We start from the raw sequence: 144,179 nt of genomic DNA on the forward strand, positions 1-144,179 counted from the left end.
TCATACACTGTTGAAGAGGCAGCTGCTGATCTGAAAGGAGCAGGAAGGTCATATTTAGTATGGCCAGAATGGAAATATAAAATCCTGCTGACTGGTGAAGTCAGATTTAATATTACTATTCTAGAAATGCCACTTTTAGAAAGTGAGCATTTCTTTGCACTTAAATCTTTTTGTGCCCTTCAATCCATGTCTGGCTAGGTTTAGTTGACAGCTCCTTGTGCATTCACTCAGACATACCCCAAACACAGGGTACTCAGCCTCACTTGCATACATTTCCATTTTGAATGGGTCTTCCTGGGCTGGGAGGGTGGAGGGCCTGCCCTCACACAAAGGACTGCCCCACCCCTTACTGGGACTCTGGCAGACAGGATTGAACTGAAAGGGGGCTTGGTGCATTTCTTAGACACTCTTTGAAGTCACCCCCACTTCAAAGGCACAACTTAGTATAAAACAGGGCCTCTGCCCTACCTCATCAGACACTTGCTGGAGAAGAAACTTGAACCAGAAACCACATCCTGCCAAGAAGAACTGCCTGGCTGCTCAAAGGACTCACCTGTCTGCTTTTCTACAAAGGACTGCTGCCTTGCTGTTGGCCTGCAGCCTTGCTGAACACTTGTCTGGCTGTAAAAGTGCTCTCCAAGGGCTTGGATAGAGCTTGCCTCCTGTTCCCTGAAGTCTCAGGACCAAAAAGACTTCTCTCTTTCACTTGGACGATTTGTGCGCTGAAATTTTCGACACACAGCTTGTTCTGCGGCGAGAAAAACGCCGCACACCGACGCCGATCGACGCGACGCCTTCCGGACGACCGGAACTTCGACGCACGGCCTCGCAAGGACAACGCCGCCCGACTTCCAGAGGAGAAATCGACATGACGCCTGCCGTGAGAGCGAAACTTCGATGCCCAGCCCCACGGAATGACGCGCAGCCGGAAAACAAGCAGGAGAATCCACGCACAGACCCGGGACATCTGGTAATCCCCGCGACCCATAGAAAGAGACTGTCCGCGTGCCAAAAAACGACGCGCGACTTCCCCGCGTGAAAAATAACGACGCAAGTCCGTGTGTGCTGGGGAGAAATCGACGCACACACAATTTTTCCACGTATCTCTTCTTCTGCGCCCCTTTGCGGAGAGTTTCCACCAGAAACCAGGTACTTTGTGCTTGAAAGAGACTTTCTTTGCTTTTTAAAGACTTAAGACACTTTATATCACTTTTCAGTGATATCTTTACAAATTCATATTGCATCTTTGTCCGTTTTGACCTGCAAATACCCAGATAAATATTATATATTTTTCTAAACACTGTGTGGTGAATTTTTGTGGTGTTATATTATGGTATTGTATGATTTATTGCACAAATGCTTTACACATTGCCTTCTAAGTTAAGCCTGACTGCTCGTGCCAAGCTACCAGAGGGTGGGCACAGGCTGAATTTGGATTGCGTGTGACTTACCCTGACAAGAGTGAGGGTTCTTGCTTGGACAGAGGGCAACCTGACTGCCAACCAAAAACCCCATTTCTAACATAAACCAAAAAACTTTTAGAGGGAGATATAGCTTGAAATAAATTTTTTGCCCATGTCTCTTATTTCTCTCTCTCTCACTCTTTCAATTGTGGCCCTAGCACTGTAGAACAGAAGACCGGTATTGACAATAAAAAATCTAAAGTTTTCACATTTTGTAACCTGGAATCTCTATTTTAATGCAAGAATCATATAAGTCATCAGAACAGATGAAGTTGGAATCGCTGTGTCTGGCTCACAAGGCCATCTTCTTTAACAATTTCTTTTCAGTTTTACTAACAGGTCTGCCACCTCCACTCTACAGCCTTTGTCTCTGAAATTTTAACTATAACAAAACAAACTGAGCTGACAAGTATTGTCTGTAGAAGCTGGCAGTTTTTGGAACTCATGTGCTATTGTCCTTTGATAGTAGTCTAAACCTGTTTTGTTCAGGCAGGGCATAACAACAAGAATGTATTCCCACGTGTGATAAATGTTTTTTTGAAATAAGTAAAGAAAGCCACGTCTCAGCTGTGCACGCGTAATATGAATACACACACCCACATCTATAATTGTATGGGTGAGGGAAACACCTTTTTTTTTTTTTTTTACCTGGGAACCCTTTGTTCTTTGCCTTGGTGTACCAACATAGTTGACGCTGAGTCGCCAGAGTCTGCTAAATACCTCTCAGTGCATGTGCTCTGCTCCTTTAAACATGATCAAGCTATTAACTATAAATGGAATACCAGATTCGTTGGCAGGGCCATAGTCAGATGGCACAAAAGTCGACAGTAGTGGGAGAGTGTAGCTTATATATTCTATATTAACATGAAATGTACATGAACTACTGTGTAATAATGCTGCATAGAAAATGTACTAATGTATTTTGCTAAAACGTGTGCTTGAAATGTGCCCACGGGGAGTGGCCACCACTGTATACTGGGACTAATAAAACTGACTAATAATGTTGAAATGTTATATTATGATATGATTTTGCAATAATAATAAAAGGTTATATGTAAAAGTTTTGCTAATAACTCATTAGGCCTTAGCTAGCATGAGTCGAGGCCTAGCTGCCCGGCTTCATATTAAATGTGTTTTTGTAACATGCAGTGTGCTGACTTGCTGAAGGACATGAACTCTTGTTTTCTCCAAACTAGAAGATTAATGTAACTGTAGTAGATCCGTTCCCATGAAATTCAACTGGCTTAGTGAAACATTCTTGCTGAACCCAACAGTGTAGACTACTTGCAGGTACAAGGTCGCCTGAACCGGTACAGACAATGGAGCCACTGACTAAAGATGCAAAGAAGACCACAAGAGTTTGAAATCATACCGGACATTCTACCCACTGAAGACGTCAATCATAAGGACCAATAAACTACGTGAGAACAGTTATGGGGTGACAAATTCAATGAAGTAATTGAAAATATATTGGATAGAGATAGGTACTGACCCCAGTCAATTAGCTTTTAGGGGATTGTACAACAGAAAAGGGATAAAAACCCTTGACTCAAGAAAGTAAATCAGAACAGGAGAGAATAGGAGACTAGAAGAGAGAGTTAGGGAGATGCTGATGCGATTTGCTATGACCCAGACTCTTTGTCACTCTGCATAGAGACTTTGCTGTTTGGTTCCTAAAACCATCCTTGCCTTATAATTGTCCGTTTACACTTTACCTCCCTACGAGGGAAGTACCCCGACCCTTTTTACCCCATTGCTGAATTCCTGATGGCGAATCAACTGATGTCCTGAGGACGAAGACCGAACCTGAGTGCTGACCCAATACGGAGGGTAACTATATGACAATGAAATTGTAATTGTCTGTTTGCTTTTCCTTTCTAGGTACCAACTGCTTCTTTTGACAGAGACCATAGTTAGATGGTTTTCTAAATTGGTGTTACAAAATAGTTTTGCATGAAGCCCAACATGCCAATGCTGATTTGAGGTTAGATGAGGGGTTCACTAAACTGACGGAAATAGACAAATGACCAAATCTATGCTTTGTTTAATAACGTGATGATGATACTCTGCTAAGGATAACCTATGCTGATGCCGTGTTATATTCTAATGTTCGTGATTCTTGCTTTGATGAAATCTTATCAGAGTTGCCATATTGTGACTATGCTAATGTGTTTCTTGGTTTTGAGACTAATAAACTTGCTAGTAGAATTGTAATCAATAGGGAATAAACTTCATATAATAGTACTAAACTGGTGTGGTTATTCATGACTGCAAGGTCATGGTGGTTTCTGAGTTTTATTAAATATCTTTGACTAATTTGAATTGTCCTATTACCTTGAACCTTGATGACATTATTGACATATTGATTGAGATGCTGATTACTTGTCTCGTCCTAAGGTGTCTTCAATCAGGATCGAAAGATTCATTGGCCTAAAACGAGTCCCAAAGTAACTAAATTAATCATAAAGGGACGCGTTATCAGTAGCATAAATGTCAAAATTCACTTATTGGCTGGGGTGTGCCTATTGGCCATGCTCATCTGGGAGAATAGTTCAAGAGCTACCCCATTGTAGGCTTAGATAGCTGTAGCCAAAAGCTGTCGTCAGAATATGTCAATGTATACCACCTTTGACTTGTTGAAAGGTCTACTTTCGATTTGAACTGAGTTACCCATACATAGGCCTTCATTTACGAGGCCCGTGGTGCAGGAAGGAGCAGCAAGTACCTTGCGGCGCCACCCTGCTCCACCGGGAAAAGGCAGAAATGCACTGTATCTACAAGATACGATGCATTTCTGTCCTCTCCCCCTGCGCTGGCACACAACTTGCTGCCATGAACCAATGAGGCACCCTTACACCAGGGTGCAATGATGCCTGTGTTGCTGGGATGATTGTTTTTGTACAGGAAGGGAACTTTCCTGCACAAAAACAATCACAAGAGGTGTTTTCTCTTTCTATGTGTGCTGCAGAATGCACCACACATAGAGGAAAAAATGGGGAGAAATAAAGATATTTCTTGTAAATCTGGGAATATGGGTGTTGTGTGGGAACACCCCAAGCAACACCCATGGAACGTCCCTTTCATGCAGTGTTAAGAGTAAAAGGGGTCCATATTCACAAGGTCATGAAAAGACATGCAAGGTGGCTTAGCATGGCCTTGTAAATATGGGCTGGCACACTGCAACACTTGAGCTTCAAAAATATTACCCTCCAGTGTACAGCTAGGACCTCGTAAATGAGGCACAAAGTGCCTTGAAGACACCAACGGCCAGGGTGCATAATGTGTGCAAGTGGAGCATGCTAAAATATGGTTTATCACTGGTACAGAATCAAAACAGCGAACTAATTGTACAGGCAACAATAGACATCTTCCATTTTAAAGGCCTCTTGGCTTAGGGATAGTTTAGGAAAATATTCTGATCACTATTATACTCTGATTCATTGTGAGCCTGTGTTCTGAATATGTGTGGGCAAGTGACGATTGTAATAAAAGCCGTTCATCTTTGACTGAGACTTGGAGAATCATTAAACCAGATATACCAGGTTTCCCTTCCTCCAGCTACAGTATTTTACTCATCCAGCTTTGTCAATTCGGTGTAAAATCCTCTTTGATTTTAACGAAGGACCCTGGCCTGACATCAGATTTATGATCGAAGGCAGAGAGAGGTTGAAACCAGAGCATCCACCCATAATTCAAGAAGTGGAGAGTGGACAGGTACAGTAGATTGGTGCCATTAAGTGCTCACAGAAAATCATGGAATAGCATGTTCATAATAAACATGTCTCTTTTGCTATTTTGACTTAGATGTTGCCTTGCTCCGAACCAGGCTGGCTTCACTCACAACAGGAGGAGCTAGGGGTCGACCTTAACTTAGACCTAGCTAGTTTTGGTTGTTTGGGGTAAGGAAAGGCATGTTTCCTATTTTACTATGCCCACCCTAGGAGAGAAAAATAACTGTGCAGAGCAGAAGGGGGTTTACATCAGTTTCAAAGATTCCTAGAATAAAGTTTTCTGGAATAAGACGTATAAGACCTGACAGCCTTAAGGTGGTCTTCTCCCAACCTTTTGTCTGCCTCCCTCAATTTTTGTACCTCGTTTTTGCTGGTTTTAGGACTGTGCACACTTTACCACTGCTGACCAGTGCTAAAGTGCGTGTACTGTCTACCCTAAACATGGTAGCATTGGTTCATATCCAATTGGCAAATTTAATTTACTTGTAAGTCCCTAGTAAAGTGCATTACATGTGCCCAGGTTCTGTAAATGAAATGCTACTAGTGAGCCTACACCTCTAATTGTTCCACCCACATAAGAAGTCCCTTAACCGTGTCTCAGGCCTGCCATTGCAAAGTATGTGTGCGCAGTTTCACTTCCACTTCGACTTGCAATTTAAAACTACTTGTCAACCCTTAAATTCCCCATTTATTACATATAAGTCACCCCTAAGTCACCCCTAGGACCTAGGTAAATCATAAGGCAGGTTGCTATGTAAGTAAAAGGCAGGACATGTACTTGTAAGTTTTACCTGTCCTGGTAGTGAAAAACACCCAAAGTAGTTTTCACTGTTGTGAAGCTTGCTTCTCTCACAGGCCAGCATTGGAAAACGTATACGTTTACATGGGAATTTCTGATCTGGAAGAAGTTGCATTGTCATGTTTGGTATGGCTGGAATGGTAGTGAGAAATCCTACTTACCGGTGAAGTTGGATTTAAAATTACTATTTTTGAAATGCCACTTTTAGAAAGTGGGCATTTCTCTGTACTTACTTCTCTCTGCACTTTACAGCCTGTCTTGAATTCATGTCTGGTCTGTGCTGGTTGACAGTCCCCCTTGTGCATTCCACCCAGACAGCCATGAACACAGGACACTCAGCTACATCTACATTGTTTCTGCATACTGATGGGTCTTCCTGGGCAGAAAGGGTGGAGAGGTTCTCACTTACAGTTCAAAGACTAGTCACTCAACCCCACACAAAGTACTGAACTCCCCCCCCCAGATCTCCTAGCAGACAGGACTGGGTTGAAACGGGAACTGGTGCACTTCAAAACTACTCTTATGCACATTTGTGTATACACACTGGGTATGCGACCCCGCTGAAATCAGACACTTCTAAACCTATAACTGGACTCTGTCAGAGGGCCTACCGTGCTACCCAAAGAACTCATATGGACTGCTTTTATGGAAGGACTGCTCTACTGCTTGTTGCATTGCTGCCTGCTGCTCCCTGACTCAGCTGGAAGGACTATGCATTCCCCCACAAGTGATCTCTAAGGGCTTGGACTGAGCTTGCCTCCTGGTATGAAGTCCCAGGGCCATCAAAGGCTGTGAGAGAAAATCCACAACAGCAGAAAAATAGATGCAATGCCTGCAAAATCAACACACTGCCTTCTCAATCGACACAGCTCCTCTCTCACAACTGAAAAATCACCACAGCACCTACCAAATTGATGCAGTGCTGATTTAATCACATTTTGAATTTCCACGCATCGTCCCTGGTTGTCAAATTATCCCTGCACCACAGTAAGGAACCAAGGTTGTGCACCCGGAAATCAATGCATCATATTGCCCCCAAGGAAAGAATTGATGCATCACCTCCGCTGCACGGGAAGATCAATGCACCACTTTACTTTCCGATGCATCACCTCCTCTGCAGCCCTCTGCATAGTTACTTTTGATGCATTCCAGGTACTCTGTGCTAAGGAGATATATCTATTAATTCTATGGTTTAATACTACTTATACATGTACAATTAATACCTTGACTGGTGCTTATTGGATTTTTGTCATTTTGGTCTTGTTTTATTCAGATAAATATAATCTATTGTTCTAAACTGGTATGGAGTACTTTTGGGGGTGTTTTTACCGTGTTACTATATGAGCTATTGTACACATACTTTACACATTGCCTTCCACGTTAAGCCTGCCTGCTCTGTGCCGAGCTACCGGGTGAGGATAGGATAATTCAGGTTGTGTTGTGACTTACACTGACTAGGATTGGGGTCTTTGGACAGGGTGCACACCTCTGCTAACTAAAGACCCAATTTCCAACAAAAATCTAAACTGAAGCAATGTAAGTTTGGGCAGGGCATGACTGAGAACTTTCTGGGGATAGGATTAGAATACACTTAAAATGTCAGATAAAACATACTATTTTAAATTAACAAAACCAGTGAAATTTGCCACTTAAAGTTATATCAAATAACTATGTCAGTACCTATATTTCCCACCCTGCCATGCACAGTGTTATTTTTAATGATGTCAATGATTTCATGAGCAATGTAATATGAGAGTGTCAGAGTTGGGAGTAACTTTTCGGTGGCTTGTAGAAGTTGTGAATGATAGCAAGAATGTATAAGGTATTAAGGTACAGAATAAGAGGTCAACAAAACAAAAATATTTTGCTGTCGTTGTCAGCGCTCTCTGAATTTTTGTCGGGATGCATGACATATTTTGGGATCTACTCTAAATGTTCCCCTTTTCTACCTTCTTTGCAGGTGCATTGATGTGATGTGATGCTACCATCCTGTTGGGAAATAACACAGAATACCCAGATAAGTATCCCTTCTGCGAAAAAGAAAAAAAAAACACTTCTCTTTTTCTGCTCAGTTTGGAGTCATGAGGTACACTAGCCTACTTCTCTTCTCAGATAATGATTGTGCTAAAAAATGCTTATGTTGATGCTCACTGTGAAGGATTTTGAGATTTCTGACACTGCTTATCCCTGTGTAAACCTTCACTTATCAGTGGTTTTACTGTGACCCTGGAACCTTTATCCTGTTTCTCTTCCCATGCAACTTCTTTGCTATAGAACACAGTGGTGACCCAACACCAAAAGCCTTAAAGAAATGTGGGAGGGGGGAACCACACACAAAAAAACACAAAAGGAATATTCTTGCAGCATTCGTTACTCTCACTCACCCAGGTAGCGATAACTCTTCTGAGTTGCTACTTTGGTGTCCTCCTCGCTCTTCTGGGTGGTATCATGCAGCTCCTTTCTGGTGTGCTTTGGATTTGGAGTTCTTCTTCCTTCCGGGGATTGGATAGTGAGGTCGTTTTGGTCCACTCCTCCTTGCTCTTCAGATCTGCACTGCTCACCTCCTCTCTTGGATCTGGTCTCCTTCGGATAGCTAGGGTGTTTTGTTCCTTTCATCCTCATGCTCCAGATCTGCAGTGCTCAGCTCCTCTCTTGGATCCGGTCTCCTTCAGTCTCATTTCTCCCCTGTTTCTGGTGTTCCTCTCCTTATTTCATACCCCTCTCTTCAGCTTTTGCAATCTTTTAACCAGTCATTCCACCCCCTCCTACATGAAGGAATTAAAAGTTACTCTGCTTTCTTCCTTCTGACTCCACCCTTCTCCTTCACCTACCCTTGAGTCCTTCTTCTGTCTTGTTTTTTTCTCCATGTCTGATTCATGTCTTTTTTCCGCCTCTAACTTGGTATGTCTTTTATCTTTTCAGGAAGTTCCAGAGACAATCATCATCTCAGATTCTCAGGTAACTGACGTTCGATCTTGCCTGTCCCCTCACATGAAGGTATTTAGCAGTGCATGGCAAGAACACGAGTTATATTTACTTTAGGCAAGACTAACAGTTACTTATTACAGATAACTGTAACTGGTAGATTTCAGTGTTTTGATTTAAAACACATGTTTCAACTGACATTGTCACCTAACTATAACATCCCTTTAATCTTTGTTTTTTTTCAGTAAATTTTTGAGGTATTTCTTACATTTTCACTGACTCAGGAGACTTACCTGGGTTTTTAAACATTGCTGGGGAGCTTCTGCACTTCATGCACCCTCCACATAACATTAGAACAAAGGTTGGAGAGTGCCCTGCCCTTTTTAGGAGCACCACCAGGAATACAAAATATTATAAAAAAATGCCCTAGGGCTCCGTCAACAAAGCAGTGAATAATGAATGATCATCTCCTGCCGATCATTTACTATTCTTTCTTCTCCTTTTTTGTTGTTTGCCAAGTGGGTACCTCAGTGCCCATCCACGGCACCCACATCAGCATCACCAGGTACAAAAGCCAGACCTAGCCAACTTCCCAGCCAACACTCAGCCAGCCTTTAGTGTTACATGGTGGGGGTTGGGTGCACCTGATCTGCTGTTAGGCCATGTGGCTAACTCCTATGTGGCAGGCAGCCAGACCTTGGTGTGCATTGTCGAAGGCATTGGCCTTCAGCTTTCTGTGACAACCATGTTAGGTCTGCAAACTTGTGATGCATCTTTGCTTGTGAAAAACAGCTGTGATTTTTTTATTCGAAAGTTTTCTAAAGCATGAACGTGACCTGAGAATATCGGAGCCTCTACAAAGTAGGATAAATATTCAGGATAGAGAGTTACTGAGTATTTATATGTAAATAGCACTTTAAGAATGTTGGTTACAATAACAGTTTAAGCATGTTGGTTACAACTTAAGCAAATATCTTACAGTGTACAGTTTGGTCATCTAGCTTATAGTATATTACAATATTTACAGTTAGTTTACAAAGAGAAGTGTAATTTGTAAGTAATTCTACAGTAACTAACCACTCCTTTCGACCTTCAGATATCACCAAGAGGCATTAACTGACGTTTTTTGGGCGTGTGAGGCCAGGAACTAGTTTCTCTCAAATTAGTAGCAGGACTAAGGTTTCCTAAAACACTTGAAGCTAAGTGGAACATTGGTCTTTCAGTATGGTTTACATACCTAACCAGCAACCAAAATAGTTGTAAAATGTTCCAGAAGCCAACAAGATGCCTTCTGTGTTGCAAGATGTGATTGATAGAGTCTTACAAGGATAGGATAGGAAAGAACAGCAGACAGAAGGAGATAAATCATAAAGGGGGCAGAGAAGGTCCAAGGCGCAAGAGAAAAAATAAAACAAGGAGCAAATGCATGAATGAAGGAAGAATGGAAAGGGGAATGAGGAGCATGATGGTAAATGGAGGTGAGAGGCAGAGAAAAGAGATACATTATAAAGAGAGGGGAATGGAGAAGAGAGGAAAGGGGTAAGAAGAGAGGAAATCGGAGAACTGAGAAGAGAGCACCAATAACAGGAAATGGTTAGGGAAGATGAATTAAAAATAGGGTTAGAAAAAAAATGAAGATTAAAAAAATTAGTGTAAGCGGAGAAGGGCAAGGAGAATGGTAGTGGGAATGTTGCTGGATAAAAGAGGAGAGAGTGGGTATGTGGCTGGTGTAGTTAAGAAAGAGAAAAACAGAGGGATAAGGAATATGAAAATAGTGAACATATGGGCAAAGGAGTTGAACAGTAGTGGGTAGACAGTTGCTAGAGATGCAGTGGGAGAGACTAAAGGCTAAAGGGACAGATTAGGGGAGGTGTTACTGGCAAGAAGTGTAAGAAGAAGAAGAAAAGGAGAGGTGTTTTATGAAGCAGGATTTAAGATTGTCAAAGAGTGCCATGAATTAAAAAAAGAGAAGACCGTGGAAGAGTACAGGATACAGGCACTCAACCTTGGATCCATGATATGATGGCTTATTGTTATATTTTGCTAAGTAAAGCTACATAATATTTGTGTAGCATAATAAACAATTTGACCAACTACCCCACAATACTTCTAAGAGGTTAGTAGCGTGATGATGGAGTAGACATAAAATTGAAAATTCTCTCCTAGAGATTATGTAGTACCAACTCAAGGACCAAATTTACTAATATTTTACATCATGATGGTGCCACGTGTTTGCCGGAGCAACAAAGCAACAATGCAAAAATAGTTGGTATTTGCTAAGCCACACAGGAGCCAACTTCCATCACCTTGAGTGGCTTTGACAAGAAGATGTAACGTAATACATCCTCTTGAACTGTGTTGTGTTATGCTGCATCTCAGAGGCATTCCAAGAATGGAGCATAGGAATTCAGATGCATCCAACCATGGATTTTGGTACATTTCCAGATTTACTAAAGCTAGTAGACCTTGGAATGTGCCATAATGCTATGCCTTTCCTAGTGAGGCTTAATGAGGGAAATATCCACTCGATTAGTGTAGACTTAGTGAATGTAGTAGGTAATTGTACAACTGGGCTTTGAGTAATGTGATTCACTATTGATAAACCACTTGGGGGTAAACAGAAACAAAGATAAAGCTAGGGAAAAGGATGTATGCCTTTTGCTTAGATGTGCATTGGGGAAAAAGTTATATGACCGGAGGCTGGAGGAAAAATCAGCAACTCTTGCCAATGGAGACTTTGGGATGTTTGGGCGTTCCTGGTGCATGACCTCTTGTGATTTTTCCAATCAATTTGAAGCAATTATGCTAGCTGATATGGGAGTAAGGGTAACAGGAAGGAGGAAGACAGCAAGAAAAGCACGTATTTTTCTTAAGCAAACAATTTAAGGGATTTCTCTCACAATGTAATTTAATTGATACATGGAGAATCTGTAATCCTGATATTAGGGATTTTTCATTTTATTCTCCATCACATGGCTCCTTATCTAGACTTGGCCATATTTTTGTTTCAAAATCACTATCCCAAAATCTTATTAATTGCTCCATTGAACCTGTGGTAATCTCTGATTATGCTCCAGTCATCACAGATTTTGATTTGCTACCGGAGCATCCCAAATCCAAAAGGTGGCGATTTAATAATTCTTTGTTGCTTGATTCAAAATTTTCCACTTCCTTTATTGCCTTTGCAGAGGATTTTTTCTGATTTAATGATGACTCTCATGTTTCCCCACAATTGTTATGGGATTCGATTAAGGCTGCGGCTCGTGGTCATATAATGAATTTTGTCTCTAATAAAAAGAAAACTTTTAATGCACATCATCAATCTCTGCTTCTCAAAATTAAATGGTTAGAACATCAATATTATTCTTCCTCTTCTAATTTTAATCTACAAGAACTTATTCAAGCAAAATTGCAATTTAACAAAATCTCGATGGATAATGCCTCCTCTTTTCTTCTACGTAGTAGCACCTGCTATTATGGAGATCAAAATAGATCGTGGAAACTTCTGGCTAATTATTTTAAAGTATGAAAGCAACGCCACACAGTGAAGTCTATAGTTTCAGATACTGGTAAGTCCCTTTTTAAAGATGATATCTTAGCTGAATTTCTTAATTATTACCAGACACTTTATACTCCTGAATCAGTCCTGACCTCCTCACATATTGATGATGATTTAAAGAACATTCACAACCCCAATAAGATGCTTGTTGATGTCTCTTCATTTGAAGTAGATATTTTTTTGTCAGAATTTTTTAAAACCCTTCAATCTCTGAAAAAAAGGTAAAACTCCTGGTCCGGATGAATTTATAGTGGAATTCGTTTCTACGTTTTTCTGACATTTTACATCCCAAACTTTTACAGCTTTTTCAATTCTTCACTGGTTCTGGTTGTACAGGGGGAACATATCAAGAAACTTCAATTTGTTTAATTCCAAAGGAAGGTAAGGATCATACTTTCTGTAAAAATTATAGGCCATTCTCTCTCCTCAATACAAATGATAAAATCTTGGCTAAATTATTAGCCTTATGTCTTGATACCCCTTTACCTGCGCTGATGAGTAAGGAACAAACGGGTTTTGTCAAAGGTAGACTTGCTTCTGACAACTCTAGGACATTCTTCAATGTACTCAGCAAAGCTCCCGCTCTTTCATACTCCTTAGCAGCAATTTCAATAGATGCTGAGAAAGTGTTTGATCGGTTAGAATGGTCGTTTCTATTAAAAGCTTTAGCCTGGCATGGTTTAGGGCCTCATTTTATACTTTGTATTACGTCATGGTGTTCGTCAAGGGTGTCCACTCTCTCCACTCCTATTTATTCTAGCTCCAGATCCCTTTCTATCCTGTATTAGAAATAACATTTAAATTGAAGGTTTCCAATATGGTGAGAATCACTTAAAATTAATGGCATATGCAGATGATATACGTTTATATATCTCAAACTCTGAACTCTGGATTCCGAATCTACTTCTGGGGACTGAAGACTTTTCTTTGATTTCATGTTATAGGATAAATTCAGATAAAACTGAAATCCTTCCTTTAACAAAATTTTGTTTTAGATCATCGTTCGATATATTACTGGCTTGCACTAGAATTCTTCCAAGATTAAATATTTAGGTATTTGGTTCACCCCCTCCATTAAAAAGTCCATTGTAGTAAATATATTGGATGCTTTAAAGAAGGTTGATGGATCCCTCTTGTTATGGAATCCCTTATTTTTATCTTGGTGGGGTCGCCTTGACTCTATCAAAATGATGATTTCTCCTAACATTTTAAATATCCTGTCCATGATTCTGATTCCTCTATCTGTTACTTTTTTTAAACAACTGGACTCCAGATTGTCTAAATTCCTGTGGAACAATAAGAAATCTAGAATTTCCCTTAGTCAACTTCGTCATTCTAAACAGGAGGTGGGAGCCAGTTTTCCTGATTTCAGACTCTGGTGGTCATTACAACCCTGGCGGTCGGTGTTAAAGCGGCGGTAAGACCGCCAACAGGCCGTCGGAAAAAAAAAATTGAATCACGACCGTGGCGGAAACCGCCAACAAAGACAGCCACTTTAACACTCCGACCGCCAAGGCGGTACAAACAAACAGCGCGGCGGTCACCGCCAACCCCGCGGAAGAATGCAAAGACAAAAGGAAATTAGTGTAACCATTGTTATATATTAAAATCCAGTACGCTAAAATATATATACACTATTAACAAATATATACACCAAGAATAGTAGTCCAGGTATTGCTCCATTGAAGTCCATGGAACACTGGGCCCACACTGCATGGGCAAGGCCCACACTCAATACCCGAACATGATGGATAGAACACTGCAGGGGCATCAGATAGCAATAAAACAGGCACCTCAGGGGGAAAGAAAAGGGGGGGCACCTCAGCCGGTTGAGTGCACGACGACAAATCCACGAGGGGGCCACATGCCCTGGGGAGTGCAAAGCCACAATCTCTCAAGTCTCTACAGTGGGTTGTTTTCCCACTGTTCAATCCTGGGGAGTGCAAAGCCACAGTCTCTCAAGTCTCTACAGTGGGTGATTTTCCCACTGTTCAATCCTGGGGAGTGCAAAGCCACAGTCTCACAAGTGGATAACAGTCTCCACTGGTTCTGGAGGGGGCTTTGTGCCCAGAGTGCTTCATCCTGCCAAGGACTGTGTGAGTGGATGCCTTTTTCCATTGATTCTGGAGGGGGCTTTGTGCCTAGAGTGCTTTATCCTGCTCGTGGTGGACTCAGTAGCGTCAGTGCCCTTGGCGCTCATGGGCCAGCGGTGCTTGTGGCGGAGGTGTCCTGTTCAGCGGTGCTTGTGGCGGTGGTGTCCTTGGCAGCGGTGCCTGTGGCGGTGGTGTCCTGTTCAGCGGTGCTTGTGGCGGCGGGGTCCTTGGCAGCGACTCAGCTGCTGGCGGTCCTGTCTGGACCAGCGGGGCTGGTGCTGGTGGTCCTGTCTGGCCCAGCGGGGCTGGTGCTGGCAGTCCTGTCTGGCCCAGCGTGGCTGGAGCTGGCGGTCCTGTCTGGCCCAGTGGGGCTGGTGCTGGCGGTCTTGCCTGGCCCGGCGGGGATGGTGCTGGCGTTCCTGTCTGGCCCAGCGGGGCTGATGGCGGTGACCTCCTGGCCAGCGGGGATGATGGCGGTGGCCTCCTGGCCAGCGGGGATGCATCCTGGCCAGCGGGGATGATGGCGGTGGCCTCCTGGGCAGCGGGGATGATGGCGGTCTTCTCCGCCGTGCTGCTCTTCCCAGACTTGCTGGGTTTCTTGTGCCCCTTCCCCACCTTGGAAGGTGTCGCAGCTGACTCCACACTCCCACCTGTACCCTGGGAGCGGCTTTGGTGGCTGGAGTCTTCCCCCTCTCCCGCCGGGCCTTGGCCAACTTTTGATGCTTGACAGGTGGGGGACTGTCCGTGCTGTGGCTCCTTGCCACACTGGCTGCCCTGCTGCCTGGTGCACTCCAGAATCCGGTGACTACTGGCACCACTGGTCCCGCATGTGTTGTGGCTGAGGTGCTAGGTTGAGACCTGGAGAGTCAGGCCCTAGGAGACTGACGGGGTGGGGGAGGTGAGTGAAAGAGGTCAAGGGTGGACAGGAAAAGTTTCTTGGGAACACTGGGACGGGTAGCTGGAGGGGGTGAGGGGGTTTGGGAGTGGAGGAAGAGGTTGTGGTTGTAGGAGGTGTATGTTTGGTGACTTTGGGTGAAGGTGATTCCCACCCTCCTGGGTGAGCGGGCAAAGGCTGAGGGGCTGCTGGGAGGGCGGTGCTGGTAGGGGGGTGGTGGCTGTTCCTGTAGATGCGGGGGCACAGATGTGGCCACCACCACAAGGGAGCTCCCTTCAGAGGATGAGTCCGTATCACTGGTCTCAGCTCCTGTCCCCGCCGTGGAGCTCCCCTCGCCCTCCGTCCCACTGGTGAATTCCGAGTCCGTAGTCTCGCCCTCCATGGCCATGTGGGATGCAGCTCCCTCCTGCTCCGGTGCCACTGCTCCTCCGCCTGATGATGCTAATGCACACAAGAACAGGGAGACCACAAAAAGGGGGGGGTAGACAGAAGAAAGACATGTTGAGTGCATGCATTACCGCTACCGTTGGCGGACAGGACAGACACAGAAGCCCCCTGCACTACGCCGTGCACTTGGGGTCCACTGTTCAAACCCTGGGACATGGCCTACAAGCCTATAGCCGACATCTGCACACATGGATGTCACAGGAGCCTGACTAGGTGTAGTTGGCACTGTACACAGGTGGGGTGGGGTGCCACAGGGTCTGCCAGAAGAAGAGGACCTAACTAGCACACGCGCCCTGGCCTAGGGAAACCCACAGCCCACCTCCCCCACTGAGACACCTCCACTGCGCGCTGAATCAGCTGAATGAGAGTGTACTCACCCCCTTGTGGCTGCTGTGATGCCCTCAAGCGCCCATCCAACTCCAGGTACGCCACTGCCAGGATCCTGAACATCAGGGGGGTCATGGTGCGACGGGCACCCCTCCCACGTTGGGAGGCCCTCCCCAGCTGGTCCTCGGCTGGCTTCTTGCTCCAGCGGCGAATGTCCTCCCATCTCTTACGGCAGTGGGTGCTCCATCTGTGATAGATCCCCAGGGTCCCCGACATCCTTGGCGATGGCACGCCAGATGTCCTTCTTCTAGTGGGCGCTGACCTACATGAATTGTACCGGGGAAAAAGAAAAGTTATTCCCAACTGCACCGTCACAGTCATTGGCCCCCATCCCTACCCTTGCCATGTGGCACATGTACTCACCGTCGTTTCATGCACGCCTCAATCCCCCCCCATTTTTCATCCACCCCACTCCACAAAGGCATAGCCCATACAGCATGCTCCCAGTGTACTTACCTGTTTGTCTGGAGGACCGTAAAGTAGCGTGTACTGGGGGAGGACCCCATCCACGAGTTTCTCCAACTCCTCCGTGGTGAAGGCAGGGGCCCTTTCCCCAGACGCACGAGCCATTGTCTCTTCCAGACTGAGGTCACAGCAGCACATGCAATGTAGGTCCTCTCCTGTCAAAGATCAGGTATTGAGTGATTGATAACAGATAAAAAAAGGCGGTCACGTCCGCAGCGGTGCGTACCGTCACTGCCGGCGTATATCGTCATTGGCCCCTGGGAACCATAGGGTCCAATGTTAACCAATGCAGAATTGCGTCGCGGCCTTCGACCGCCTACCGCAACGGTGTACAATGCCAGCGCAGTTACATCACATCCCATTGTCCCACTTTACAGGTCAGGCAGCCACCATTTCAGGGGCCCACATGGCTTAATTGTTAACTGCATCACACATACCTAGGCCTTGCCTCAACATTCATACATGCAAATTTCGGATTATGAATCGTGTTCTGTGTAAGCTGTGGGTACGTACCTCTGAGCTGGTTGACTCTGTGCTCGCTGTTGTCCTTCATAGGCACCATCCACTGGGATATGTGAGGAGATGGCGGCATCCTCTGGTGTACAGACCGCTGGTGGACCTGTCGACAATGGAGGAAAGACATGTGATCATCACCTACAGGCTTGATCGTGCCACAATCCATGACCTGTGTGCCCAGTTGGAGCCAGACCTGATGTCAGCTATCCGCCATCCCATAGGAATCCCCCCTCTAGGGCAGGTGCTGTCAGTACTCCATTTCCTTGCAAGTGGGTCATTTCAAACAACAGTGGCCATAGCATCAGGGATGTCCCAGGCTATGTTTTTCAACGTGTTGTCCAGAGTGTTGTCTGCCCTGCTGAAACACATGCGGAGCTACATCGTTTTCCCTCAGGTGGAGGATTTGCCTACAGTGAAAGGTGATTTTTATGCCCTGGTACATATCCCCAACATCATAGGTGCCATTGATGGAACACATGTGGCTTTGGTACCCCCCCACAGGAGTGAACAGGTGTACAGAAACTGGAAGAGTTATAATTTGATGAATGTGCAGATGGTGTGTTTGGCAGACCAGTACATCTCCCATGTCAATGCCAAATTCCCTGGCTCAGTGCATGATGCTTACATTCTGCGGAATAGCAGCATCTCTTATGTGATGGGTCAACTCCAGAGGCACCGTGTGTGGCTATTAGGTGAGCACCTGGAAGCAAGTCAGTGGGAATGGTTGTCTGGGTCTGGGGATATCCCTACAGGTTAGTGTGTGTCTAACAGTTGTCCCTCGCCATTTGCAGGTGACTCTGGTTACCCCAACCTGTCATGGCTACTGACCCCAGTGAGGAATCCCAGGACAAGGGCAGAGGAACGCTACAATGAGGCCCATGGGTGAACTTGGAGAATTATAGAGCGGACCTTCGGCCTCCTGAAGGCCAGGTTCAGGTGCCTCCATATGACAGGTGGATCCCTATTCTACTCACCAAAGAAGGTGTGCCAGATCATCGTGGCCTGCTGTATGCTTCACAACTTAGCTTTGCGACGACAGGTGCCTTTTCTGGAGGAGGATGGCCCAGGTGGAAGTGTTGTGGCAGCTGTGGAGCATGTGGACAGTGAAGACGAGGAAGCAGAAGAAGAGGACATCGACAACAGGAACTCGGTGATCCTGCAATACTTCCAGTGAAAAACAGGTAAGAATACAAACCTGCCTACTACATGTACTTTAACTACTACCTCTCTACTGTCTGTTGTTTTCACCCAGTGTATGGTCACTGAGTTGTCACTTTACCTTACGATTTCACAGATGTGGGTCCCACTGTGTGACATCTGCTTTGTTTCCTCATGGACTAGAGCTGTGTGACATAGATATGTTGACATTACAATTGAAAGAGCATTTTGACACTGTAATTGCTAATACACTATTTCGAAATCATAGACAGACTCCAGATTGTTTTGTGCTTTAAGGGTGTTTATTTCAGTGCTCAATATTGGAGGGTGCTGTAAAATGGTGAGAAGTGATGGTGGAGGAATGTCGTTGGCAGAGTCCAGTCTATTAGTCTCACAGGCGCATTGTCCAAAGGGGCATAGGAATTGGAGCTGGGGCAGTTTGAGGATGGACAGGGTGACAAGGTGGGACAGAAGGATGACAATCAGGGTGGTCTCATTTCTTGGCGGGGTCTTGGCATCGTTCTTTGTCTTTGTCCTGGATCTCAGGGACCGTTTGCGGGGTGGTTCTCTCTCTGCAGGGTCTGGAGTGCTGGTGTGGTGGTGCCTCATGTCCACTAGCGCCGGCGGAGGTCGAAGGCTGTTCCTCAGTTTGCCTATTGTCAGGGTCCCTTTGTTGTGCCACTGCCTCCCTCATGGTCTTGCCCATGTCAGCCACCACCCCTGCTATGGTGACCAGGATGGTGTAGATTTTTGTGAGGTCCTCCCTGATCCACAGGTACTGACCCTCCTGCAGCCGCTGGGTCTCCTGTAACTTGGCCAGTACCATGCCCATGGTCTCCTTGGAATGGTGGTATGCTCCCATGATGTTTGGGAGTGCCTCGTGGAGGGTCGGTTCCCTGGGCCTGTCCTCCCTCTGTCGCACAGCAGTCCTCCCAGCTTCCCTGCTGTCATGTGCCTCTGTCCCCTGAACTCTGTGCCCACTGCCACTGAGCCCAGGTCCCTGATCGTCCTGGGTTAGTGGGATTGCCTGGGGTCCCTGTGGTGGTGCACACACTGCTGATTGGCGTGTTCTGGGGACAATGGCATGGGCCCGCTGGGTGGGTGCTGTGGTGGTGTTTCCTGAGGGGGGAGGCTCTGTGGTGGGTTGGGACTGTGGCAGGGGAACCGACTGTCCAGAGGTCCCAGATGGACCAGGTTGGTCATCGTGATCCAGGCGTGCAGAGCTGCTGTCATCACTGTGGGCCTCTTCTGGGGGGGCTGGATGTTGGTGGCACCTCCTCAACGGTGACGTTGGGTAGAGGTCCTGTTGGGATGCAAATGCATTGTTATTGTATCTGTGTGTGCCATCTTGTGCAATGGGTGTGTTTCCCTGTATAATTATACTTTCCCTGTCGCCTTGGCCTTGTGTGAGTGCTGATTATGTGGGCTGGGTGAGTCTCTCTACTGGGCATGCTGTGGTGATGTGTGTCCATGCAGGTCTGTGATGGGTGTCCATGCATTGTTGATGCATGCAGGGCTTGGTATTGGGATGGGTGGGTTGTGATGGTGGGGTATTTGTGAGGTGATGGAGTGATAGGAGTGAGGGTACGGTTGGGGGTATGTGATGGCATGCAGGTAATGTGGGGGATATAATGGTAAAGATTTGACTTACCAGAGTCCAGTCCTCCTGCTACTCCTGCGAGGCCCTCTGAATGCATGATCGCCAAGACTTGTTCCTCCCATGTTGTTGTACAGCCATCTGGTGTCTTGAAACCACGGACGCACCTTCACCCATAGGTCGTTCCACCTCTTCCTGTTGTCATCCCTGGTTCTTGGGTGCTGTCCCACAGCGTTGACCCTGTCCATGATTCTCCACCATAGCTCCATCTTCCTTGCAATGGATGTCTGCTGCACCTGTGATCCTAATAGCTGTGGCTCTACCCGGATGATTTCCTCCACCATCACCCTTAACTCCTCCTCTGAAAACCTGGGGTGTCTTTGGGGTGCCATGGATGTGGGGTGATTGATATGTGTGTGGATGTGAGAGGTGATGTGTGGGCTGATGTGTTGGGGTGTATACTGTGATGTGCGTGGATGGTGTATGGGTGATGGTGTTCTGTGCCTCTGATTGAGTGTGTGCTCTTTGCTTGTCTCTCTGAGCTTGGTCTCTTTTTTTCATTGTAAGGAGTTGTGGGTAGTGTAGGTGTGTGTTTTATAGTGGTGTCAGTGTGTGGGTGTGGTGTGTGTATGTGTGTCAGGTGTGTGTAGTTTGAATTGTCCAATGTGGTGTAGTTTTGTAAGTGTGTGTGTATTTTGAGCGTGGCAGTGTATACCGCCAAAGGTTTACCGTGGTTGAAAGACTGCGGTTGATTCGTGGGTTGTGATACTGTGGGCGTATTCCTGTTGGCGTGATAATGTAGGTGTTGCTATCGCTATTTTATCACTTACCTTTGGTGTGGCGGACTTGTGTGGTTGTCTGTATTGTGGCGGTATTCTCTGTGTGGGTCATAATACCTGTGGCGGATTACCGCCGCTGTCACAGTATCTTGGCAGCCATCGGCACGGCGGTACGCGGCATTTACCGCCAGGGTTGTAATGAGGGCCTATATCATTATCATTGTGACAGATATATTTTATTGTTCTTTTGAGACCCATATGTATTTTGATTTTAATAAAGATGATTTACCTTAAAAAGAAATGAGACTGGCACCTAACTGCAAACATGACGTGAAGACGTTCTAAACAGCAAGCACTAAAGTAACCTACAAACATATATTTAAAGATGGATGAAAGATGAGGCAGCACAATATCCTTTCATTGAAGAAGCCTGCTAGAATCTACAGGCATACACATGGAATGCCTATCATTACAGTAGTTGGAAACTGGAAGCTGGTCGTCGATTGGTATGATTCTGCAAGTCCACCCCTGGTCTGGGATATGCCTTGGCTGTGTCTACAGTGCACATGTTTCTCATTGGACCCAGGTTCTCTTGTGGCTACACAGGTGAGACGTCACAGTGGTGGGTTAAGGGTAAACAAATAGAACTTTTTTGGGGATGAACCCTATAACGCTGTGCACCTTCCATCCACTCGGGTACATGTAACCTAGAATGTCAAACAGACGCAGAGGTGAACGATCATATTGACAACAGCAGGAACAAATATTAGCACTTTGAAATGTCTAGTCCTCGAGATTCTGTCTATCCTTCTTCTCCCAGGGCTTGCCTTGGTCTGGAAATCCTTTTACAAAACAATACAAAGTGACGGAAGGAGTGCTTGAATTAATGTCACTGGTGATCACTTGGGGCTGACTTTCAACCCACTTTGGCACTCTAGAGAGCGGTCTGCCATATGCAAATCAGTCTTGATCTTGTTTCTATCAGAACGGACCTACCCGAACTGCCAGGCCTGGTCCACTCTAATTGGGAACACAATCAGCCCCGGATGTGCTACAATGAGTTGGAATTCATCCCAAATGATTGCAAGTGATTACTTTAAGCATCCCTTCAATACTATTGTTGTTTTTGATAGTAGATGCCCTAAGTGCAATGGGTATTCCCAGATGTGGTGCCAGGCTCACTGTGCTACACGGTGCAAGCTACACATCTCAGACGAGGTCTAAGTGGCTCGAAACCAGTAAGGGGTTGATTGTGTTCCTGTCTAGAGAGGACATGGCTTATGAGTCTGTGCTAGAATGTTTCTATTGGAGCATGACCCAGACTGATGTGCTCTTGGCTAGACTTTGTGCACAGTGGCATAGTGGGCAAAAAAATGAATCGACTGGAATATGGTCCTGAGTGTTTGGCAGTGGCTCAGAATAATTCAAACATCCCATCCATCACTTTGTTGTTGGTGAGGAATTATATAGCCACAGAAGTTAAAGGTAACAGAGTCATGAGCAGGTGAAAAATCATCTAGGGCTTTTTGTGTCCAGAATCATCTTCACTCTTCACTCTCCATATCGTAGATGTAGATGTAAGGCGTGTGGTATGCCATGTGATATGAGATTGACATTTTAAATAGCTGAACAAATAGATTTACCTCTTCCACAATTTTTTGCTGTAAAAGAAGTCTGAACTGTTATACCTGCTTGACACAGACAAAAGTGTCCAGACAAGGTGCACGGACAACTACAAAATAAAAGAAGTGTGGAAAGAGACCTTGGAAGCATAACATGCACACCAAAACATGTTACACATTAAGGTGTCATTTTAAATGACTAACAATGAAATGTGGTTTTGCAAGTACAGAGCAACACAGGAGTATGCAAAAATAGAAATAATCACAACCACCTTAACTAAAAAAACTCATTAAAGGCTAACATTGTGTTATCACACTAAAATTCAAATCATTCAAATATGGACAAGGCAATTGCATTAATAACCAAACACAGTGCCTAACATATGAACACAAGGTTTTTTTATCTATCATGTTCTATAGCTGCAGCTTCACGACAGGCACTGAATAAAATGTCTCTGTACACAATAATACAAGACAATGACCCTCAGTACATTAAAAATAAAGGGCCTGATTACAAGGCTGGCAGTTTGAAAACCACCAGTCTCACGGTGGAGGTCTGACTGCAGCGACTGTGCGGTCCAACCACAATAATACAAGATTGGCGATCAGTGCTGCCAAAAGAGGGGCTTGTCTGCCAGGATCTCTGATCCCGACATGATGATGGCAGTCGTGGTTGTAATCAGCCATGGCGGTGCTGAAGTCAGCACTGCCATCTGGATTACAACCATGTTCTCTGACAGCCTTTTCATGTCGGTTCATTAAAAAAAGAGATTGGAAGGAAAGCACTAGTTCTTAGGAAACCACATGCAAATTCCGAAACCGACATACTACCAAAAGTCCCCAAACAAATAACAGGCCAACTATCACCTGTCTCCACTTTAAAATGTCAAATTACAGGCACTAAAAAAGCACCAGCGACACCCCAAATGCTTCTTGGAGAAACTAAGACATAGAAATCCAGACTCTTTAACAATGGCCTGTAATGAGAAACACTTCCTTTTACATGGCACTCAAAATAATGAAAAATTAATTTTAAACTTCTCCATTGCAAACCTCTTAAGGAAGCCTACCTAATAGCAAACATGGATGATGGATGGGACCTTCAAAATGTGTCACAAACCATTCACTCAGATATACACCATACATGGTGAATTTCAAAACAGCAGTATCTCTTTCATAAATGCTTTACTGCCAAATAAACAAATCAGTACATACTATGAACTCCTAAACTCTATAGTACAACAAAGAAATGACTACAGCTACCAAAAAATTATCATAGACTTTGGACACACCATGATCCAAACAGTACTTAAAATATACCCCACACAGCCATACAAGGCTGTTACTATCTCTTTATACAAAGTATATGACAACACCTCCAAAAATCCACATGAAGTATAGAATATTCTACTAACAGCAAGTTCACTTTCGAAGTAAAAAGAAAACGATAGCACTAGCCTGCGTCCCTGTCACAGTAAACCACTATAACTTGCTAATAGAAATCCCTTTCTACAAAATAAAATTAAGAAAAACTTAGGGCTTTATTACAAGTTTGGTGGTCCATGGACCACCAAATGTGTGGCTGTGGTCAGACCGCTGCACACTGCTAGGAGACCACCCCCAGTGCCAGGATCACAGATCTTGGTGGGTTGGCAGGGGATGAAGTCATGGTCAGCCATGGTGTTGCCTATGGCCATGGAAAGGCTGTCAGAAAGCCAGTGCTGAGGGCCACAGAAGGGCCCCTGCACTGCCCACAATGATGTAATATGACAGGAGTGATGCTGCCTTGATGGCACCCCCCCCCCCTGTAAACATCATAATTATGCTCTTAGTCCCCTACTGGACTGTTATGAAAACACTTGGGTTGGCAGACTGCATCATCAATACACAGAAGCCAAGTCAAATTCCAGATTCCATGGTGGAATATCTATGGCAGCATCCTGTCACAGGACGCCAAAACAGACAATTCAGTGGAAGCAAGGCACAATGCTTTCCAAGCCACACTAAGCAGAACTCAACCTCCTTAATAAACATTTATCAAAGCATTACAAAAAGACCAAAGCTACCAAGAACTGAGAATAGAACAATCTGTTCTCCAAATCGGCATTAAACGTAGCAAGTAGACAAAAAAATTTACAACATGCTACATTGTAAAATCAAAATCTTCATAAATTGAAAAGGACTAGACTACTTGGAAATAATAGCCAAATCTATCCTCTAAAATACGTATTAACTAACCAAAAATCTCACCATTTACAACATACTCTAACACAACAAATTAAATATAGCTTTTTTAATATTAATATGCATATTTTATTACATCAGTGAAAATAATATATACAATCTAAAAATTAATAATCATTGATAGAATAAAAATGTAAATACTAATAATTGCAATGTATGATAAGCACTAACTAACTAACCAACACATTTAATCCATTACATCAAACAAATAGAACACATAATTCAAACAATTCCACACAATAAAAACATAAACATAAAATAAACAATACAATATAAAATTTCCCATCTACAACAAAAAAATATATAAAGCTTAGGGCCAGATTTAAGTAATGTTGCGCTGTACCCAGTCGAGTGCCACTTTTCTTGCACCCCTTAGCGCCCCCCCAATGCCACCATATGTGAGCCATATCTAAGATACGGTGCACTATGGCGGTAGTTAGGGAATTAGCATCAACATTTTTGATGCTAGTTTGGAGCCTTGAAGGATTAGCATAAACAATGTTGACGCAAATCCTGCAAAGCCCTTTGAGGTCCATTGTAAACATTGGTGTGCCTCCTTTTAATACCTGCTCTGAGCAGGCGTTAAAAGTGCTGAAAAAAAAAGACACAAAGAAATCTCTTAGATTTATTTGCGCCACTTTTTTTCTCCCCCCCCAATACATACATTGCTCCTGGTGCAGGCATAATGTAGTGCAAAGGGTTTTCAAAGTGTACATTAGCATAAAACTAAATGACGCTCATGTGGATCAATGAGGCGCTAAGGGCTCTTATATCTGCCTCTTACTGTTTTGCAGGTGCAGAGCTCTCGCCATTGCACATAACAAAAAAAAAGTAATCCATCAAAAAATAAAGAAAAAATACAAAAAGCTCCCTCAAAAATGCAAAAAAATTTCACAAATCGATTGAAATCCCTAGAAGCAATCCAAAGTCTGTATGGTCCATAAAAAAAAAAAAAAAAAAAAAAACCTTACAGGAAACCTGAAAAAAGGGACATCTAAGTAAAAACAATTGGTTTATAAAAAAACAAAACAGATTTTCCTAAAGAAAAGTAAACTAACTTTTTATCGAAATTATTCGTAGAGAAAAACTTGTAAATGAAATATAAAGCAACCATCAATAGAATACATTACAGTCCCAAATACACATACATAACAATCATCCAAACATAAGTAACATAAGTAACATCACATATTTTAAAATAATATAATCATACATTACTAATACAATTTGAAAAAGTGACACAACAACATAGTGCAAAACACTAACACAAATTTATCAAAATACTCTAATGTATTACGATGTTTCCACCGGGAGCCAAAGCCAATGCCGATACACTGTAGCACCCCTGGAATGCACACTTTCTGCACAGCACTGTGCATTCCGACAGTGCTGGCAGGGGGGCCCCTGCATTGCCCACAACATGGTCTTGGGTATTGCAGGGGCCTCCTGTGGCCCCCACCACTGGCTTTCCACCAACCTTTTCATGGCGGTGACCCCGCCATGAAAAGGCTGGTGGAAAGTAAAGTCAGGATCAGCATGGCGCTGCTGTCAAAGGCACTGCCGTGGATGACCATGACTTTGACCGCCTGCTAGCCTGTCGAGAACTATGATCCCGGCAGTAGTAGCAGTCTCCTGGCGGTCTCACTGCCAGGATCATAATATTGCAGTGGGACTGCCAGGAGTGCGGCGGTCCAACTGCCACCACGAGTTTGGCGGTCCATGAATTGCCAAACTTGTAATGAGGCCCTTAGTTACTAAAAATAATTGCGCCATTTATTGATAGGTTGATCAGCTTGCTCTTTCTCCTGCAAATGACTATGGATGCAAAGTGGATGGTGTGGTTGCATTCGAAGAGATCCTTTTTAACCTAGGTTTCTTTCCTACTCTGGGAGATTTAAGTATCTCTACTTTCTCTGACTAATATTGCCCAGCAAAGTATAGTCCTTTCTAGGGAGGTATTTGTACATTCATGAAGCAAAATGGCTGCCAATATTTCCCTAATCTTACTTGACCAGGAAAGCAGTTTCTGGACCCTTCCACCATTTTTTAATGATCAGACAATAGCAACATAAATTTTTTTTTTTAAATAAACTTTTTTACTTTCAACCATGTATCACCCTACTGGTGCTTATACTGGTATCTTCCTACTGCTACTGAGGTTTTGGGGCATTCTTAGGGTGAAAAAAGAAAAGTTATGTTTCTGACACAGCTACATTTAAAATTCCTTTTATTCCTCTCAGACAATCTATAATTATGCCAGAATGTCTTTGCTTGCTTCTGGTTTTTCAAAGATGTGTGCAGGAATACCTCTACTCTTCACCAAAAAGCTTGCTTATGAAAAATGTATCCAATCATTTTTAGTTCTTTTTTAGAAGCTTCCGTCTTCTAACCCCTCAAAAGTAAATGATGGTAGACAGGCACAACAAATCCTGAAGCCATTGCTGAAATTATCAAAAAGCCACATTTAAAAGAAACTTTGACTGAACTTTGACTGAACCACCGTCAGTGCATTTAGCTGAGAATTATCTCCTGTTTCCTGAATAATTTAGACAAAACTTAAAAGTCTTTGACTAAATATTTTTAAACATAAACATTTATATCTCTGATATCATGGAATGAGTTCAACTTGCATAAACCCTCTTCAAAGGCTATATCAGTGGGCTGGCAGGGTAGGGCCAGATGTACTGCCAGTGGGGGTGGTTTTGTTGCTTGGGTCCTGCTGCCATGTTCCCACATGCAGCTTTTCTAAATGAACCATGCAAAACCAGTGAAACTGGCCCTCACCCTGCCAGCCCTCTCACACCTATTTCTGTCTTATACCATTAGGGTCTAATCACACAGTGTTCCATAATATCAGAGGAGTCTTACCCTTTAAGTTTGCTAGAAGAGAAACAATGATCGGAGACTGGATGCTCCGCCTCATCTTTGGCAAGAAGGTAAAGGGCCTAAATACGAGGATGGGAACACCCATCTGCCAAACATCCAATAGGGTGGCCACCATGGTAGTGGCTAACTCCCTGCTGGACCTATTATGACTTTACAAGCCCAGCGAGGAAGTGGCAGCAGCATTGTTACCGGCTCGTTATCAAGCCAGCTACAATGCTGCTTCCTGCAGGGGGCACCAGCACCCGTGTAATGCACACTGCCTGCACCCCTGCACTGCCTATGCCACAGGCATGCCATGGGCATGGGCAGTGCAGGGGCCACCCAGCCTTTTCATGGCAGAGAACCAGGTTGTAATCAGCAGGGCGGTGCTGAGTGCAGTGCTGCTTTGGCTGATTGCAACCTGCACCAGCTGTCAGCCTGTCAGTATCATTGGGTTCGGAATGTGGCGGTCAAACCGTCACAGCAGCGGTGGTCCTGACCACCACCACGATTCTAGTGGTCTAGTGACCCCTATAGTTTTAATTAGGCCCAAAGTCTGCCTAAGATACATCTGCCTGAATAAAGATCTGCCAGGATCCTTCCATTTTCCTTTACAAAGGGTTTGGATAGCTAGCATGAAAGAAACCCTATTAGGCTCGTGAAACCAATTTCAAATAGTACATGGTTCTTCTTACCCCACAGCCACTTGCAGATTGTATGAAAAATATGAAAACACTGGTATACTTAACTGTAAATATTCCCACCTGGGAGAAGTTAAATCTCATGGAAAACCCATCCTTTCTTCATACCCAGGTGATGACCAAGAAGAAAAAGTGATAAAAGAGGTGACTGAACTCTCAAAAAAAGACATCTGTTTTTGTGTGGAGACTCCACACTCGTAAAAATACTACTCGTATCGATCCCTTTGTGAATAGCAAAAAATAATAAAGTACATTTACAAAGTGTAAATTTACCTTTGTCAACCTGGCCCATCTGATTCGAATAGAGAATGCTAAGTAATGTAAAGCAATGCCCTGTGTTAGAAATTGGGTTGTTGGTTGACTGGGGTATGAGCCATGGTTCAACAACAGCCCCAATCCCTCGCTGGGTGAACCACAAAGAGTCACTAACTTAACCTTATCTTAACTCTGCATAGCTTGGCTCAAAAGGCAGGCAAGTGTAACTTAGTGTCAATGTTTAAAGAATTATGCTGTACACAAGTAGTAAAAAAGTGAAAACAGAACAGAAGAAAAATCCCAAACCAACTAAAAAAAAGTTAAGTTCATTGTATGAAATGATTTAACACCAAAACAACAAAAATCCAGTCAGTAGAACCAAAATTATGAAATATTAAAGTTTTTAGTGAAGTTAGTGCCTAAAAGGTGAAAGCGCCAACCGCAGACATCTAGACGCACAAGTCAGGGTCAAATTAAAAAATATGATTGAACGCTATGGAGCAGGAATGAGGTGTAAGAATTGCTTACATTTAGACTTCTGAGAAGATAAAGTTCAGCGGGCAAGGCTGCAGGAGGTATCCAAGGAGGGTGCATCTTGTATAGCCTTTGGTCAAGCTGCAGTGAAGATAGTCTCTGAAATAGAACTCTAAAATCTCCGGCAGGACAAGGCAGGGGGTGTCAGAGTTGGCCACTCACCTGACAATCAGGTGATTCTGATGGGCAAAACCTTATCCAGCATTACACCCAAGAGCAAGTCTCAACCACTGTCTAATTAACTATGGCTGGCAATTATTCCAGAAGAGAAGGAAAATTGGAATTTGAGAGAAAATGTTAATGGTCTCCTTCATACCTCTGGGTAAGTATGTTGGTACGTGGGCCTGGTTCACAATGGTACGTAAGGCATTCCTGAAGTGTGCTTTGCCTAGTGATGAGAAGCAAGACCTTTAGAAAGCTTACAGGATTTAAAGAAAATTCAACAGTACAAATGTAAAAGAATAATTACAATCCAAGTACCTGGTAATTCCAGTTAAGTGGACTCAAAGATACTGTGTTTATGTGATGCCTCTTGATTTATCGGCTCAAGATCAATTCACATTTTTTATTGTGATCTACTCTTCTACACAAGCTAAAAATGCTAAATATAGCTAATTGCTGGAGTTCATCTGCACACTTGGCTTGAATTAACCCGCATCGCATATACATGATGTCCATACCTTGGGAATGATGAAGGTATTAATACCTGTACCACTTTTGTTTTTTCTTCAGGTTCAATGATCTGGTCCGCGGAGTGAAGAGGAACAAATGCAAGATAAGATGCACAATGTTTTTTGTCCTTTGTGTTCACTAAGTTGCTCAGGGGAGAGCACCCAATGCTGATGCTCCAGGGACAATGAAGCTAAGCATGTTATTGTGGTTGGGGCATGGTTTATTTAGACATGCTGCAAAGATGGCCACCAAGACGTGTGTTGTGGTCACCATCTTGAAGGAGCTTGTTAGCTCACCAACATGAAATACCAAAGGGAAAGAGAGTAAGAAGAAAGAGTATTATTGGTGTTGAGGGGAATAACAGGACTAAGGACTGCTTCTGCATGGTGGATTTCTGAGTTAGAGGGCAGAGGGACAATTGGCCAAGGGGAAGGGTCAAAGTGTGGGTTCTGCAGGGATATTACTCACTACTATGACTGTGGGCAGGAAACACATGGGGGCTTCAGGAATATTATACCACAAAGCAACAGAGCAAGATAAACAACCCAGATGCACATTGGCAAAAACTACAGTTATGACAGAGGGCTATAGCTGAAGACAGGTCTGTGAAGACGGATACTCCTTTGGAGAAGGACTTCTGAGAAAGATTTAATGCTGTGGAGAAGAACGTAGTGGGAGAAGCCATACAGTCAATCCTACCAACAGTGCACCTTGGACAGATAGGTGAGCAGTTTGGTCCCAGTCTTCTCTTGGTTCTCAGAGCACTTTTTAGATAAAATATCGTCCCCACTTTTGGATTTTGGATATCTGGGCACCTTTAACATAATTTCTAAGGGTCTATGATGAGAGGGGCACCACTGGGAGTGTAAGGACTCACTCAGGCTAGGTCCAGGTGCAGGTTCAAGATGGAGGAAGTCTTCTGTGTCCCTATGACTGTAAACAGAAGGCCAACAAACCAGCCCTTGTGAGTCACTCTGGAGGTCATGGGAGAGATGGAGATCCAGTCCATGTACACAGGCAGCAGGGCATTAAGGCAACAGGGCAGCAATTCAGCAGAGCAGCAGTCCTTCAGATCATCAGTCCAGCAGAATGGAAGTCCTTGCAGCAGCACAGCAGTCCTTCTTCCTGGCAGAGCATCCACAGGTCCAGCAGTGTACTGAAGAGTTGGTGTCGGAGGTCCTACTTTTATACCCTGGTGTCCTGGTTCTGGAAGGTGTGAGAAGCTCCTTGACAGTGGTTTTGAAGTGCATTGAATTTCTTGCTATCCCTGCCCTGGCTTGAAGCTGGCTATAGTGACAATATGGGGTCACTAGTCTCTTTGTGTGAAGGCAGAGCACAGGTTATTCAGATGCAAATGGGGCTGTGCTCAGCTTCACCCCCCATTCTGCCAGAAGATGTCCCACTCAGGCACTAATAATCCTCCTAATGTGTGACTTTCAGTTACACCCAGTCACGTGACTAGGCTAGGCTACAGGCACAAAAGTGCTAAGTACGAAAAAAATCCAACTTTCTAAAAGTGGCATTTTTAAAATTGTGATAAAAAACCAGACGTTACCATTTAATACCATGAAAAAGACGTTACCAATAAATTAAATTACCATTGGTATTCCAAAGATCCCAAAAATGATATAGTTGCCTGCCCCCAATTTTAAATTGTAGCTTATTAAATGTAATGAGGACACCCCAATGTTATCCCATGGGAGAGGTAGGCCTCACAGTAGTAAAAAATGAATTAAGGAGTTTTTCGCCGCCAGGACTTGTGATACTTAAAAGTACATGTCCAACCTTCTAATTATCAAAAATTAGTAATACACTGTTCCAACCATGTAAAACAGAAAGTCGTGACCGGGGTCCTAAATTCTAGGAGCAAGAGGCCTCACACACCCATAGGGTGTCATGCTTCATCATAGGCACTGCTCCGTTGTCGGACCGGGGTAGGTTACTTCCTGGTCACAGCAGCAGACAAAAACGTCATTTAGCACTGGACCATTGGTCTGTGTATTCCTAGGATGCTCGTCTTCAAGTTTAGGATGGGCACGAGTTAGGAACGACTGGTTCCACGTTCATGTAAGTGATTGTTACTCCCCCCAGCTAATTGCGGGCTTATAGTAACTTGTATACCTTGTTTAGAAATATATGTGGCCCTTAGTACCTAGGAGATACACATAGTCATATAAGGTCCTGATGAAGCATCACTGGATCCGTTTGGACCACCAGGATGCGAAACATGTTGACCCATGAGAGGGTAGACTTTGGAAAATTCCCAGACCCCTCCTTTTGATACATTTTTTCACTATAAGAGTGATTGATCTTAATTTCTCTATTCACTCTTCTGACTATATATTTTTAACCTTGGCCCTGACCGTCCATCTGGTCTAATAAAATCCATTGTCTCAGTGGCGGTTTTGCGAGTCAATTTTAAATCACATTCTTTTCTGATCTCCGTTGACACTTCAATTACCTTTGGGGTCACGGCACCACCACATAAAAAGATCTCCGGCAAAGAGCCCCCCCACACGGGGTGGTGCCCGTCAGACATTGCAGCGCCGGTCTGACGAGGAGCAGTGCCTATGATGAAGCATGACACTCTATGGGTGTGTGAGGCCTCTTGCTCCTAGAATTTAGGACCCCGGTCACGACTTTCTGTTTTACATGGTTGGAACAGTGTATTACTAATTTTTGATGTTTCCATTTGGAGGATATACACTGGACCATAATTCCTCCTGATCCCTCCCGTATTTTCAACCTTCTAATTACACAGCAGCCTGCCCTATGTTCTACCTAGGGCATACAGTATGGGGGATCTATATGTAATAAAATGATAGTTTAAGGCTTGTCAAGGAGATTTGAATGCCAAGTCAACATGGCACTTTAAGACTGCATTCAGGCTGCCAAGGCAGACCTGGAACATGTTTTATGGTGTACCTTAAGAGGGTGGCACAATAAGTGCTGAAGGACTGCTAGTAGCATTTAAACACTTAAGTGAATTTGACATCCAATGGTCATCACACGCACACCCTCCCTTGTGGCCGTCACTGGGGAGGGCTTTAAAGGCCCCTCTGGTGCTTGGCACCAGAGGATGTCCTTTATTATTCTCTGTTCAGGATGCCTGGAAAAAGCTTCTTGTGAAGACTGATATTTTTTTTTGTTTACTACAGAGAGCACTGACCTCATTGTAGTACAAGTGAAATTAGAATGAGCCAATTGGCTTATTTTACTTTCACTGAATCAGTGCTCGAGGGCTATTTCAGCACCAGAGCACTGAGTCTAATGGCAGAGGTACTATTAGAAAGGGCAGAGTCTCTACTTTTCAATGTAACTTCTGCCCAGTGGATCCCTGCTTGGAGATTGTTGCAGGAAGGTGATTGCCAAGCAGGGATCCACCTACTAGCCACCAGAGATGGAGGAGCATCCCTTTGGACATGAGCTTTTGATCCCCAGGGCATTTTTTTAAACTCAGTCTTTCTGCATATGGGGACAATAGCCCCTGATCTGGCCCCCAGGGGTGCAGAAGGCAGTTAAGTGGGGGCTGCCCAAAAAGGGAATGGCAATGTCCTCACCCCCCCAAAAACAATTAGCATAGTCTTTCTGTCTCCCTGTTGGGCAGATGGGGTTATTACCCCAATCTGCCCCCCAGGGGGGCTGATGGCACACTAGACAGCAGGGAATTATTGTTTTATGTTTCTTAACAAGATGTGAGGACTACCATAAATGGGCATTGCTATGCCTCACACCAAATAAATGGGGACACAGTCTTTCTCCCTCTCTGGGGAGCAGATGGGGCTGATTACTGCTGACCTGATCCCAGGGGCAGAAAGCCCACTAGACATTAGGGAATGTATATATATTTAAAGAGGGTAGGGGCGTCCCACCATGAACATGCCATGATTGCAACCCAAATAAATGGGGACATGGTCTTTCTGCCCTCCTGGTTGGTGGATAAGGGTAATTACCTCTGATCTAACCCCAAGGGGGTGAAAAAGCCCACTAGTGTCCAGGGGATTAAAAAAATAGACAGGTGGGAGTCTTCCCACCACCATGGGCATGGCTATGCTCCCACACAAACTGAAGGGGCTACTGGTCTTTCTGCTCCCCTTGCAGACTAAAGACTCTGATCCCGATGGCACGCAAGAGGACATTTGACGCTTTTGGGTGTTGATTTTACATATGGTCCACAAGAGTTTGGCTAACTACCAGTATTGTCCCACTTGCATTGGTGAATGGCTGCACTTTTTGAGCTTGGGTAGGCTGCCACCTGGAAAAACCTACCAGACCCAGGCACTTCTGAAAACTAGACATCTGGGGAAGTCCAGGGTGCTATGCTTCACATTCTTCCCACATCATTTACTTACCCACAATGCCAGGTAAACCTCAAACAACGACAAGAAACACACATTTTGCTCACATTTCTGTGAGGAAAATGTCTGGATTCTGTGGGAAGCCACACATTTCCTACCACAAAGCATTTTCCCAAGCCTCCTGACAAAAATGGTAAATCACTTGTGTGGGTGGGCCAAGAGACCTTGACACAAAATGACCTAAAGTGAGATCAACAATTGGGGCAGCTGTAGGATTTGGGGCCATGCTCGGGTGTCACCCATGGGAACATATCAACCACTGACATTTTTGAAAAGTAGACAACCAGGAGATTCCAGGGTGGTGTGCCTTGAGTGAATCCCATAACAGTTTCCTACCCACAATGCCCAGTGTGTATTTTCATGTATTTTCTCTACATTTCTGTAATGAACACTTATGGAATTGGCAGAAATCCACACAATTCCTACCATCTATCATGCCCCACCTGTGCTGATAAAAATGCTGTCATACTTGTGTGGATGGGCCGAGTGCCAGTGATAGTAACGGATTCAACCAAGGTCAACAGAAGTCCCTACGCAAGGGCTCTCAATGTCCTTGGTTTGATCTGTCCTGTTGCAGCACTAGTCCCAGACTTACAAGTGAGGCAGCGTTTTTATTGGAGCAGGTGGGGTAATGCTGGGTAGTATGAATTCTGTGGTTTCTGGCAGATTCCAGAAAGTTCTATCACAGAAATGTAAGGAAAATACGTTGCTTCAGGCAAATTTTGTGGTTTGCAGGGCATTGTGGATTACAGGCAAGTCACACCATCTTTGACTCCCCTAGGTATATAGTTTTAAAAAAATTTACAGATTGGCTAGGTTTCTCTAGGTGCCGGTTGAGCTAGGGTCCAAAATCAAGAGCTAACCACAATGGTAAAAGAGGGTCGGTTTTTGGTGGAAAAATGTGCTGCGCTCATGTTGCATTTTGGGCCATTTCCTGCTGCGGGCATTATGTCTACCCACACAAGTGAGGTACAATTTTTATTGGGAGACATGGAGTAATGCCAGGTTGAAAGACGTTTGTGGCTCCCCCCAGATTCTGTAACTTCATCACGGAAATGTGAGAAAAATTTGTTTTTTAATCAAGGTTTGAGGTTTGCAGGGGATTCTTGCTTAATAAAATGTGGTGAGAGTCATGCATGTCAGCCACTCTGGATACCTCTACGTTTTTAGTATTAAAAAATGTGCAGGTTGGCTAGGTTCTCCAAGGTGCCGGCTGAGCTACGGTACAAAATCTAGAGCTACACACATTGGAAACAGAGTATCCATTTTTGGTGGAAAAATGTGATGCGTTCATTTTGCATTTTGGGCCTTTTCCTGTCACAGACACCAGTTCTACCCACACAAGTGAGATACTATTTTTAATGGGAGGCTTGGATGAATGCTAAGTGGAAGAATGTTTGTGGATCCCTGCCGATTTCAGAAATGCGAGGAAAATATGTTTTTTTTTTTCTAGTCAAAGTTTGCGGTTTGCAAGAAATTCTGGGTAAAAAAACTCAGTGAAAGCCGTGCAAGTTAGCCCACCTCTAAGTGTCTAGTTGAAAAAATGCACAGGTTGGCTAGGTTTCCTTAGATGCCAGTAGAACCTACATCCAAAATCTAGTGCTGCCCACATTGGAAAACTAAGGTCAGCTTTTGGTGAAAAATGTGATGCATTCATGTTGTGTTTTGGGCCTTTTCCTGTCGCAGAAATTAGGTCTCCCCACACAAGTGAGCTGCCATTTTTTTGGGAAGACATGTGAGCATGGAATAGTAGAATATTTGTTATCACCAAGTGAATTACACTGCATTTATGCCTTTCAAATGTAAGCCAGTGAATAAGAAAGATGACATTTTGAAAAATAGCTTTCACGTCAAAAGTTAGTACACATACCCAAAAATTCAGAGGTGGAAAAATAACCCCTGCTCCTAAACTCCATATCTTGTGCTCATTCCAGAAATACATAGGTTTCCTTGATACTCATTTTTTATTCTGCCTATTTTGCTACGAGGATTGGTCTATACTCGGTACTAATGAAAATCCATTGTATGGTATGGCTCAGTTGTTGCCTCTGATTACCTTGGGTTCCTAAGGAACCAACAAACCCTATATATCCCTGCAACCAGAATGGTCTAGTGGGCATAAAGGTATATTGCTTTTGAAAATCTGCCATTGTGACAAAAAGTTACAGATGAAAATGTTGTCAAAAATGAGCTTTTTCCCACTTGTTTTCAATATTTCTTTATTTCAACAGTTATTTTCCTTGGGAAATCCTTGAGGGATCTTCACATATGATCCCTTGCTGATTTCAGAATATTATCTACTTTTCAGAACTTTATAGCTTTTCTGAATCATCCAGGGCTTTCACACTGGTTTCCACCACAAACTGGAAGCAGGTTGAGAGCACCAAAAGTAGAGTAAATAGGCTTCCTCTTAGAACAAATGCAAAGTTGTGTTACAAAATTAGGTTTTTAAATCGACTCTGCATGTTCTTGAAAGCAGGGAAGATGGTGTATTTAGTGCAGTAAACTGTTTGTTAATGCCATTTTTTGGGAAATAAAATAGACTCTTTTATCTGGAGCACTTTTTCCCAATTTTTCTAAAAAAACTACATTATTTGCCATATTTTGCTTATTGTCTCCATACATTCTAGGCGAATCATCAAACCCAGGGTACTTTTAAAATCAAAAGAATGCATATTTTGCATGATGCCTTGTCTAGAAAAACTGTTATGGAGCCCTAAGATGAAACTACCCCAAATATCCCAAAGAAGGGCTCAGAGCTCAGCACTGGGGGGTAAAAGGCCCAGCAGCCAAGGGTTTAATGTCCAGGCCCTGCATATATGGTACACCACTCTACAAGAGACTTATAAGTAAATTAATTATGTCAATTGGGTATAAGCCAATGTAACCGTGTTTAAGAGGAGTGAGCAAAAGCACTTTAACACTGAAAGTGCACAGAGTCCTAAGGCCAACAAAAATAAATGCAGCAGGAATTGAGAGTGTGAGGAAAAGGTTTGGTGAAAGACCACCCTAAGGCTAACAAGTATAACACCCTGAGTCTGTTAAACACATGAAACAATGATTTTACTATTTCATGATGCTAGACATATGGGAAGGCTAAGATCCCATATGAGAAGATCTATTTTCTTTATAAATATAATTATCCCCATGAGACAAAGGGGAGAACTGCTGCTTCTTTTGTTAATGTTTACACACGATTCTTCTTTGCAAAACAGTTACTAAAAGGGGTAATGATATTCCCTATTTGCGATTGCCTATTTAGGGAATCACAATTTGCGATTCGCAAATTTGAGTCACAATTTTAGGGAATCCCAATTTTCGCGATTCCTTAAAATTGCACTGCAAATGGCTTTCATAAAGCATGAAAGGCAATTTTGCATACGCAAGAGGTGGAATATTGTGATTCGCACTGTTTGCAAATGAAAAATAGTTTGATACATCTGGCCCTAGACTCGAGAAGCAGCTAAATCAACTCAAAAATATATTTTTTGAGTTAATATTCTACTCGAGTAGGTGTTTCAGGTAGTTTTTCAGTGTGAAAAGAATTTTTTTACTTAAATTTTTTAACAGGAAGGAAGTGCCACAAATTCCTGCTGCATATATATTTATATATAAGGAGCATTGGATTTGAAGGGCTTTGTCTTTGTGACATCAAAAAACGTTTGTAAAAGAGTGTTGTTTGGTAGAGGGCATGCACCAATATATATATTTTTTTTTAATTACATTTTTAAATTTTATTTTGGTCGTGATGGGTGGCCTGGAGTTGCAGAAGAGGCCTATTTTTTTTAATTCAATTGTTTAGCTTTTATAAGAGAAAAGGCTATACAGCTAAATACATTTTCTCAATATTTTTGAAATTTGTACTCATTTTATTTTACCATGTGGCCTAGTCTGCTCACAAGCCATCCAGCCAGTATTAGACATTGGATACATGAAAGAACTGTTCCTGTGATATATGTTGTTTTATAATTTCTATCATTTAGGTCAGTGATGGAATTGGATTAAATGCAAAATGTGTCTTTTTTTGTATTTCACTTTTTTTCTGCAAAAATTGTAGCTTGGTGAGGTAATGATATTTTGATTCCTTGCAAGGATGTGTTTTTGTTGGAAGTGTTTGTATAACTGACTTAGGGGGTCATTACAACCCTGGTAAAAAAAATGGAATCACGACCATGGCGGAAACCGCCAACATAGAGAGCCACTTTAACACACCGACCGCCACGGCGGTAATAACACCGCGGCGGTAACGGCCAACAGACAGGCGGAAGACAATGTACCGCCCACACTATTACAACAGGCCAATCCGCCACCTTTTCTGGGGCGGATTCACCCCAAACAAAAACACGGCGGAAACAGGACTTGAAAGGGAAAAGCTCGCCTCTACACACCCCACGAGGAACCAGGATGCCATGGAGCCAGAACTCCATATTCTGCCTGCCTTTGTCTTCCTGCTCCTCTACCAGGAGCACGAACACCGGCGGCGAAGACCGCGGTGAGTACTGCACTTACGACACAGGGGAGGGGGAAGGGAAAAGAGAGTGACACAAACACACGCAACACGCAACACCCCCACCCTCACCCACTACAACACACACAAAAACATGTTGATACATTACAGTTACATCCTCCAACCCCCCCCGAAGAATGCAAAGACAAAAGGAAATAACTGTAACGATTGTAATCAATTAAAACCCAGTACTAAAAAATACATATATACACTATTAACAAATATATACACCAAGAATTCAAGTCCATGTACTGCACGTACATAGTTCGTGGACCACTGGTCCCAAAATGCATGGGCGAAGCCCACACACGATACCCGATCAAAAGGGAGAGAACACTGCAGGGGCAATAGATAGAAATACAACAGGCACCTCGGGGGGAAGGGAAGGGGAGGCACCTCAGCCGGATGAGTGCACGACGCCAGATCCACGAGGGGGCTCCATGCCCACTGCTTTATCCTGGGAAGTGCAAAGCCACAGTCTCACAAGTCTCTCTAGTGGGTGGTTTGCCCACTGCTTTATCCTGGGGAGTGCAAAGCCACCGTCTCTCAAGTCTCTCCAGTGGGTGGTTTGCCCACGGCTTTATCCTGGGGAGTGCAAAGCCACAGTCTCACAAGTCTCTCCAGTGGGTGGTTTGCCCACTGCTTTATCCTGGGGAGTGCAAAGCCACAGTCTCTCAAGTCTCTCCAGTGGGTGGTTTGCACACTGCTTAATCCTGGGGAGTGCAATGCCACAGTCTCACAAGTCTCTCCAATGGGTGGTGTGCCCACTGCTGCATCCTGGCGAGTGCAAAGCCACAGTCTCTCAAGTCTCTCCAGTGGGTGGTTTGCCCACTGCTTTATCCTGGGGAGTGCAATGCCACAATCTCTCAAGTGTCTCCAGTGGGTGGTTTGCCCACTGCTTTATCCTGGGGAGTGCAAAGCCACAGTCTCCACAGGTTCTGGAGGGGACTTTGTGCCCAGAGTGCTTCATCCTGCCAAGGACTGAGGTAGTGGATGCCTTTCTCCACTGTTCTGGAGGGGGCTTTGTGCCCAGAGTGCTTCATCCTGCCAAGGACTGAGGTAGTGGATGTGAATCTCCACTGGTTCTGGAGGGGGCTTGGTGACCATAATGCTTCATCCTGCCAAGGACTGAGGTAGTGGATGTGAATCTCCACTGGTTCTGGAGGGGGTTTGGTGCCCAGAGTGCTTCATCCTTCTTGTGGCGGCCTCAGTAGCGGCAGTGCTTGCGGCGCTCATTGGCCTGTAGTGCTGGTGGGTGGCTCAGTGAGCGTGCTGGTGGCGGCGGTGTCCTGGGAAGCAGCGCTGGTGACGGCAGTGTCCTTGGCAGCGGTGCTGGTGGCGGCAGTGTCCTTGGCAGCGGTGCTGGTGGCGGCGGTGTCCTTGGCAGCGGTGCTGGTGGTGGCTGTGTCCTGGGAAGCGGTGCTGGTGGTCTCGGTGTCCTTGGCAACGGTGCCGGTGGCGGCGGTGTCCTGGGAAGCAGTGCTGGTGGTGTCGGTGTCCTTGGCAACGGTGCCGGTGGCGGTGGTGTCCTTGGCAGAGGTGCTGGTGGCTGTCTTGTCCGCCGTGCAGGTTGGCGGCGACTTCCCTTTCTTTCTGTGTCCCTTCCCCTCCTTAGATGGCAGCGCAGCAGTCTTCCCACTCCCAACTGTAGTCCTGGGAGAGCCCTTGGTGGCAGGAGTTTTGCCCTTCTCCCTCTGGGCAGTGGCCAACTTCTTATGCTTGTGAGGTGGGGGACTGTCCGTGGTCTGGCTCCTTGGCACACTGGCTGCCCTGCTGCTTGGCGCACTCCAGAAGCCAATTACTGCTGGCACCCCTGTTCCCGCTGATGAGGTGGCTGAGGTGCTGGGTTGGGACCTGGAAAGGCGTGCCCTAGGGGACTGAATGGGTGGGGGAGGTGAGGGGAAGAGGTCATAGTTGAACAGGAAATGTTTTTTAGACACACTGGGACGGGTAGATGGAGGGGGTTTGGGAGTGGAGGAAGAGGTAGTGGTTGTAGGAGGTGTACGTTTGCTGACTTTGGGGGAAGGTGCATGGGCTGGAGGCTGTCGTGAGGTGGATGGCTGTTGGGTGGGTGTGTGTACCTTGGAGGTGGGGTCACAGACACACTGGGAGAGGACACAGGGGATGTGTGAATGGTAGTGGGGGTGGTGAGTGCACGTGAGCGGTGTGTGGTGATGGGTGTGCTAGTGATGGACGTAGTGGCTGAAGGTGTAGTGCATGCAGGTGTGAGTGGAGACGTGACAGGGAGGGAGGAGGGAGACGAGGAGGAGGGGGACACAGTGGATGCAGTGGATGTTGGTATGTCTGCTTGGGTATGATGCTTGTGTGAGTGCCTGTGGGATATGTGGTGCTTATGTTTGCCAGAGCTTCCCTTGTGTGTTGATGTGTGCGCATGCTGGTCTGATTGTATGCTTGGGATAGGCTGAGGTACAGGGGTTTGGGTCTGGGTGGAGGAAGTTGGAGGGGGAGGCTGGACACAGGGACAATGGCTGCCATCAGTGCTGAGGCCAGAGTCTGAAAAGCTTGCTGTTGGGCTGCCTGACCAGAGTGAATGCCCTCCAGATATGCATTTGTCTTTTGCAACTGCCTCTCTACACCCTGGATGGCATTCAGAATGGTAGTCTGCCCAACAGTGAGGGATCTGAGGAGGTCAATGGCCTCCTCACTGAGGGCAGCAGGGCTGACAGGGGCAGGGACTGAGGGGCCTGGGGCGAAGGAGATGCCCAACCTCCTGGGTGAGCGGCCACAGGGCACACGCCTAGGGGCTGCTGGGAGGGCAGTGCTGGTAGGGGGGGTGGCGGCTGTACCTGTAGATGCGGTGGGCACAGAGTGACCCGCCACCGCAAGGGAGCTCCCATCAGAGGAGGAGTCCATGTCGGTGGTCTCAGCTCCTGTCCGCGCTGTGGAGCTCCCCTCGCCCTCCGTCCCACTGGTGCCTTCAGACTCCGTTGTCTCGCCCTCCAGGGCCATGTGGGATGCAGCTCCCTCCTGCTCTGGTGCCACTGCTCCTCCGCCTGATCATGCTATTGCACACAAGAACAGGGAGACCACAAAAAGGGGGGGGAAAGACAGAAGAAAGACATGTTCAGTGCATGCAGTACCGCTACCATTGGTGGACACTACAGACACAGAAGCCCTCAGCACTACGCGGTGCACTTAGAGTTCCCAAATTAATCACAGGGGCATGAGGTACAAGGCCTATGCCCGATTGCTGCACACATGGAAGTCACATGAGCCTGACTAGGTGTATTTGGCTCTGAACACTGGTGGGTTGGGGTGCGACATGGCCTGCCTTATGAAGGGACCTTGCCTACTAAACTCGCCCTGGCCTAGGGGAACCCACAGCCCACCTCCCCCACCCAGACACCTCCAATGCGCACTGATTCAGCTGAATGAGAGTGTTCTTTCCCCCTTGTGGCTGCTGTGATGCTCTCAAGCGCCCATCCAACTCCGGATACGCCACCGCCAGGATCCAGAACATCAGGGGGGTCATGGTGCGACGGTCACCCCTCCCACGTTGGAAGGCCATCCCCATCTGGGCCTCCGCCGTCTTCTTGCTCCAGCGGCGAATGTCCTACCATCTTTTCTGGCAGTGGGTGCTCTGTCTGTGGTGGACCCCCAGGGTCCGGACTTGCTTGGCGATGGCACGCCAAATATCCTTCTTCTGGTGGGCACTGACCTGCAGGAATAGTACAGGGGAAAAGGAGAAGATATAACCGTCCGGACCATCACAGTCATTGGCCCACGTTCCTACCCTTGCCATGACACACATGCACTCACCGTCGTTTCATGCACGCCTCATTCTCCCCCCCCTATCTTCGATCCACACCACCCCACACAGGCATTGCCCATACAGCATGCTCACAGTGTACTTACCTGTTTGTCTGGAGGACCGTAGAGTAGAGTGTACTGTGGAGGACCCCATCCACTAGTTTCTCAAACTCCTCTGTGTTGCAGGCAGGGGCCCTTTCCCCAGACACATGAGCCATTGTCTCTTCCAGACTGAGGTCACAGCAGCACTTGCAGTGTAGGTCCTCTCTTGTCGAAGATCAGGTATCAAGTGAGTGAACAGATAGAAAATGGCGGTCACGTCCGCTGCGGTGCGTACTGTCACCGCCGTCATAAATTGTCATTGGCTCCTGGGACCCATAGGGTCCAATGTTAACCAATGCAGGATTGAGCCACGGTCTTCGACCGCCTACCGCGACGGTGTACAACGCCAGCACAGTTACCTCATATCCCCTTGACCCACATTACAGGTCAGGCAGCCAGCATTTCAGGGGGCCACATGGCATTATTTTTACATGCGTCACACATATCTAGGCATTGCATACACACTAAGACAGGCACATAACAGATTTAAAAATGTGTGCAATAAAGTTTTGTTTTCGTACCTCAGTGTTGGTTGACCCTCTGCTTACTGTTCTCCTCCATAGAGCACGTCCGCTGAGGCAGGTGAGGAGATGGCGGCATCCTCCGGTGTACAGATCGCTGGTGGACCTGTCGACAATGGAAGAGCGACATGTAATTGTCACCTACAGACTGGACCGTGCCACAATCCATGACCTGTGTGCCCAGTTGGAGCTGGACCTGATGTCAGCCATCCGCCATCCCACAGGTATCCCCCTCTAGTGCAGGTCCTGTCAGTACTCCATTTCCTGGCAAGTGGGTTTTTTCAGACAACAGTGGCCATAGCATCAGGGATGTCCCAGCCTATATTCTCCAACGTGTTGTCCAGAGTGTTGTCTGCCTGCTGAAACCCATGCTCAGCTACATCGTTTTCCCTCAGGTGGAGGATTTGCCTACAGTGAAAGGTGACTTCTATGCCCTGGGACATATCCCCAACATCATTGGTGCCATTGATAAGACACAAGTGGCATTGGTCCCCCCCGCAGGAGTGAACAGGAGTACAGGAATCGGAAGAGTTACCATTCAATGAATGTGCAGATGGTGTGTTTGGCCGACCAGTACATCTCCCATGTGAATGCCAGGTTTCCTGTCTCAGTGCATGACGCTTACATTCTGAGGAATAGCAGCATCCCTTATGTGATTGGGCAACTTCAGAGGCACCGTGTGTGGCTATTAGGTGAGGACATGGACCCTATACAGTGTGACTAGGTGTCTGGGCCTGGGGTTGTCTCTAAGGGTTAGTGTGTGTCTAACAGTTGTCCCTCGACATCTGCAGGTGACTCTGGGTACTGCCAACCTGTCATGGCTACTGACCCCAGTGAGAAATCCCAGGACAAGGGCAGAGGAACAGTACAATGAGGCACATGGGCGAACTAGGAGGGTTATAGAGAGGACCTTCGGCCTCCTGAAGGCCAGGTTCAGGTGCCTCCATATGACAGGTGGTTCCCTATTCTACTCACCAAAGAAGGTGTGCCAGATCATTGTGGCCTGCTCTATGCTGCACAACTTGGCTTTGCGACGACAGGTGCCTTTTCTGCAGGAGGATGGTCCTGAAGGAGGTCTTGTGGCAGCTGTGGAGCCTGTGGACAGTGAAGATGAGGAAGCAGAAGAAGAGGATATCTACAACAGAAACACAGTGATTCATCAATAATTCCAGTGAGACACAGGTAAGAAGACATCACTGCCTGCTACATCTGATACACTTGTTCTACCTCTCATCTGTCTGTCACTTTCACCCAGTGTATGGGCCCTGAGCTGTCACTTTCCCTTACTATTTCACAGATGTGGGTCCCACTGTGTGACATCTGCTTTGTTTCCTCATGGACTAGAGCTGTGTGACATAGGTATGTTGACAATTCAATGGATATTGCATCTTTCCTCAGTTATTGCAAATACACATTTGTGAGAGCAGAGACTGAATCCAGATAGTTTTGTGATTTAAGGGTGTTTATTTAAGTGCTAAATAGTGGAGGGGATTGTAAAATGGTCAGGGGTGATGGTGGAGGAATGTCCATGGCAGAGTCCAGTCTATTAGTCACATAGGTGCATTGTCCAAAGGGGCATAGGAAGTGGAGCTGGGGCAGTTTAAGGATGGACTGGGTGACAAAGTGGGACAAAAAGATGACATTCAGGGAGGTCTCATTTCTTGGCGGGGGTCTTGGCATTGTTCTCTGTCTTTTTCCTGGATCTCAGGGACCTCTTGCAGGGTGGTTCTCCATCTTCAGGGGGTGGGGTGCTGGTGTCGTGGTCTTGTGGCAGTGCCTCCTGTCCACTAGCGCCGGCGGAGGTGGTGGGCAGTTCATCGTCCAGGCTAGTGTCAGTGTCCCCTTGTTGTGCCACAGTGTCCCTCCTGGTGTTGATGAGTTCCTTCAGCACCCCTACAATGGTGCCCAGGGTGGTATTGATGGATTTGAGTTCCTCCCTGAACCCCAAATACTGTTCCTCCTGCAGCCGCTGGGTGTCCTGAAACTTGGCCAGTACCGTTGCCATCGTCTCCTAGGAATGGTGGTAGGCTCCTATGATGTTGGAGAGGACCTCGTAGAGAGTGGGTTCCCTGGGCCTGTCCTCCCCCTGTCGCACAGCAGCCCTCCCAGTTCCCCTGTGTTCCTGGCCCTCTGTCCCCTGAACCGTGTGCCCACTGCCACTGCCCCCAGGTCCCTGCTGTTCTTGGGGTGGTGGGTTAGCCTGGGTTCCCTGTAGTGGTGGACACACTGCTGCTTGACGTGTCTTGGGGACAGAGGTATGGGACCGCTTGGTGGGTGCTGTGCTGGTGTTTCCATAGGGAGGAGGGTCTGTTGTGGCTTGTGCCAGTGTGAGGGGAACCAAATGTCCCGAGATCCCAGATGGGCCGGGCTGGTCATCTAGATCCAGTTGGACAGAGCTGCTGTCATCACTGTGGGTCTCTTCTGTGGGGGGGGTGGAAATGTCTGGCACCTCCTGTCCGGTGACGTTGGGTAGGGGTCCTGCAGGGGTGTAAAGGCATGATTATTGCATCTGTGTGTGCCATGGTGTGCAATGGGTGGGTGACCCTGTACCCCAGTGCTTGCATTCTTGTCTAGGACCTTATGTGCTAATTGTTTAGGGGTATGTGTGGGTATGTGTAGTGGCCATGCATTGGTGATTGGTGTCCATGCTTTGTTGTTCCATGCAGGGCTTGGTGTTGGGATGTGTGGTTTGTGATAGTGGGACATATGTGAGGAGTTGGAGTGATGGGGGTGAGGGTGAGGGTGGGGGTATGTGATAGCATGCAGGTAGGGTGGGGGATATGGTAGTTAAGATTTGACTTACCAGAGTCCATTCCTTCTTTACTCCTGCGAGGCCCTCATGATGCAGTATAGCCAAGACCTGCTCCTCCCATGTTGTTAGTTGTGGGGGAGGAGGTGGGGGTCCGCCGCCAGTCCTCTGAACCGCGATGTGGTGACTTGAGACCACGGAACGCACCTTCCCCCGTAGGTCGTTCTACCTCTTCCTGATGTCATTTTGTGTTCTTGGGTGCTGTCCCACTGCGTTGACCCTGTCCACGACTCTGCGCCATAGCTCCATCTTCCTAGCTATGGTGGTGTGCTGCACCTGTGATCCGAATAGCTGTGGCTCTACCCGGATGATTTCCTCCACCATGACCCTGAACTCCTCCTCAGAAAACCTGGGGTGTCTTTGCCGTGCCATGGGGTGGTGTGGGTGATGTGTGAGGTGTGTGTATTGTGGGGTGATGTTTAGGGGTGTGGTGTCTTGTTCATGGATGTGTATGTGTGATGGTGTTGTGTGCCTCTGTACGGTGGTGTTGTCGTTGCTGTGCTGTCTCTCTTGCCTTCGTCTAAATTTCTGGTTGTAAGGGTTTGTGGGTGATGTGGGTGTGTGTTTTATATTGTATTGGGCGTGTGGGAGTGGTGTGTGTATGTATATCAGGTGTGTGCATTTGGAATTTTCCAATGTGGTTATGTTTTGTAAATGTGTGTGTATTTTGAGCGTGGCGGTGTGTACCGCCAATGGAATACCGTGGTTGAAAGACCGCCGCGTGGATTTGTGGGTCGTGATAGTGTGGACATATTCCTTTTGGCGTGACGGTGGAGGTTTTGTTATCGCCAGTTTATCACTGATCTTTGGTGTGGCGGACTTGTGTGGGTGTCTGGATTTTGGCGGATTCCGAGCTGTGGGTCGTAATAACTGTGGCGGAATTCCGCGGCGGTGTGTTGACGGTCTTCTGCACGGCGGTAAGCGGGATTTACCACCAATGTTGTAATGAAGGCCTTAATGTTTATTTTTGGCTTTGCTGAATTAACTCCTTAGCTGCTGGGCCTTTCCCCCCTCCCCCAGTGCTGAGCCCTTTTTTGGCTATTTGGGGTGCTTTGCAAAATAGGAAAAAGGGGCTTCAGAAGAAAGCATGTGTTTTTCTCCTTCAAAATGGCATCATTGATGGCTAAAATAAAAACGTATTGAAATTGAGGTGAAAAAAGAGCCATTTCTGTCCACATTTTCTTCTATAACTTTTTCTAGTTATGGCAGATTTTTGAATGCAATATATCATTATGTCTACTGGACTCTTATGGTTGCAGGGATATGTATGTATATAGGGTACCCAGAGCCAATAACTGAGCTGCACCTTGCAATGGTTTTTATTGTATACCTGGTATACAGCAAATCATTTGGTGAAATATAAAGAGTCAAAAATAGGTATCAAGGAAACCTTTGTATTTCCAAAATGGTCACAATATAAGGTGTTGAGAAACAGTGGTTATTTGCATATCTCTGAATTCAAGGCTCCCCATACTAGCATTTGAATTACAGGCCATTTCGCAAATAGACTTCTTTTTTTACACACGGTCTTAGATTTCGAAGGAAAAAATGTAGAGAAAGACAAGGGGCAATAACACTTGTTCTGCTATTATATTTCCCCAAGTCTCCCAATAAAAATGGGAAAGGGCCAGGAAACAGTTTCAGGAAGGCTTTGTTTGAAAGGGGAGAACCAGACACCTGCTCCTATGGGGTTAATGCTAGTGTTTCCTTCATTCGCCGAAGTCAACCCCTACTAAAGAAACCTACGGCTGACCCAAGCGACCTGAAGAACTTCCGCCCCATCTCGCTCCTCCCCTTCCCTGCCAAAGTAATAGAGAAGACCGTCAACAAACAGCTTACCAACTTCCTTGAAGACAACAACCTTCTCGACCCCTCACAATCCGGATTCCGAGCCAACCACAGCACTGAAACCGCCCTCATCTCAGTCACAGACGACATCAGAACCCTGATGGACAACGGTGAAACAGTCGCCCTCATCCTCCTCGACCTCTCGGCTGCCTTCGACACCGTCTGTCACCGCACCCTAATAACCCGCCTCCGCTCCACTGGGATCCAAGGCCAGGCCCTGGACTGGATCGCCTCCTTCGTCTCCAACCGCTCTCAAAGAGTCTACCTCCCACCTTTTCGCTCACACCCCACCGAGATCATCTGCGGCGTCCCCCAAGGCTCCTCGCTCACCCCAAAACTCTTCAATGTCTACATGAGCCCCCTCGCCAACATCATACGCAAGCACAGCATCATCATCACCTCCTACGCCGACGACACTCAACTTATACTCTCCCTCACCAAGGACCCCACCAGCGCAAAGACCAACCTGCAAGATGGTATGAAGGACGTCCCAGATTGGATGAGGCTCAGCCGTCTGCCAATGAACTCGGACAAAACGGAAGTCCTCATCTTTGGTAACACCCCGACCGCATGGGATGACTCCTGGTGGCCCACGGCCCTTGGCACCGCACCGACCCCCTCAGACTACGCCCGCAACCTCGGCTTCATCTTGGACCCTCTTCTCACCATGACCAAACAAGTCAACGCCGTGTCCTCCTCCTGCTTCCTCACCCTCCGCATGCTCCGCAAGATCCCGACACCAGAAAAACCGTGACCCACGCCCTTGTCACTAGCCGCCTGGATTACGGCAACACCCTCTATGCTGGGACCACCCCAAAACTCCAAAAACGTCTGCAACGTATTCAAAACGCCTCCGCCCGCCTCATCCTCGACATACCCCGCAACAGCCACATCTCCGCCCATCTGAGACACCTGCATTGGCTCCCAGTCAGCAAAAGGATCACCTTACGACTTCTCACCCACGCACACAAAGCCCTCCACAACAAGGGACCAGAATACCTCAACCGACGCCTCAGCTTCTACGCCCCCACCCGTCTCCTCCGGTCCACCAGCCTCGCTCTCGCCACCGTCACCGCACATCCGCCGCTCCACAGCGGGTGGGAGGTCCTTCTCCTACGTGGCGGCCAAGACTTGGAACACCCTCCCCACCAGCCTCAGGACCACCCAGGACCACTCCGTATTCCAGAGACTCCTAAAGACCTGGCTCTTCGAGCAGCAGTAACCCCCCTCCCCCTAGCGCCTTGAGACCCGCACGGGTGAGTAGCGCGCTTTATAAATGTTAATGATTTGATTTGATTTGATTGTTTATGGTGCTCATTTGTCTGTCCTCTGTGTGTGTGTGTGTGTTTGCCACATGCCACCATTTTGTCCTTGTTCTCTATGCCATATGGCTGGCGGACATTTTGTGTAATTAGTGTCAATAGATCTGCATGTGTTCTTTGTTGTCCATGCCTCCTTGCTTGTTGTTGTGTGAACATGTGCCCGGCAGCCATTTTGTGTGGTAGTCGGCATGCTTTTTCCATGGACCTACATGTGTTCGTTATTGCCCATGCCTCCTTGCTTGCTGCTGTTTGAACATGTGGCCAGCTTCCAGCTTGTGTAGCCAGCCAGTGTGCTTTTGGCATAGGCCTGCATGTGTTATTTGTTGTCCATGCCTCCTTGCTTGTTGTGGCTTGAATATGTGGCTGGTAGCCATTTTGGGTAAAAGTTACTGTTCTTTTGCCATAGGCCTGCATGTGTTCTTTACTGTCCATGCCTCCTTGCTTTTTGTTGTTTGAACATGTGGACAGCTTCCAGTTTGTGTAGCCAGCCAGTTTGCTTTTGGCATCGGCCTGCATGTGTTCTTTTTTGTCCATGCTTCCTTCCTTCTTGTTGCTTGAATACGTGGCTGGTAGCCATTTTGGGTAATAGTTAGTGTGCTTTTGCCATAGGCCTGCATGTGTTCTTTACTGTCCATGCCTCCTTGCTTTTTGTTGTTTGAACATGTGGCCAGCTTCCAGTTTGTGTAGCCAGCCAGTCTGCTTTTGCCATAGGCCTGCATGCATTCTTTACTGTCCATGCCTCCTTCCTTATTGTTGTTTGAACATGTGGCCAGCTTCCATTTTGTGTAGCCAGCCAATGTGCTTTTGGCATAGGCCTCATGTGTTCTTTGTTGTCCATACCTCCTTGCTTGTTGCCGTTTGAACATGTGGCCAGTGGCCAGTGGCCATTTTGTGCAGCCACCTGGTGAGTTAACTCCTTTTTTTCAATTTTTCAAAGCCATTTCTAAGAACATTGATAGAAGAATGCTATGCCTTTTTGCATCATTATAGTATCAATATAGTATGTCTCATTGTCCGCAGTGAAACACCAGCATGCACATATTTTACATCATTAGATTTTTCCTGTACCACCTGCCTGTCATAGGTCTCTTAGCTCATAGGCTCACACCAGCATTCAGGTTTTTAAGGATTATGTACTTTTCCCCTGCACCCCTTTCTTGCCATTGACGCACACCAGCATTTATTTGTTTAAGGACTATTCAATTTCCCCCTGCACTCCTTGCCTGCCATAGGTCTCCTACGTGATAGGTGAACACCATCATTAATTTTTTAAGGGTTATTTGTTTTTTCCCTTCACCTGCCTGCCTGCCACAGGTGTCTCACCTTAGCGGCATATAAAGCAAACTGTTAAATCTGTATGTCATTATTATCCTAATCAAAATATTATGTTATGGTTTGCATTGGAATGGGTAAACCATTGTGGGTAAAAATTTGGCATAACCTCACTAAATTATATTGTCTATATGCCCAAAGATGCCAGTGAGCAGGAGAAAAAGAAGCACATTGCCACCACAGGCATGCCTTTCTCCAACTTTTTCAGGAAACCGCCCCTTAGGCATCAAGCTGGGAGCAGCACTCCTGCATCAAAAATACCACCTCAACCTAAGCCCAAGCTCATGTCTCTCAGGGAGGCAGCCACTGCAATCATGGCGGCAAGCAGTGAGTCTACATTTGATTTATCATAGCTGCAAAGTTGTCAATTGTCTCAGGAAACTCAGCAACATTGCCAATGGAAGCCACAGCCAGCAACAGTTCTTTTTGAAGTAGGAGAAGAACAGGAGGTTGAGCTTCCTCTGAGCTAGATGTAGCTCTTGAACCATTGGCTTTCCAATCTCCAGCAAGAAAAATAAAGGATACTCCACCATCTTCTCCAAGCCCCCTTTTGATGATCTGGACATGGATTGGAGCCTTGGCGAGTCTGAGACCCACTAAGAGAGACAAGGGAAAAGGGACGTTTCTGAAAGCCTTAGAATTATGTTAGTGAAAGTGATGAGGACCAGGCGGTGATTGTCAGCATGTAAAGTGATTCAGAGGACATTGAGATTACCCCTCCTATTCACCGTGCTCAGAGGGAGTTGACATTGGTTCCACCACGCCCATCTTCCATATTCCTAGTGCCCTGCTGAGACCTGCATCCACTACTACCTCAGTCAAAATTTGAACTGCAGAGAGGCAAATGACACACCCCTTCCTCCAGGTATTCAGGCATTGGCAGTGCCACACTAAAAAAGCTCTCCTTTCAGTTTGGGATATCTTTGTAATTACCAAGCCAGAGCATAACATAGTAATATACACCTTTTGGCATGTGAATGTTCGTCGAGGTAAGCCTGGATCACACTGTAGCACAGGAGGCCAAATGTCCCAAATGAAGAAACATCACGTAATCCGATAGGCGGAGCACCCTCAAAAGATAGCTGGTTGTGTTGATGATGTAAGGAAAGCAGCTCTGATCAAGGAAGGAAGTGATGAGGAAGAAAAGGATAACTGCTCTACACAAAATAGCCCTGTCCTCTGCAGTGTGCCAGTATCACTTACATCAACAACCTCCAAATTGCAAAAGACTCAGATGCAGATATCACTGCCTACAGTGATTACCTTAAGACACACATTGAGTCTGCCACCTCCTGGTTCTCTCTGGAAGCCATCTCTGTCAGTGGCACCACAAAAGAAAAAAAATCTAAGCTGCTATTATGGGCATGCTTAGGTAGGAGGGGCTCTACGAGCACAACCAGCCAATGACACATTTGTAAAACGTAAAGGTGTCTAACACATTAGCCCTGAACCTCTTCCCTTTTCCTTTAGTGGATGGAGTGGGATTTTTAGAATTTGTGGAAGCCATCTGCTCAAAATGGTTCCCAGTCGGACCTATTTTACCTGAGTTGCTTTTCCAGTGCTCAATCATGATGTGCTGCAATTGTTTGGACAGGTTTTGCAGCAGAGGGCTTTATACACGATCCACCTGATGACAGACATGTGGATCAGTTGTCAAGCAACTAATTACATGTGTATCACTGCACTCTGAACCTCTTTTGAGAGGGTTAGGCAACAGGTACCTGCAGGTCTCAGGACTGGAGAAAAAAAGGACATTCAAAAGCATGCAACAGTAGCAATGTTTGCCATGCTGCAAACAACTTGGAAGAATTTAACAGCATGATGTTTGAATTACTGCGACACAGACATCAGTAACATACCTGCACCGGCAGAAGAATCAGCACTTATTTAATTCATTCTTTTCAAGCCCAAAAGCAGTTGAGGATCATTCACCATTCAAATAGAGTACCGGTTAAAGCCCTCATACAGGAGGTGCTAACACATTGGAACTTAACCTATTACATGTTGCAACATCTTTTTGAGCAGTACAGACTGATCACCGACTATGTCCTTCAAAGAGGGAGGGATGCAACTGGGAAAAGCATGATCATGGAAATGGACTAATGGAGACTAGTCAAATGTCTGACACAATGCTATTTCTTTTTGAGGTTTTCACAGGGACATCAGCAAGGAGACAGTACGATAAGCTAAGCAATCCTGTTGTATCTGCTACAGGGCCAGTTAAAAATGTGTTGCAAGGGTTCGCCAGGGTGAAGGAAGAAACATATGAATGGGATCAGAGTGTAATCCTTTGCTTGGCGATTAATAAAAGGCTGCAAAGAGAGATTGTGTCCTCCAATAAATACATCTGGGCCACAAATACTTGATCTATGGTACAAAAAGTACTGACCACTTTCATTCCTTTTTCAGAAGGGGATGTTTCACAATAGAAAGACATGGATTGTTGACCAAGTGAAGGGCTGAGAAGAAAAACAGCTGGATTCTGATATGCAACCTTCAGCCTTCAGAGAGGTCAGTGCTTTTGTCTAATAGCAGCCAACACTAGAAACACTAGAAGCAACATCAGCAACACATTAGCAACAGAAGAATCGCACCCAAACTCTGAAATGGCTTGGTTTCAAGTGGCAGGGCTTATGTCAAGTGCAGAGGTGAAGACAGCAGAGGTTGCGCAAATGGCAGCATCAGGTGTACGAGGATCAAAACCCTTTGATGTATTGGTATGGGAAGATGCACCAATGGCCAGAGCTCAGAAGGTTGGCCATAAAGTACCCATCTTATCCAGTAGCTAGTGTGTCTGTTGAGCATGTGTTCAGTGCAGTTGTCGCAGTTACAAGGACCAGTCTGTCACCTCAAATTGTGGAGCGATTGACTCTGATTAAAACAAACCAACACTTCATTCCACCAGATTACATTGTTTCTGCAACCGCATAGGAGGAGGATAAGGTTGATTGGTCAGACTGGCCAACTTTTAGGTGAGCCCCTGAGCTTGAGGGCAAAATCTACTTCTAAGACTGTGTAGGTCAAAATAGATGTTTAACATTATCATCAAATTGCTTTCCCCCCAAAAAAATTATATAGCTAGAGGAACATTTATACATTTGGTGTCTGACATGCATGTATGGACTGGATTGGAGTTGGTCGAGTGTGTACAGAGGAAGCCTCCCTATTTAGTTAAAAGACATGAAGACAATGTCTCCTATCCCTATCCTTCTTTTTCATTCCCTTGCTGGGCTGCCCTAGTGAAGATCATTAATTTACAAGACTGTCATTGTTTGTTGCTTCCATGGGAAGCCCTGGGGGATGGGGACCCCAGGGCCAAAATTGGCCCACAGAGTAGGGGGGTTGCATGATCCCTCCCCATCATCTAAATGATGGGCACTGAGGGATGGGGTCTCTAGGTCCCAATATGGGCTAGAGAGTGGGGCTGTATGCCCCACTCTTGTGTTGGCTGCCTTTAAGGGGTTGGCCACTGGGCCTTCAGCAGTGGAAGGTGTGGAGTTGGCTGCATGCATGGAGTTGGCTGCATGAGGGGGGGTTGGCTGCAGGTCAGCAACCCCCACTGTGAAGAGACTTGGGTCTGCAGCAGTGCAGAGTGCGGGGCTGACTGCATGCAAGGAGGCTAGCCGCGGGGCCTGTCATGTGGTCAGACCCTGTGGCCAACCCCCTGCCATGCACAGCTGTATATAAAGCATATAATAAGCCTTGATTATTAATGGTACTTAATGTATTAACACACCTAAAGTGTCTGTTCAGTTTCACTATGAATTACCTTACATAAAAATCATGTTTTGATTACATTAATGCTGTGGCTTAATTCCTTACAGTCAATGCTATGATTTCCCTACTATAATGTGAGTCATGAGCTAAAATAACTTGGCCCAGGCAGGGTCCCTTATCAATGTCACTTCTCCCCCACCAGATCTCTCCACTCCGCTCAACAAGCATACGGAAAATCTCGGCTAGTGGAAGATCCTTCCCCTTTCTTGTGGCAAAGACCTGGAACACCCTTGCCTCTGCAGCTCAGGCAGTCACCATCATTGCATCAGTTCAGGAACAACCTCAAAACCTGGCTCTTCAACTGAAGCTCAGAGGACACCCTCCCCAGCGCCTTTACAGGTGAGTAGCTAAAGTTGGAGGCACTAGCTGTGTAGCTGGCAGCACTGGAGGAAGAAGAGGAGAAGGTATAGGCCTCAAGATCCTTTTTCCACCAGCCAGGCACACAGCCATGCCGCCAACACCACCAACTGAGGTCAGGATCCACAGCTGCACATACCACTATCATCTGTGGTGCAATATGGCACTGCCAATGCATGGGCAGCAGAATAAGGCACAGGAAATAGTGGGTGGGCATGTTGAATGTGGAGAGGATGGGAAGGGAGTGAAGTTGAAGAATGGGCAAAAGGGACCTTTTTGGCTTGGGGAGAGGGTGGGCATATTGTGGGTAGAGAAGATACATTTTCATTATCTGACTTTCCGTTTCTAGTTGGCATTATATAGTACTGTGGTTTTGACAAAAAAGTGCAACAAGAAGCTGGAAGGGGGGACACATGCACCCTCCTCCCCTTAATTATAAAACTATGTTTCTCCAGGATCGGGCCCACCAGGGGTACAAAATGAAAGGAAGTTTCCCACTGACTGGTGGATCCAGTGCAAATTCATGGGAACATTTGAAAAAAACATTTTTGGCCCCAGCAGGTTTCCTGTGAGACCCCACTACCAGGCCTAGGGGGTCAGGGTATTTCTACCGTGCCACATTCTGTCTTTTTTTCTTTTATCTTTGGACTTGGGTGAGTGAATAACAACAGCAAGTTACCCATGAGTATTGGAGCAGTCTCCGAACTGCACTGAGGGCATAAATATATTCACTAGCACTGAGGTATGGAACTTGGTTGCTATATATTAATGAGTGAGCTAGGTAGTAATGCACTTTTTGAAGGTTTTAACAAAATGATAAGATGGTAGAAAAGCAGGCATATTTTCTTCACTTCCATAAAATCTCAGGATTATGTATGTGCTTTAGACAAAAAAGCATATGTGGGGGGCAATGTATAAATGCATTGTAATGTATTTCCAGTTAAGACTGCAAAATTTTGTGAAATAAAAAACTTTTATGTGAAACAGGTAATGAAACATCTCTAATATTTCCTTCCTGATTTCCTCAGAGTGAATCATTGAATATTTTTGGATATATGTAAGCCTGGAATCAGAAAAAAAACTTTAAAAAAATTATTTTGGATATATGTAAGCCTGGAATCACAAAAAAACCTTTCAAAAATAAGAACCAGAAGATTGCAGACTTATATAACTTCTATTGTTTTCAAAGATTACTTTCAACATTGATATATCAGAAGAAAGTTTAAACTGAGTTAGGCCAATGCCAATTTTCCCTCATTTCAATCCTTACATTATTGTCTATGCTGAGATAAGGACTCTTCTAACTACATAGGATGTTCTGTAATGCATTTTGACTTAGAATTGAATGCAGCAGGTGTGTATTTTGATCCACTCCTATTCTTCGGCTCCTGATTTTAGGTCTTGCCTAGAGATAGCTTTTGATGCTGCCAGCCTCAGGTTTCTAAAAAAATACTAAATGGACTGTGGAAATAGATCAGCATCCCCTTGATATTGGCCTTCTTTGTAGTGTCAGCGATGTGCTTTTTCTTAAGAAGAAAGTATTTAGGAGTTAGCAACATTTTTTCTGAACATTTACATATGATTTACTCAGCCATCAACTCTGTGTTCTTCCATGTGTGGTTTTCAGACTGGTTTTGATTGTTCTTTGTATTGTTACAGCAGATTTATTAATAAACATTTTTTTTTTTGTTAAAGTTAGTAGGCTGGAATACCACATTACTGGGGTTCTGGTTTGGTTGCAGTGATAGCTAAATACGTTTTTTTTTTAAAAACTCATTATGTTCATGATTTCTTTCTCATTCTCTGTTTTTACGTTTTCATAAAATAGCCAGAAATATGATCTTTTTCATATTTGCTCTTTATCAACTACTGTACTTCACAGAAAGGCTGCAGGAGACATTCATGTTATTTTACAAATGTTCAAGGCTAATTATACTTGCTGGTTAGACTGTGCTCCTATTACTTTTTAAAACGGTTTATTGTTCAGTAACACAATGTCATTTCCCCTGTAAACAGGTTAAAGGAGGACTAGAACATTATCTGGGTGGTTTAAGGGTGACACTTTTATGTTAAACTATTTCTACACCTTTGATTGGTTTGTGTAATGTAACTTTATTAGTTCAACCTCACATTAGCACCTCAGATTATGAAGAGGGGATGCTCTACTACTCTTCGGAAGCTATAAAATGTGATTTGTTTTAGATGTGTGCTAGAGTTTTCTGAGACTTCTATAGCATATGTCCTTAGGATTGATTGTTCTTAGACTTTGTACCAAGATAGTTTGTAGACCTTTCTTGCCTTTTGAACTGAACAGTCTCTATGTCAGTTTACTTATTATTATCCTGCCTTTGCCATGCAGACTTTTACCAACAATAATTTTACTTTCAAATGTTGTAATGATATTATAAATGATGTAATTGAAGATGTCATGAGTGAGGTGATATCTGGGGGAATTAGCAGTGCATGGTGAGGGCACAAGTTATAGTCACCTTAGTGCACGAGTTACAGTTGCTTGAAATAACTATAACAGCTGAATTTCAATGTTTTTTGCATGTAAATTCTGATTTCTTTGTAACTTTCTAAGTTTTTTTTTAAAAATTCCATTTCTTACCTGTAAAATCCTTTTAACCTTTGTTTTTTTTTCAGTCACTTTCAAGTTTAAAAACAAAATGTTATGTAAAATGCTCATCACAATGCACCAAGAGGGGGGAATTTGGATGCAGAGCCTGGCCTGGCATTGTGCTGCCCCTGCCCAAGCTTGCTGCTCCTGCCTCCCTCCTCCTTGCCATCCTTTGTCTATGCCCCTGCACCTTCATTACAGACCTGTGTGGCCATTGTTCTGCCACTGCTCTTCCCACCTGCCATGCACAGTTAGCTTGCTGCCCCATCCGCCCCCTTCCTACCCTTTGCTGTCCGAGTCAATGCACCAGACACCTCCCTCCTGCCCTACATGGTCCAATGCACTGCCACTGCCCTCCATTCAGCTTAATGTTCCTGCCACTCCCCCTGCCCTCTTTTGCCTAATTCTATGCCACATCATTGCCCTTCTGCTTAGCCTCTGTGCTTAGCTTGCTGCCCCTACCCTTCTTCCCCCTCCCTCCAATGTCTGCGTGCATGCTCTTTCTCCCTCCTTTTCATCTATCATGTTTCATGGACGTGCCACTGCCCCTCCTATCTACTCTGAGTGTTCTATTTAGCTGCCACTGCCCCTCCCACTTCCTAGCTTGGTCAGATGACTGCCGCCTGTCCCTGCCACCTCCACCCTGCCTGTCCGAGTTCATTGCCCATATCCACTCCCTCCTGTCCTCCATGGTCCTTTTTGATGCCATTCTCTTTTGTCACTATGCTCTGTTGTGCTGTAGCTGCTCCCCCTGCCAAACCCTCATGGTCTGTTGAGACCCTTCCTCTTCCCTCTCTTGTCTGTGTCCAACCCCTACCCATAGCTTCTATCCTCCAATGGCCTTTGTGCATGCCCTTGCACCCTCCCTCTTGCCCACCATGGCTGCTGTGCTACCACAGCTCTTCTCACCTGCCCTATGTGGTCAGCGTGCTGCCCATGAGCCCGTCCAACCTTCTCTCCTTTGTCTGTGTACCTGCCATTATAGTCTAACTGTGCCCTCCTTGTTGTGTTTTGTTTCCACTGCTCACCCTGACTGTGCTCCATGGTCAGCTTTCTGCTCCGGCCCTGCCCCCTGCCGTTATCCATGTGGCAATACCTATACACTCCCTCCTGCCTTGTCTGGCCCAGTGTTGTGTCCCTGCTCCCTACCTCCTGCCCTTCAAGGTCTGGTATGCTGCAACTGTCATTCCAGTCTGCCCGGCATGGTCAGCTTGTTGCCCTTGCCTCTTTCCCCTCTGCTCTCTGTTGTTTTCTTTCTATAGCTTGTTGTGCTGCACTGCCGCCCCTGGAAAATCAGTTTGGTGCCCCTACCCATCTCCCTCCTGCCCATGTCCCTACCTCATTCCTCCTGCCCTCAGTAATATAATGTACCTTATTTGCCAACATTTTGAGCTTGGTAAGAGGGAGATTTTGAAAACAAATCAGGGGATTTGATTTTCCCCATGAATTTACAATGAAAAGAGGAGATTTTAGGCAGGAGATTGATAAAATAAAACACTTTTGGGCTTAGAAACATGAGGAATCTCCTGCCTGAATTGGGTCTGTTGGCATGTATGACTGTTCTGCCTCTTCCATCTACCCTTAATGGTCTGTCATATGGCAACAGCCTCTCTTGGCTGTCCTGCATGGCTGGTTTGTTGCCCCTGCTCCCCTTTCCCCTGCTCATCATGGTCCATTGTGCTGCCACTGCCTCTCCCTCCTGCCCAGTGCAGTCAACCTGTTGCCTCTGAACCCTCCTCCCAACCCTCAATTATCCCAGTCTGTGCTTCTGAAATCTGCCTCCCTACAGTACTCTAATGAATAACTAGATTGCTGGCATTCTATATTTATTATAAAAGTGTTACATGCCTGACGTCATTATGATGTACTCGAAACTGTAATACCTAAAGAATTTCCTTTTGAAATTATAAAAATTAGAGGGTCATAATCCCGTAGAAATTATGGTTAATGCACTAAAAATCTAAAATGAGGACGTCTTTGCTGACTTCTTAAATAACAACAAAGCACTTTTAAATTGTTTGCTATTTTTTTCCAGTTGATCACTTTATTATGTGTTATACTTAGGGGAGAGAGTATGGCATTACAGCCAGAGTTGTAGACTTTGCAACTAGGGGACCAGGGTTAAGTTTCGGCAAAGGCTTGCCATCCTATGATTCTGGGAAAATCACTTAATCTCCCCATGACTAAAGCCCAAAAGAAATATCTCCTTGTGAAATGTAACTGATGCTCATGTAAAGCACTCCAATACCTTCAGGTCATGCCTGCGCTATATAAAACTGCAAAAAAACAAAAGAAGAGTAAGTATTTTGCACACTTTTGTCATTGGGCTATACTTCAGCTACATTTGGGTGATATTTGTGCTACATTTGGGCTTTTTTTTCTCTGCTAGCCATCTTGGGTGACTTATTTGTTATGAAGCTCTCTAATCTCCCCATTTACTGCAGTACATTTTTTTTTCAGTTTTCCACTTCGATTCCATCAAGATGGTGGACAAATGTGCCACATTTTTGGCATAAATTCAGAATGTTAGCACTCCAGTTGCTCATTAGAAAACTATAGTAAAATGCTGATCACCAGGGAGAAAACTGGAAATCTGCTGCTGGCGTTGAAAGTACATGTTTTAATCTACATGGACGAATCTTTTAATGAAATTGGAGGAATATATTTGAAAACTCACTTAAAACATGTCCTACTTTTTCTTTCTCCCATACTAACCATAGTTTCTATCACAAAAATGAAACCCCTCACTTTGTTCCTTTCTAAATTAAATGTTTTAAGTTTTACCGGTCTGATTCAATCAAGATGGCTATAGCTGTGCCACACGTCTGTCATAAGTAAGACTGTTAACACTCTAATTGTTTTTTAAAACACTCTGGGAGGCTGCAGTAGAACCCAAGGGAATCAACTGAGAGGCTGCTCTTGTTGGAAGTACACATTTTACTGAGAATGTCGGACTTCATTCTCATATGACTGAGAAAGAGAGTGTGAATTTACAGAAAATATGGTCTCATTTTGACTTCTGGAACACTTTTCATAACATCTATAGGAAAATCATGAGAAAACAGTTTTCTCTCAAATATGATTTGTGAAATCCCAGCAGGGTAAAATCACCTTAGAACACACCACAATTCCTAAAAGTAGTATGGTACATCAACAAATGATTGTATTGTAAATAAAATTTGTTATCACATTTTATATGTTCTCCTTTTTGTGCACCTCAAAACCTTCCATTCAATGGGGTGCCATCATGTATATTGGTCTCAAGATGGCTGCCATCAATTGCTGGTTGAAGGGCGGATAGTCAATTAGATCTCTCTAAGAGATCTGTGCTTAGTCTCCGCCCAGATACACTATATAAAACTGATTAACATATGGCTCGGACCAAACTGAAGCAACATTGTGAGGTGAACAAATGATGGATTATGATGCACCCAGAGCGACTTCCAGTGTCTGAGATTAATTCAGGCATTCCATCCATCACCTTGTTGTTTTCTTCATGCAATTTGATTCATGAAGATTTTCCCATGCATAAGTAACAGATAAAGTGATTTATGTTATACTCGTTTAACTATAAGATGGTTCACAGAGTCGTAAACCTCTAAGATACAAATGAGATGTAAGGGGCATATTTATGACTTTTTGATGCAGTGCAGCAAGCCACCTTGCTGCGTTGTTCCTCGTGACAGGAAAAGGCAGGAATATGTCGTATTAATTTAATATCTTAATTTTATTAGTTTTAACAGTAAGAAGCATCATCTATCAATAATCAAGGAATAACAGCTCATGTTGAATCATGGAACAAATTACCAGCACCAATAAACAACAGCAGCATTACATTTTAAGTCCATGTCATGCCCACCATCCATTCTATATATTATCATTTTGTTGAGGGTAGCCTCTCACCTCATACACCAGCCTCTCCTGGCACGCACACCAATCTACTCCCCTTCTCCACTCTGCAAACAAAAAGGGTTGCAGCAGTTTCCAGGCAAGCCCATTTAGCTACCAAGAAGGTAACACTTGTGAAGATCATCTCAGATTTCAGTCCTCCAGCTTCTTCCAGGAGACTCAGGAGGGCCAGCTGAGGTTTCAGGTCAACATGACAGCCCAGCACCCCTGAAATCTCTTACCTGCCTCCTCTCCAAATGTTGGATAAAGCTGGGCAAGGCAAGACCATATGAAAAAAATCAACAGCAGGGAGGGTGCATCTCCCACAAGAGGCCTGGGAATGAAGGTCTAACCGCTGCCATCATTGGGGGGGAGGGAGGAGGGGGGTCAGGTATGTTTTATGGAGAAAGTTGATTTGTACCATCCAAAGACACAAGTATATCACCAATTCTCTTGGGGCCAGGCAAGGGTCCCTCAAATAATCATCATCTAATTTACCCACCCATCTCTCCCATCTGTGTCTCAGATGCAGGAATTGACCGACCTGGGGCATGAATGATCAGCGAATGTTAGAGTATGGCAATCAATCCCTCCCCAATCTCCCATCAGCAATTTAGCCACAAAAGGCTTATATTTGGGGATTTGAGTGCCAACTGAGATAGTGACAAGTAGGACATGTCGGAGGCGAAGGTATTAGAAGAACTGTGTGTGGACAAGGTAGAATTGGTCTTGCAATTCCTGAATGGAAATCACTGTCCATCCTTGAGGAATATCCTCCAAATAGGTAAACCCTATTCTATCCTAATCCCTGAAGATTCACCCCTGCTGGAGCCACGTCCCCCACCACAGTGACATCATTCCAGTAAGGCAACATTCCCAATGGTTATAGTCCAGCAGAGCAATGTCAGCCTGGGTGCAAGAGGGAGCAGCAGCAGTATTTGGTTTCCATAGAGCTTACAAAGAAGACTGTTGAGGCCCATGAGATGCAGTTCAAAACAGTACCCGGGGTCATCCCAACGCCCTGTGAACAGTTAGTCAATTGGGACATGGTGCACAGCAAGATAGTACCATACATATTGGTCATGCCGAGGCCCCGATCATATGGGGACTTCCTTGCTGAGAAGAAGGCCACTCAGTGTCAAAGTAAGGGAACAAAACCATGTTGAGGAATCGGATGGGGGAAATTCACAAGAACTTAAAGGTCGCAATGGAGGCACAGTATTTTTTCAGAGAGTTATGCGCCCCATCAGATTAAATGGCATTCAATGTCACTTCGACAAATCCCTGTCGACGTCAGGGGCCAAGAGTTAAGGGACCATACTAGGTATGGAAGACAAGATACATGAATGCCATGACATTTAAATGAGACACACCGTACTGGTATCCTAGGGCTTATGCATAGCAGCAGCTCCTGCAACCGTAACTAGCAGTGAATTGGACATATTAATCCATAAACCAGAGTCTTCCCCCTCTGACCTAGGATCTCAAAGCATTGGGCCAGAGGGATAAGGGTCCATGAGGAAAAGCTGGACATCATCTGCATTTAGGGCAATGCAGCCTTCGATGCCACCCTCCCACCACCATCCCTGATCTCAAGAATCACATCTAATCAGGCATGCTAGGGGATTGATTGCAAGGGCAAACAGCAAAGGGGGCAAAGGGCACCACTGACGAGTGCCCCTTTGGATCAGGAAGGGCTGGGCCTCTCACACCATTTACACAAACCTTGGCAGTAGGGGCAGTGTAGAGGAGACCCATAAGCCTGTGAAAGGAAGCCCCAAAGCCATCTCTGAGTATCACGGCCTCCAGAAACATCCACAAAACTGTGTCAACACCTTCTGAAAGTCAAAAAGAATGATGTCCACAGTGCCCCCTAGATGGTTCAACTGGGAGAGGGCCAGTTGTACCCTCTGAATGCAGTGTCAGGGGCTCCTACCTGGCATGAAGCCACATTGGTCTGGATTGATCAAAAAGTATAGTGCCTGACCCAACCTAGGTGCCAGTATCTAGGTACATATCTTGATGTCAACATTTATGATGGAAATCGGCCTAAAGGAAGATCAAAGGTCCATAGGTTGTTCAGCCTTTGGGATAACTATGATAATGCCATTATCCATGTCAGGAGGAATTAACCCGCGCTTCGCTGCTTCATTATACAAGACCAACAGATGGTGTGTCAGATAGGTGCAGTGGCACTTAAAGAACTCAATAGGGAACCAATCAGGGACACAACTGCAGGTCAGTGTAGGAGGCTGGCATGGTGTGTGGTGGGTACCTATGGTACTTACACCTTATACCACATCCAAGTATCCCTTATTAGTGGAGTGTAGTCAGTGTCTAGAAGCCAGGCTCTCTAGAGGTAGCTGGGTAGCTGTGGATGAGCACCCAAGGCTTACCTAGGAGACATGCAAAGCTCATGCAATACCACTGTAGTCACACTTAGTACTTACAGACATGAACAAAAAAAACACTCAGTGTTACAAAAATAAAGGTACTTTATTTTGGTGACAGAAATACCAAAAATACCATAGACACTATACTCCCTTAGGAGGTATGTAATACACTAATGATATACACTATTTTGCATAAATAGGCATAAAACAGTAAGAAAGTTGGTCCCCCACCTAGGTAAGTGTAGTGTGTAGAGGAGAGCTGGGAGTACTAGAAAAGCCCAGAGGTAAGTAACACAACCCACCCCAGCGACCAGGAAAACAGGAGTAAATCACAGTAAGTTTCCCAGAACGCACACAGAGAAGTAAAGAAAAATATTGCAAATCCCAGAAGAGACTGCAAGACACCAACAGTGGATTCTTGGACCAGAGGACCTGTGGAAAAAAGGGGCTAAGTCCAAGAAGCACAGAAGAGTCCAGGAAGGGCAGGAGCCCCGACCCACCAGGATGAAGGTGCAAGAAGTGAACCACCGGTGAAGGAAAAGGGTCAGCACTGCACCCAAGAAGATGAAGTCGGGTTCCTAGAGGGCGCAGGTGATGTCCCACGCTGGAAGGAGGATTGCAGTCTGGTTTGCGTCATCGGGTTCCTCTAACAAGCCTTAGTACATGCAAAACTTGCAGTTAGAGGAAAGTGGAGCTGTCAGGGACCAGGAAGAACCAGGTGGACTCTACTCAGGAGAGGAGTCAGAGGGGGCACTTAGCAACACAGAGAGCCCACAGAAGCCCAGGCAGCAACCAGAGGAGTCCCACAGAATGGGGACAGGGTAGTCGCAGAAGAGGTCCACTCAGCACTACGAAAGAAGCTTCCACGCTGCCGGAGAACTACTCAGGGAGCTGTGCATCACAGGAAGGAGTGCTGAGGGCTGGAGCTTCAAGATGCCTGAAGAACTTGGATAAAAGATGCCAACAAGCCTTGGCAGCTTCAAAGGATGCAGTGCATATGGGTACTGTCCTGCGTGGGCAGGCAAGGGCTTACTTTCACCCAAGATGGATAGTTGGAAGAGAGGAAAATCGGGACCACTTTAATTCACCACCCGTGATGCAGGATTCACGCAACTCAGCAGAAGAGGGGATCCACGCAGCCGATCATTGTAGCAGTTGGTGCCTGCAGAAGCAGGGGAGGCACTCCTTTACTCCAAAGGAGATTCCTTCTTTCTTCTGATGCAGACTAAAGACCGTCTGTCCTCAGAGGATGCATGACCGGCAAACTGTTGCAGTTGCTGGAAGGAGCCGGAGATACAATGTTGCAGAAGGAGCCTTGCTTCTTTGTTGCAGCTTGTAGGGTCCTGAAGAGTCAAGATGCAGTTTCTTCAGTCAGAAGTTAAAGTGGAGGGTGCAGAGCTTTCCTGCTAGAGTCTTGCAACCCAAATCTGAGGAACCACCCAAAGAAGAGACCCTAAACAGCTCTAAAAGGGGGATTGAAAATGAGCCTGGAGTTCATGGGGACACCTCTGCTAGTGCATGGGTGCCCTCACACACAGGTACTAGGCACTCTGCCCTCTGGGCTGATAGGCCTGCCATATGGGTGACTTATAAGTAACCTGGTGTAGTGAAAAGGTGCTTGCACCTTTTCACGCAGGCTGCAATGACAGTCCTGCAGACCCTTTCCTTCGGCTCCCCGTGGGTGGCAAAATATGTGCTGCAGCCTATAGGAATCCCCTGTGCCCTGGGTACCTAGGTACCATATACATAATGGGGCTCCGGTGTGCCAATTGTGGGTGAAATACAGACTTTTGGGAGAAAGAGCATAATTACAGACATCCTGGTTAGCAGGATCCCAGTGAACACAGTCAAACACATTGATGTCAGACAGAAAAAGGGGGTAACCATGCCAAGGAAGAGGGCACTTTCCTACAGTCACAGAGAGTCATGTCTCTCTCCTCTGCTGTTAAAGGTTTGTTGAGTTCCTTATCAGAGAAGAAGGAGTGGAAGGCAAATTATCCCAAATTAGCAGTGACTCAACCTCTCATGGAGGTGCTAAGGCCTGTGCAATGTCAGGCAATCTTTCACACAGGGCATCGGAGGCATCCTGAATAGTCGGCACTATTCTATTGGAGACATCACAGGTCACCAGCTAATATGGAAGTTTGCTGGATTTTTCCCCATATTTATAGACTCATTGGGTTGATACTCTCCAGCATTGTTGTGCCTTCTCCAGAGAGACCTGACACAGTTTGGGTATCACCATCGCCAGCTGGCGCTCGGTGTCTTACATGTGCCGACCACGAGTACGGCACTCCAAGGCAAGGAGCTGCCCCTCCATCTCTGTCACTTGCATCAATTGGCTCACTTCCGTTCTCCGCATATAGCACCTAAACGGACCACTTAAGGTAGGCTTATTCACTGCCCACAGGTTAGCAGCAGAGGACACCGAGCCACAGTTAATTTTAAAGTAGGCCTTCACTGCCTTCCTCAGAAAGTCAGTACACTCCTTATCCATTAGATGCCAAGCGTTGAAAGGAATGTGGTGTATTTAAATCAATATGGTGCATCTCTGCCTTTTCCCCTGTGCTGGCACCCTTTAGACAGCCTAGCACCAACGCAGATGTCATGTTGATCTTGTCCTTTAGGATGATCCCTAGATTTCTTGCATGGTCTGTGGGTGCTGGTCCTAGCTCTGATAGCCACCAGGTGGAGTCTCATTTAGATGCCTTGTTGCTGAAGACCAGTACTTGTGTCTTGCCAGAGGTGAGATGCAGGCAGTTGTTTTGTATCCAGTCTGCTACCATGGTCATGCAGTTGGTTAAATTGGTTCTGGCATTGGTTGTTATGTCAGTCGGTGAGAGGATGAGTTGGGTGTAATCAGAGTTGAGAATGAGACTGATGTCTTGTGATCGGATGATGTTGGTAAATGGTACCATGTATATATTGAAATCAGTTGGGCTGAGGGACTATCTCGGGTGGACTCAGCACATCGATTTCTTGGCCTCTTATGTGAAGGGTGACAGCCTGACCCTTTGGATTCTTCCCATGATAAAGGAACAAATCCATTTGAGAGCGGATACTTGTATGCCAATATTGTGGTGTCTCCTGATAAGAGTGTTATGGGAGACAGAGTCGAAAGCCAAAGATAGGTTGAGCAGAGTGAGGGCCGCTATTTCTCCTAGGTTTAGGATAATTTGAATGTCATTGGTGGTCATGATGAGTGCTGTTGTGGTGCAGTGGTTCTTTCTGAATCCTGATTGAGTGTTTTCTAGAAGATGGTGAATTCCAAGGTGGGTTGTGAGTTGCTTGTTGATTGCATTCTCAATCACTGTGGCTGGATAGGGAAGCAAAAAGATGATCAGCTGTTGTAAGTTGGCTGTCATCTTCTTGTGGGGGCATTGATTTCTGCAGGTTTCCATTCATCCGAGAAAATGGTGGCCATGATGGAGGTATAGATGATGTGGGTCACGGAGTGCTTATTGGCAATGTTCCCAGGATATAGATCTGGTTGGGGCCTGGGTCCATTGGCACCCCTGAGTGGATGGTATACATGATTGCCACTGTGTCATTTCTGGTGAGGCCTATACATTAGGACAGGTGGCCGTCTTGGTTGGTGATGGGTTAGTTAATAAAACGTCCTCTGGGGTTGAGTTGGTGTTCAAAGTTCTTGTAGATATTTGCAATTTTTCTGTGGAAGGTGTTGGACAGCTTGTTGCAGAGCTGCTTGGAGGAAGCAATGCTGATGACAGTGGCTGCGGACGAGGTGAAATCCTTAATGAATGGGAATCTCCTTGCAGCTCTTGTAACTTCCTTCAATACAGCACACTAGTGCTTTTTCTTGGTGCCTTTTATTTCCTGATGATATCATCTGAGTGCAGCCTGGTAGGCAGTTCTCTTGGTGGGGTTGTGGCTGGCTCTCCATTTTCTTTCTAGCTGTTTACGGTGTCATTTGGTGTCTCAGAGGTCTTCTGTGTACCAGTTGGCCTGCTTGTGTCATCTATAATGCTTGTTGGGTTTGATGGGTGTGAGGGAGTCCACACAGTTCTTGATCCAGTTGTTGAAGCTGTTGATGTCCTTCTCAAGATTGTCAGTGGAGCTAGGTTGGTCCGTGCTGAGGGCAGTGAGCCAGTCTGCTTTTGTGATTTGTCCAGAACTGTGGCTTGGAATGCTGACTCTGGTAGGGGTGTTGACATGAGGTGTGTTGATTTGGCAGTAGATGATGGATTAGTCAGTCCATATGAGCAGGGCGGTGAAGTTGTATTTGATGCTATCACTTGTGGTGAAGATGGGGTCTTGTGTGTGTCCTGCACGATGTGTTGATTTTGGGATGAGCTGGTTGAATCCATTATTGTTCGAACTTTCAGTGAGTGATGTGGAACAGGGGTTGTTTTAATTTTCCAGGTGAAAGTTGAGGTCACCGAGGAGAATGTAGGCTCTTGAGTCAATGATGAGCAGTGCAACAAAGTTGGTGATGAGGTTTGTACCGGTGGCTTGTGGTCTGGGTGGTCAGTAGGCGAGGGTTCCATTCAGGGTGAAGTTTTTTGAGTTTTGCAGGTTGAAGTGCAGGTCTTCCATACACTGGGTAGGGTACTCTGTGGATGTTGTGCATTTGATGGATTCCTTGTAGATGACAGCAAGCCCTACTCCTGACTTGTGAAGACAGTCCTGTTGAGCAATCTTGTAGCCCACTGGGATTGCTGTAACAATGTCGGGAGCCGATGAGGGGTTGAGCATGGTCTCTGTGATAAAGAGGATGTCAGGTGAGTTGCTACTCAGCAGGTCCCATATTTGAGTTGTGGATTTGCTGAGTGATTGTATGCTGAAAAGCATGCATGCAAGTAAGTGTTGACGTGCAGGTTTGCTGTGATATGTGGTGTAGGGTGGGGCATGAAGGCATTGTTGGTACTTGTGTGGTGTGTGTGTTGAGAGGGGGTGTTGGGGGCACTGAGCGTATTTCAGTGGGGAGTGTGGGTGGGTGACTGCTAGAGTACCGGCAATGGGTGCAGCTAAAAGCTCCACCAGTGGTGTGAAGTGATGTACATATTTCTACATAAATGTAAATTCTACATAAATCCTGTAATTGCTACATAAATCCATCAAAATTATATAAACAATCAACGTATTCATACATTTTATTGCTTACTTGTTCAATATTTAAAAACTGGGGTCAGCAGACCACCATGTCTGTGATTGCTTTGTTTTGCTGAAGAACTGGGAGTGAAGGCAGCTAAAGGCTCCAACAGTGGTATAAGGTGAACACAGGAGCAGCTGGGGGAATGACGTGTATGATGTAGTGACCTAAGGAGTGCTGCAGATTATAGCTGGACTTAAAGGAATACAGGATGCATTTTAAAAGAAAACTAAATTAACTTTGAATTTTCACTTTTTAAAAGCACTGGCTGCTCTCAAAAGGTTTTTGACTAGCCATTCCCAAAGGTGAAGGTGTTATTTGCAAATAGGCTACCACCAACTTTGAGTTAGAGGATGTTTTGCAAGTGCATTTTGGTTGAAAAACATTTCTACATCCGCAGTTCGGTATGCTGCATTGCCAAACCCAAACTGCGATTCGCTGAAGAGTTATTGAATCACAATTTGGGCTTTGTACATCAGAAAAAGCATTTTTGCAGTCGCAAATTGCCTGATTCTTCAAATTCAAAAATACTTCATTCATCTAGTCCTAAGTTACACTTCTTGCAGTTTGGGGACATGAGGAGTGCACTCTCACATCAGACAAGGTTCCAGAACATGGTTGCAGCACTTGGGGGGTTAGGATTCAATTTGACAAACGTCAGCAGCAGGGTGCAGTGCTGGCCCAGTTGCACATGGTCAACTAGGCAGCTGCAGAAAACTAAGCTTCTGGAAGCTTGTTCTGTCCCTGTAACTGAAACAGGAATTCAGCAAACTGACCCTTGGAGTCGCTTTTGGGGTCCTGAGCTCAAGTAAAGCAGGTTTAATCGCCCTTCGAACACCAAGGCACTCCTTCCTTTTTATGATTTTTCACAGGTCCTGGAGTGTTCTGAGAAGAGATCTGTGTGGCCCACTTTGATGCTCAGTACCAGCCCATGGGTGGAAAGCAAGCCTTTGTTTACCCACTACACCAGTACTGGATACATTCTCCCCTCTTACTGGGTTTGATACCAGATTGACCAGAGAGACAAAGGGCAGGGCAGCCAAGGTGTCAACTTTATCTTCCAGAGGCAAGGTAGGCATTCTTTAAAGCTTAGGGAAGTTTAGGGCTGGTCACAGCCCCCAGGCTATCCTGCTAAGGGAAGAACCCCCTCTCCCCACACCTAGAGCCCTTTGGTCATTGTCTGGGAGCAATACACATCTTACCAATGAGCAGCCATCAAGTGTCAGGTGTTGGTTTTAGGCAGGAAATTAACAACTTTCTTAAAGTGTGATTTCCAAAGTAGTGTTATAAATGTTATTGTGTTGGATTTTAAATTACTTTTAGAATTAGTCTTTCAATCATTTTTCTAGCTATTCCCAAATTAAATTGAACACTTGTTAAAGGTAACAGAGTAGGCCACTCTCAACCTATGGTAGACCTAGCCTTACTACAGTAAAAATTACTTTGGAAGCTTTTCACTGCCATATTAAAACATTAAATATGCATGTTCTACATGTGAAACATCATACAGCTTGCCTATAGGCTTTTAAGGCCTACCTTAGGGGTGACTTATAAATATTAAAAATGAAGGCTTAGGCATAGCAAAAGGTGCATTTTGACAGGTGGATATGACAGTTTGCAACTACACACATAGGCTGCAGTTGCATGCCCGGAGGCATGTTTTGCAGTAATACTGTAGTGGGTGGGGCGATGAGTGCTGCAGTCCACCAGTAGCATTACATTTGCTGGCTCTGGGTACTGGTGGTACCATATACTAGGGACTTATGAACAAGTTAAAGGAGCCAATGAGGTGGTTACCAATTTTACCATATTTGAAAAGAATAGCATAAACACTTTCCCACAGGTTTGCAGGGGCAACATGCACAGAAATCTATGATCAACAAGAAAGAGTCCAGCATCAGAAGTCAAACGTGTGGAGGAATATAACACAAATGAGGGTCTTTTCGTTCTAACGATAGCCGTCATGTGAAGAAAGGGGGGGAAATTATAGGGATAGGCGCTAACAGAATATCACCAAAACATTTCTTTAACAATAGATAGTAAATACGGTGCTCCCGAACTTAGGCTCCTCCCAGCACCTACAGTGTTTCTCCAATAGGAAAAACCAAACTGATTCAAAAGGCCAGGGCACTCGTATGAAATAAGATAAGAGTCTGTACAGTTAGGTTCTTGGTCTTCAGAAAATCAATATATAACCCAAACAGAGTTAAAGTTCAGTGTCTTTTTTCTTGTGCGAGGTTTTCATACATGTTCATCACATCAGAAAGATTCCATATGTGGTCATCACAACAACATCCAACAGCCAACACGTGTTTCGTCTCCGAGAAATTAATCTCATTGACTTCCTCAGGGCTGTGAGAAACATAATAATGAGCTTGGTCATAATCTGTAGTTATACATGATTATGGAAAATTAATACCTGCCACTAAAATCGTGGTCAAGTCCTTCACCAGTACCACGTGAGTGTCTAAAATCACCAAGTGACATTACCAAACGGAGCCACAGAGAGAAAACTGTGATTACAGTTTACCACAAGGGATAAACTTGTTAATATAATAAATATCACCAAAAGTTTGATGTGCACATGAAACGAAGTAGAAATTGAGAATTATAAATATGGAAAAAGACTCCCACTAGATATGTGGCGATGAGAAACGGAAACTAAGGTTGAGAAATGTACTCTTGATGACAGGGTGTCATTAGGAAAAAAGGAAACAGAAAGGCGTCATAACACCTAGGAAAGTGAGTGTGAGTGTGCTAAATTAAGCATTCGCAAGTGTGTCTGAATAAAGGAAAACGTACCAAAATATAAGTAAGGTGTTAACATGAATAGATGGTTTATCCTAATCAAGTAAAACTCTTCAAGATAATGTACGATCTGAAATAAAATGATTGTAAGTCATTAGGAGGAAGATAATGAGCAAGCTGAATTTAAAAGGAACTCACAAAAGGACTATCATGTACCAATAGAGAAAGAGTAGTGGGAATCACGTGACGGGGCAAAACACTATTATCCCTGAATCTTCGTGAGGGAGTACTCATAAGTCAGCACGTATGGATCCAAAATCTTTAACAGTGCGATCTAGAAGAGAAGATCGCTATACTAAGGAAGTAGTGGCAAGCATAAGCAATATGGCATAAATCTAAAAGTAAAAGGTCACGTACCTATAAACAAAACAGTTCTTTTGGGTAAATTCTTGTGTTGGGGGCGCTGTGTCTTGCTCCCCGATAATAAGGCTGGCGTGTATGTAGAGAAAAAGGACGTGTAAGCCCTCCGTCTCATCTAAAACCGATGTAACAAAGATTATAATCATATATTGCTTCTAAGTTGAGCAACCAGACTCAGCCCCCTCAAAATAAAGTGCAAAATACATAAGTTAACATTAATGTCACTACATAGAGGTATAAGGTATAGAAGAGACACAGAGTAAGGTCTCAGGAGTGTGTGTGAAACTCCTCAGCATGACGTGCAATATGTTTGTTTGGTCCTTCTTTTATTCGATGATGAGAATCATCGGCTGGTCCGAAATAGAGAAAGGACAGAGTGTTGAAAGAAAAAGTGGGCGCCATCTTGGAGTGTGAAAGATACAACTAAAAGACAGTGTCCAACTGGGTGGATGAATTTGCTAAGCATTATCTAATGCGAATAATCTTAGGTGCTTACAAAAATTGATAGAAAGACACCAAATAAGGTCTTACACGACACAGAGTAAGGTCTCAGGAGAGTGTATAAAATTCTTCAGCATGACGGGCAGTATGTTTGTTTGGTCCTTCTTTTAATCGATGATGAGAATCATCGGCTGGCCCGAAACAGAAAAAAGACAGAATGTTAAAAGAAAAAATGGGCGCCATCTTGAAATTGCTATGCATTAATTAATGCGAACAGCCTTAGGCGCTTACAAAATTGATAGAAAGACACCGAATAAGGTGTCACACGACACAGAGTAAGGTCTCTGGAGTGTGTATAAAATTCTTCGGCATGACGGGCAGTATGTTTATTTGGTCCTTCTTTTAATCGATGAGGAGAATAATGTAACTTAGAAGTCATTTGTTTGAAGGGTCCCAAGAATAGGAGATGATACAAAATAGTAAAAACAAAGTATAATCAGCCAAGTAATCCTAATAGTCATCGTCCTAATTATTTGTTTCACGTGATCATCAAAGATTGGTGATACTTATCAATAAAGTGTGAATTCATTTGTAATGTAAATACTGTAATAATAGTAACACTTCACATTTGAACATAGTTCACCATCTTAGCACCAGAATTAAACTGGGCTCATTCTTCCATATTAGGTAGTGTTGTATACTATGTTGATTGAGTTTGACAGTAATGATTAAGGGCCAGATGTAGCAAAACGCCAATTTGCGACTTGCAAATTGCGAGTCCCTGCGACTCGCAATTTGCAACTCGCAAATTGGTATGCAGTACGGTGTCTCAGACACCGACTGCGACTCGCTATGGGGTCGCAATGACCCACCTCATTAATAGTCATAAGGTGGGTCGCTAATTGCAGCCCCATAGCGAGTCTAGGCATTCGCAAACATGGAGGCCTGCTGTCGTTAGCAGACCTCCATGTTCGTGACTGCTTTAAATAAAGCAGTTTTTTTTTTTTTAAGTGTAGCCCGTTTTCCTTAAAGGAAAACAAGCTGCACTTAAAAAAAAAAAAAAAAACCTTTAGTTTCAGTATTTTTTCAGGGCAGGGAGTGGTCCCTTGGACCACTCCCTTCCCTGAAAAAATATTTGTGGGTCCATTCTCAAAGTGGAAGGGGTCCCATGGGGACCCCTTCCAATTTGCGAGTGGGTTACCATCCACTTCAAGTGGATGGTAACTGCGACTCCATGCGGTCGCAAATGGAATTGCATTCCACTCCGAATCGCAAATAGGAAGGGAACACCCCTTCCTATTTGCGATTCTGAAATGCATATTGCGAGTCGGTCCCGACTCGCAAAATGCATTTCTGAATAGCAAAGAGGCTTTTGCGCCTCGCAAACGGCAATTTTCGCCGTTTGCGAGGCGCAAACCCTTTGCTACATCTGGCCCTTAGTTCATATTTGGACATTCAGTGTACAAATTATACATTATTATGATAGTAAAATGAATCACCTAGGAAGTACTCCATTTCATAATTTGCTCTTAATTTGAGGATCCAAGTACATTCACGTCTTCTAAGGTGTAATGCAAAATTTCCTAGCTATCGTGAAGGAAAGTTTCAATTCTATTAAGGACACGGAGGCGAGGATTATGCAGATCTTTCTTCACTTTTTATTGTATAGCAAGTTCAAAGTTAAACACAAAATGAACAAAAAAACTACAAGTTCCATGAAGCCGCTGCCATGGTAACCAGTATCCAAAGAGGTTCCGTTGCTAACGCCGGTATAAATATCCCTGAATGCGTCACACTTCCTCGACTTCACTGCGGAAAGAATCCTAGAAGAGTCAATTGGTTGCAGTTTCGGAACCTACGAAAAAATGGTGTAATTAGGGACTAAACCGATAAGACAATGTCGCATTCCAGTGGCAATAATGAATGGAACATACCATTCTTAAATACTTGAATGAGAAACACAAGCATAAAGCAAGCAACTCCGCTTAATGTAAACTAGAAATATGACCAATGACAATAAATAAGGGGATAAATGCAAGCATACCACCTCAATACGAAGATACAAGTGTTCGGGTGGGAACAAAACTCGTGAGTAGTATGTGGGTGGGATAATCCTTGCCTCCGTGTCCTTAATAGAATTGAAACTTTCCTTCACGATAGCTAGGAAATTTTGCATTCTATAGCAGGACCGGAGGCGAGGATTATGCAAGTTCAAAGCTTACCCACCACCAGTGAGGCTGCTTCATGAATTGGTTTAAAATAAAACTTTTTAAAAGTAGATTCAGAAGACCAATCAGCAGCATGCATGATGCCCTCTAATCTACCCCCCACCTGTATGGCTTTTGAAGCCATGGCCCCCCGAGTAGTATGGGCGCCAAACACCTGAATATTGATACCTGCTTTGGACAGAATCCATCTGACCCATCTGGCAATGGAAGGAGAAGAAACTGCCTTAAACGGTTTCTTTATGGAAATCAACAATTGATTTTCATCTGGAGGTCTATGATTCACGGTCACTTCTTCATAGACTTTGAAACATCTAACGACGCATAATTTTGGGGAATTAGGAAAAGCTGGATAGGATACTGACCTGGAATTATTCTTCGTTCTCCTTGAAATAGTAAATGTGACTCCTTCTGGAGTAAAGACTCAAGCCGATATATCCAGGGCTCTGATATCTGACACCCGTTTACATGAGATGAGGCACAAAAGCATGGCTAATTTGGCTGATAACTCCTTTCTCGACAGATGCTGATTATCCTGCCACGAGGTTAAAAGATTAAGAACTATGTTTACATCCCAGAGTTCTGCATATCTAGGCTGTGGAGGTCTGGAGAGTCTAATACCCTTGAGGAGTTTACATATCCAGGGATGCTCGCCGATCGGGCGGTTGTTCAGAGGGGGGTGACCCGCGGAGATGGCTGAACGAAAAGAATTGATCGTACAATAAGCCAGACCGGATTCCGCTAATTCTGCAAGGAAATTGATGATGTCGGTAATACTGGCCCCCATGGGATCGCAGTGTTTGCCCACACACCAACGAGACCATCTATTCCACGCTGATCTATATCGTTTGCATGTACCAGGGGCCCAGGCCTGTGCAATGAACTTTTTAGCTTCCTGCGAAAGTCGGCCGTCCTGCCAACGATACCTGAAATCTTCCAAGCTATGAGAGTAAGATGACCCTGAAGGACCAGGTGGTGAGAAAAACCTGACGGGTCCCGGAGGATTGAGGGAAAGACCGGGAGACGAAGAGGACACTCGCAAGAGAGTTCCAGCAGAGTCGGGAACCACGCCTGAGACCTCCACCAGGGGGTTATTAGGATCACTGTCGCCTCTTGACGGCGAACCTGGGCTGCGACCCATGGGATAAGAAGGAAAGGGGGAAAAGCATAACCTTGAAGCGTCCCCCAGTTCTGGAGAAACGCATCCACTGCCGCAGCTCCCGGATCCGGGCGCCAGCTGAAGTATAGGGGAAGATGAGCATTCCATCTGGACGCAAAAAGGTCCACTGAGCAGGGACCCCAACGAGCCATGATCGCCTGAAAAAATCGATTGATGTAGTTGCCAATCGCTGGAATCCGTGAGAAAACCGGAATTCCAGTCCGCCCAAATATTCTGGGATCCCGGAAGATACTCTGCTGTGACCGAGATTTGGTGCTGGAGGCAAAAATGCCAAAAATCCTTGGCTAGCTCCGCTAGGGCCCTCAATCGTGTCCCCCCCAAACGATTTATGTATTGTACCGCCGACACATTGTCCATCCGTAGTAGCACTACACATGAGATCCTGTCTCTCGTTAGAGATTTGATCGCAAACTATCCCGCCCGGAGCTCCAGACAATTGATATGCATGGTGAGCTCCTGCGGGGTCCAGCGCCCCCCAAACGAGATGTCCCCGCATCGAGCCCCCCATCCCTGGCGACTGGCGTCTGACTCTATCACCAGGTCCGGGGCGGCCCCGAAAATGGCCCTGCCATTCCATGCTTCCATGTGGTCCAGCCACCAATGTAATTCCGTCCTTGCCTCCTGAGAGAGGGAGATCAGTTCGGAATACGTCACCCCTCAACGAAGGTGAAAAGCCTTCAGACGTTGAAGGGCTCTGTAGTGTAGGGGACCTGGAAAGATGGCCTGAATTGAGGAGGAAAGAAGGCCGACCACTCTGGCTAACTGACGTAGCGAAATCCTGTCGCGCCGAAAGACTTTCCTCAGTTCCTTCTTTATCTTGGATATCTTTGTTGTCGGAAGACTGAGGGATGCCGATCGGGAATCTATGAGAAACCCCAGGAAGATTAACGATTGGGTCGGAGTAAGTTCCGACTTCTGTTGGTTGATCACGAACCCCAGTTCCTGGAAAAGAGCAATAGTTGTGTTCATATTGGATAAAAGTTGAGACCTGGATTGATCCATTAAAAGGATGTCGTCCAGGTAAATGATGAGGTGTATACCCTGCAACCGCAGTGCCTCCACCACTGGTTTGAGGAGTTTGGTAAAGCACCATGGTGCTGACGAGAGACCGAAAGGGAGAGTGGTGAATTTGAATACCTGATCGTTCCAGATGAATTGCAGGAATCTGCGATGGGGAGGAAAAATAGGGACGGTGAGGTATGCGTCCTTGAGATCTAGACAAACCATCCAGTCCCCTTGTAAGAGGAGGTCGCGGAGCATATGAATACCCTCCATTTTGAAATGCCTGTAAACAACCCATTCGTTGAATGCATGAAGATTGATAGCAGGCCGAAAACCCTTGTCCTTCTTTTCTACCAAGAAGATGTTGCTTACGAAACCTGTGGGATGAAGGGACCCGAAAGATATGGCGCCCTTGTGAAGAAGAGCCTGAACTTCTAAGTCTATGAGCTCGGAATCTGCTGCAGAAAACACTATTGGCGGTGGCAGGTTTTCTTGGAGCGGGGTACCCCAGAATTCTATCTGAAAACCTGAAACAGTCTGTAGAACCCATGCGTCGGAGATGATGCGCCTCCAATTGGTCTTGAAAAAACGCAATCTCCCTCCGAAATTTTGAGGGGAAAAAGGGATAATTCTTACCAGAAGGACCTCCTGGGGCATTAGATGCTCCTCATGCATTCCTGGTAGTTCTGCCTTTCCCCCTGCCTCTGTTGGGGAAGAAAGTTCCCTGTCGGCCATCTCGCCAACCGTTGTTCCGGAAGGAGCCGGGGCCTTGCTGGTAGTGGCGGCCGGAAGAGCGACCCCTGCCTCGTCCGGCCCACCAAAAACCTTATTGAGGAAAATCTTTTTGATGGATGATTGGGCTTTATCAAGAGCCGAAAAAGTAGCAACGAATTTACCCAATTCTTTTACAAAAGGGTCACCAAATAAATTGCCTTGGGCAATAGCCCCTGCCTCGAGTTAGAAAGCTCTCCTAATTTGGGGTCTATTTTGATTAATAAAGACCTGCGCCTTTCAGCCGAAATGGCACAGTTTGCGTTGCCCAGGAGACAGACAGCTCTCGGGGCCCAACCTGCTACAATGTCTGTCTGAAGGGGAGTGTTTGATTGCTTGGCACGCTCCGCCAACTGAATTATCTGTGTGAGGGGTCCCAACACATCGAGAAGTTTATCCTGGCATGCCCTCCAGGATCGGTCGATCCCCTTCTTAGGGTCTTTAGTGTACTTGGCAAAAAAGGTACACATTTTAGGGTCTATATCAGGTGTGAAAGCGACCTTATCCGACAAAGACGGGCGTGGGCATTCCGCCCGTAAACGAGCACGCACCTCTTTGTCCAGAGGTTGCCTAATTTTACTGGTGACATATTCAGCCACCTTGTGGTCTGGACGCCACTCCGAGGAACGCGGATGGTAAATACCCTCCGGTTCAAACATATCGGAGTCAGAATCTCCCTGGTCAGAAGGATCCGGTAGGGTAGCACCAGGACGCCAAGGGCGACCTGAGTCATCATCTAAAGATGAGGAATCATCGTCTGAACCTCCCGTAATGCCTTTAGGTGACCCCATATCAGGGTTCCATAGGTGGTGAAGCATGTCACCCATTGCCCCGGGTAACAGACCCTCCCGGGAGGGTAAACGCGTATGCGCGCGCGCACTCTTGGAGTTTGATAAAAATTCACTATCATCCAGGTGCCCCGCGTCGCACTTGCGCATTTTCCTGGGAGCCGAAAGGGTAGAGGTACCACCCTCTACTCCCGTCACGCCAAACGTGCCCGTCCCTTTGGACACCTGTTCAGTGAGTTTAGCTACGCTTTCCTTAAGAGGAGCCAAGGCGTGGGAAATAGCTTGCGAGAACAATGCGTCCACCCCAGGGGGGAGGGTACGGTGAGAGGGACCCTCACCTGGGGACATGTTGGCAAAAGGCTCATGTTCCTGAGAGGATTGCATCCTGAGGTTCAAACAAAACAGTAACAGTGTGACAGAGAAAACACCCTATAAAAATTATATAAAGGGTATTCCCCACCCCCTCTGTCAATCAATAGGCAGTGAAAGCCAAGAAAAATTCTTCCCCAAGGGGTTAATGCGTACCACAATAGGTGTCACGGGGTAGGGAAAAAAGAAAACACAAGTATTGTGAAAATAAGCTCACACATAAGCTGAAAATAAAATTGCCTGCGAGCGCCGAGTGTTTCAAACACACGAGCGCTCAAACGCGCGTTGTAAAACACAGCGCGCGCCCTCTGTCGGGCCCGACGTGTCTTCAAAAGGAATACAAAGGCGCTCAAGCGGAACGCCTGCCGCGCCGAAGACACGCTCGTAGCACCGCTCGTTGCTACCACAGAAAACCCTAATGGAGAAACGTGTTAAGCAAACAAACACTGAGAAGCAATTACTCATAAATAACCGGAGGCAGAAAAGGCACTTATCTGGTTTTGGAGCAGTGAAGAAAGAGGAAGTGTGACGCATTCGGGGATATTTATACCGGCGTTAGCAATGGAACCTCATTGGATACTGGTTACCATGGCGGCAGCTTAATGGAACTTGTAGTTTTTTTGTTCATTTTGTGTTTAACTTTGAACTTGCTATACAATAAAAAGTGAAGAAAGATCTGCATAATCCTCGCCTCCGGTCCTGCTATAGAATTCTCTATTCCCTCCTCGTGGGTCTTTGGATATATTCCCAAACCCATAAAATTCAAAGCTTTTGGTTAGGCCCTGGGCCAGGCATTGATTGATGTGTATTGCCACAGGATACCGACTGTCATTTTGTCTCACTGCTCGATAGTGTTCTCTCATTGTTGTTTTGAGGGATCTGATAGTGCAGCCTACATAGTATTTGCTGCACTTGGAAATGATCATGTAAATTACGTAATTGCTGTTACATGTAATGTGAGAGGTGATGGGAAATCGATCACCAATCTGATTATGAAAGGTAGAGATCCCCGTTCTTGCCCATTCACACATTCCACATTGCCCACATTTATAGAATCCCTTATTGCGGCTAGTGAGCCAATCTTCGCGGTGTTGTTTACTAGGGTAGCTAGGACATAATGTATTCTTAAGAGTTCTGCCACGACGGAATGTAAGAAGTGGAGTTTCTGAAATAAAACTTCTTAGAGTTGTATCCGCTCGTAATATCGGCCAAAGCCTTGTCATACATTTGCGTAGTATTGAGGTGGCTTGTAAATACTCCGCTACACAACGAATGTTACTATTAAATGTTCTAGATTTTTGTTTGAGAGTGTCACTTCTTGAAATGTTAAAATCCTATTACGGGCTTGCTTAAGAATACATGGTTTGTATCCCCGTTGCTTAAATCTGTGCTCCATATCATTGATGCATTCAAAGAAATCAGAGTCCAAGCTACAGTTGCGTCTAGCTCAGACCATTTCACCAAACGGAATCACATCAATCTGATGCCTGGGATGTGAGCTCGTTGCATGTAGTATTGCATTGCATGCTGTGCTTTTTCTATAGGGACGGCTTCCGATCTTGTTATTGTGGATGAATAGTTCAACATCAAGAAAGGGAATACTCTTATTACTGTGCTCCCAAGTAAAAGCAATGTTGAGGTCATTAGAGTTAAGGTATTCTATAAAACTGTTCAGTTTGGGTATGTCTCCCGTCCAGATCATTTTACAGTCATCAATGTAGCGACCCCAAAATAATATGTCCATGTTCCATGTGTTCCCTTTCATACTCCAGATCACGTTATGTTCAAAATAACCCATGAAGAGGTTGGCGTAAGCTGGTGAAAATCTGGATCCCATAGCAACTTCATGTTTCTGATGAAACCATTATTTTTTAAATAGGAAGAAGTTATTGTTCAAAATAATGTCAATCATCTTTAGCAGCATCATGGTGTGGTTATATAGGCTAACTGATCTGTTATTAAGAAAATGACGTACAGCCTGTAGTCCTAAGGTATGTCTGATGCTAGTGTAGAGGGAAGTCACATCCAGGGTAACAAGAGTCATCCCTGGTTCCCAATTGATATCAGTGAGGATTTATGTGAATCTTTGGTAAGGTATACAGGCATGGGTGTCTTGGTCTAAAGACATGTAGGTAAGTGTATTCATCCTCATTAATTAAATGTTCATCAAAACACTTCCTAAGGAATTTGTTGATTTCATTGGTTAGAGGTGGAATGGGATCTGAAGCAATTTTTTCATAGCAATTATCATCTGCTAATTGACCATATATTTCTTGATCATAGTCTTATTCATAATTACTATATTCCCCCTTTGTCAGCCTCCTTGATAGATATATCCTTGTCTGTTTGTAGATGTCTCAAAGCCCTACCTTCTTCAAAATTCAAATTGCTAGAAAAGGAACGGCGCCGTTTTCTATTTTTAATTTCAGAAGCATTCAAATCCTGCCAAACTAATTTGTAAAAGGTGTCAATACAATTATCACTGGCAAGATTAGGTGTCCACTTGGATTTCGACCTCAGACCACTACTCAATGTCTCAACAGGAATATCTAGTTCAGTAAGTATCTGTAGGACTGTAGTGGGATTCTGTTCATAGTCTGTAATTGATAAAAGTGTTGCAGTGTCATGTACATCTTGAATTGAGAGAGGATGATAATCTGTATTTATGTCCTGAAGCATGTCCCCAGTTCTAGTCTCAGTCTGAGTGGAAAAATGTTTCTTGATTTTGAGGCGCCTAATAAACTTGTAAAAATCTATTTTCGTTTATTGAAAGTCACCAACATTATCAGGGCAAAACCCTAGGCCTTTGCTCAAAAGTGAAAAATCGTGGGGTGTTAGTGGTAAATCTGATAAATTCTTGACGCTGATCATATCCTTGGTCACATTTTCTGAGACTACTTGTTTCGTGATCTGGTCTGCATCCCTTTTCTTGTTTCTAAGCTTCCCTCCTCTCCTGCCCCTCCATGTTTTACAGGAATTTCTTTCCGTCGTTTTGTCTCCCAATGTCCCTGTATGATCCTCTGAACCTCTGCTAAAAAAGAAGGGGTTCCGTGTTGCAATGTTAAATCTTGTCTTGTTATGTTACTACTAGTAGTTGATTCATTACTACTCACTGAAGTGACACTAAGTGAAGATTGTGAGCCCATCTCCTCTGTTCATATTTGTTCCCCTCTTTTGATTAAGTGGTCGTATTTTTGGGAAAAGGTGAATACTCTACCATTTTTATAGTCAATTTCATCTCGTTTGAGTTTACGAGCTTTCCTTTGTGTAATCTCATTCTGGTGTTGGTTGATAATTTCATTTAGAATTGCATAGTTTTTTGTAGTTGCTGCTTCTAAATTCAGACTATGAATTTCTGCCTCTAGGGTGGCAATTTCTGCCTGTAATTTTGAAACCTTTCTGTCTGCATTTTCTATCAAAATGTTTATCAGTTTAAATGAGCTGGAAATTATTTCTTGTTCCCAGCAATCCAAAAGATCTTGTTCTAAATCGTCGAAAGTAGGAAAGATACGCAAACTCAGCCCTCTTGGTATTCTTTGTAGTTTGATATATTGTTTGAGTGTGGCTCCGTCCCACCATCTGGAAACCTCCTGTTTTTTTTAACTTTTCTAATTTAATGAATTTATCTCTTAGACCTATTTTGACCTTATGGGCGCTAACTACATTACTTCGAGGTGGGTTACCAGTTGATTCTAGGTTACTAAAGAGATCAGCTGCTAATCTCTCTCGATCCATGATTGTATTGCTACATGCACTACGTGCATGCGGCAGCACTACGTGCAAGGTAAACAGTGGTGCAGAGTGTGGACCATTGGCCTCTGCTTTCATTGGCCTTCGCTTCCATTTTGGTTCACGACTCCATTTTGTCGAGTCTGGTTCGCTGCGTAAGGCACTGTTCTGTGTTTTTCCACAAGCTTCGGCAAGCTGAAGGGTGGGGTGTTTTTCTGCTCAACTTCGCTCCATCTGCCTGGTACGAAGGGCGCTATTTACATTCCATGAGCTATCAGTTAGAACAACAGGGGGATGCGCCTGTACACAAGGAGGAATGCAAGCTTCACCTTGGAGTCCTCTCCTGGGAACTTGGCCCGTTCTGAGGAGACGTCTCGAAGGGTGAACAAGGTACCGCCGATTGCACAATTTGTAAAGGAGGGGGTCTTTTTCTAGAAAAGACTCCTGGGCGTTAGTAAATACTATAAAAGTTGGGGGCCTGGATGGGCAGGTTTAGGAACTCTCTTCTGGGTTGGACGCAACGCCAGGAGGACTGATTGTCCCGAACAGAGGCTCCCTGTGTCAGCTGATTTGGGTTCCCCAGCTTTGTGTACGGCGGAGGGATGCAGACGCTCTTTTCGGTGAAGCTTTTCAATTTATTAAGTGTATTGTGTGTGCGCGCGTAATGTGTACTTATTCTTGCAGTCATTTTCATGCTATTGAGCATTGAAGTATATTGTGTGTGCGCGCGTAATATGCACTTATTCTTGCACTGAGGTATATTGTGTGTGCTTGTATTATATGCACTTACTCTTGCAATTATTCACAGAGTGCTTATATCTTTATCATTATTCTCATGTTATTCTCCTGATGTATATATATATATATTAGTGTGGTTTAGTTTTGCTAGCTGAGAACTTGCCCCTTAAATAAACTTGATTATTCTACTTACGAAGGTGTTTGAGAGTGATTGCTTTACATTGTGCCTTAAAATATCCTGAAGTGCATAGTTTTGATATCCTGAAGAGTAAAGCAGCACAATGATGTAATTAGTAAGTAACAAAAACAACTTTAAGGTACTAATCGGTGTCTGGAGCAGCCTGCCTATCTGCAGAAACTCACAAGTTGTGAAGAAAAGGGGGCAAATTATAGGGATAGGTGCTAACAGAATATCACCAAAACATTTCTTTAACAATAGATAGTAAATACGGTGCTCCCAAACGGAGGGTCCTCCCAGCACCTCCAGTGTTTCTCCGATAGGAAAAACCAAACTGATTCAAAAGGCCAGGGCACTCGTATGAAATAAGATAAGAGTCTGTACAGTTAGGTTCTTGGTCTTCGGAAAATCAATATATAATCCAAACAGAGTTAAAGTTCAGTGTCTTCATTCTTGTGCGAGGTTTTCATACATATTCATCACATCAGAAAGATTCCACATGTGGTCATCACAACAACATCCAACAGCCAACACGTGTTTCGTCTCCGAGAAATTAATCTCATTGACTTCCTCAGGGCTGTAAGAAACATAATAATGAGCTTGGTCATAATCTGTAGTTATACATGATTATAGAAAATTAATACCTGGCACTAAAATCGTGGCCAAGTCCTTCATCAGTACCACGTGAGTGTCTAAAATCATCAAGTGACATTACCAAACGGAGCCACAGAGAAAAAACTGCGATTACAGTTTACCACAAGTGATAAACTTGTTATTATTATAAATATCACCAAAAGTGTGATGTGCATGTGAAACGAAGTAGAAATTGAGAATTAGAAATAGGGATAAAGACTACCACTAGATATGTGGCGATGAGAAACGGAAACTAAGGTTGAGAAATATACTCTTGATGACAGGGTGTCATTAGGAAAAAAGGAAACAGAAAGGCGTCATAACACCTAGGAAATTGGTGAGTGAGTGTGCTAAATTAAGCATTCGCAAGTGTGTCTGAATAAAGGAAAACATACCAAAATATAAGTAAGGTGTTAACATGAATAGATGGTTTATCCTAATCAAGTAAAACTCTTCAAGATAATGTACGATCTGAAATAAAATGATTGTAAGTCATTCGGAGGAAGATAATGAGTACACTGGTAAGTGTATTCATCCTCATTAATTACGTTTTCATCAAAACACTTCCTAAGGAATTTGTTGATTTCATTGGTTAGAGCTGGTAAGGGATCTGAAGAAGTGACACTCTCAAACAAAAATCTAGAACATTTAATAGTAACATTCGTTGTGTAGCTGACTATTCACAAGCCACCTCAATACTACGTAAATGTATGACAAGGCTTTGGCAGATATTACGAGCGGATACTACTCTAAGAAGTTTTATTTCAGATGCTCCACTTCTTACATTCCGTCGCGGCAGAACTCTTAAGAATACATTATGTCCTAGCTACCCTAGTAAACAACACCACGAAGATTGGCTCACTAGCCGCAATAAAGGATTCTATAAATGTGGGCAATGTGGAATGTGTAGATGGGCAAGAACGGGGATCTCTACCTTTTATAATCAGATTGGTGATCGATTTCCCATCACCTCTCACATTACATGTAACAGCAATTACGTAATTTACATGATCATTTGCAAGTGCAGCAAATACTATGTAGGCAGCACTATCAGATCCCTCAAAATAAGAATGAGCGAACACTATCGAGCAGTAAGACAAAATGACAGTCAGTATCCTGTGACAATACACATCAATCAATGCCAGGCCCAGGGCCTAACCAAAAGCTTTGAATTTTATGGGTTTGAGAATATATCCAAAGACCCACGAGGAGGCAATAGAGAATTACACCTTAGAAGACGTGAATTTAATTGGATCCTCAAATTAAGAGCAGTGGAGGAAGGTCTTAACACAAATTATGAAATGCAGTACTTCCTAGGTGATTAATTTTACTATCATAATAACGTATAATTTGTACACTGTATGTCCAAATATGAACTTAATCATTACTGTCAAACTCTATCAACATAGTATACAACACTACCTAATATGGAAGAATGAGCCCAGTTTAATACTGGTGCTAAGATGGTGAACTCTGTTCAAATGTGAAGTGTTACTATTATTACAGTATTTACATTACATATGAATTCACACTTTATTGGTAAGTATCACCAATCTTTGATGATCACGTGAAACAAATAATTAGGACGATGACTACTTAGGATTACTTGGCTGATTATACTTTGTTTTTACTATTTTGTATCATCTCTTATTCTTGGGACCCTTCGAACAAATTACTTCTAAGTTACATTATTCTCCTCATCGATTAAAAAAGGACCAAATAAACATACTGCCCGTCATGCCGAAGAATTTTATACACACTCCTGAGACCTTACTCTGTGTTGTGTAAAACCTTATTCAGTGTCTTTCCATCAATTTTTGTAAGCACCTAAGATTATTTGCATTAGATAATGCTTAGCAAATTCATCCACCCAGTTGGACACTGTCTTTTAGTTCTGTCTTTCACACTCCAAGATGGCGCCCACTTTTTCTTTTAACACTCTGTCCTTTCTCTATTTCGGAACTGCCGATGATTCTCATCATCGCATAAAAGAAGGACCAAACAAACATACTGCCCGTGATGCCGAGGAGTTTCACACACACTCCTGAGACCTTACTCTGTGTCTCTTCTGTACCTTATACCTCTAGGTAAGTGACATTAATGTTAACTTATGTATTTTGCACTTTATTTTGAGGGGGCTGAGTCTGGTTGCTCAACTTAGAAGCAACATATGATTATAATCTTTGTTACATCGGTTTTAGATGAGACGGAGGGCTTACACGTCCTTTATCTCTACATACACGCCAGCTTAATTATCGGGGAGCAAGACACAGCGCCCCCAAAACAAGAATTTACCCAAAAGAACTGTTTTGTTTATAGGTACGTGACCTTTTACTTTTAGATTTATGCCATATTGCTTATGCTTGTCACTACTTCCTTAGTATAGCGATCTTCTCTTCTAGATCGCACCGTAAAAGATTTTGGATCCATACGTGCTGACTTATGAGTACTCCCTCACGAAGACTCGGGGATAATAGTGTTTTGCCCCGTCACGTGATTCCCACTACTCTTTCTCTATTGGTACGTGATAGTCCTTTTGTGAGTTCCTTTTAAATTCAGCTTACTCATTATCTTCCTCCGAATGACTTACAATCATTTTATTTCAGATCGTGCATTATCTTGAAGAATTTTACTTGATTAGGATAAGCCATCTATTCATGTTAACACCTTACTTATATTTTGGTACGTTTTCCTTTATTCAGACACACTTGCGAATGCTTAATTTAGCACACTCACTCACCAATTTCCTAGGTGTTATGACGCCGTTCTGTTTCCTTTTTTCCTAATGACACCCTGTCATCAAGAGTACAGTTCGCAACCTTAGTTTCCGTTTCTCATCGCCACATATCTAGTGGGAGTCTTTATCCCTATTTCTAATTCTCAATTTCTACTTTGTTTCACGTGCACATCTACTTTTGGTGATATTTATAATAATAACAAGTTTATTACTTGTGGTAAACTGTAACCAGAGTTTTTTCTCTGTGTCTCCGTTTGGTAATGTCACTTGATGATTTTAGACACTCACGTGGTACTGGTGAAGGACTTGGCCACGATTTTAGTGCCAGGTATTAATTTTCCATAATCATGTATAACTACAGATTATGACCAAGCTCATTATTATGTTTCTTACAGCCCTGAGGAAGTCAGTGAGATTAATTTCTCGGAGACGAAACATGTGTTGGCTGTTGGATATTGTTGTGATGACCACATATGGAATCTTTCTGATGTGATGAACATGTATGAAAACCTCGCACAAGAATAAAGACACTGGACTTTAACTCTGATTGGATTATATATTGATTTTCCAAAGACCAAGAACCTAACTGTACAGACTCTTATCTTATTTCATACGAGTGCCCTGGCCTTTTGAATCAGCCAGCCGTCATGTGACTTGAGTCATAGATATTTTCCCATGCATAGATAAGACATAAAGCAATATATGTTACCAATGTTTAACTATATGATAGCTTACAAAGCCATAAACCTCTGAGCTGCAAACAAAATATGCATTTCGTACTCAACTTAATACATATGCAAATATACATATTAATACATAATTCCATCAAAATTACATAAACAAACAAAAATAATGACAAATTTCATTACTTACTTGTTCACAACATCTAAAAACTGGCAATGAACTAATCCAACATCTAACGTAGACACATTTAAAAAATAAATAAAAATCCCCCAATATCAACACATTGGCCCTCATTAAAACCCTGGCGATCGGTGATAAAGCAGCAGTAATGCTGCCAACAGGCTAGCGATAAATACAGCCAAATTATGACCATGGCGGAAAGAACTCAGACAGAGAGCCACTTTACCACACCGACCGCCAGGGCAGAATCGACAGGCACCATGGCGGTAGCCACCAACAGCCAGGCGGAAGCCAATGTTCCGCCCACTGTATTATGACAGGCCAATCCGCCACCTGTTCTGGGGCGGTACCAACGACATCCAAATCTTGGCGGAAACACTGCACAGAAGAGAAACAACTCACCATTGGAGAGTCAGGGAAGAACCACGTCGCCATGGAGCCCGAACTGCAGATCTTCCTAATGCTATTCTACGGCCTGCTTCACCACGAACATCAACCACGGCGAAGACGACCACCTTGAGTACAGCCGCCTAGCACACAGGGGAGGGGGGAGGAAAAAGAGAGTGATACAAACATGCCCAACACCCCCCCACTCCTAACACCATACACACATATAGCAGCAGTAAGACAACATATTGACCCCTTACCCTTCAGGATTAATACAAGGAGGACGGGAATACATGAAAGTGAGTATAATAATATTAATATAGTCGAAATATGAAAATTCAATCTAAAAGTATATACATATATACAAAAAAGGGACACTGCCCAGTCCTCACTCTGTGTGGGCCACAGGCCCACATTACAAAGTCCAAGGCCACTTGACTCCTGCAACAACAATGAGAGAACACTGCAAGGGCATCAGTTCGAAAATAGGCCGGCACCTCAGAGAGCAGGGGAACGGGGAGCACCTCAGCCAGCAGATGGGACAACATTACTGGTCCTAGAGGGGGCAACATGCCCTGTGCTTGGTCCTGGGGAGTGCAATGCCACGGTGTCTTAAGTGGGTGACTTGCCCACTGGCTCTGGAAGGGGCAACATGCCCTGTGCTTGGTCCTGGGGAGTGCAAGGCCATAGTCTCTCAGGTGGGTGCCATACCCACTGGTTCTGGAGGGGGCATCGAGCCCTGTGATCTTCATCCTGTAGAGGCTGGGGTGAGTGGGTGCCATACCCACTGGTTTTGGAGGGGGCATCGTGCCCTGTGCTTCTGATCATGGGGAGGATGGGGTGAGTGGGTGCCATACCCACTGGTTCTAGAGGGGCCATTGTGCCTTTTGATCTTCATCCTGGGGAGGCTGGAGTTAGTGGGTGACATTCCCACTGGTTCTAAAGGGGGCATCGTGCCCTGTGTTCTTCATCCTGGGGAGGCTGGGGTGAATGGGTGCCATACCCACAGGTTCTGGAGGGGACATCAAGCTCTGTGATCTTCATCCTGGAGAGAATGCAGTGAGGGGGTGCCATACCCACTGGTTCTGGAGGGCGCATTGTGCACTGTTATCTTCAACCTGGAGAGGATGGGGTGAGTGGGTGCCATACCCACTGGTTCTGGAGGGGACATCGGGCCCTGTGCTTCTGATCCTGGGGAGTGCAAGGTCACAGTCTCTCAGGTGGGTGTCTTACCCACAGGATTTGCATGGGGCAGGCCGCACAACAGTCCATGGAGGCAGGACTACAGACTGTCCGCCGGCAGTGACAGCTGCTCAGTGGCGGTGCAGCTGCTGCTGGTGGTGGTGGAGAGGGGGAGGCTTCAGCCCATACCCTGCAGGCTCGGGCGGCTGCCCACTAGTGGTGGTGCTGCTGCTGATGCTGGTGGGGTAGGCTCCAGCCCATCCCCTGCAGCCTCGGACGGCTGCCCACTGGTGGTGGTGGTGTTGCTGGTGGGGGGAGGCTCCAACCCATCCCCTGCAGCCTTGGATGGCTGCCCACTGGTGGTGGTGGTGCTGCTGCTGCTGCTGCTGGTGAGGGGAGGCTCTTGCCCATCCTATGCAGCCTCAGACAGCTGCACCACCATGGTTGGTGGTGTGGGCTCTGACTGAGTCCCAGCACCAGGCCTCTTGTCCTTTCTGCCTGCTGGTGCAGGCCCCTTGCCTTTCCTTCCAGCAGCTGGGGATTCCTCCTTCCCCTTCCTGGCAGCATTTGGGTATTCCTCCTTTATCTTCCTGGCAGAAGCTTGGGATTCCTCCTTCCCCTTTCTGGCAGCAGCTGGGGATTGCTCCTTGCCCTTCTTGGCAGCAGCTGGGGGTGGCACCTTGCCCTTCCTGGCAGCAGCTGGGGGTGGCACCTTGATCTTCCTGGCAGCACTTGGGGCAGACACCCTTTCCGTTTGTCTGGCTGGTGACCATGTGTGCTGAGGATAGAGGTAGTGGGTGAGGATGTTGTGCATGCATGTGTGAGTGTAGATGCAACTAAAAGGGAGGTGGAGGATGAGGAGGAGGGGGCCACAGTGGAGGCAGTGGATGTTGGTATATCTGCATCTGGATGGTGTTTGTGTGAGCGCCCGTGGGATGATGTGTGGTGCTTGTGTTTGCCAGTGCCACTCGTGTGTTGTCCTGTGTGCATGCTCATCTGTCTGTGTGCTTGGGATAGGTTGGGGTTGAGGAGAATGGGATTGGGCAGAGGATGTTGCAGGGGGGAGGGTGGAAACATGGACAATGACTGCCATCAGAGAGGAGGCCAGAGCCTGGATTGATCTCTGTTGGGCCACCAAGCCAGTGTCAATGCCCTCCAGAAATGCATTGGTCTGTTGCATTTGGGCTGCCAGCCCCTGGATGGCATTCATAATGGTTCGCTGCCCAATAGAGATGGATCTCAGGAGGTCAATAGCCTCCTCAGGGCAGCAGGGATCATGGAGGCAGGGCCTGGGGTGCCTGGGGCGAAGTCCTGAGTGAGCGGGCAGGGGCAGCTCGCTGAGGTGCTGCTGGGAGGGTGGTGCTGGTAAATGGGTGGTGGCTGTACCTGTAGCTGGGGTAGTCACAGAGGTGTCCGCCACCACCAGGGAGCTTCCATCTAAGGAGGTATCCCTGTCCGAACTGTCCCCTCCAGTCCCCGCCGTGGTGTTCCCCTCTCCCTCTGTCCCACTGGTGCCCTCAGCATCAGTGGACTTTACCTTCTGGTTCCTGTAGGATGCAGCTCCCTCCATCACCGGAGCCTCAGCTCCTCTGTAAGATGATGCTAATGCACATAAGGACAGGGAGACAAAACAAAAAGGGGGGAGAGACAAAGGATACACTTGGTCAATGGCTGCACCAACACCACCGCTGGTGTAAATACCACCCTCACACACAGGGAACAGCCCTACGCACTATGCAATGCACTACCATTAACAACGCTAGTCACCAGGGCATGGGGAGGGACATATACCACCAACTGCAGCATATCTGGGACCCACACAGCCCTGCCCAGTAGTGGATGCCTACTAGCTAGGTTGGAGGATTTTCCCAACAGAACCCTGGCCAACATGGGACCTACTCTGCCATGTCAGGCCTGGCCTAGGGGCACTCACAGACACATCCCCCACCCGAATACCACCACACCAGGCTTAAGTTGTAATGATGGGCACTGTACTCACCCCCTTGTGGCTGCTGTGATGCCCTCAAGCGCCCCATCCAGCTCCGGATAGGCCACCGCCAGAATGCAGGCCATCAGAGGGGTCAGGGTTCGACAGGCACCCCTTCCTCGTTGGGAGGCCATTCCCAGCTGGGCATCTGCCGTCTTCCGTGCAAAGCGTCTCAGGTCCCGCCACCTTTTCTGACAGTGGGTGCTCCACCTGTCATAGACCCCCAGAATCTGCACGTCCTTGGCGATGGCACACCATATACCCTTCTTTTGATGGGCGCTGACCTGCAGAGGAAACATATACAGGGTAAGGTATTAGTTAGAATGTCCTGCCTGTTACACTCAAGGCCCACCATAGCCCTTCCCATCCCCTTTTGCACAGACATGGCCCAGCAATCATGCTGCACGCTGCCCAGGGCCCATCCATTAGCCCCCTCCCACATGAGGCCTTCACACACATCACTCCATGCATTCATGCCCCATGCATTGTGCTCACAGTGTACTTACCTGTCTGGAGGCCCATACAGCAGCCCGTACTGGGATATGACCTCATCCACTGGTTTCTCCAACTCCGGCCAGGTGAAGGCAGGGGACTTTTTCCCCAGTCACATGGGCCATGGTGGGTTCCAGACACATGTCACAGCAGCACATGCATTGTAGGTCCTCTCCTGTTGAAGGTCAGGTAGCAAGTGAGTGCACAGATAGAAAATGGCAGTGACGTTCGTGGCGGTGCATAACGTCACCGCCGGCGTACATCACCATTGGCCACTGTAACCTATAGGGCCTAATTATAACCAATGAGAAGTCGCACGGCGATTCCTGACCTCCTCCCGCAACGGCACACAACGTCAGCAGAATTACCCCACTTCCACCTGCCCCTCCAGACAGGGCAGGCAGATGCCATTTTGAGGGGGGCAGTGCATGGAACATAACTGCGTCACAGATCACAATTGTACATACAGGACATATGCCAGTAATACATTTAAAATCCACATCATGCATTGAACTGTAGTGGCTACAATGTACATTTTATGACCGGCTCCTCACCCTTTTGCCCCATAGATTGCAAACACTGCGGATGAATAGGAGATGGAGACATCCCCCTCCCCTGTGTACAGACCCCTGGTGGACTTGGCAACAATGCAGGACAGGCACATTATACTCACCTACAGACTTGACAGGGCTACTATCACGGAGTTGTGTGACCAATTGGAGCCTGACCCGATATCTGCTATCCCTCATCCCACAGGGATCACCCCACTTGTGCAAGTGCTATCTGTGCTCCTTTTCTTGGCAACTGGTTCTTTGCAAGTGATGGTTAGCTTGGCAGCAGGAATGTCACAGCCATTGTTTTCAACCTATCATGGCTACTGACCGCTGTGAGGAATCCCATGACAAGGGCTCAGGAACGTTACAATGAGGCACATGGGCGAACAAGAAGGATTACCGAACGTACCTTTGGCTTCCTGAAGGCCAGGTTCCGGTGCCTCCTCTGACTGGTGGATCCCTGTGCTACTCACCCAAGAATGTCTGCCAGATAATCGTGGCATGCTGCATGTTGCATAATCTTGCCTTGAGACGCCATATGCCTTTTCTGGAGGAGGAGGAGTCTGGAGATGGCCATGTGGCAGCAGTGGACCTTGTTGACAGTGAAGATGAGGAGGCAGAAGATGAGGATGAGGGCAACAGATCTGCAGTGATTAGACAATACTTCCAATGACACACAGGTAAGAGAGTGTTACTTCGCATTTCATTGTCAGTTTTTTTTTTAACATTGTCACTGGCAGGCTGTGATTTCCCACTTCTATGCCCACTCACTGTACCCTTTGGCAACTCCTTTTGCAGATGTTGGTTCCCCACTATCGCTCCTGGTGTTGTCACTGCAGCCAACTACAGGTTTATCCTATGTTAACATTACTCTACAGTTGAATTACTATGTTTAAACCTTGTTAAACGAATACAATCATTTGACATACTCCATATTGGTATTTTTTCAAATTGTCTTCATTGCAGTGCTAAGACGAAAAGGGGGAGATGCAATGGGCTGGGGTGATGAAGGAGGAAAGTCCAGGGTATAGTTTCAGTCTATTTGTAGCACAGGTGCAGTGTCCAAGGGGCATAGGAAGGGGAGCAATGGCAGTTCAAGGTGGATAGGGTGACAGAGTGGGACACAAGGGTGACAATCAGGAGAGTCTTATTTCCAGGTGGGGTCTTGGCAATAGTCTCTGGCTTCTGCCTGGGTCACAGGGAATGTTTGCGGGGTGGTTCTCCTTCTGCAGGTGGAGGGGTGCTGGTGGCCTGTTGGTCCTGTGGCAGGGCCTCCTGTCCACTAGCGGCAATGGAGGTGGAGGTCTATTCACTAGTCTGGCTAGTGGCAGGGGCCGGCTGGTCACTGCCTCCCTCATAATGTTAGCCATGTCTGCCAGCACCCCTGCAATGGTGACCATGCTCGTGTTGATGGCCTTCAAGTCCTACCTGATCCCCTGGTACTGTCCCTTCTGCAGCCACCTGTTCTCCTGCATGTTGTCCTGGACCTGGCCCAGCGTATCCTGGGAATGTTGTTATGCTCCCAAGATCTCGGTGAGTGCCTCCTGGAGAGTCTGTTCATTGGGCCTGTCCTCCCCCTGGCGACCAGCACTGCTCCCAGTTTCCCTGTTGTCCTATGCCGCTGTCCCCTGAATTGTGTGCCCACTGCTACTGACTTCAGGTCCCTGATTGTCTTGGGTATGAGGTGTGCCCTGAGGTCCCTGTAGTGGTGGACACACTGCTCATTGACGTGTCCTGGGGATTGAGTTATGGGTACGCTGGGTGGGTGCTGTGGTGGTGTTTCCAGATGGGAGAGGCTCTGTGGTGGTGTGTGACTGAGCTTGGGTAACTGGCTGTCCAGAGGTCCCTGATGGGCCAGGTTGGTCATCCAGATCCAGACCACCAGAGTTGCTGTCATCACTGTGGGCCTCTTCTGTGGGGGGACTGGATAGTGCTGGCACCTCTTTGCTGCTGACATTGGCTGGGGTACCTGTGGGGATGTAAATGCAGTGGTATTGTTTCTGTGTGTGACATCTCGTGCATCGGTGGCTTGGCATATTTGTTTGTATTTGCTCTGGCATCTTTCACTTGTGTACATTGGTGTATGGTGGGATTATTAGTTCTCTCTAGTGCACATGCTTCAGTGATGGGTGTCCAGGCAGGTCTGTGGGATGAGAGAGATGTGATGGTGGGGGGGGGGGTGTGTTGTCAAAAGTAAGCCTCAGCCAGGCCTACTAGTGCAAGGGGTTCGCCCTTCTCTGCACAAAGTCCTCAGACCATATAGGAAGAAGTTGGCACAGAAACTGAAATAAAAGACGTTTATTAAACCTCATGAAGTGGTATTACAGTTCAAACAGCACCCTTCGGTAATGTTTGAAGTAGCACACTGAACTAAGAGAGCATGGTCCTTTTATACCCACGCAGGGGCTAAAAGAAGGTGATACAATTATAGAAAGAAGACTTACATACATATAAGGTCATATGGAAATGCACAGTCGACAGGTAGCAGGGGCTAACAGTTTTCAAGGACTAGTTGACACATTACTGTCTGTTACTGATTACTAACAGCTGCAGATCTTACTGGGCATGTGCGAAATTGGGAGATGCTAAATATAACTTGTCACTAGACAGATTTTCAAAAGTAGTTAACAGAAAGGTAGGACGGAGCACATGGCGATCACATGGCAGAGAAAATGGCTGCCATGAATATAAAATGGATTCCGCGAAATGTTCACAATAGTTGCTAAATACAAGATGTCTTCTGCTAATGCTTAATCTAATCGCTATTAAATTACAACAGTGTGAGGTGGTGGAGTGATGGGAGTGAGAGTGAGGGTGGGGGTATGTGATAGCATGCAGGTAGGGGGGTAACAGTAGTATAGAGTTGACTTACCAGAGTCCAGTCCTCTTGCTACTCTGGCCAGGCCCTCAGGATGCATGATTGCCAAGACTTGCTCCTCCAATGTTGTTAGTTGTGGGAGAGGAGGTGGAGGTCCACCGCCAGTCCTCTGTACAGCGAGTTGGTGTCTTGCTGCAATGGAACGTACCTTCCCCAGTAGGTCATTCCATCTCTTACTGATGTTGTCCCTTGTTCTGTTGTGCTTTCCCTCGGCGTTGACCCTGTCTATGATCCTCCGGCATAGCTCCATCTTCCTAGCAATGGATATCTGCTGCACCTGTGCTCCAAATAGCTGTGGCTCTACCCAGATGATTTCCTCCACCATGGCCCTTAGCTCCTCTGAGAATCTGGGGTGTCTTTATGGTGCCATGGGTGTTGTGTGAGTTGTGATGGTGAAGGTGTGTAGAGTGATGTGTTGGGGTGTGTGATGTGGGGTGTGTGGGTAGTGTACAGGTGTAGGTGGTGTGTCGCTTTGGTTTTGTCTGTAGTCCTGGTGTCTGTCTCGTGCCAATGGTTTGTAATGGTAAAGGGTTGTGAGTAATGTGGGTGTGTGTTTTATAGTGGTGTGGGTGAGGTGTGTGTATGTGTGTCCGGTGTGTTTAGTTTGAATTGTCCAATGTGGTGTTGTTTTGTATGTGTGTGTGTATTTTGAGCGCATCGGTATGTACCGCCAATGGTTTACCGCCATTGAATGTCCGCTGTGGTGATTCGTGGGTCATACGGTGGTGGGCGTTGTTCTGTTGGCTAAATAGTGACGGATTGGTGTGTGTGTGTCATAATATGATGAAGGGATATCCGCCATGGCGGCGGTATGTTGGCGGCAATCAGCATGGCAGTAAGTGGGTTTTACCGCCAATGTCATAATGAGGGCCATAATGTCTTAGTGGGTGCATTGGCTTATCAATACTCAACTATTTAAAATTGGAACCATAATACCAGCTGGCTCCAGAATGCCCTCTTTTGCTGGTATCTTCCTTCCATGAAGAAATCAAGAAGGCATACCTCATACCTGTAAGGAATCCTTGAGTTCACGCTCTCCATGCGTCACCAGCATCAAAGGGACATGATCACACAATATCAGACTACACGATGCAGTATTGCTTTGTGATGATCTTAGAACCTGTGGAAGATGGCCCTAAGGGGTCTGCAATGGTGAAGCAGAGTAAAGTCACATGATAACATAGAGCAGCACTTCCAGTCCAAGGTGGAAAGAGGCAGAATATTCTCTAAGGAGTCTACAGATTCCACACACTTCTACGTCAGAAAGAGCTTTAAAGATTTAGGGCCTGATTATGAGTTTGGCAGTCAGACCATCAGACTGCCATGTTGGGGTCCCAAAAAGAACTTTGGCATTTGTGGTCCTCATACCGCTGTATTATGAGTTATACAGGCAGGACCACTGTCCGCCAAGCAAAAAAAAAGCAGACCACCAGCAGCACGGCGGCTTGGATCTAAAAGGTCTGACCTCCAGGGCCGCCAGCAGCTCGGCCATCCATGGAGCCTATTACAATCAGACAATGGCTGTGGCATCTCCTGGCAGTGGTTAGCCAATGGTGATCGACCATCGAGCTCCACATTGGGCAAAGTAGCAGACAACTGCACATTGGGTGAATTCAAAAACAACACTGCTGACACACATTGTTCCAGTGGACACACCTGCAAAGCACACTATAAAACACACCACTTCCCAGACCACAGTCCTTTGCATTTTGACTAAAAGACAAAGAAGTCAGTGCACCTTTTTTTTGTATATTACATGGATTAGGTATCCATTTTTCCACCCTCCCATAGAACACCCTGCACACACTTTTGTCCATTCACTCCCTATTGCACTTCCCTGTTCAGTAAGTGCCTGTCACCCATTTTTTCCCACCATGTCACGTTTCAAAAATCCCTTTTTTTTCCAAAGATGAGTTGAGAGTCATGGTGAATGAAATCATCAGAGTAGAGCCACAATTGTTTGGAGCCCAAGTCCAGCACATTCCTCTCAGTAGGAAAGTAGAGCGGCAATATAGAAGACAGGGGAATGTTGTAGGTACCACCCTGGGCACAAAGGAGGACATTAGGAAGAGGTGGCAAGGTCCATTCCCTGTTCTCCAGGGCACCAGCTGGAAGTCACGGCGACTGGCGGTGGCCCTTCTTAGTCCCTCATTAAGACTCTTTTCTTGGAAAGAAAAGGTGTTGGCCATCCTGCAGCCAGAGGGCTTGAGAGGAATACCTGTGGGAGTAGAGTCTCTTGAGATACAATACAAGAAATGCCTCAAAAATGCAATGTCATACATGCTCATGACTCACCTTTTCCCACTGTTATGTTCATGTATGTCAGCAACATTCAACAACCAGAGTATCTGAGATATAACACTGTCATTGTGTATTATTGTACCCAAAATTGCAGCTACCATGCTACCACATGCCATATGTCCAATTGGTGCCTGTAAATCTCACAATACAAAAAACACATTCCAGGATCCATACATACAGATATGTAATACACAACATTTGTCAAGTGCTGGGGAGTAGAGGGCGGGACCTGACTGCAACCCCCAGGAGGCACTGTTTCTCAAACTTAAACCTCCAGCACATTGTGCATTAGCCCAAATATACCTGTTTGTTAACTTTCAAATGAAGCTTGGGAGTATACCATTTGTCTAGTGTGTGAAGAAGTAGAGAGAGATACCTGACTCCAACTCCCAGGAAGCCCTGTTGTTATAACTCAAAACACTAGCCCAGTGCACTTGTCTGAATACCCCTGTTAGTGAACTCCCACATGAGATGTACTCACCTGGGAAGATACCATTTCGATAATGCTTGTAATAGAGAGAGTGACCTGACTGCAACTCCCAGACGGACCTGTCGTTGTAACTCCAAACACCAGCCCAGAGGTCAAATACCCCTGTTTGTGAACTCTCAAGTGAAGTGTACTCACCTGTGAGGATACAATTTGTATAGTGTGTGTAGTAGAGACAGTCACATGACTGCAACTCTTAGGAGGCACTGTTTCTCTAACTCCAAACAGCAGCCCAGTGGTCATTTGGCTGAATACATCTGGTAGTGAACTCCCACATGAGGTGTACTCACCTGGGAGGATACCAGTTGTATAGTGTGTGTAGCAGAGGGAATATTGGCAATATTATAAACAAGGATACCATTTGTACAGTGTGTGTAGGAGAGAGAATGACCTGACTGTAAGTCCCAGGAGGCCCTGTTGTTGTAACTCCAAATACCAGCCCAGTGGTCATGTGGCCCAGTACACCTGTTTGTAATTTATCTAATGCTCTTCACTTACCTGATACTATACCATTTGTCAAGCATTGTCAAGTAGAGGGAGTGACCTGACTGCAACTCCCAAGTGGCCCTGTTTCACTAACTCCAAACACCAGCCTAGTGGTCACTTGTCCAAATACCCCTGTTTGTCAATTCTCTATTGTAATTCACTCACCTAGGAGTGACCAAGATACAGATTATGCTCAACTAAGAGATGTGTTTATTAAACTACGCAGCTACGCACACATATGGGGTATCCCGGAATTGAACACTTACCACATCATATCCTTATATGCAGACGATGCCCTAATATACTTGCGCAACCACCCGGCCTCCATGGGAGAGGTACTGCAGTTGTTAGACTCCTTCGCCCTCGCCTCTGGTCTGCACGTTAATTGGTCCAAGTCAAGTATCTTCCCTCTTACCTCTATTCCTATTGACCGCCACATGGCGCTTCCACAATATAAATTACCGTGGTCATATACAACCTTTAAATATCTCGGAGTGCAGATCTACCACTCTATCACAGATCTAAAAGAGGGCAACATTGACAGGGTACTCGGCTCCACCCGCAGCTTACTACCTTTTTGGAGCTCGCTCCCCTTATCCCCATGGGTCAAGTAGCGATTGCCAAGATGCTTATCCTTCCAAGGTTTTTATATTACTTCACTGCCCTCCTGTTGTGTCTACCACGCTCGTTCTTTACCAAACTGCAATCAATGTTAACTGATTTACTATGGGGCAAAGACAGACGCAGGGTCGCGTTGACTATAACGCAACACTCGCAGGAGACGGGCGGGCTAGGAATGCCTAATTTCAAAAGATACTACGCAGCAGCTCAATTATCGTGGCTGTCCACATGGCTCCAAGAGACTCCTTCCGCTGAAAGCGTAATGTTGCAGACACGTATTGCCCCGCAGAAACTGCTGTTCATAATGCTGTCGGGCCCTCCCCCCTTACTCCCAAAACTAATACTGCTGGAAGCAGCTCGATTCTGCTGGCGCAGATACGTCCAAGGTAAGACCTCCTCTCCCGCTTATTCACCCTTGCTACCACTATTTCAATTGCCGGGCACTCAAATCCTCTCAATGCATCACGACACGCGGGAAATAAACACACTGAAGTTGGGCGATTTATATTCTAGCTCTGTAATAAGCACCTTCGTGGAACTGGTGACTGCTGGAGTGCTGCACAACGGGGCCTTCTTGACATACAGCGCCATTAAGCGGCTACTTATTAAACTTTGGGGGGTCGGTGGCGCCGAGCCGCCCGAGTCCCCATTACTCACCATCATCCTTACCATTGGTTGCACAAAAGGCATTATAACTAAACTATACAAAGCATTGCTGGCGGAGGTTTGTACCACCCTGCCGCAAGCTAAGGCACGATGGGACTCTGTCCTTCCCTCGCCACTACCTCAAAAGACCTGGATCGCAGCTCTTGCAATGATTAAATCAATATCCCGAAATCCTCGCCTGCGCTACGCCCAGTTCAATTATATTCACCACTCTTATTTGTCTCCAGCCCGCATCCAAAGAATATACCCGAACACAACTCCGACATGACCAAGATGCGCCACTCCGGCAGCTGACTTTTACCATATGGTTTGGAGCTGCCACTCAATAAACTTGGTTTGGCTCCGCGTTACGGACGTCACAACAGACATCTCATCTCACACTCTGTCGCCCACACCAGACTCCTGCTTACTTGGCGTACGCCGCCGCACCAGAGAGGATAAACAAATACACAGATTCATAGATTTAGCATTCATTGTTTTTAAACGGCTAATAGCAATGCATTGGAAAGCCCCACAGGCCCCTTCCCACATGACCTGGCTTCGTGACTTACATTGCAGAACGCAGGCTGAAGCCCAGACACTCCACTCATTGCAACACAAAGGTCTCATTCAGGAGGGCCCCGAGGTGTGGGACACTTTTGTGGTGGCAATTGAAGCTAGGGACGACATGTATCCCCCGTGAGCAGGGCATTTTACACGCCTACCACATTTCTGGCTGACACCGTCAGTACGTCAATTCCCCTGCCCTAACCTCTCTTATTCTCACTCACATCCGCCATCAACGCCTTCCCCCCTTTCCACAATGCAATCTCACAACACATTAGGATACTCTCTCCGCGGTCAAATTTACACGCAACCCATACCAAGATTACTTAATATTACTTCTGCCCGGTATCCTATCAAACTCCGCAAAACATTAGTCGCACCTTAGATATGACCCCTGCTTTCCTCATACACAATAGCTGTATTCCCTATTCTCTCTTCCCCCTCCACCTGCTGGGGGTTACCTACACTAGCAATGACATTAATAGCGGGTAGCTGCATCTTTAATTAGCAATTAATTAAGCACATAGTTTTCAAGCTGTATGCTGTTTTATTTTATTTTCCCTTGCATGTGCATGTAGTCTTATACTTGCTCTCTTTGCTCACCCCCTTTCTCCCGCTTTTTATTTATTTATATTTTTCTCTTTCTTTTCTCCCCGTTCTTCTGCTACATTAATGTGTGATAATGTTGTGCAAGTATATATAAGCAAGCAAACGGATCGCAGAATCATTAACAGCCAATGTACTGTTGTGTGAGTGTTACGTTTAATAAACAGATTTAAAAAAAAAAAACTAAGAGATGTGTTTGTCTATCTAGCTACACCTTGACTTACTAACCCAAGATGAAACTATTGGAACAGGAATGACACCTTATCCAGTGTGTACTATAAGTAGTCCTAAGGACTCAAGCTGCATCACCAGATTGGTAGTGGCAGCAGACACATTGACACAGCACTGTGCACATGATGACTCTTGTCACATATACAACAAAGTCCTGGGCTTGATATACTCAACAAACAAGGCAGCAAGACTAATTTAACCACTCCTCACCCACATTTTCAATATTATAAATCTTTGTCCCATCAAAAGGAGAAGAATTATGTGCACATACTACAAGCACCAGCTACCACGGTGCCACCCTAATAACTAGGGCAATATAAACCTAAGTCCAAAGAATATTGCAGTGCACAACATTTCAAAATAACTATTAAAAAACTCCTGATTCCATGTACAAGCAGTTAAAATCTTCTTTTATTAATTCTTTTTAAGATTATCTTTATAACCTGGACACAGCCAACTCATTTTGTGCTCAAATAGTGGAAAGACCAAGGGCCAGATTATAGAAAAGTGGTACTGCACACAGTGCAACACGGCTTTTCTTGCACCTCTTAGCACGCCGCCATGGTGCAACACATCTTAGATATGGCGCACACACTAGGGAACTAGCATCAAAAGTTTTGACACTAATTCAGAGCTTTGCAGGATTAGCGTAACATTTTTGACACTAATCCTGCAAAGCCCATTGCGGCCCATTATGAATAATGGTGAGCATCCTTTTAACGCCTGCTCTGAGTAGGCGTTAACACAGCAGAAAAAAATGAGGCAAAGAAATCTTTCATATTTCTTTGTGTCATTTGTTCGCCCCCTCCTAACGGGGAACACCCCCTTTGCATATATTATGCATGGCGCATGCATGATGTAGCGCAAAGGGTTACAAAGTATGCATTGCACACCTTTGTAACTCTGGCATGGGATTTTTGACCATCTAATACCACATTAGAGTAACAAAAATGGCACTAATGTGCAGTTAGATGGCTCAAGGTGCTCCTTAATCTGCTCCTATTATGTAATCCAAAAGACATATACCTTCTAAAACTCCTCATATTCATCAATATTCGCAATATTGAGGCACCAATATTCTCAGGGATAATTATTAACAAATAATGTTAAGCTCCATGTCATGAGTTGTTTCTAAACAAACCCAATGTACATAAAACAGATACAAGTCTAAATGATATTTAAATCCACCACCAGAGAATCAGCCATAGCCGTAATGGAAAAACCAAACCTGGTCCTGGGTTCGTCTGCATCCCACTCAACTGGGCCTCCAAATGGTCAAAGTCGAATGTTGCCTCTCCACTGTGTTGGCTTCACTTGTGGTTAGATGTCATTTTCAGACCATCTTCCAAAGTGCAACTGATTGGCACATCCCATCAGCTGCTTGAGTCAAATAGGTTTGGCATGCTTCACACATGTCATGTAAATCACTTAGGGTCAGATGTATCAAGATTCCAGTTAGCGTTTCTCAAAATGCGATTTTTAAGAAATCGCATTTTAAGAAATGCAAAAAGCGATGTATCAAATTTGAAAATCGCTATTAGTGATTTCTTAAAATTCGCAAACGCAATTTACGAGATGCAAATACCGAATCGCAAAAAAATGTGCGATTCGGTAATTGAAAATCGCAAATTGTGAAAATGGCAAACAGGAACAGCCTAATGACATTACAACCAGGAAGTGAGTCAGCCCATGCTGTTTCCAGAGCCGCACCCACTGGAGCAGGGAGAGAGACACAGCCTAGCACCAGGGAGTCAGCATTGTGAGGAACCCAGGACCAAACTGCAACATGGCCAATGCTGGAAATGGGAAGGAGAAGGGAGACAGGAAGAGAAAGCTAAAATTTAGTGAGGCAGAATTGGAGGTGCTCATCGAGGAGGTTGTTGGGATTCATGACAGACTATTTGGAAAAAACTCACTCCAAGTACCAGAGAGTGAGACGCTGAAACTTTGGTCTGACATCCAGACAAAAATATGTGCAGTGGGTGTTGTGCAGCGCTCTGTGGAGGAGATACCCAAGCGATGGTACGACTTGCAGTCCCGCGCCAAGGAGAGGGTGGCCAGCAGGCTCATGGAGGCAAGGAGCACCGTAGGCGGACCATCCACCCAGACACTGTCCACCCCTATGGAAGACCTGGTGGAGTCCACATTGCTGCCAGAAAGTGTCAGTGGTGCAACTGACATTGACACCTCAGGGACATCCAGCACCAGCAAAGGTAAGGCCAGTAATTATGTGTATCCCCACATGTGCATGTACAAATGCCCCTTAGGAAATAGAACATAGCTCGATGCACAGTGAAAAGTAGTCCATGTCACATCTTACATACAACACAACAGTGCCTGATGAGAGTGGTAGTACACAACCCTAAGGTTAAAGCACAACATCAATATCAAGATAGTGGTCAGCCACATAGAGAAACACCACAAACGACTCAGGGTGACACATTTTAATTGTACATTGAAAGCAACACTGTGGAAATCTATGAAAAATGCTAGAACTGACATGCTGCACATTGTCTTTGCAGATGACTCAGTCCCTGCTGCTGCAGGATCTTAAAAAGTGGGGCAAGCAGAAACACAACCACAGTCTGACTCAAATACCAGTGAGTCCTACAGTATTGTTCCAACGAGACGCAGTGCAAGGGTGATACCACTGCCAGACTATAACCAGGACTCAGATGAGATGCCAGAAAACGAATCCACACCACCACCACCACAGGTGACTCCCACAGGAAGACAGCAGTCAGCCAGCACCAGCACCAGTCAACTCCCCTCAGGAGGCGCCATGAAGCAGGCAGACAGTACACAGAAGAAGGAGGTGGCCCATCCATCTTTGGCGGCCTTGAAGCTTCCATGCTGAAGGTGCAGCGCCTGCAATGCAAACAATTGAAGTCACTGCACAGACAGTTTGTGTCTCACAATAACAATATGGGGTTACTACACAAGCAGTTGGAGACTCTGATTGAGGGACAGCAAACAGCTGCTGAAAACACCAAGGAGTTGACACAGGCCTATGGGGAACTCTGCACAGAGATACAGCAGGAGCGTGCCAGCCAGCGCAGGTGCCATCACCAATATTTGGGAAGGTTTGATAGCTTCTGTAGATCTGTCAATCGGCTCGCATGTTCTAAAGCCCAGATATCACGGCGTGCCGTTGTCACACAGGTGGAGATGTCACATTGCAGTCGGGACATTGCACAGGGATTGGTGCAAATTGCCAATGTAGTGGATGCCATGCAAACAGCACTCAGTGCCACAACCAGAAAACTGGGCGTTGGGGACAGTCAGAAGTCCTCTAGCCTCAGCAGTCTGCCAGTACCTGTGATTGATCAGAGGTGTCACAGTGCCAGACACAGTACTGCATGTGAACCTGCTACTAGAAGTGCCAGCGAGGGTACAGAGCACTCAAATGGAATGCATGGACGTAAAAAGTGATGTTGAGGGCTACAGGGGACCCCATAAACATGTAGAAATACAGTCATGCTATGATGCTAATAGTGTGACACTGAGGCTTGTTCATGTCTGGCCATTGTGAATAGTTATGTCCTGATGACACATTGTTTACCTGCAGTCAAGGTAATAAACATGCTCACTACAGAAATACATTTCATTGAAGTGGATTTGTCATTACTTACATCAAAAATGGTTGCACGTGATGTCAGCAAGTCTTTGCCTGCCCTCTGCTGCACTGGTCCTGTCTGCTGGTGGGAAGGGATCATCATCCTCATCTGAGTCAGGCTCCATGAGTTCCACTGGTATGCCCCTGGTGGTTGCTATGTTGTGCAAGATGGCACATGTGGCCACAATTTTGCATGTTGTCTCTGGGTTGTATTGTAGTGCACCTCTACTCTTATGGATGCACCTGAAGCGGCTCTTCATCAGCCCAAAAGTGCACTCCACCACATTGCAGGTTGCCCTATGTGCAGCATTGTACCTCCTCTCTGCTGGAGTTGCAGGGTTCAGGTAGGGGGTAAGCATATAGGTGCGCACAGCGTAGGCACTGTCTCCTGAATGCAATGCACGTAGAGTAAAATGAGTACATGTTCTGTCTGACGTCATGCTTACATCAATGCATCATTCTGAACTATCAAATTATCTAGTTGATATACTTCACCAAACTCCCCAGCTAGCAGTCTTGTGTGTATCCCGCTGTGGCAAAAGATGTAGGAGTCATGTGTGCTCCCTGGGTATCTGGCCACAAGATCAGTAATGATGTAGGAAGCATTGCATTTCACCTGTATGTTAATTGAATGATTGTTTTTACGGTTGCAATACACATACTCGCTGGCCGATGGTGGACAGATTGCTACATCTGTCCCATCAATGGCACCTAGGAAATGTGGGAACTATGCTATCTGGTAGAACTGAATTTTAGTTTGTTGTAATGCCTGTGGGGTGTTGGGGAATCTTATGTACAGTTGTATTCTGCTCGGCATGGCATCGAGAAATGTGTTGAAAAATCTAGAGAGGGAACTCTGTGCTACCCCTACAGCTGCTTCTATGACCCCTTGATAGCTCCCTGAGGCTAGTAGGTGCAGGGAGCATAATACCTGCACATGGGTGGGTATGCTATTGGTCCTGTGTGTGGTGCGCTGCAGTATGGGTTGTAGCTCAACTATCAGGTCAAGTATCATGGCTGAGCTAACCTGTACTTCTCATAACTTTCCTCCTCAGTCTGGTCAAACAGGGATATGTGCACTCTGAAAATGCACTCCTGTCTCCTCCTCTCTCTCCTCAAACCTGCCAAGATCCTCATTCTCCGCGCCATTACGTAGATTGCAGACATTGTGGAAGAGGAGCTGAGGCATTCTGGGCCTCTTTATATAGGTTGCACCTGGTTACCACCTGGTTTCAGTTTGTGGTAAATTGAATGTGCAAACGGCCACTATGTGAATAATCGCAAATTGTGATTTTTTGATGCATCGCATTGCGAATCCGTTTTTGTGTGTCGCAGTCTGCGTATCGCAATTTGCATCACGATTTAGAGGATCGCTATCTGTGATTCGCTAATCTATGACACAATTAGCGTTTTGCAAATAGCGATTCGGTAAATCGTGACGCAAATTGCGATATGCTGTTTGCGACACGCAAATTCATGTCACAATCGGAAAAAATAGCTATTTTTGCAATTTCTTAATTTCACACAGCGAAAGCCTTTCATACATCGGAAAACGCGTTTTTTTATTCGCAAACGGCCATTCGCACCATTTGGAAATGCAAAAAATGCTTGATACATCTGGCCCCTAATCCCTTGGTTACTTGACACAATTGGATTACCCACAATTTAACTTTGTCCAAGGTTTCTGCTTACTATAACACAAAACCTTTGGAGGTAGATGTCACAATTCAAACAGTAACAATGTATTTGCCTCATCAACAGGTAGATCTACCTCTGGGCACACGGAGGCCACAGAACAGACTACCACTACCCCTGTGGATGAATCCTTCAGTGATGACAACACTGCTGAACTTGTGGACGTGGAAGAAGATTCTAGTTCATCTGGGCCACCTAGTCAGACAGCAACAGTGAGTCTCACTGTGCCCACAATGTTACCTCCCAACCCTGTTACATAAACATCACAGGAAACCATTTGCCCCCAACCTTCATACCTAGCATAATTTCCACCATCTTGTGCCTCCCAGTCCTGGATCCTGAATTGCAGCTCCATACTACAGACACTGAGGTTTCGGGACACAGTTGGAGAGGGCAACCTGTGCTAAAGGCACAGGATCGGGGGTAGGATGCATAGGAGGGATGCTGTGGGACAGCAGTGTGAAGCCACTTGGGTTACCGTCAGCCAGGACACTATCAGCCACATCTTGGGGGTCTAGCAGGAGTCCCAAGGCATGATGGGCAAGGTGCTGATCAAACTTTGGGAAATCAAGAAGCAACAGAGGATATGCATAGGGACATGTGTGAACAGATGGAGGCCCACAATTCTATCATTGCCTCCTTAACAGCGGTGCTGAGAGACATACACACATCCCTGAGCAGGGCTTTTCAAAACCATTACTCTCCTTCCTTTGGCTCATCAACAGCAACAGTGGTGCCAGCCACAGGAAGGGAGACCCTGCCAGAGGAACAACCAGCCCCAGACATCTCTGCCTCTGTAGCAGCTGATCCCCCCACAAGCTGGGACATCCGGACAAGAATCCAAGAGGTGCTGATGGCAATGCACCCACCACTACCAGCAATAAAGCTCTTCCTTACGGTCTTCCACTATGTGTTACACATTCACTCTGTTGACTGATCCTGAAGCACCTTCCATTTCCAATGGGAGGAGTGCTCTGGGCGTTGGACTTCCAATGGTGTGACATCTACTCCAATGTTTTCATTTACCAAGACTGACCCCTTCACATTTCTTAATTTTTTGCTGATTCATTTCAAGTATATCTTCTGTTAGTCGTAGCTTCACAATAAAATCACCCATCACTGACTCATTGTTTGCTGATTTTGATGTCATATGTAGCCATGTAGATATGTAAGACCATATGATATGAGGTACTTGCTCAAGATGGATATTCTGCATGTACTCACAGTCTAGGTCAGGATTACAACCCTCCCACACAGACACATAAATACAAGTGTCTGGTCAAATTAAACATTTTATTACAGTGCTGAGCGCATGGGCTGCTAATCTGTCTGAACAATTGGAAATCATAAATGATTGACTCATACTGAGTAAATGAACATATTTATCAGAAGAGACCTCCAGACCATAGAAGGAAGGGATTTGCCAGACATTGTCCTGTAGAATAGGCAAACATCGAAGTGGTTGATGACACCGACATGAGCCTTTTCACATACCACACCAAAATAATCCAACATCACATAATCCAAGATTCAGACAGCTGGCAGTACAACAGTTTCTGATCACATGGTTGTCATAATCCATTGCTCATGAATCTGGGGGCATGACACAAACATATGTCAGTGTTCTGGCACAGGCACTGCGGCCATACGATGAAACACACCTACAGCTATACACAGGTCATACAAAAGAGTGCTTAGCCAATGTGAATGGAAACTGACTTGGTTGTCACCTAGGACTTCATATGTTATGACCACATGATGACACACCTGATGTATAAGCACTATCACAGGACACAAAACAAGTCCAGTGGGTACTTCTGAACTTCCATCTATACACTGTGCAAGTTATCTTGGCACATGTCGCCTGCATCCAAACTAAGTGACCTACATTACCTGGACCAATCTATGGCCACTTCATATGTCAGAACAGCATCACATACCTGTCAATGTCACAATTTTGAAATGCCCATATGAAGAGGTCATGGTGAAGGTATCTGTGCAAAGGACAGAACAAGGAGTATAGCCTTAAAACCATACATATGACACAAGTCGCATAGCAAGCATCTGTAAAACAAAGTGAATTGCAATTAATCTGTCACAAACAAAGCAACAGCATAAAGGTGGGGATGTGTAAAAAGCTATCTCATCAATTAGCCTTTAGCTGATTTTAGCAGGCTAGCAGTTCCCTAACTATCAAAAAACACTAAACTCCATATGTTGTCACAAATACAGTTCATTGTGTAGTCACAGTCATGATATCACATGACGTACTAACACTCATTTCAGGATTTTCACCCAGTGGCACTGCAGACTCCTCCTCCTCTGGGATGTATGGGATATGTTTCCACACAGCGATGTTGTGGAGCACGCAGCATGCCACAGAGATCTGACACACTATCCCAGATGCGTAGAGAATAGGGATCCACCAGTCCTGTCCAGATAGTGAAATCTGGCCTTCGGGAGCTCAAAACCCATCCACTGCCCACCGTGTTCTTACATGGGCATCATTAAAGCATATTTCTCCTGGCATAGTTAGATTCCTTACTGGTGTCAAAATCCAAGAAAAGGTTTGGATATGTGGAGTCTCCTGTGAAGGAATGTGACACGTGTGCAACCTTGAGTCACTGCCTTCAGGATTGTATCACCTGACATTGCACACACATAATCAAGACAGATATGTCTTACCAACCATCCAGACCCTTTCTGGGTTAAGTTGTCACACACAAGATGAGCAATTGTTTGTGTAGGTATGGAATTTGTTGCATACTGATGTGCCTTGCCTATTAGCCCAGGGACCTAGGATACAACCGATTACAGTACACCAAAAAAGTGTTCTTTGGGGACAGTACATGGCTGTGTACATTGATCAATCAAGTAATATTTGTTGTTGTAGTGGGTCTAAATTCTGCGCAACAGACAACTACTCCTCAGTGTTACAGCCCAAATAAAAACTTTCCTCAGCCATGTGTCTGCTCAAGTGAGTAAGTTGGCATCTGCCACAAGAGGCCACATGTCTAAAGTGTATGACGAGTGCTGGTGCCTCACTACTGTCTGTCATGTGAAGGTGGCCATTATACATGTGATAGAGCATACATTGTTCTTTGGGGTCAGCCACAGATCAATACTTTCCCTTGATATGTGAGTAATGTCCACTGACATGATTGATGTGCCATCACAGTTGCCAAAATTTCTTTTGCCCAAATATTTGCATGTGTCTCTTTCTCTTTTGACAAAATGCGTACACTGATGTTTCATGCATGGTTACCCATGTTCATTAGATATTGTTTGCATTCCCTCACATATATGTGCATGTCAACCTGTGTTTGGACTTGGAAATATGCAATAGGGCTACATTTCATGTGGTGCCACACACAGGAGAGAGTCGCCATTGATTGTATGGCTCACACATACCCTCATCCATCATTCATGTTGTTTGGCATGTAACAATGCAGTCACAATGAGTGCCATGACTGGAAGGACTATGTTTTTACCCACAATGTGCATTTCCATGCCATTGATGAGGCATCATGTAGCAAGGTACTCTGCACTTGTGAAAAGGGGAAGGTTTGTTACCTGGCTTTTGGCATGCATCATGGAGTGACTTACAGTTATGTGGGAATCATATGTGGTTTTGTCCAACAGTTCTTCAACTGAAATCTGGGTTTGCAGGACCAAACTGGAGACCGTGATGTAGCTTTCCCTTGGGCAATATGTTGAGGGCCTCCTGCAAGTACTTGAGAATCCCCGGGCCTCTCCAACATACAAAGGACTAATGCTTCTACTGATGTATGTCCTTGTTAAGATATGTTCTTGGGAGGGATGCCATGCAATAGAGGTGATTTCACTGAGGCTAGTTGATTCATTGTGCTGTGGATTTTAGAGACATATCTCCCTGGCAATTTGAACATTTTGTCTACAATGTTCATTTTCATGCCAAATATGTTGTATATCTGAGCAGCATTAGTACGGCCTCCATAACTCCATTTGGAAAATTTACCCACTGTGAAGTGTGCATTGTTGAAATGCAAGCCAACTTCAGCAGACAAATGCATACCTGGAAGGCATTCATATTACCTTGTCTGGCCTACAAATAACTTTTCAGGCTTTGGCCTCCTCACTGATGGCAGCCATTTACTGCCCACAATCCTCCCCCCACTCTCTCTTCCCAATCCAAATTCCTATTCTCCTACCTGTCTGAAGCACACAGGCACTTCTGCACTCACTCACCTCAGTACAGGTTCAGTGGGTGTTGTTTCTTGTTAGACTTGGCATCTGTTGGAGTTTTTGGCTTATGCAGGGTTATCCCCAATCTTTTTGCCTCATGCATCCTATTTCTTCTGACCTGTTGCTGTTGGCTTTTGAACACTCAGCACTTTACCACTACAAACCAGTGCTAAAGTGCATATGCTCTCGGTGTAAATTGTAATGTTGATTGGTTTATCAATGATTGGCATATTTGATTTACTAGTAAGTCCCTAGTAAAGTGCACTAGAGGTGCCAGGGCCTGTAAATCAAATGTAACTAGTGGGCCTGCAGCACTGGCTGTGCCACCCACATAAGAAGCTCTGTAATCATGTCTCAGACCTGCCACTGCAGTGTCTGTATGTGCAGTTTTAACTGTAAATTTGACTTGGCAAGTGTACCCATTTACCAGGCCTAATCATTCCCTTTTCTTACATGTAAGGCACCCCTAAGGTAGGCCCGAGGTAGCCCCAAGGGCAGGGTGCAGTGTATGGTTAAGGTCGGACATACAGTAATGTGCTTTATATGTCCTAACAGTGAAATATTGCCAAATTCGTTTTTCACTTTTGCAAGGCCTGTCCCTCTCATAGGTTAATATGGGGCCTACTTTTAAATATGATTAAAGTGTAGATTCCCTTTGGGAGCAAATGGACATGTGGAGTTTGGGGTATCTGAGCTCACAATTTAGAAATACATCTTTTAGTAAAGTTGATTTTAAGATTGTGGGCCATATTTATACTTTTTGATGCAAAACTGCGCTAACGCAGTTTTGCGCCAAAAAAATTAGCGCCAGCTAACGCCATTCTGAAGCGCCATGCGGGCGCCGTATTTATTCAATGACGTTAGCCGGCGTTAGCCGCCGGCGCTGTCTGGTGTGCGTTAAAAAAAACGACGTACACCAGGCAGCGCCGGCGTAGGGGGAAAATGGCGTATGGGCCTCCACAAATGGTGCAAGTCAGGCTGAGGCAAAAAAATCGCCACAACCCGATTTGCGCCATTTTTTGACGACGCCCATCCCCCATTGAAAGGACTCCTGTCTTAGCAAAGACAGGAGTCATGCCCCCTTGCCCAATGGCCATGCCCAGGGGACTTCTGTCCCCTGGGCATGGTCATTGGGCATAATGGCATGTAGGGGGGCACAAATCAGGCCCCCCTATGCCACAAAAAAAAATTAAAAAAAATACTTACCTGGACTTACCTTAATGTCCCTGGGGTGGGTCCCTCCATCCTTGGGTGTCCTCCTGGGGTGGGCAAGGGTGGCAGGGGGTGTCCCTGGGGGCAGGGGAGGGCACCTCTGGGCTCATTCTGAACCCACAGGTCCCTTAACGCCTGCCCTGACCCAGGCGCTAAAATCTGGCGCAAATGCGGGTTTTTTAGACCCGCCCACTCCCGGGCGTCATTTTTGCCCGGGAGTATAAATACGACGCATATGCATCAGAGTCATTTTTTAAGACGGGAACGCCTACCTTGCATATCATTAACGCAAGGAAGGTGTTCACGCAAAAAAATTACGCTAACTCCATGCGATTTGGCGCTAGACGCGTCTAACGCCAAAGTATAAATATGGAGTTAGTTTTGCGTCAAATTTGCGTCGAAAAAAATGACGCAAATTCGGCGCAAACGGAGTATAAATATGCCCTTGTATGTTTGAAAATGCCACTTTTAGAAAGTGAGCATTTTCTTGCTTATACCATTTCTGTGAATCAAGAGGAACCTCTGCCTGGAGAAGAGCTGAAGAGTTGAGGAAGAAGAGCTGCCCTGCCTGTGACTGTGCTTTGTGGAGCTATCCTGCAGTTGCTGCTTCTGCCAGAGTAAGAGGGCAAAGACTGGACTTTGTGTGCCTTCCATCTTGAGAAGAAATCTCCAAGGGCTGGATCTAGAGCTTGCCTCCTGTTGTTTGAAGTCTCAGGGACAGCAAAGTCTTCTCTGTGCCAGCACCTGGAGTCTCTGGAGAGACTCCTACTCTGCCCTGTGGTGCCCATCCAGTTCCTGGGACCCTGAAAGGAGAAGCTGGCAGCCTAAAGACAAGAAAATCCACGCACAGAGCGCCGTGCAGGGAAAAGATTGACGCAAATCCGATCTGCGGCTGAAAAAACGACGCGCCCACGGCTCTGCAGCTGAGAAACGACGCTTGCAGGAAATGCAACCAAAGAATCGATGCACGGAGCAGGAGAAACGACACGCAGCATCGCTGACGGAGGCCGGGAGATCACAACCTGCGCTGTGGGATTTTCGGATTATCGTGCGGCCGGATTTTCGACTCATGTACCACCGTACGGAGTTATTTTTGACGCACACCCGTCCGTGCAGGGTTATTTTTGACGCGCACCAGGTACATTTTCACTCTAGCAAACTACTTCATTTTTATTGATAACTTGACTTGTGTATGGTGGATTTTTGTCGTTTTGGTCTTGTTTTGTTTAGATAAATATTTCCTATTTTTCTAAACCTGTGTTGTGTCATTTTGTAGTGTTTTGATTGAGTTACTGTGTGTGTTGGTACAAATACTTTACACCTAGCACTCTGAAGTTAAGCCTACTGCTCTGCCAAGCTACCAAGGGGATAAGCAGGGGTTAGGTGAGGGTGATTCTCTTTTACCCTGACTAGAGTGAGGGTCCTTGCTTGAACAGGGGGTAACCTGACTGTCAACCAAAGACCCTATTTCTAACAGTAACCATTTAACCAGATGCTACTAGTCAATTTGGCTCACATGTTCACTCGTTTTTTGTGTCAAAAGCCAACTTACCAATGTGACGCTTGGAGCATCCACTGTATAATAATGGAATTTTATGCTATATCCCCTGTGATAGGGCTAGTGTAACAAAGATGATGATGTGGAGCTTGTGACCTCCATGCCAGTCCCCTCACCCTTCATGCCACTGGGTTCCTTGGTGTTGGTGGTCTCAGCATTTCAACCACAGTGCCCAGCTGCTTCCTCACCTACATGGCCAATGTCTCCCCCACCTGTTCCTGATGATGCTGAAATGAGAGATACAAAGGTTTTTATGTAACTGTGTAAATAGAACTGATCATGAACTGTGATCGAAAACATTTTCCATCTTTCGGATTTTACCTGCTTCAAGGCTCTCAAACTTTTCTTCTTTATTATTATTATCTGACCACCTTACTGCTGTCCTCCGCCTTGACCGTAGCTGGAATTCTGCCATCCTTATGGCGGAATCTTGGATAAGGTCATAATATGGCGAACAGTAGGTAGCCACGGCGACGGTCTGGTGGCGACCGTCGCCGTAGTGGTAGGCAGTATTTACCGCCTATGTCATAATGAAGTCCACACCAGAAATTAACCCCTTGATGCTGCTGTTGGGCTCTCAACTGCCCAACAAGGTCCGGATAGGCCACGACTAGTATGCAGGTCATTAGAGCGGTCAGGGTGCGGTTCACATGTTTCCCATGTTGGGAGGACTGGCTGAGCTGAACTTTGGATGACTTGGATGACTGGTCCAGTGTGGTAAGTCCTCCCACCTCTGATGGCAATGGATGCTGCACCACTTTTAGATCCCCAGATTCTGCACCTTCTTAGTGATGGCCTTCAATATTGCCTTCTTCTGATGGGCATTGACCTGTAGGGATAAGAAAAAAGAAAGAAGAAAATGGTATTGTGAGTTTTTGTTTATTAGGAAATATTTATTTGTAGTGACCTTTTGAGTGCCCACAACATTTTCAATGTCCTCATGTTTCTAATCCAGGCCACGAACATCATCTAGGCCAAGAGTCTAAACCCTTTTCTGTAGTGAGAGCCACTCCTGGGCATTACAAACCAATGTGACCTACTAAAGGCTAAACAACTTGTACAATCTTAGCACGTAGCCCTATGCACAGCTACCTTGACTTAATGGCAGTTGTTTTTACAGGCAGATAGTATGGTTTGAACCACATACAATGATTGAGGGTAGTGTGGGTGATTAAAGCCTGTGTTATTTATCTTTGCAGCACAGGTTATACCTTTCCCCATATGGGGCACAATTACATGGCTAAAATGTATATACACTCATCTTTCAGAAAAAGGAATGTAGCTTAAATTGAAACAAAAATATCAGACAACTCCATAACTTGAAAGTTTCTTCTTGCCCTTCACATTTATCACATTTTGCTGTATTTTTCACTAATGCTACCGGTACAGTACCTACTGGCCATTGGAAGTAAGGGGCATGCAGTTTGTCAAATTAAATCTGGATTTGTGAGTAAAATGAACTAAAAAGTCATTTATTCATTCAGCTGACATTTCATTTCAATTTATAGACAGGCCAAACATTTTCAAACATTAGTATGTCCCTTGCTAAATTATTCAGTTGACTACACCCCAATCACAACACTTCTCTCAGGAATAAAGAGGGGCAAATTAGCCTGTGAATGGAGAAGAAACAAGTTACTTAGAAAAACATTTCTCATTTAAACATGTACCTGTTCCTCTGGGTTCCCATATAGCTGGCTGCACAGGGACAGGACCTCTGTGGTGAGGAGTTTCAACTCCTGAGGGGAGAAGTTACAGGCCCTGTCACCTGCTTTGCCTGGCATCCTGGCTTCCAGAGGTCAGGAACAGCAGCAAAAGTGGAGGAGGTATTGTTGGCTGCAGTGTTAGGAGACAAGTGAGCTTTATTTGATACACCGTGTACAAGTACACGGTGTACACAATCTGTCATGGGCACAGCTATTGGCTTTTGTGTGTAGCTGTCCCACACATTAGCCTATGGCAGTGTCTGTCGCGGAGTGTTAGACCTACTACGTGGTCAACTTCTGGCAGCAATCGCCAAATACCCAATGTCCTGACATCAAGGTTAGGCGCCTGCCATTTTAGGGTGTGACGTAGTATATTTTAAAGTTATATGTTATTTAACACCACTCAAAATGGTGGCTAGTTTGTCTACTCATAAAAGATACTTACAACACTGTTATTTGTAAAATTTGACATATTAAAATGTGAATCATTAATGTGTTTAACATCTATAGTAATGCAGCGTACTTTATACATCTGTTGGCAGATTTAAAAAAGTAAATAAAATTGTGTAAATAATATATTTTAAATGTATATTTTTATACATTATTTTTGAAAAATAGATCTAATAAGTGTTATTCTAAGTTACAACATAACACAAAAATGATGTGTACAAAAAGATAAAAAGATATGAGATGTGTGTTGATTATCAAAGTACTGTAGAGCCATTTTAAGTGATAATGTATTTTTCTTAAATGCAGACATATGAACCCAGGGAGGGAGAGAAGACGAGAGCCTCAAGTCTTCAGACTTTTTCCAAACCTTAAAATTAAGGAAACCAACACCATAAAAAATCAGATTGAATAGGCAAACTATTCTGGATTATTGTCACCGGCTGGAGTCTGATCTACTGCCTCACAATAGGAATGAAGCAGCATTTACACCGACAGTGGAAATTATGGTAGTACTTCAGTTTGTGGCCACAGGATCATTCCAATACACTTTGGCAGTATCTGGAGGCATGTCACAACCACCTTTCAGTGGTATGCTACAAGAAGTCCTTTCTTCAATGATGAACCACATCCAGTTTCACTGACATCAGTATTTTGCCAATGTTGAGGGAGATTTTTTTTTATGCTTTTGGTGGCCTACCACATGTGGTTGAAGCAATTGATGGCACACATATTGTCTTGGTGCCACCACAGGCTAGGGAACAGGTCTACTGCAATCGGAAAAACTTCCATTTAGTCAATGTGCAAGTTATCTTCTTACCTGATTTGTACATCTCAAGTTTGTGTGCCCGTTTCCCAGGGTTGTACTACAGAATTGCACCATATCCATGCAACTGTCACAACTTGTACCTGAGAGGGCCTGGCTTGTTGGTAAGTGCAATATGACATGAGAATAATTTTCTTTAATCATACTTTAGGAATTTAAATGGGATGAGATATTTTTGCTCCATCTATTTTTTACTTTCATATAGGAGACCCAGTTTATCCTAACCAACCATGGTTGTTAGCACCAATGAAGAATCCAACAGCACCAGGGGAAGTCCACTTCAATGAGGCCCATGGAAGAACATGGAAGCCAGTGGAGTGGGCTTTTGGGCTCCTGGAGGACAGATTTAGATATCTGGACAAGACCAGTGGAGGACTCCTCTGCCCACCTGATAAGGTATGTCAATTCACTGTTGCCTGCTGCATGTTATACAACATCCCAATCATCGCAGAAGATGGCGACCATGAAGAGCCACCAGGTGAGGAAGTTGAAATGGCAAATAAAGATGACAGTGGTGAAGAGGAAGGAATTAACATATGCCAGGAAGTGAAAACTGATGTTTGAAAAAGAAGAAATAAATGAATCACAGAATCCAAAAAAGAGAGTCATCCTACCACAGCACTCGTTGAAGTGGCTCAAGGAGAAGCGCCCAGGGTTGTGTTTACAGAGCCGTCCATACCTGAAGTGGTTTTCCGACGAAGGTGCAGAGTGAGACTGTGAATCACTTCATAGGTCTTTAGACACAAAAGAGGCAAAAGAGTCTTTAGGAATAGTGACGTTTGTTTCAGGTGGCATCTAATAAAGAAGCCACAGTTCCAGGTAATGGTGAAGGCAATCCTGAGGCCAGCAGGTCAAGTGACCTTAGAGAAGGTTTGCATAACCATGATCACCAAACAGCATCAGAAAACATGCTATCCTCATTGTCAGTAGGTTCCACAACAGTCTACAATGCTGCCTTCCTGAAACCACCAAAATTTGGTGGTAGATGAACTGCTTGGATAGAGACTTTTAATGATTTGATTAACACACTGGAAGAGACTGATAGATTATCAAGTATCTAAAAAATCTTGCTGTGATAATGTGAAAAAAGGGAGGCCATTTGAAAGTAAAGGGCATGTCATTTTAATGCCTGCTTTGAGAAGGCATTGAAAATGACACTAACAATAGTGCAGTGAAATGTAAATTTCACTGCGTCATTTATACGTGCTTCCCTTCGAGGGAACACCTCCCTTGCATATATTATTCCTGGCACAGGCATAATGTGGTACAAGGGGGTGCACAGTGGTAAATATGGTGAAGTATAACGAAATACTCTAGTGTGGAACGAAGAGGCAACAGGGCCTTGTAATTCTGGTGAGTGCTAATAGCTGCCACAGCTGAAGAGCCTCTGAAAGACAAGCTGCTGATATGGAGGCTAGAGGTGTCCAGAGTGAATCAGTCATGAGTGTGGAAAGTAAGATAAAACAAAATACTAAAGAACACAAAGTGATGTCTAAATGCAAAAAGAAGTTTTGATTTAGGTATAGATTTTCATTTCCACACAAAGGTAAATGTTCCACCATTGGAAAGGTATGTAAAGACTGTGGGAAAGAGAACCATTCTGTGACAGGTTGTAAAGTGAAGGGAAAAAGTAAGTGCGTCATGGCACTAAGGCAAAATAGCAGCCAGAACATTCCAGAGACAACACTCAACGCATGCCCTAAGGCCGCAAGGCTAAGTGGTGACAAAAGATTAGGCAAATTGACACTGAACAAAGTTGATCATCATCTAAATCATCGTCAAATGGTTCATCTACCTCAATATCAAGTGAAAGTGAGGAAGATGGTTGTGCCATGTTGATGTTTACTTCAGTGAAACATGCACAAGTTGGACTGGACGCATGTGAAGAAAAATGTCAGACAAAGAAAAGTCAACATGCCAACGCACCAAAACGATATAAGCACTGTCCCAACATTACATTGTAAATAAATGGTTGTTTGATACCTTTCATTAACAACAGTGGAACATCGATAAACATAATGTCTGAGGAGAAATGTCTGAGGCTTATGCCATCGAAAACCAAAGTTATACATGGGCTGCATCGATGCCCATAAAATGTCAAGCATGAATTGTAGTGACAATGAAACATAAGAAAACAAAGGTGCAAGAAGTACCCATCCGTGTGCTTCAAGGTACAGTATCAAGAGCTTGTGCACTCAACTTCAGCACAGCCACTGATATGGGACTTATTTCTGTGAATTACAACATGAATAATTATCAGAAAATAGCAAGTCAATTCCCTTTGTTATTTCATTGTTTAGGAAAGCATACACATATGAAAGTAAGCTGGATATCAATTAAGGTGTCTGTTCAGTTGCTCAGATATACTGAGGAATTGCATCACATTTACAAGAAGCTGTTGGAAAAAAATAACTTGAATCGTTACTCAAGCATAACATTATTGAGCATTCTACTGGTCAAATGCAATGGGCTTCTCCCACAGTGGTAGTGCCCAAAAAGGACATTGAAGAAGCTGTGCACATATGTGTTAACATGCATCAGACAAATAAGGCAACTGAAAAAGAATTACATCCATACAATGCTGACATGATAATGCAATTAATGGTGCAAAGGTCTTCTCTTGCCTTGATTTAAATAACAATTATCATCAGTTGGAACTTGAAGAAAATTGTAGGTACATTACAACCTCTTCTAAAGACGTTGGGCTGTTTCAACACATAAGTAGTCCTGGACAGAATTCGCTGAGTTCTGCTACAGGGAGTTGCGTGGAGTTCCCAAATTCTGCCACCCAGCGTGTAATGGAGTTTTTTTGTCTGTTCTCAAGTGCAAGATTTGTTTTGGGCTCTTTCTTGAGAGTGCCACTATATTCTCAGGCTGCTGCTTGCATGGCTTCAAGCACCAATCTAGTGCTGCTCGCAAACGCACCTCAAGTAGACTTTCCACTCGAGAAGCAGATACATTTACTCAAAAAAAAGGTTTTCAAGTAGATTTTCTTCTTCAAGGGATGCTTCAAGTTGTTTTTTAGTGCAAGAAGGCTTTTAAAAAAAAAAAAATCCAACAGGAAGAGAGTGCGCTCGAGACTACAACTGCTTGTTCATGTCTGGTAGGCTCCACCCTGTGCCGTGTCCATCTCCTGGTCACTTCTCATCTGGATTCCGAGGAGGAAGTATCACTCTCTTCGTCTCTTGGATATATTCCTTTGGATTTGTTTTTGTGATATGTCACAAGTAAGTTCAAAATTCCATATTATAAGGTTGTTGTTTGTTGGGGCAGGCACCAGTATTTCTTTGTATTTTTATTTGATTTTAAAATTTCATGTGGTGGGTGGCCTGGAGTTTAAGTAAGGACCTTAAGAAATGCTAAGTAGGCCTTTCAGATGTACTAAGCCCTTTAGGGAATCGTAAATTGTGATTTCTACCCAGTAGAAAATGCAATTTGTTATCCTCTTAATAGGAAATTGTAAATAGAGATTACAAATTGTGCAATTCCTATACAGATGTAAAAAGCATGTCCTAAATGCGAATCGGGCATTTAGGAAATGCAATTACATGGCCTCCAAGTTGATGGTAACCATATGCAATTGAAAAAATGCACCCAAAGATGCTTTTTTTTAAAGTGCAATAGAGCACACACACGGCGTTCGCCCATAGCCATTCTTGGTTTTGAAATTCCAAAATAGCAATGTCCTAATAGGAAACTGCTATTTTGAAAAAGCAAAACCGGACCATTTTAACAAACGGCTTGGGGTTTCTTAATTGTTATTTCCTAATAGCGATTCCTACTTTGTAGGCACACAGAGAAGAAATAATGACCTTAGCATGGGCAGAACTAAGGGCCCAGCCTCCACATGTACATCAGAAATACATACAACACACAGTCCCACTGCCACGAGTGTGCAGCTGGGACACATCCCAGTTAAGTTTTACAGATACAGAGTTGTATTCCTGGGACATTGCTAAATCGATAGAAAAATTTAACTATGCAGTACTAAAGTTACATAAGTGGCAAGAGTTGATGGAGGGCATCAACACAGCACAGATTATCAAAGGGTCTAAAAGCTGGAATAGATTCGGAGACAGTAAAAATTCTACCCCTAAGAGAAGTACCAACGTTATCAACAGCGGAAGATGATCCCACACCGTCTTACGTCCATGTACCTTGGACTCGGAGTGACTTATTTTCATTCACCAAGGACTTTCCCAAATTACAAGAGGAACCCTACAAGTGGTACACTGAATTGAATAGGATAGTGGCAATGGGAGGGTTACTTTGGAAAGACCTGGATACATTGTTTATTATAATAATACCAAGAGACTTATGAGAGGATTGCAAGAAAGTAGTGGGGTGGCCAACAGAGGAGCCACAGAGGGGGCAAAAGGGGTGTACCAGGAGAAGAAGTAGAGAAGGCAAGAAAAAAGGTACTGGAATACGTAAAGGGAAAGGTGCCAGAAGAAAAGGTAGTTTGGTCAAAAAATAAGGCATATAAAGCAAGAGAAAAATGAGAGTGTAAACAGTTACTATGATCGTCTCCTTCAGGTATACCAGCAAAGCAGTGGGATGAAAAATCCACTAGGGGAGGTGATGCCAGCGTTTGTCACTACATTTGTATATGGCTTCTAACAGCCCATTCAGACACACTTACAAACATCCTTTGTATGCTGGCAACAGGGACCTATAAACAAGGTATTAGCAGCAGCTAGGTACTGTGCAGACTATCAAAGACATCTGCAGAAGGCAGATGAAGAAAAGATAAAAAGAGATAAGATTATGCTAATCGTGGTTCAGGACTGGTTCTTCAGCGGTAGCAAGTGCCGGGGGAGGGGCAGAGGACAGGGCAGGGGGCAAAATGAGGGAGCATCCTCCCAACCCCCTCAGGGCACCGCATGTTTTCACTGCATCCAGCAGGGACACTGAAAGCAGAATGCCCCCTCTTAGCAAGAGTATAGAGATGTACGAGTCAGCCGAGACAACAACGCGAACACCACTCTGCCTTACACTGATAATGTATTTGATGCCCTCGCCAACGGCACAAGCCAAGACAGGCCACAGACACCTCAACCCACACCGCCACCTCAGAATGGTGGTGGACAATGGAGCAGGAAGGAGAATGGGTTCCCATTTCCGCCTCCTCCAGCCCCAAACTACATGGGCCCGGTAATATCAGTGGATCAAGACGGCCCATATGTAGATGGGACAGTGTTGAGTAAAACAGTACCATTCTTAGTAGACACAGAAGCAACCAGGTCAATACTGAAAGCATCTGTATACCAGATGCCCCACTTTCAGGAACATAAATAATAGCTGTAGGAATGACAAGAAAACCTGTAAATGAATATCTAACACAACCACTGAAATTTAAAGTAGGCCCTATCATTGTAAAACATCAATTCATCTTTGGTAGACATTGCCCAGTCAAATTGCTGGGAAGGGACCTTCAATGCAAGTTACAGTGTACTATAAGTTGCTCACCTGAAGGGATATTTCTGGAAAGTAAGAAGAAAGGGACAATGTTACATGCATTTATGAGATGCGATCACCAAGAAAAAGTACAAGTGCAGGGCTTCCCATGAGAGTTACAAGACTAAGGCCATCATTATGAATCTGGTGATCCATGGACCACCAGACTCACAGTGGCGGCCGGACCACTGCGGTATTGGTGGTCTGCCCACCATATTATGACTGTGGCAGAAATGCCACGGTGGATACACTGCCACCGCCAGGTTGCCACCACCAAGCAGCCAGGAGGTGGTGGTGTTTCAGATCCAATGGGACAGCGCTGCAGGCAGCGCTGCCCTGCAGATTATGAGTCTCATTTCTTCAGCCATTTCCTGGCGCTTTACACCACCAGGGAAAGGCTGGTAGAATGGGTGACTCAGGCCCCTCTGGGGGCCCCTGCACTGCCTATGCACTTGGCATGGGCAGTGCAGGGGCCCCCATGTGCAGCCCCGTCGTGCATTTCACTGCCTGAATTACGGGCAGTGAAATGCGCGACAGGTGCTGCTGCACCCGCCGCACTGCCACATTGGCACCAGCTCCATTTGGAGTCAGTGTCAATGTAAAGGCCCTATTTCCCGCTGGGCCGGAGGGTGGAAACTCTGTGGGAAAATCATTCTACGGCCAGTGGGGGCTTCGACCGTCAGCCCAGTTGTAGGTGGGGCATTCCACATCATAATGACTCCCCAGGTCCCTAGCGAGGTCTGGGCACAGGGGCAGAATGTTGTGGGGAGAATATTGGACTACCACCCAGTGTGGGTGGCACTGCACCCCGGAGCATCACTGCCACAGGTACTTCAATAGAAAATGGATAGAGAAGGGGAGGAGGGCATAGCCCTGGTAATAGAGGACCTCCTGAAAAAGGGGATATTTAACAGAGATACGAGACAGCCCCTGCAATACTCCGATTCTCCTGGTGAAGAAGGCCACCAAGGGGCCTGATAGGGCCGCGGTGTACCTCTTTGTTCAAGATCTGTGAGAACTTAATATGGCAGTCATACCATTATTCCCAGTGGTTCCAAATCCAGCCACCATCTTCTCCAACATCCCAAGCACAGCCAACCATTTCACTGTACTAAACCTCAGCAATGCTTTCTTTTCTGTGCCTCTTCATAGGGAATCACAGTATCTGTTCACCTTTACTTTTAATGCAGGAAGACTAACATGGGAAAGGTTAGCCCAGGGGTTTTGTCACAGCCCCTCAAAATTTCCCAATGCACTACGGGGGTCATTCCGACCCTGGCGGTCATGGACCACCAGGGCCGGGGACGGAGGAAGCACCGCCAACAGGCTGGCGGTGCTTCAGGGGCAATTCTGACCGCGGCAGTAAAGCCGCGGTCAGAAAAGGGAAACCGGCGTTTTCCCGCCGGTTTTCCCCTGCCCCAGGGAATCCTCCACGGCGGCGCTGCAAGCAGCGCCGCCATGGGGATTCTGACCCCCTTCCCGCCAGCCTGTTCCTGGTGGTTTACACCGCCAGGAAGAGGCTGGCGGGAACGGGTGTCGTGGGGCCCCTGGGGGCCCCTGCAGTGCCCATGCCACTGGCCCTAACAGGGCCCCATTAAGATTTTCAGTGTCTGCAAAGCAGACACTGAAAATCGCTACGGGTGCCACTGCACCCGTCGCACACCAGCAACTCCGCCGGCTCCATCTGGAGCCGGCTTCATCGTTGCTGGGGCTTTCCCGCTGGGCTGGCGGGCGGCCTTTTGGCGGTCGCCCGCCTGCCCAGCGGGAAAGTCAAAATGACCGCTGCGGTCATTTGACCGCAGTACGGTCTTTTGGCGGGCGGCGCCCGCCGGGGTCGGAATGACCCCCTACGAACAGATTTGACATTGTTGTGCCTACCGGGAGGGTCCACGTTGGTACAATAAATTGATGACTTGGTATTGGCCTCACTGTCACGGACAACCTTTTCTCAAGATACAGTGACCCTATTATGTCATCTAGCAAGGAAGGGCCTTAAGGTTTCCCCCAAGAAATTACAGTTCTGTCAATCAAAAGTGCGATACTTGGGACATGAACTGTCCCAAGGATCAAGGAGATTGCTGCCAAATAGGATAGCGACTATAACACAATACCCAAGGCCACAAACACAGAGGGAAGTGAGGGCTTTTCTAGGGGTGGCAGGCTACTGCAGACATTGGATACTGCATTTCTCCCTGATTGCACACACACTCCAGAACCTCACACACAAGGAAGTGCCAGACAAGGTACCATGGCCTGTGGATTGGAGGTTAGGCTTTCCAAAAGTTAAAGAGGGAACTGTGCATAGCACCAGATCTTGGCCCCCCAGATTACACCCAAGAATTCCACATATTTTGACATGAGGAAGGAGGCTGCTCCTTGGGAGTATTGGCACAGAAGCACAGCACCTTCTATCGCCCAGTGGCTTATTATTCGGCCATGCCTGAGGGCTGTAGCAGCAGCCGCTCTAGCAGTAAAACAATCAGAGATATTGTATTGGCACACATACTGGTGTTGCACGTCCAGCATGCAGATGACACATTATTAATTACCACTAAGACTCGACACCTAACAAATGCTTGTCTATCACGATATGAGCTAACATTGCTGGCACCGCACATCGGCCCATATTTATACTTTTTTAGCGCTGCATTTGCGTTGTCTTTTGACGCAAAATCAGTGCAAACTTACAAAATGCAATTGTGTTTTGTAAGTTTGCTCTGTTTTTGCGTCAAAAAATGATGCAAATGCAGTGCTAAAATAGTATAAATATGGGCCATAGTGATTAAGAAGTGTACTACAATTAATCCCTCCTGCCTTCTGTCTGCAAAGCATGACCATGACAACCCCTCCATAGACATCTCCTTCCAAGACTGCATTATATCAGTCAACAGGCACACGAAGGTGAGACCAGACATCAGAGACTCCCCGTTCCCAGATGCAGAGGGTGATTTCTTTGTCGATGGGTCATGCATTAAGGACCACACTGGGATGCTCCAGGCCGCTCATGCTGTAGGGTCGGCCAAAAGATATTTGGAAGGAGGGAGGCTACCCACAATAAAAAGTGCTCAGGCAGCAGAATTAGTAGCACCTACAAGAGCCTACAATTTGGCAGAAGGAAGGTCAGCAAACATTCACCCAGACAGCCAATATGCTTTCAGGGTTACACATGATTTCGGCTAGTTGGGGGCAATGAGGAGATTCCTCGGCTGGTCAGCACATGCATCATGCATCAGTGATTGCTGACTTGTTGCAAGCTCTACTTTTGCCGAAAAGGATTGCAATTGTGAGTTGTGCAGCTCACACCTCTGCTAGGGATTACATTTCAATGGAAATGCACTCATTGACAGGGAAGCAAGGAGGATAACACTAAGTGGGTGTGACTATGAAATGGTACAGGTCATGCCTGCCCCACTGACTAGGGAAGAAAGTGCATACTTTGATCCCAACAGTGTTCAACAGCAGGCCGGGGAGCAATAATTAGAGGAATGGAGGAGGGGTGGCTGCAGAGAGAATAAAGAGGGAGTTTGGGTATCCCCAAATGGTAAGTTATGTTTGCCATCCACGTTACTCCCCTCCATGGCCCAGCTTTTTCATGGCCCCTCACATGTAGGCTGAGATGGGATGATCCGTCTGTTTTCCCAGTGTTGGTTCAATACCAAGTTTCGGCAATGTGCAGAACATTTGTGTAAGAAGTGCACAATCTGCGCACAGTACAACACAGGCAAGGGTACACCTACTACTCCAGGCCACTTCCCCCCACCACACGGACCTTTTGATAGTCTTCAAATGGACTTAATTGAAATGTCCCCGATGCACAAATTCAGATACCTCCTAGTAATAGTTTGCATGATCAGCAAATGGACGGAAGCGTACCCCAGCAAGACCTGTGATACACAGACAATTTCTAAATACTTTCTAAACAAGCTAACACCACGCTCTGGGGTACTGACTCCTTTAACTTCTGACAATGGACCAGGATTCATTTCACATGTGATTCAGGGCCTTTGTAAAGGGTTAGGAATAACACAGAAGTTGCACTGCACGTACCACCCACCTGCAGCGGGAGCTGTTCAGAGAAAAAATTTGGTACTAAAGAACATTATAGGAGAAATATGTACAGCGACTGAACTATCATGGATTGATGCACTGCCTCTGGCATTGCTTGATATGAGAAGCACCCCCAACACGGTTACAAAATTAAGCCCCATGAGGTGGTATTCAGGCACCCTATGCATATATCAGGCCAAATTTCCATTGCACTGCTGGCAGTGACAGATGGTTTATTGTTACAATATTGCAGAAAAATAACATTACGTATTCTCCACCGCCAAGTACTGCAGGCCATGCCAGAAGAAGAAACACCACCAAAATATGGACTGAAGCCTGGGGATTGGATGTGGGTCAATGCTCACACCAGGTACCAATGTCTACAACTGAGGTGGAAAGGTCCCTACCTGATCGTACTGACAACAGCTACAACGTTCAAGTGTGAGGGGCTAACATCCTAGACCCACAGCTCACACAGAAGCCTGCAGGACCAACAGATCTCCAACAGCCACCTGCAGTGTTGCTAAAAGGCACAATACCACTGCAGGGATACAATCTCCAGTCGACCAGTCAGACAATTCAACACTGACGGGACTGCTCGTGCTGCACACCTCAGGAGCACAGGGTGCAAGCGGGTCCTGTCTCCATACATCTACAAAGTGCTAGTTAACCTCTGACTCAACACCACAAGGTACTACCAAGGGAACAAGAGGAAAGAAAACAGCAGCATAAAGAATGCACTTGAGATTCCGGGAAATGACATGAGAGCAGCTACAGATTGTGAATAGTCTCATTGATAGGAAGAATAATGCCTGAAACAAAGAAAGAAGAAAGGAAATGACCTGGCGTATTGACTACTGTTCAAGGGACTACAGATTACACACACATCCCGCTTAGCCAATATGTTGCATGCCATGAAGTGAACAATATTTTAGAAAAGAAACTTAAGGGAAAAATAAAAAGCTGCACCAGAGTATGAAAGGAGGTAGAAAATGGCTTTGCTGGTACAACAATTGAAACGTTTTAGAGAGTTTTAGACCTCGTACAGAAGAGAAGAAAGACCGTAAATTACACAGTCAGAAAAGAGGAGAAGTATGTGGGAAGCTTGTCCCTCAAGTGGGAGAGCAAGAACAGCTCACCACATTTAAAGAAGGCAAAAGGGGTATGTAGAGGGGGAACATCTGAAGTTGTGGGCACCCCATTCCTTAAAATAAAGGAGCAGAAAAAGGCACCATGGTGCATTCAGTACCATACGGGCAGCACCCCAGTGAAAAGTAAGTTGAATAGTGAAATATGCCCAGCATTTACATACTTACACTTGTTATCTCTAACATCAATAACATGTGTGAATGCCTGTATATTTTGCAATATCAGCATACATGTGGTCAGTGAATGCTACAAATATTCGATTATCAGTAAGCATCTCAGCGCCACGGGGCATATTTTTTGTGTGTGAAAATTCTGCATACTTTAATCTGCCAGCAGGGTGGTGGGGCAGCTGCTACCTGGTGTTTGTATTGCCACAAATTTCACAGGTAACAAGTTTGTCCCAAGTAATGGATAAGGCCCCCGGGAGAATACGCAGAAAGAGGACCCCCTCTTGGAAAGATAAGGCTCTAGCTACGTTAGGAGTACTGATACCACCACTAGGGGTCATGCATTATGAATACCAAATACACAAATTAGCAGGGTTGGTGGATAAATTGGTTGAGCTCCACAGCAATAGCCCTGAGGAATATTACTGAGGAACGTACAGATCTAAGAGCTGTTGTGATTCAAAACAGAATGGCGTTAAACATCATTCTAGCAAAAGATGGTGGTGTCTGTCAGGTGATCCATCAAGAGTGCTGTGTGTATGTTCCTGACAACAGCAGTAATGTAAGAGGGGCAATAGGAAACATGAGTAAAGTAGAAATGAGTCTGTCCCTTCTTCTTGACAGTCCACTTAGAGAATGCCTTCAGCAAGGCTACTGCACATCACTGCCAACTAGAAAGCGAAGGCAATGCCAGGAGTGGCCACACCACAGAAATGGCACCCCTCCATCATGAAATCTAGGTTGTCATTGAGTATCAGAGGATGGAATGTGTAATCGGCTTTTCCCGGGATCCCTTCTGGGCCTGTTGGGCCCTATGATTCCCAGTGACAACTAGGCCTGTTTCTGTTGAACAACTAATGACTTACATGAACTAAGGTTACTGATATTTTATTGTTGCTCAGAATGCATTATGTTGCAAGGCTTGCTATTAGATCAGCCACCATGAAATATCATTGCATGCTAGCTGAAGCAATCTTTCTCTAGAAATGTACCATCCTGCGTACGTGCTGTTCTCAGTTTTGTAGAAGGATGCATCATACAATATTAGACACGTAGGACATGTTCTGTAATTTCCGTGTCTTTCCTTTTTTTACTATATATGGTGCGTTAGGAAGAATTAACGATAACACCTTTTACAATCCTAAAGAAATGATCATAAGTCAATGTCAAGAAACAATGAAATGTACGAACTTCTTTTGTGGTTTGATAGCATAAAAGATCATGTATTACTTCCTTCTTGAGACTGTTGGGCTTGATCTCCCAGGCTGTTCAGTCTCCATGTGCATGTAATAAATTGCTTTATCTGAACTCAAGATCCGGCTGGTCTTTGGTTTCTGAGCTGAGCTGAGCTGATTTTGCTTCCACAGTAGGAGACAATGTTGAGGCTGTGGTGTCTGAAGATCTTGGGGGGCAGGGCCATGTAGACATTAAGGAGAGTGGGCTCAGGGAGGAGTCCTGGGGGACTCCATATCTGGGTTCTGTTGGTTCAGAGATCAATGAAGGGAGTCTAACTCTCTGGGTTCTTCTGGTAAGAAAGGAGTGGATCCACCCCAAGGCCTTGCCATGGATGTCTGTGTCGTGTAGTCTGGAGCAGAAGCTGGGGTGGAAGACAGTGTTGAAAGTGGCAGAGAGGTCAAGGAGGATGAAGGCAGCTGTTTCTCTGTGGGACAATAGGGTACAGATATCATCTGTGGCTGCAAGGAGAGCAGTTTCTGTGCTATGGTTGCTCCTTAATTCAGATTGGGAAGGATCTAGGATGTCATTAGTCTAGAGGAATGTCATGAGCTGCGTGTTGATCGTTTTTTTAATTACCTTGGCTGGGAAGAAGAGCAATAAGATTGATCTGTGGTTTTTCATATCCCTTGGGTCAGCAAAGTGTTTCTTCAGCAGAGGGTCCATCTCCACATGTTTTCAATCGTCCAGGAAAGTGGAGATCGCAATGGAGCAGTTGATTGTCCAGCACAGTTCGGGGGCGATGGTGGCATTGGCTCAGTTAAAAATGTGGTGTGGGCATGGGTCTGAGGGTGCCCCTGAGTGAATAGAGCTCATGAGTTTCTGGGTGTCTTTTGTGGTGATGGGGGTCCAGTGGTCAGCTGGGGTTTGGGGTTCCTGGGGGTGCTGGTAGGCAGGGGGACTTGGTTCTCGAATCCTTCATAGATGCCCTGGATTTTTCAATGAAAAATGGTGGAGAGGTTGTCAATAAAGTCATGAGGGTGGGATGTCTGTTGTGTCCTTTCTGGGATTCATGAATTCCTTAACTATGGTGAAGAGCTCATTGCTGTTGTGTCAGTTAGTTTTGATGGGCTCCTGAATGGCTGACTTTCCGGGGGATCTAATGCGCTGGTGTTGTGAGGTGACTGCCTCTTTGTAGGCTTTTGGACTGTCATGCTCTTGCTGTTTCTCCACTTTTGTTCTAGTTGTCTGCAGGTGTGCTTCAATTCTTGGAGATCGGACAAGAACTATCTGGGTTTCCTGTGGTTTCCTGTGGTGCTGATTGCCGACAGATTTCCTTAGGGGTGCTAGTGTGTTGTAGCAGTTGGCGATCCAGTGGTAGAGGTTGTGGGCTGAGGCATTAGTGTCTGTGGTGTCCAGAGGTGGGGAATGGCTGAGTGCATCGTTGAGCTGGGCTTCGGTAACCTTGCTCCAGTTCCTGTAGTGGGGGCAGAGGGCATGGTGACATACAGTGGTTTTGGTGAATTAGAAGTGGATGCAGTGGTGGTCGGTCCAGTGGTATTTGGAGATATGTGAGAGGGAGATGTTGTTTCCTGTTGAGAAGACGGGGTCGAGACCAGGGGCAAGTGTCTGCAGGTGGAGGAGGGCCTCAAACACACAGAGCCAGACAGTCTCACAGGATGCAGGGCAGCAGCAGCAACAGGTGGTGTTGCGCGGGGGAGTGATGCAAATGCTGACCAGAGGTCAGCGTTTGAGTCGCTCCCCCCACGTATCTAAAATAAAAATAAAATAAAAAATAAGAAATTCATATTTTTATTATTTTTTTAAATGATAAATAATTGCCGATGTTTATATAGGAGAATGAGAATAAAGAAACCAATTGTGAGGCAAGGCGATGCAAATTAAAAATTCCAAAAAAAGAATGTAATAATGTAAGCACTGTTCTTCAACATCTTATACTTAATATACATTTACTACAATGATCCTCAAACATATTGAACTGGTATCAGATCCATCCCTGGAAGCCAATGGCAAAGGCATAGAAGCTGGACGCACAAAATGGTTGCTAGCCACAGGCTTAAACAACAACAGTGAGTAAGGATGCATGTGGAACAAAGAACAGATGCAAGCCTATGGAAAAAACACACTGGTTGGATGCACAAAAAGGCTGCCAGCCACATGGTCAAACAATAAGAGTGAGCAAGGAGGCATGGGGAGCAAAGTACACATTTGGGGCTATGGATGCAGACTACACAAATGGCCCATGGCCAAATAACATGATGGACAAAGACAAATGGTGCCCAATAACAAACACACACACACACACACATACTGGCCAGAAAAAGGAGGCATTGTGATAACACTGAAGAAAACACTAACATTAATTAAGCAATGCAAAATATAAAAATTAACTGAGCTATTAAACTTTTACAATGCACATCCTCCTGTGCCGTTAAATATTACCCCACATATGCACTTTTTGCAGAACAAAAATTAAATGCAAACAATAGCCAACATTTATAATGTATTCCAATTCTATCCCTGACCTAAATGAAGTTTTAAATACACATCCCACAGAAACATTTCTTTCATATTTTACACCGGTGATGAGTTCAGGGCCTACAGGCTAGGTGGCTCATTGGAAGTGGGGCTACAGAGTAAAATAAGTGAATATTGCATATGTAACAAACATGGAGAAGAGGTACTGAGTTGTGCAGCAATTTTCCTTTACAAAAGATGAAAAACCAATGAAATGCAAAGAAAAATAACAAACATGGAGAAGAGGTACTAAGTAGTGCAACAATTTTCCTTTACAAAAGATGAAAAACCAATGAAATGCAAAGAAAAATAACTAGGCCCCTATTTAAACTCCAGGCCACCCACCACAATTAAGTTTAAAAATCAAATAAAAGTACAAAGAAATACTGGTATATGCCTTATCAAACAAATTACACCCTTATACAATAGTTTTTTTAACTTACTTGTGTCATATCAGAAAAAAAGTCCTTAAATCTAAAGGTATGTTGCCAAGAGACAAAGAGAGTAATCCTTCCACCTTCAAATCCAAGTGAAAAGTAACAAAGATGGAAAAAGCATTGGGAGGATCCTGCTGGACAGGAACAGGAAGTTGGGGTCTCAGTGGCACGTCTTTCTTGGAAAAAAAGTGAAAAAAGGCTTCTCACACTAAAAAACACCATAGATGGTCCACTTGAAAACCTCTTTTTGAAAAGATTTAGCTGCAGCTCAATCTACTTGTGGTGCATTTGCGATCGCATGCTGCACTATGTTGATGCCATCACAGCCAGAAGATGCACAAGCATGCCTGAAATCTTGCCTGAGAATATCAAGCTGCTCACAAGCAAGTACCAAAGGTAAGTCTTGAATGGAGAAAAAATCTCACTGGATGCCAGAATTCTGGAACTCTGCTTTACTCCGCTAAGCATGAAGTGCCCGAATTCCTAAAACTCCCTGAGTGTAGCAGAGTTTTCTACTCGGGCCTATACAAAAGACTTGGAGTCTGATTTTGGACTTGGCGGTGGGTTACTCCATCACAACAGTGACAGATATCCTGTCTACCGGAATCTAAATCCCAATGGATATTATGGGATATAGATTTTGGCGGACTATCCATCACCGTTGTGATGAAGTAACCCATCCATTAGTTTGGGTGTGTCATCGGCTGCAGAACATTTCCAAGGCATCATTCAACGTATCATCCAGCCTGTTGTGAATTTGTTCAATTATAATGATGACATATTTTTTGGGGATACACAGAAGGAACACAATATAGCTCTCATACAAGTATATTGATTACTTAATGATGCAGATTTGACTTTAAAGGCAAGCAAATGTGAGTTCAACAAGACAAATCTAACATTCTTTGACCATTTTTTTCTGATGGGGACATGAAACCCAATCCTGGAAAAGGGCAAGCTCTGTCAAATACTGCTCCCCTACAAGATGTTTCTAAGGTGCATCCATTTCTTGGCATGGTCGGTTACACGTCAAGATACCTACAAGGCTTTGCCACTGTAAGTGCTCCACTATGAGAGTTGTCAAAGAAAAATGATTTTTTTCAATTGTCACAAGAACGTGAGAGAAGTTTCAAGAGAATTAAACAAGCCATTGAAAATGCTGCTGAAATGGGATACTTCAATCCAAAGTTTCATAGAAAAGGTTGTTGTCGATGCTAGCCCAGTGAGGGTTAGGTGCTGTCCTTGCATAGCACAGTGGATAGCCAAATGCTTGAAGACATATGCTAGTAGAGGTTTGTCCTAAACAGAACATGCTTACTCACAACCTGAGAAAGAAAGTTTAGCAGTAATATGGGCTTGTGAACATTTCCATGTAATCCCGTACAAAAAGGCTTTTACACACTTAACGGATCATCAAGCTTTACTAAAAGCCAACATACCTTCTTGCATTGAATGAGGGAAACTACGATTACAAGAGTACAATTTCACCAATGTGTATCATCCAAGAGAGGATCAAACCCCTGCTGACTACTTTTGCAGAGTGCCGTAAAAGATCAAGGTACTCCATCAAAGACGACTGACGCGTACATTAATTTAATTCTAAAATCAAATCCCTACCTGCAATCTCGTTAGCCCAGATTATCAGTGCCATGAACCATGATAGTGACATGCTTAAGTTAAGAGACATAATTACACATCAGTCATGGAACTGACACACTCGACCTCTCACCAATGATGGTGAATACCAAAAATATAGAAATATCAAAGTTGAACTGTCCATAACTCAGGAAGGAGTTATACTGCAAGGATTGAGAATCCTGATTGTGGAGAGTCTGTGACAGAAAATAATTGAAGTTGTTCATGAAGGACATTGTGGTATCGTTGCCGCAAAAAGAGCTCTTCAAGACTAAGTTTGTCTTCCTTATTTAGATGTGAGGGTTGAAAAGAAACTCAAAGCCCGTCACTTATGCAACTGACTTTCAACAAATTTTACTCACCATACTCTGAATAGGTTAGAACTCCCCAAGCATGCATGGGGGAGAAATGACATCTACTTTTTCAATCCACTTGATAATAGGCATCACCTCACTCAACCACAGGCAAAAGTCCTGTGACTTTGATGTTCAGAAAAGCAATGACAACCAAGTCACCTCAATGGACCAACAAGAGAAAAAGAAGTGAGAACATGATTTACACAAGGGACTTGGTTAACAAGCAGAAAAAGAAAGCCTATGCAGGCAAGAGGGAACACACAAAGAATATCACTTATAAGGGAGGAGACCTAGGGCCTGATTATGAGTACTGCAGTCCATAGGACCTCCACACCTGCTGTGGTGTTCTGACTGCTGCATCCCTAGTGGTCCAACTGTCAGATTATGATCCTGGCGGTAGGACCACCAGGAGAACATTGCCACTGCCAGGATCAGAGATCCCGATGGGTTGGCGGCAGTAAAAAGTCCTAGTCAGTCATGATGGTACTGAGTTTGGCATCACCGTGCTGATCACGACTTTCATTTCTGCCAGCCTTTTCATGGCAGGTGTTGAAGTTTAGTAGCGATTAGATTAAGCATTAGCAGAAGACATCTTGTATTTAGCAACTATTGTGAACATTTCGCGGAATCCATTTTATATTCATGGCAGCCACTTTCTCTTCCACATGCTGCCCTGTGCTCGCCATGTGCTCTGTTCTACCTTCCTGTTAACTACTCTTGAAAATCTGTCTAGTGACAAGTTATATTTAGCATCTCCCACTTTCGCACATGCCCAGTGAGGTCTGCAGCTGTTAGTCCTTGAAAACTGTTAGCCCCTCCTACCTGTCGACTGTGCATTTCCACTTGACCTTATATGTACACAAGTCTTGCTTCTATAATTGTACCACCTCCTTTTAGCCCCTGCGTGGGTATAAAAGGACCATGCTCTCTCACTTCAGTGTGCTACTTCAAACATTACCGAAGGGTGCTGTTTGAACTGTAGTACCACCTTGTTAGAAATGGGGTTTTTGATTGGCAGTCAGGTTGCCCTCTGTCCAAGCAAGAACCCTCACTCTAGTCAGGGTAAGTCACACACAATCCAAAATCAGCCTGTGTTCACCCTCCGGTAGCTTGGCACGAGCAGTCAGGCTTAACTTAGAAGGCAATGTGTAAAGCGTTTGTGCAATAAATCATACAACACCATAGCATAACACCACAAAAATACACCACACAGTGTTTAGAAAAATATATAATATTTATCTGGGTATCTTCAGGTCAAAACGATCAAAGTTGCAATATGAATTTGTAAAGATATCACTGAAAAGTGATATAAAGGGGGTGATTCTAACTTCGGCGGGCGGCGGTGGCCGCCCGCCAAAGTTCCCCCACCAAAATACCGCTCCGCGGTCGAAAGACCGCTGAGGGTATTTTGGGATTTGCCCTGGGCTGGCGGGCGGCCGCCAAAAGGCCGCCCGCCAGCCCAGGGCAAATCAACCTTCCCACGAGGACGCCGGCTCAGAATTGAGCCGGCGTAGTGGGAAGGTGCGACGGGTGCAGTGGCACCCGTCGCGTATTTCAGTGTCTGCATAGCAGACACTGAAATACTTTGTGGGGCCCTCTTACGGGGGCCCCTGCAGTGCCCATGCCATTGGCATGGGCACTGCAGGGGCCCCCAGGGACCCCGCAGCACCCCCTACCGCCATCCTGTTCCTGGCGGGAGACCCGCCAGGAACAGGATGGCGGTAGGGGGTGTCAGAATCCCCATGGCGGCGGAGCACGCTCCGCCGCCATGGAGGATTCTGCAGGGCAGCGGGAAACCGGCGGGAGACCGCCGGTTTCCCGCATCTGACCGCGGCCGAACCGCCGCGGTCAGAATGCCCTGCGGGGCACCGCCGGTCTGTCGGCGGTGCTCCCGCCGACCAGAGACCGCCGGGGTCAGAATGACCCCCAAAGTGTCTTAAGTCTTTAGAAGGTAAACAAAGTCTCTTTCAAACACAAAGTACCTGGTTTCTGGTGGAAAAGGGCCACAGGAGAAGAGATACGTGGAAAACTGGTGTGTGTGTCGATTTCTCCTCAGCACACACGGACTTGCGTCGTTATTTTCCACGCGGGGAGTCGTGCGTCGTTTTCCGGCGCGCGGACAGTCTCTTTCTGTGGTTCGCGGGGAGTACCAGATGTCCCGGGTTTGTGCGTGGATTTTCCTGCTTGTTTTCCGGCTGCGTGTCTTTCTGCGGGGCTGCGCGTCGAAGTTTCGATCTCACAGCAGGCGTCGCGTCGATTTCTCCTGGGGAGTCGGGTGGCGTTGTCCTTGCGTGCCCGTGCGTCAAAGTTTCGATGTCACGGCAGGCGTCGCGTCGATTTCTCCCAGGAAGTCGGGCGGCTTTGTCCTTGCGAGGCCGTGCGTCAAAGTTTCGGTCATCCCGAAGGCGTCGCGTCGATCAGCGTCGGTGTGCGGCGTTTTTCTTGCCGCGGAACAAGCTGTGCGTCGAAAATTTCGACGCACGGAGCGTCCAAGTGGAAGAGAGAAGTCTTTTTGGTCCTGAGACTTCAGGGAACAGGAGGCAAGCTCTATCCAAGCCCTTGGAGAGCACTTTTACAGCCAGACAAGAGTTCAGCAAGGCAGCAGGCCAACAGCAAGGCAGCAGTCCTTTGTAGAAAAGCAGACAGGTGAGTCCTTTGAGCAGCCAGGCAGTTCAGCAAGGCAGCAGGCCAACAGCAAGGCAGCAGTCCTTTGTAGAAAAGCAGACAGGTGAGTCCTTTGAGCAGCCAGGCAGTTCTTCTTGGCAGGATGTAGTTTCTGGTTCAGGTTTCTTCTCCAGAAAGTGTCTGATGAGGTAGGGCAGAGGCCCTGTTTTATACTAAGTTGTGCCTTTGAAGTGGGGGTGACTTCAAAGAGTGTCTAAGAAATGCACCAAGCCCCCTTTCAGTTCAATCCTGTCTGCCAGAGTCCCAGTAGGGGGTGTGGCAGTCCTTTGTGTGAGAGCAGGCCCTCCACCCTCCCAGCCCAGGAAGACCCATTAAAAATGCAGATGTATGCAAGTGAGGCTGAGTACCCTGTGTTTGGGGTGTGTCTGAGTGAATGCACAAGGAGCTGTCAACTAAACCTAGCCAGACGTGGATTGAAGGGCACAACAAGATTTTAGTGCAAAGAAATGCTCCCTTTCTAAAAGTGGCATTTCTAGAATAGTAATATTAAATCCGACTTCACCAGTCAGCAGGACTTTATATTACCATTCTGGCCATACTAAATATGACCTTCCTGCTCCTTTCAGATCAGCAGCTGCCACTTCAACAGTGTATAAGGGCAGCCCCAATGTTAGCCTATGAAGGGAGCAGGCCTCACAGTAGTGTAAAAACGAATTTAGGAGTTTTACACTACCAGGACATATAACTACACAGGTACATGTCCTGCCTTTTACCTACAAAGCACCCTGCTCTAGGAGTTACCTAGGGCACACATTAGGGATGACTTATATGTAGAAAAAGGGGAGTTCTAGGCTTGGCAAGTACTTTTAAATGCCAAGTCGAAGTGGCAGTGAAACTGCACACACAGGCCTTGCAATGGCAGGCCTGAGACAGGGTTAAGGGGCTACTGAAGTGGGTGGCACAACCAGTGCTGCAGGCCCACTAGCAGCATTTAATCTACAGGCCCTAGGCACATATAGTGCACTCTACTAGGGACTTATAAGTAAATTAAATAGCCAATCAGGGATAAACCAATCAATAGTACCATTTACAGAGAGAGCATATGCACTTTAGCACTGGTTAGCAGTGGTAAAGTGCCCAGAGGTCAAAAGCCAACAACAACAGGTCAGAAAAAATAGGAGGAAGGAGGCAAAACGTTTGGGGATGACCCTGTCAAAAAGCCAGGTCCAACACACCTCATGAGGTTTAATAAACTTTGTCTTTTATTTCAGTTTCTGTGCCAACTTCTTCCTATATGGTCTGAGGACTTTGTGCAGAGAAGGGTGAACCCCTTGCACTACTAGGCCTTGCTGAGGCTTACTTCAACACAGGGACCCTGCCATGAAAAGGCTGGTGGAAAGGCAGAGTTGGGGCCATGGGGGGGTGCTACACTGCCCATGACGATGTCATGGGCAGTGCAGGGGCTCCCCTGGCAGCACCCTCAAAATTCACAAAATCTGCCATGACAGACAGTGCACATTCCGAGGGTGCTGTGTGTGGCCGCAGTGGCCTCAGTTCTCTCGGAGAGATGAAGCCAATGTCGTTACACTGTTTCCACTGGTCAGCCCAGCGGAAACATCTCAATATGACAGTGGGGATCTCGCTGGCTTGACTGCCACCTCCCCACCTCCGTTTTGGAATTCAGGCGGTCAGACTGCCAAATTCACAATCAGGTCCTTAGTGATTGACCAACAGGTGCAAATAAGGAAATCTGATGCTTTCTATGATGCTGAACCTTGTGTCTACCAAGTCACTCATGGTCACTGCCCACCACCCTGGGAAGTTTGTTACGAGAAACTCTTCTCACTTTCGGCCTCTGATTCACTTGTCTTCTGATTGAAATGGTAAAGGAACATCTGAACATGACAACTCAGTGATTGATGTTACCTCTTCACTGTCTTCAAAAATCTCTGTCACTGAATATGACAGTCCCCAGCTTCTGTTAACCAGATCAGGTCGACTGATCAGAATGCCAAGAAATTTGATTGAAGAGATTTATTTGTACAGGCTTATATAGATTTTGTAAAAAAATATTTTTTTTTATTTAACAGAGAGTGAGATGTAGTGTCTTGCAAGTCTTTATGACAGAACCATTTTGGCTCTGACCGGACTCCATAGAAGGTAGAAGAGTGACAGACGTGTGAGAGTGTAACACAGTGAAAGCTTGGTTTAGAAAGTTGAGTTTTCAGTGACATGCAGACAAATAAAGAAGTGCCATATTCAGCTTTATGTGGCCTAATCATTGGCAGGCACCCAGTCTGGGGATGACACTACAAACATGACAACCAAATGCTGATTGCGCTCACTAATTTCATTGTTTGGTTGCTTCTGCAGTTGGATATTTGTGCCAAAGTACCCTGCATAATCACATAAATCGTACATTTTGATAATTATGAGTCAAAAGTGTACCACAGAATTACCAAAATTACTCCAATTATTCTGGCATCATTAAAATGTCACCCAGCCTAGTTAGCTTCAGAGCCCTTGGACTAAATGCAAGAAACATCCTGAGATTACCTTTAGATGTATCAAGAGGAATTAAAATGTATGTAAAATGTTCAAACTCAAGGAGCAACAGCAATGTTTTACATCAGTAATTCTTCAAAAGGCTGGATGCAGGTCATTGGGCAGAAAGAAATACATTAGACTTAGGGCCTGATTTGGAGTTTGGCAGATGGAGTTACTCAATCACAAATGTGACGGATATCCTGTCTGCCGTAGAAATGTGATAGATATCCTTTACGCCATATTAAGATCCCATTATATCAAATGGAAATCGTAATGTGGCAGACGGGATACCTGTCACATTTTTGATGGAGTAACCGATCCGCCAAACTCTAAATCAAGCCCTTAGTTCCTTTTGGTGGCTGTCAGTCAAAACAGGTGTTGACCAGTAAGTGGCTTCTTGTGAAATGTATGCATAGTGTAGGCCTCTCATTCAAAGCTATATGGTTAATTATAACAATCATATGTCCAAGGCCATGGCATACTATTTCCACAGTTTTGAGAGTGGGTTTACAACAGTGGTGGCCAATGCCAAGAGGTGACTGTGGCGGTGACTCACGATTACCAGCATGCATAAAGAAAGTGAGAGACGCTGCTGTTTGCCCTTTGCAGGCCTGAATTGCAAACAGATGAACTAACATATTTCTCATTTTATGTACTTTAGTTTCTTTGACCTCTGCTGTAGAGTGAGCAAAGTATGCACTGTGCATGTGTGAAGGTTGTTTTTCTTTGTAAGCCCTCTCAGGATAGGGGTCTGCTCTTGCAGTGACGTGAGTTCATCCCCAAGCCCTACCCAATGCCAGGATAGAGTAAAGGTGAAGAAAGGTCAATCCTCAGCTCTAGCCTGACTTCTGGTAGGGCAAACATTCTGTAGGCTTTTGGTGCTGTGAGGAGCAGAAAATGTGAGCCCTCTTAAACTGGAGAAGAGCTTTTACTGTGGAAAGAAGGAAGGGTCCACACTAAGCAGAGAAGAAGGAAACTTCAGAGATAACCTCTGCCCCCATGCACGGCTGTCCAAAGTCCTGGGGAGGGCATGCAAAATCAGGTGAAAAGGGTTTACAGAGGAATCATTTGGCAAGGTTAATCCTGTGTTGGAAGAATTATATTGAAACGTTCTCATTGTCAACAATGCATTCTTGCATTGGTTTGTCTTTGTTTTCATTCGCGGTTGGTTGCGGCACAGTTACTACAGGACCTCACTGAACTTAAATTTGCAGGTGTTGTTTTACCTGAATAAAATTTATGGCCATTGAATACAAATATCTGATCTTTGAGCAGATGTATCTAACAAGCTCGTTGAGGGTTAACACAATCACACCTAAACATCCATTAACCTGGTAGTATAAATCAAACTTCTTTAATTGCAAGATCTATGTTTGTCTGAAAACATTGGACATGGCACCTAAAGTGTAGTATGATTTGACACTTACCTCAGCGACTACTCTCAAAAACTATAATGTAAGTAAATACTCACACTCACTCTAAGTGACAATGCCAGCAATCAGTGAAAACCAGATAACTAGTGCTTCAAAGCTGCCTCCTTCAGTCCCTGAGGAAGATGTTGAAGTATTATTTTATCAGAGATTAAAGCTCTTATTCTAAAGCATTACACTTTTGATTTCTTTCAGAAGCAAAGCACTTTTAAAATAACCACCCGAATTAGAAAAAATTGGAGAATTATTTCAGTGGCTTAAGCAGTAGGTGTGGAACTTTATTCGTCAGATTAAAAATCTGCTGCCCTTTCAGCTTCAGAAGCGGAGATTATTATTATTATCCATCTTAACTCCAACATTTATTTTTAATATAATTTTACTCCATCAGTAACCATCAGCCTACAATAAGTGTTAATCTGTGTTAATGAATGTGAGGGTATTACCAGCACTGAAGAACAGCAACACAGCAACCGTCTATTGAGAAAAGAGAAGAGGCTGAAAGAGGTGAATTCTTACATTGAAAGATGTTGCTATCTAAATTGATACAGGAAGTGAGACAGTATAGATGTCAGTTGCCTTGGGGGAGAAAAGCAGACTGTAGCAGAAGCCCTACCAGGGAAGAGGCAGTGATGGCGAAATTGCTACAAGAAACGTTTTATGATAGTGACAGAGAGTGAAAAGGCAGACTATCAGAGAAGAGAGAGAAAGAGCAGAGAGAAAGATTAGCAAAGCAGTGCAGAACCATACTGTGAGGAACTGGGTTGTTGGTTGCGAACGGTGTGAGCTCTTCACAGGCAGCAACCACAATCCCCAATAAAGTGTCTAAATTAACCAGTGCTTAACCCTCTGGTAGCTTGGCACAAAAGCAGTCAGGCTTTACTCAGAGGCAATGTGTAAAATATTTACACAGCACACAAACAGTGATAAAGTGAGAATACAACTCAAGAAAACTCCCACACCAAAAGTAAAGTACAATTGACTGAATTATTTGATGCCAAAACAACAAAAATCTCATCAGTAGTACTAGAGATAAAGAAGCACCAAAAGGTGTAAAGTGTGAACTGAGGTTATCTGGTCACGCGGGATCAGGACAAGGTCACAAGTTCAAGGCAATTGAGATGGAGTGCTGATCCTAGCACAGGATCAAGTTTGGCGGGCTGCACATCTTATCTTATGTCTTTGGTGTGTGGTCTGCACTGCATTGCTTTCTAAGGCTATGCACAGCTTTGTGTCATACTGCATCGGTTCTGCTTGCTGTGCGGTGAGGCTTTTGCATAATTCTACGTTTATTCTGATGAGGCTGGCAGCTGTGCAGCAAGGCTTTGCATTGCTTTACCTAGGTTCTGATGGGGACGACAGCTGGACTGGCAGAGCATCTTTATCCCCACTTCCAAGGGTTCACAACTGGGTATGCTACAATTGGGGGCTAGGTTTCTCAGCAAGCAATGTTCAAGGGAAGGGTTCAATATGGTTGGAGCCATTTCTATCCCTGAGGCTCTGATCAAGACGCCAGCCAACTAGCCCTTGCCTTGGAATTACTCTGGTGTTCCTGGGTTCATGGTGCAGACCTACTCCTTCTTACTTGAGGAGCAGGGCAGCAGAGCAGCAGGGCAGCAGAACAGCCCCTGCAGCAGTGTAGTCCTGCCTCGGAGTGTTCCATAGGTCCAGAAGTGATCTGAAGAGTTGGGTCTGAGGAACAATTATTTTTAGCTAGTACCCACTTTGAAGTGGGAGAAGCTGCTAGAGTCCTACCTCTATAGGGGTGTCTGGAGTTTCCTTCCTCCCTACCCTGATCCCAGCTTGTCCAGAGGCACAAAAGACTTGTGTGAAACCCTTTGTGAGTGTCCTGAGGCAGGGTTTTGTGATGTGCATGTGTGGTAGGTGACAGCTTCTCCCCCTCATCCTGACAGAGATGGCCCATCCTGCTATTTCCCCATTGTCTCACTGTCTGGGAGTAACACACGGACCAACTGCCAACTACACCTAGGCATGTGACCCAGGTTGCAGGTTGCAGGAACCAAATTGTTAGAAAAAGAAAATGCCAAGTTTCTGAAAGTGATATTTGCAGACTTGTGACTTAAACATCCAACTTTATCATTTATGAGCGTTTAAAATTGGAATTCTTTAGACATCAAACTTGATTTCCTACCTGCTCCAAATTAAAAGTTATGACTTATTAAATAACCCCTATGTTATGCAATGGGAGAAGTACGACAAACACATTTAAAGGTTTTGCACTACTAAGACAGGTTAACCTTAAATGTACATGTCCACATTTTTAAATACTTTGCACCCTGCTCTCTGGGCTGTGTAGGGCCTACCCTAGGAGTGACCTACATGTAATAAAAAGGAACATTTAGACCTGGCGACGGATTTATTTTGTCAGGCTTAATGGCAGTCTAACAAACTGCACACAGGCTGCAATGACAGGCCTGGGACATGTTTAGAAAGGATACTTCAGTGGGTATCACAATAAGTGCCGCAGGCACCCAGTAGCGTTTAGTCTGCACATCCTCTAGGCACATGTGGGACCAATTTGTTATGGACTTACAAGTAAATTGTATGTGTCAACTGAGTGTAAGTCACGTTTATCATGTCTAAAGGAGAGAGCACAAGCACATGTGCACTGGTTAGCACTGGTAAAGTGCACAGAGTCCTAAAGCCAAAAAATGGATTCAGCAAACAGAAGTTGTGAAGGCAAAAATGTTTGGGGATTACCCTGCAGAGAGGGCCTAGTCCGACACATAACTGAATAAAGGAAGGGAAAAAAGAATTCTAATGATAGGGAAATTAGTGGGGACCACAGAGGTAGATTACATTGAGAAAGGGTTGAGTGGAGACAGGAGAAGAAAGACTACTGAGAGTAGGGTTAGCAGATGAGACAGAAAAGAGGAAAGCCAGAACACAAAAGACTGTGGATAGCAGAGTAATACTGAGAAACAACATTGAAGACAAATGGCACAGGAGAGACATATAGCAATGGCAGAGGAATGACAACATATAAACAGTGGAACCATGAAAAGAGAGGGGAAGGATAATAGAGGAGAGGCACTAAATATAGGTTATGATACCACAGACAAGGATAGCAAAGTTAAGACAAAAAGACAGACAAAAAGTGGAAGATTCGCAGTGAGACAACTGCTGAAAGGATAGAATAGATCGGCAGAGGAAGTATAGCATAGACAGACATCTACAACAGATTACTACAGTGGCGAGATAAAGACAAACCACACAGAAGAAGGATCGGGAGAAATATAGAGACAGACTACAAAAAGCACTACAGCACTCTTTAGAGGTTACCTGTATGCTTTATAAGCCTTTTATTATCTCTATCACGATATGACAAATGTGCTGCAAAATGCACCATTTCTTCCTATTTTTTCAAACAGATTTCTTGAGGAAGAATCCCTCGAACCTACCTAAAGAGTGTCAGGCTTGCTTCCTTCACTTGCCCACTTGATCTATGTAAAAAATAGTTATTTACACCCCACCACTTTCATAGTTCACCAGCCGCCACCGCGTTCCTTCCTACTACTGTAAGGTTCATTACACGTTTCAGGGACTCACTCATAATATTCATGTACAGTTTTGCAAGCTTGTCTGACACACTTCAGAAGGTCTTCTCAACTATTAGTCATAAAACCATTTATGGACATGAGTCCAGGATTAGTAGTTGCGTGCATTGTGCATTTTCACATTCAGCAGCCGGAAATTAGGTATCGGGGAGGCACAAAAGGAAAAATGTAAACAACTATATCCGATTTTCAATTATTAATCAGCTGCCCTTAGGCAACGCCAAAATAATTCTACACCAGCTGCAGTGTAAAAATTATAATTTACACTCTTGCTAGTAAATCGGCAACACTTTCCACTGTGAGACCATACAAGGGCTGAGTTAACTACCAAAAGGCTGGTAATATATCACCAGAGTTGAGGGCCTTAGAATATATGTTGTATTCTTTATGCCCTGCTTCTATTTAACATTCAGCACAATCTTAATTGTTCACATGTTTTTCAAGAAAATGTAAAAAAATCTATATGTTGTCATTTGCACCAGGTTGCAACATCTGTTGCACCGTTGTATTAAGTACATTTAGAATTGCTTGTAGTTGGAGATTAACATTCCATTGGAGTATATGCTTCCGCCGCTGTTTCAGTGCTACCACGCCACACAAAAAGATCAATTTAAAGCTTTGAAATGGGAACATCTCCTTTTAATGCACTTTCTAGAAGCAATTTGCCAGTGGAATAGAAAAGCTGTGTCGGCTATGGATCTTGTTAAGGATAAAGTGCACACATACTAATCCCAGCACTGTTTCTTTCCACTCTCAAAATATACATGTGAATGATGGATAAACGTGTCACTAATCCGGCCGAACCTCCCGATGCAAACAGCTTCGTGTACTCATTCTCCACGATGCATCCTTGATTCCTCAATCCATTACTTTTGCTTTGTTTATCCTAATTTACCCGAGTTGAGGGGTAGTGTAGTTTCTTTTCATCCTTTAATGTGACATTGAGAAAGCAATTTCTATTCATGATAAAAGAACAATTACAGTAACTATTGTTGAACTGAAAGGACCCCATTGAAATGTGGAAAGGTTGTTCGGTTTGTAGCACGCAATAGAAACAAGGGGGCTGTCACAGAGGTGGTCAGAGAGC

The sequence above is a fragment of the Pleurodeles waltl genome, chromosome 1_1 (assembly GCF_031143425.1).
Source record: "Pleurodeles waltl isolate 20211129_DDA chromosome 1_1, aPleWal1.hap1.20221129, whole genome shotgun sequence".
Lineage (NCBI taxonomy): Eukaryota > Metazoa > Chordata > Amphibia > Caudata > Salamandridae > Pleurodeles > Pleurodeles waltl.